Raw genomic sequence first — 144,179 nt, 5'->3', positions numbered from 1 at the left:
TCTTGCAGGCATACTTTCAATCAGGTGCTGGAAGGTTTCTTGGGGAATGGCAGCCCATGCATCATGGGGTGCTGCGCTGAGTAGAGGTATCGATGTCATTGGGTGAGCCCTTGCACGAAGTAGGTTCTCCAAAACGTCCCAAAGGTGTTCAATAGGATTCAGTTCAGGACTCTGTGCAGGCCAGTCTATTACAGGGATGTTATTGTTATGTAGCGACTCCGACACTGGCCGTGCATTATGAACAAGTGCTCGATTGTTTTAAAAGATGCAGTCGTCATCTCCGATTTGCATTTCAATAGTGGGAAGCAAGGAGGTGCTTAAAACATCAGTGTAGGCCTATGTTGTGCCACGCAAAACAACAAGGGTTGCAAGTCCCCTCTATGAGAAACCCGACTACCGCTTCCGAATTTTTCTGTTGCCACTACACACACTGGCAGATGATGTTCACCGGGCATTCGCCATACCCACACCCTGCCACCGGATCGCCACATTGTGTACTGTGATTTGTCACTCCACACAACTTTTCTCAGTGTTCAATCGACCATTGTTTACGCTCATTACACCAAGCTTACTTGGCGTTTCCTTCGAGATGTGTGGCTTATGAGCAGCCGCTCGACCATAAAATCCTAGTTTTCTCACCTCCCGCATAACTGTTATGGTACCTGCAGTGGATTCTGATGCAGTTTGGAATACCTGTGTGGTGGTCTGGAGAGATGTGTGCCTATTACGTATTACAAACCTCTTCGAATGTCGGCGTCTCTGTCAGTCAACAGACGAGTTCTGCCTGCACGCTTCTTGCTGTCCGTATCCCTACAACTCTCTTCTTCACTATCAAATCGGAAACAGTGGACATAGGGATGTTTAGGACTGTGGAAATTTCGCATGTAGACGTGACACCCAATCACCTGACCATGTTCGAAGGCCGTGAGTTCCGCGGAGGGTCCCATTCTGCTCTCTTACGATGTTTGATGACTGAGGTCGCTGATAAGGAGTACATGGCAGTAGGTAGCAGCACAATGCATCTAATACAAAGAACGTATGTTTTTAAGGGTGTCCGGATACGTTTCAACCAATAGTGTATGTAATGTGGAGGAGAACACTAAACTTAATGAGATGTTGACTCGACAATATTAAACGAGCCTTGGAGTGTTGTGTTGTCAACAGAGGAGCAGTAATACCAGGATGTCACGGTCAGAAGAGGTCAGTGATTTCGTAGTGGAAGAGTCATTGGATATAGAGAGCGGCTTGCCAACGAGAATAACTCCGATAGTCTCATAGCATCTGAAGGATTTGTGGGACGTGGAATGGGACATATATGGTCATTATATGACTTTCTTTTTATTGCTAGTTTGAGTCCCTTTCCTTTATTTGGTTACTATAGTTTGGTACTTATTTTCTGACTGCGGCTATAAAAGAAATGTTCAAATGTGTGTGAAATCTTATGGGACTTAACTGCTAAGGTCATCAGTCCATAAGCTTACACACTACTTAATCTAAATTATCCTATGGGCAAACACACACCCATGCCCGAGGGAGGATTCGAACCTCCGCCGGGACCATCCGCACAGTCTATGACTGCCGTGCCTTACACCGCTCGGCTAAGCCCGCTCGGCGACTGCGGCTATAGAGACGAATCCAATGATGTGTAACAGTAAGGTCTCTGACACTCAAAGAAGGTCACAAAGGTAACATGGACGTCAATTTACAGAAAGTGTTCGAAGTGATAATTACTGTTAACTATGCAGTGCTGCAATCTCTTATCATGAATTGAGTTGTATTCCTTATCACTGCAGTACTTATTGAATTACATGGTCTCACAATTGTCTCTCTCATATCTTCAGGTGTAGTTGGAACGTCTTTATAAGCAAGTTCTTTTACCAATCCCACCAGCCGCGGTGTCCGAGCGGATCTAATCGCTTCAGTCCTTAGCCGCGAGACTACTACGGTTCCAGGTTCCAATCCTGCCTCGAGCATGGATGTGTGTAATGTCCTTAGGGTACTTAGGTTTAAGTAGTTTTAAGTTCTAGTGGACTGATGACCTCAGGTGTTAAGTCCCATAGTGCTCAGAGCCATTTGAACCATTTTTTACGAATCTCCACAAGGAAAAATTCAGAGGCGTCAAGTCTAGTGAACGAGCCGGCCACGACACATCTCCGCGTCCAATCCAACGATTTGGGAATTGTCTCAGCAACTCGTTTCTAGCCATCAGTGAAAAATGTGCCGGGCACCCATCGTGTTCATACCACAGTCTCTTCCTTGTTCCAAAAGGTATTTCTTCCAATAACAGGCCTAATGTTTCTTGCAGGAATGTGCTGTACTTTCTACCATTAACATTTCCTTCGATGAAATAGGAGCCTAATATTCTGTCCTCCAGAATCCCACACCATACATTCACCGATCACGGTGTTTGGTATGCAACATGCCGCTACAAACATGGAATTTCATTGCCCAGTAATGCATGTTATGCAAACTAACATTTCCATGGTTCGTGAATGTAGCCTCTTCTGTAAATAAAATCCAATTAATAAATGTATCATCCCTCTGAATCTAAAGGTTGAGGCTATCGGCAGAATTCTATGCGAAACATACAAGCCGTACCAGCTAATTCCTGGTGGAGACTGATATGGTAAGGATGATATTAATGGCGATGCAGAATACGAATAACACTACTCTGGCTCATGCCAGATTTCCTTGCGATTTGAGGCGAACTAACACAAGGATCTCAAAGAACAGTGCCAAGAGTACTAATTTCCGTTTCATCGTTAGTAAATTTCCTTTGTCGGAAGTGTTTCCGATGCGTTAAAGATCGTGCTGTTCTCAATTTATGATACACGTATTTAAATGTACGACGTGTCGGGTTAGAACGTTGAGGATATCTTTCAGCATATAAGTCTCTAGCTCTCACTGAATTTCGTTGACATTCTCCATAAATGAGAGGCATATCGTATAGTTCTACGAAGTAATACATCAATCACATTTGCTTGATTAAACGATACTAGTCTTAAAGTTCCTATTAGTGTTGTATTGCGAAACCGTCGAATGGCTTTTACATGTCAATGACACGTTAGATGGATACGCCGTATTCGGTGAATATTTACTATTTGTACGATATACGACAGAGAATGTCACAGCATGTGCTACCATAAATGCCGAAGTGATAAGGAATACCACTCAATGCATGATCCGAAGATTGCAGCACTGTATTAATACCAATGGTCATCCCTTCGAACACCTCCTGTAAATGGACATTCATTCCACACTTTTGAACCTCTTTGACCTTCAAAGACCTTAGTATTACAAATTATTGGATTCGTCTCGATAGCCACAATCAGAAAGTAAGTACCATACTATAGCATTCAATTTAAAGAAACAAAGTAGACCTTCACATCTCTGGATCAACCCCACCTAGCAACAAAAAACCAACGTCATATTATGAGCCCTGTTGTAGTATTCAACTTTTGTCCCGCAAGCTTTTCAGCTCCTATCATACTTTCGGAGCTATTCTAGGTGGCAATAGTTAGTAACCTAAATCTGTCAGGGACACTTCAACTCTTCTAAAGCTGCCCAACTCGACTGTTGGTGTTGTGTCTCTGAAGTGGAAACACCAAAAGACAACCTCAGCTATACCAATACCAGGCAGATGTCTAGTTCTGAATGGCAGGGAGAGTCTAGCACTGCGCGGAGTGGTTGTAAAAATTATATGAACTCAGCCGGAGAAATCATTCGTGAATTCCAAAGCTATACCAGCAGTCCACCTAGAGCAATGATTATGCGTATGGAGTTAAAAAGAATGGGGGACAGTGGTCGAGCAGTTCCTCTAAGTCACATATTTCTGTAGTCAAAGGTAAGCGTCGCTTGAGGTCACGTAAAGAGCGACGCCACTGGAAATTGGGTGACTCGAAGGGATTGATTTGGAATGATAAATCAAGCTATAACTAATGGCAATCCGATGGAAGTGTTTGGGTGTGGTGAATGACTGGAGAACGTTACCTGCCATTATGTGTAGCCAAAAGTGAAGTGCACAGAAGGTGGTGTTAAGGTATGGAATTGTTTTTCGTGATAAGTGTGTGGTTCCCTTATTAAGCTTAAGAGAATTATAAATGTAAGAGGACTTGAACACATTTTGAAACATTGTGTACTGCATACAGTAGGGGAGAGTTAGAAGACGATAGCTGAATCAGTATGAGAATGCACTCTGCCATGAAGCAGCATTTATGAAGCGATGGTTTGCGGAAAATTACATTTCTGACCTGATACCAAAGGAACACATTTGGGATGAGGTAGAACGTCGATTTCGCCACAGATTCTACGTCCAACATCAAAACCTTCTTTGGTTTCGGCCCTTGAGGAAGAATGGGATGCAACTCCTCCACAGACATAGAGATCCTCATTGAAGGTGTTGTGCGGTAACGGGCGAGTTGTGACGCCCTGAAAATATTCTAAGTTTGGAGTTGGCATGGTCGTACGGGACTCTCGTCTAGCCAGGACCCGGCAGCAAACACGTGGTGCCGAGCATTAGCCGGACAAGAGGGGTAGCCCCAGCGCATGGTCCAGCTGTGTGGCTGGGAATTCCATTCCGACGTTGTGTCGATGAAGGAGACACAATGGGTGTGACAAAGATGGCGGACTTCGTGAAACCTTAATGGAACACATTTCACAGTCCGTGTAGAAAGTAACAGTTTTCAGATGAATAGTTATACCTCAAAAAGAAACATGTACGTTACCATTATTTGCACGAAGATACTTATCGTCTCATCACATTTTCAATATATTTATTAGTTTAAAGTTTAGTATCTGATAATAAATTATACAAGTAACACCGAGCAACGAATTTCCAGAATCTAAACGGTTCATGCGATTTCGTCGATCTACATGTCTTTAGAAAGCTAATAGTGTAAACCTAAATTGGTACGAATTACAGGCCTGTAACTTAAATAGCACATGGGTTATAGGAGGCAAAAGTGGCCAATTACTATAGACTGCGTCAGGCCATAAGTACTCCACAGTTACACGATAAAACGGTAGCACCATGCTTATAAATATATTTATTCATCTATGTCTTAGTTTATATCCGATAAATACTTTTCATGAATAAATTGGTTAAATATTTACTGTGTTTTAGAAAGCACAGACACATTAGCCTACTGGCCTACCTCTTGTTGCTATTCCTTTGATATATGTGTATTTAATTGGTTTATGTATTTAATAATGTGCATTAGAGCGTGTTTATGGTCCAGCCGTAGGAATAATTATTTAATTTCAAGTTATTTAAATGTAAATGCAGTACTTCGTATGCGTTTCATTGTGTTTGTGAGTGCACGTTGGGTTGGAGACATGGAGTGAGCGCTCTAACCAATCACAGCGCTCGTTACTAACAGAGATGTATGAAGGTTGGGGAGGAGCATCGTTTCCGGAGAGGACACGAGGTAGAGCTGAGCAGTGCGGCGCGAGGGACCGTACGGGACAGTGCACGGCACGATGGACTCACAGTCAGCGGAAGACTTGGACAGTGGAGCAGTTTGCGAGTGGTCACATAGGATGGAAATATTTCGGAGTGCCGACCTGTGCTCTTGTGTAATTTCCGTGGTTCCTGCAGTGAAGATGTAGTATGAGTTCTGAAGTGAATATCTTCCGAGCTATGTTATTGTTCATAACTAATTACATGAAGTAGGAATTTATTGTTTCCCTGTCATTCAACTTATATTTTATTTAATTGCTGGACCATCGACACCAATAAGTGTTTTGCAGAAATTTATCGCATTCTCAAACGTACTTCTACAATCGTACTCATCATTTAAAGCGGTTAAGATAGTACCTGCAGATTTTATTTAATTGCAATCTTTCGTTTATAAATTTATATGTTACATTCATAATTCGCAGTTGCCGAGTGCTAGAAACCTTCGACCATTCGATTCATGTGTGTATTCTTATCGCATATTGTAGACTCAGCAGTATTAGGACTGTAATGCGGTAAATACGTATCCCAGCCCCTAGAAAACGAAGTCAACTCTGAGTCAGATGGTGCGTAGTTGAGGGCCACACCACTCACCATCTTTTATTGAATGCCCACAATAGGGGGTTTCTCGTCCGGGATTTGTGCCCTTAAAAGTGGTAATTCCTTTTCTCTCTGTTATTCAGCGTACTACGCGAAGTGTAAAAAACCTTTGCAAAACCAGTAGAGGTTTCTACAGAGTGAACCTCTCACAAAACACTGTGTGAGAATGGTTTTCTCCGAAAGTAGGTGTCTAGATATAGCGAAATTACGCAATAATTTTCACAAATAACACGTGCTATCGATAGAGGTCCTAATCTATCACTTTAAAGGCAATTTGCGTGGTGCTCAGAGTCTAGATAAGTTGAGTGCAGGGAACAATAGCGGTTAGTGCTTTTAAACGACAGCGGTGTCGGAGATGGTTCGAACACGCGGTAATTGGCAGCAGCTAAAACTACATCAGTACTCCAGGGCAGTCTTCAATGTCAACTTCCACTACAACCGACGGCATCTCCATGGATGAAGGAACCATCTCAGATCAGATAAATGCCTGCGCAAATAGTCAAATAATGTGTGACTATGAAGTTCATGCTCCCCTTGTAGATCTCGCAAATGTAAAACAGTCACCTGAAAATGGAAGTGAGCCGGTTAGTCCGAAATCAGAGCGCGAAAGTGTAACTAGTAGGAGTTCAGGCAAAGGGAACGAATGTGGGGGAGATATGATGTCGCAGATAATACAAATGGTCCAGGGAATGGCAAATAATATCAGAAGAGTTCGAACAGATATGGGCACGTTGCAAACAGTTACGAAAACGATTCGAACTGATACGGGTACAATGCGAACTGAAATAGGTTACGCTGTGAAAGAGGAAGTTGAAAAAATTATGGGTAACCTTGGAAAAGCAATTGATGATAAATTAAAATGAGTCTGGGTGAATATCGGAAAAATTACAGACGAAGTTGTAATAGTAAAATCTAAAATCGAATCAATGGGGAAAGTTCTTAGGGAAAAATGGATACGATGCAGACGGAATTTGGGGACAAGGTAAGCGACTGTATAAAAGCGCAAGATGCTAATAAAAGGGATGTAAATTTAGCAATTAGTGACACTGCCAAGCCGAAATACCCTCAGACTTCAAGAAGAACTTAATAATTCCAATCCCAAACCAAGCAGGTGTTGACAGATTTGAAAATTGCCGAACTATCAGTCTAATAAGTCACAACTGCAAAATAGTAACGCGAATTCTTTACAGAGGAATGGAAAAACTGGTAGAAGCGGACCTAGGGGAAGATCAGTTTGGATTCCGTAGAAATGTTGGAGCACGTGAGGCAATACTAACCTTACGACTTATCTTAGAAGAAAGATTAAGAAAAGGCAAACCTACGTTCCTAGCATTTGTAGACTTAGAGAAAGCTTTCGACAATGTAAACTGGAATACTCTCTTTCAAATTCTGAAGGTGGCAGGGGTAAAATACAGGGAGCGAAAGGCTATTTACAATTTGTACAGAAACCAGATGGCAGTTATAAGAGTCGAGGGCATGAAAGGGAAGCAGTGATTGGGAAGGGAGTGAGACAGTGTTGTAGCCTCTCCCCGATGTTATTCAATCTGTATATTGAGCAAGCAGTAAAGGAAACAAAAAAAAATTCGGAGTAGGTATTAAAATTCATGGATAAGAAATAAAAACTTTGAGGTTCGCCGATGACATTGTAATTCTGTCAGAGACAGCAAAGGACTCGGAAGAGCCGTTGTACGGAATGTACAGTGTCTTGAAAGGAGGATATAAAATGAACATCAACAAAAGCAAAACGAGGATAATGGAATGTAGTCGAATTAAGTCGGATGATGCTGAGGGAATTAGATTAGGAAATGAGACACTTAAAGTAGTAAAGGAGTTTTGCTTTTTTGGGGAGTAAAATAACTGATAATGGTCGAAGTAGAGAGGATATAAAATGTAGACTGGCAATGGCAAGGAAAGCGTTTCTCAAGAAGAGAAATTTGTTAACATCGAGTATAGATTTATGTGTCAGGAAGTCGTTTCTGAAAGTATTTGTATGGAGTGTATGGAAGTGAAACATGGACGATAAGTAGTTTCGACAAGAAGAGAATAGAAACTTTCGAAATTTGGTGCTACAGAAGAATGCTTAAGAGTAGATGGGTAGATCACATAACTAATGAGGAGGTATTGAATAGAATTGGGGAGAAGAGGAGTTTGTGGCACAACTTGACAAAAAGAAGGGACCGGTTGGTAGGACAATTTCTGAAGCATCAAGGGATCACAAATTTAGCATTGGAGGGTAGCGTGGAGGCTAAAAATCGTAGAGGGAGACCAAGAGATGAATACACTAGGCAGATTCAGAAAGATGTAGGTTGTAGTAAGTACTGGGAGATGAAGAAGCTTGCACAGGATAGAGTAGCATGGAGAGCTGCTTCAAACCAATCTCAGGACTGGAGACCACAACAACAACCACAACAACAACTACATTGCCAATGTTTTAGGTGAGGGGGAGAAAGAAGTGGGCAAAAGGAGAGACAAAATAGAGTCCAAAATCACTAGGGAAAATGAATTTAAAAAACAAATGCAACAGATAAGGTGTGATTTAAATTCGTTAGCCTCCCAACAGGCCACACCGGTTATAAATATCCGTTGGGCAAATACCGGATATGTGAAATGTTACACAGATGACGGAAGACATAACCCAGGAAATACTTTGGCTGCATGTAGGGACGCTTTTGTTCACAGCATGTCGGACGAGGCGAAAATAAAGTACGACAAATGCCATTTCGAGTGAAACTCACTGCCTTGGGCCAATGTTAGATGTAGTTCTTGCGAACCGTATGAAGAGTTCGAAAAATATTTTTTGAACAAATTTTGGAGCGATGCAAAACAGACTTGGATGCAAAATAAATTCTTATACGGGCCGAGCCACAGGTACTGTAACGGGGCAATGAGAGATTTTTGCCATCGCGAACTTGGCAAGTTTATTTACGTGAAAAATCCATTGGGGTCGATAACGGAAATCGCCACGTTAAAAAGTCGATTACCCGAAGATTTACAGTGGGATGTTGTCCATAGTCCGTGTGAGTTTATGAACGAATTTCAAGAATTTGCAGAAAAATTAGATAGGGCTTTGAAGTTCAAACCTCAGAGCAAAACGGGCGGTAGTTATCAAAAATGGGTATACAGATAATCATCGCCAAAATAATAGCTCTGAGCACTATGGGACTTAACTTCTGAGGTCATCAATCCCCTAGAACTTAAAACTACTGAACGTAACTAACCTAAGTACATCACACACATCCATGCCCGAGGCAGGATTCGAACCTGCGACCGTAGCGGTCGCGCGGTTCCAGACTGAGGCGCCTAGAAGCGCTCGACCACCCCGGCCGGCGCCAAAATAATAACTGTGAGATAATTCAAGGTAATTCTCAGGGAGATAGAAGCTGGAATGAGCAGAATGGTCGGAAAACTAACAGGAGTGTTAACTTCCGTGAACGGGACCCAAGTAAAGAACGCAGATTTGACGGGGGTAATTCGCGCGAAGTCCAATTGCGTAACAACTGGTCGGGAGACTGATGATCGCCACGTCTCAGGTCCGGGGATGGTGATCTGAACAGGCGATGAAAAGGACTGGAGATCATGGTAAAGGTAGAAATGTTGATAGGTTTGGAGAAAGGCAAATAATATGTTATATGGAGTATGTTAAAGAGGTAGGCTATATATGTGGCTCTTTCAATTAAAGCACATGCGAACGGCAGAAGCTTAGATTTGTGGGAGATTTATCCAAAAGTAAAGGGAATAAATTTGCGGAGAATGATGTAAGTTATGAATGTGTCATGAATGAGTGTGTGAATGGAGATGAATGGAAAGACTCAGAGTTTCAGAAAGAAGTTAAAGAGGAGATGAATTTTGTGACAGCAAATTGTGTGGAGAGTTCCGAAGAGATATTAGCAAATAGTAGCAATTGCAGTCAGGAATGAGTAGTAGTAACATGTATTTGTGAGTCGGAGAAAAGAGTGAAGGCGGCGTAGCTTTGGTCTCGCCAGCTGCAAGTGATGGTGACTGTGTTGCGGCGGAAAGTATCAATGTTTCTAGGTAGGCTTAGCATTGGTCTCGCCAGCAGTTGAAGTAAAAAATGTATCGGCCGAAGTAGATGATTTCTGTTTAAAAGACAAGAGTAATGGTAATTTATGTAATAATGTAAAAGCTTGTGGTATTGATCCTTCGGAGAAAGGAATTTACGCGTTTCTAGTCACGAATGAAGGCGAAACGAAACTTATAAATGAATGTGTGGATCTAAAACGTTTGTCAGAGTGTGAATGTGAGAATACATGTAAAGTAGGATCGGGGGTTAATGTGGATGAAAGGTGTCTAAAAGTGGCAGTGTTTGTTGATTTTTGTCCGATCACAGCGATATGTAGCAAGTCTGGAAGCCCCAAAATTGTATATGAGGTAGCAGCAGTTTGTATAACGTAGCGACGAAGGATAAAGTTGTGTACGATTCACATGAAGGTAATTTGTCGACGGAGGAGAGTAAGGTTTCTGATGCGAATTTTTGTAGAGATTTAAATGGTGAATCAGCAGAAAAGGTTGCTGAGATGAATACTTATGGTGATGGTGGCTTAGGCATCGCTGTATTATTTCTGGAAGATAAAGTGTTAAACAGGAATTGACGCGTAATTTTCTTGAAGCTGCAAGTGTCGATGTTTTGGAGGGGAAAAACAGTAAAGCTGTGCATGTTGTGGGAAGTGAATTGTTGAGATGTGGGGAAGAACTAACAGTAATTTAGAGAGGGCTGAAGCAAACAGTGTGGATTAGAATGGTTTGTGTAATGAAGTTCGTACCAATTGGTATATATAGGAGGAGTGTGAATTTAGTGTGACTGATCGGTGTTGGCAAGGTAGAACTTGACGGTTGTTACTGCCGCATATGTGGAAACGAGAGAAGTTTAAAATTGCTAGAGGTTCAGGAAACGGAAGGAATAAATTTGGGGCGGAAGAAATATTTAATGAATTATTTTGGGATGAACCTGAGATGGAGGAATGGATAGAACAGGATGTGTGTACGCTAGAACTAGAAGAGAAGTAACGAGACATAGAAAATGATTTATTAAGGGAGAAATATTTAGAACAAAAGGAAATGGTAAATGTAGACCCAATCACTGATATTAAAGTTGGCAAAGAAATGGTAGATGCACTTCTAGATTCAGGTAGTAATGTATCAGCGGTGTCGGAAAGTTTTTAGAACATGATAAAAAATAGGAAACTATTAATCATCCCAGTCACTGGTGTTCAGGATAAAAGGGCAGTTAGTGGTATGAGTAAGCTAATAAGACCACAAATACTTTTAGAATTTGAATGGGGAGAAAATACATTCGAGACCGAAAGTTTTGTAGGGTACGGAGGGTACGTATTTGACGGCCACCACACTAACATCACATCATTACATTTCATTCATTATTATTTGAAAGCCGGCAGTGTCGTCGGCAGAGTTCAAGCTATAATAAAAGTGAATATTTGGCACAAACCACATTAATTTCTGCGAACAGGTGTCAGAATAGTTCTGATCAGTAATGCTTCTACATTCAAATAAAAGGTTTCGATTTTTGAAGAATTTATCGCCGTCATTACGGGAAACCGTTGAGCATGAATCCTTTCGAGTTTAAACATGTCAGCTTTCCGTTACATGATAATACTCGTATGAGAAATCTAAATCTTAAGATGAACTGCGCTAATACATAAAAATTATTGTAACATCTCTCCCCTGAGTAGCTATTTTATAAAATTTCTCTTTCTTCTGGGCTCAAAAAGCTAAGACCAAAGTATAGTGTTACAATATTTCAGTATAAACGTCTGGAAACATATTACGTCGAATGCTATAGATATAACTGAAGAGTCCATTATGGCCGAAATCGTGATTTTAGCCAATTACAAACAGGAGTTCGTGCAAACGAAGGGGAAAAGAGTGGCAACATTTTGTCCCTAAACAGACATTAAATAAAGTAAAAATATGGGTGTGCACCAGTATCGTTTCCATGATTAATAGTTCCCTCACCGGAAGCTGTGGGTAACACAACGCCTAATAATGTCACTTAAGAAGAGGTGTAGTAGTTTCACTATAACTAAGCACCAAAAAATGCTTCGTAACGCCTCCGATGGTGGAAACATGACATCAATTAGATGTATGAAATATTAAATCGTGAAATCGAGAACTGTTCCATGATAACGGCCCACAGGCTGCGTACTTTAAGTTTCACTTTCATTGCTGGTGTGACGACTGCTCACAAATTGCACATTTTTGTAGTTGTTCAATAACGCAATGGTCCTACATTTCCTAGCATTTTGACGATCATCAACGTGATTGGACGGCTCAGATACGACAATTTCAGATATAGTTGTTTTAGAATATGTGATGAACAATATGAGCACGGCTGTTAAAGTGTGCATGCACCTTTTAATTCTGGTAAAGAAAACTCATCCACGTACTTCCTAGGATGTACACATTCCCCTTCTGTGGTCTGTTTTATACAGCTGAGTAATTGTGGCCGTTCTCATTTAACCCACGCCGTAATAGAATCGTAGTTGGTGTCACCTTGAAACGTCCCCTTAGAAAAATTGTATACTACTCTGCTTAAACTGACACTCAAAATTTTTTGCGCAACGTAACGCAACGCAACAAAATCTGACTTTCTGTAATCGCTACAAAGAATGGCCCTGACTAACATTCACCTATACGTTTCACAAATCACTTACCTTACAAACCTCTTGGTTACTCGAACTACTACAATACAGCGAGCACCACTACTGCCAGCTAAATAAAAGATTCAAACTACGGAAGGCACTAACTACTCATAGGGATAGTTAGCAAATGAAAGATTTTAATAGAGAACAAACAATGTATTTACCTTATATTATCAGAAGTCATAATATATATAGCAGTTCATGAGATCCAGTCTAACAACTTTCAACACTCCGCCATTTCTCTCCCCACATCCACCGCTGCTGGTGGCTCACCTCCAACTGCGCAACGTTACGCGCTGTTAGCATGCAGCTGCCCAACACTACAATGGCAGAGAACAATGCAAACTAGCCACAGACTGCACACAGCGCAGACAGTGATTTCCATACAGAGCGCTACGTGGCGTTACCAATATAAAAACCTCAACAGCCTACTTATATACCCCCCATGCTCCCCACAAAAAATTTTACAAATTGTTTTGGGCAGTGGCCAATACAGATTTGAAATTTTTTTTCAGAATTATAATTACAATAACAAATAAATAAAATGCACACACTTATTGATACAGTGTTGGTCAAAAGCTAAAATTTTATCACAGTCCATAAAGACAGTCCTGTTCGTTCATCATAATAGTAATTACAGTTTTTTTTCACAAAGTCTCATTAGTAAAGGAAACTGCACACAGACGTAGTGATTTCCATGCAGTCTTGAAGAAGTAGTGTTGTCCTTCCAACGGAAAGACAGTTCTGGCTCTTCAGATGCAGACAGGTAATGGTCCACAACAGAGCAAACCCATAGCAGAGTCAGTCGAAGTTTTGAAGAATATTGGTAGGTATGTCATCACAGAGCAGAGCCACTGTAGTACTTGTAGAGAGTATGGTATTGGTGAGTCATCAAAGGTGTAGACCCACTGTAGTCCTTGTAGAGATGGCCAACAGCCATCTGTTTGACTGTGCAGGTGCACAAACACCATTGAAGGGTCTTGCGGATAATATAGCAAGTACATAACCACCACTTGTGCACTCACAAATATTTTTTTGAAATGTCCTTAGAACCAGCAATGCTGTTATCCAGTACCTTGCTGACTTATTAACACACGTCCAAACACTAACAGTCCCTACTTCTCACATATTGTCCATATACTATGACCAACATAACGTGTGCAGTGAAATGTAACTTACAAGTTACTTAATTGTGATGAACTGGTATCAATTACAATTTTATAACATAAGAATACAATAACAAAGGTACAAAATACGTCATTAAAAACATAATAATACAGATAACATTAATAGTAACACAGGCTTTACAAAAGAGTAGAAATAAACATATACACTACTGTTACAGGAATTATGACATAAGTAAATACATAAAAGAGCAGAATAACTTTTGAAACATCACCTTCAAAGATGAGCTCTAAAACCAAACAATAAATAATCTCTGAGCATCTTTACAAGGTAAATAACATAGTGTTAGAAAAATTCCACAACATAACTCGTATCAGCTAAACACACAAAGACAGGAAAAATACAAACACACAAGGGTACACAAATACATAGTGGGATAACACAAAAGGAAAGGACAGGGTTTGTTTTCAGTGTAACAACTGGTACTGCAGTCCAACCCAAAACTTCATTAGATAGATCGTCCCTCTTATTTCAACATTTGCTCCAGCCAAAAAAAAAAAAATCCTATCAAAGCATGCTTTCCTTATTTACATGTTCACATATTTCTTACTTCATTATTTAATTTCCAACATTTTACCTCATCATTTATTTCCAAGAAAATCCTATCTAAACCTGTTGTCCCTAAACCCAAATTTTTGTTCATATCCTCTTACAAAATCCTTTTTTTGGCCAAACCATTTTCTTATAGCTTCTCAATGCATTTCTTTCCGTTCATCACAACTCGTTCTCTTATTTACTCTACGCCATCTTAAGCTAACTTACATCTACTGAGCTCAGATGCTAAGCTAAGGAAGGAGGCAATGCAGCAACTCAAAACAATTAACACAAACAGCAATGACAAAAAAATGGAAATTGGCAAAGCAATTGCAATATTACAACTAATATAAGGCACTGTGCAGCAAACAAGAAAAATAAATCCCTAGTAAAAGTGGCTTAACAGAGTAATACAAAGTCAAATTTAGTAACAGTATGCCTGGCAAACAGCAGCAGCAAATGCAATAACTTATATCTAAATATGAGAAACCTCAAGCAGAAAAAATATTACAGTGAAAATGGCCATGTTTAATACCTATATCACATCTTAACACTAGGGTGATGCATCACGAGAACATACATTAAGATAAGTTACCAAATTGTAAAAAAACTATATATGCAGTTCCTGTGAAGGGAAATGTCTATTTATGAACCCTCGTTTTCTTGGAAGTAGATCATAAAATAACTTTTTTACTGGATCAGTAGGCATAAAATACTATATTAGTACTTCTCTTAAACTTTATTTTAACCATTGCTGCAGTGCAGCTAGAAACTAGATATTAGATAATGAGTTGCGATGAATTGGGAGGAATGCATTGAGAAGCTATAAGATAATGGTTTGGCCAAAAAAGTATTTTGAAAGAGGATAGGAACCAAAAAGTGGGGTTTAGGGACAAAAGGTTTAGGTAGGATTTTCTTGGAAAAAAATGATGAGGTAAGGTAATGGAAAATAAATAATGAGGTAAGAAATATGTGAACATATAAATACAGAAAGCATGCTTGGATAGGAATTTTTTGGGTGGAAGCAAATGTTGAGATAAGACGAAAGATCTGTGGAATGACGTTTTGGGTTGGACTGCAGTACCAAATGTTACACTGAAAACAAACCCTGTCCTTTCCTCCTGTGTTATTCCGCTATGTGTTTGTGTACTCTTGTGTATTTGTTTCCTACCTGTCTCTGTGTACTGTTTCATAGAATTTTTTCTCTTCTAGTACTAAGTTACATTCACTATGATGAGGAATACTGTTATCCTCAAATATAATTTGCATTAATACTGTGTTATTTACCTTGTAAAGATGCTTATACATCATTTATTCTATTTTGTTTTAATGCTCATGTGTGAAGTTGGTGTTTCAAAAGTTATTCTGATCGTTTATGTTTTTACTTATGTCATAATTCCTGTAACACTGATGTATATGTTAATTTCTATTGTTTTGTGAAGCCTGTATTACTACAAATGTTGTCTGTATTGTTATGTTCATAATGTTGTATTTTGTACCTTTGTTATTGTATTCTTATGTGATAAAATTGTAATTGACACCAGTTCATCAAATTAGGTAACTTGTAAGTCACATTTCACTGCACACGTTCAGTTGGTCATAGTATATGGACAATATGTCAGAAGTAGGGACTGACAGTATTTACAAGTGTGTTAATAATTAAGCAAGGGACTGGATAACAGCATTGCCGGTTCTAAGGACATCTCAAAAAAACTTTGTCAGTGCACAAGTGGTGGTTCCAGGACTTGCGATATTGTCTGCAATACTCTTCGATGGTGATTGTTCACCTGCACAGTCGCAACGGATGGCTGCTAGCCATCTCTACGAGAACTACAGTGGGTCTGCATCTTTGATGGGCCACCAATGCCATTATTTCTACAAGGACTGCACTGGGTCTGCACCTCCGTTGGTCCACCAATACCGTAATCTCTACCAGGACTACAGTGGGTCTACTCTGTGATGACCTGCTTACCAATATTCTTCAAAACTTCGACTGACCTGCTGTGGGTTTGCTCTGTTGTGGACCATTACCTGTCTGCATGTCAAGAGTCAACACTGACTTACCGTTGGAAGGACAACAGTACTTCTTCAAGACTGCATGGAAATCCATTACGTCCGTGTCCATTTTCTTTTACCGCTCAGACTTTGAAAAAAACACTGCAATTTTGCCATGTTGTACGATCAGGACTGTCTTTATGGACTGTGAGATAATTTTAGTTTTTGACTAACATTGTATCAATACGTGTGTGCATTTGATTTCTTTGTTATTGTCAATATGAAAAATTTCTACAAATCTGTGTTGGCCACTGCCCAAAACAATTTGTAAAATTTTTTGTGGGGAGCATGGGGGCTATGTAAGTAGGCCGTTTAGCTTTTTATATTGGTAACGCCACATAGCGCATTGTATGAAAAATCACTGGCTGTTCTGTTCGCAGTCTGTGCCTAGTTTGTATTGTTGTCTGCCATTCTAGTGTTGGGCAGCTGGATGTTAACAGCGCATAGCTTCGCGCAGTAGGAGGTGAGCCGCCAGCATTGGTGGATGTGGGGAGAGAGATGGCTGAGTTTTGAGATTTGTAAAACTGGATTTCATGAACTACTATATACATTATGACTTTTGAACACTATTGAGGTAAATACATTGTTTGTCCTCTATTAAAATCCTTCATTTCCTAACTGTGCCTATCAGTAGTTAGTGCCTTTAAGTAGTTTGAGTAGTGGCGCTCGCTGTATTGCAGTAGTTCGATTAACGAAGATTTTTCTGAGGTAAGTGATTTGTGAAAGGTATAGGGCCATTCTTTTGTAGGGATTATTGAAAGTCATATTGCGTTGTGCTAAAAAATATTGTTTGTCAGCTTAAGCACAGTCTTGCACAATTTTTCTAAGGGGACGTTTCATATTGGAATATAAAACGTCCCCTTAAAAAAAATTTACATTACTGTGCTTTAACTGACACACAATATTTTTAGCGCAACGCAATCTGAGTTTCAGTAATAGCTACAAAGAAAGGCCCTGACTAACATTAACCTATACATTTCACAAATTACTTACCTCACAAAAATCATGGTCACTCGAACTACTGCAATACAGCGAGCGCCACTACTGCCAGCTAATAAAAGATTCTAACTACGGACGGCACTAACTACTCATAGGGATAGTTAGCCAATGAAAGAATTTCATAGAGAACAAACAATGTATTAACCTTAATATCATCAAAAGTCATAATATATATAGCAGTTCATGACATCCAGTCTTCCAAATTTCAAAACTCCGCCATTTCTCTCCCCACATCGAGCACTGCTGGCGGCTCACCTTCAACTGCGCAACGCTTCTCGCTGTTAACATCCAGCTGCCCAACACTACAATGGCAGACAACAATCCAAACTAGCCACAGACTGCACACAGCATAGCCAGTGATTTTCATACAGAGCGCTACGTGGCGTTACCAATATAAAAACCTAAACAGCCTACTTACAACCTTCCAATTTAAGTATTTACAGAAACTTCTGTACCAACAGTTCAATTATGGATTATATGGACACCTAGTTAACAATAATTTCCAACAACAGTAATAATCACTACTTCAGTTTTCTCCATGTAGAAGTTGGTGTTTCTTTGCAGCGTTTCTTCGTGTGCCTCGAACATGCTCGAATCTCACACCATCATACCATTAGCCACTCACTACAGGAGGCAGTTGTATTCGCCATTATTGTTTTTGTCTCGGCAACCACTCCCCCCCTTTTTCCTCTACCGTGTAACTCCGTTCTAACCTACGGCCTGGTACTGCTACTAATAGCACATTGATTTGTTAGTTTACATTATTTTCACGCAGCGACACCTTACGTAGCCACACGTTTAAATGGCATTTGGCTAATTATTTGATGCGAAAGTGACCGAGTTCTTTGTAGTAATTCGATACACTACGTGTGCCGACGGAAGCACTAGTGTTACCGACTGGTCCCCTGTAGAGGAGTGAAAACGAAACAGTGAGCAGTCCGCCAGTATATACCGTCTCTCCTGAGATTCTTGAAACTTTTCCGTCGTGAAAAGCATTCCAAGAAGTTTTGAGGTTGCAGCTGGATAAGGTTGACTTCCTGCCGTGATGTTTCGGCTGACAACCGTTCAGTCATCTTCAGGTGAGTGGTTTACACTGGAGATTGCTTCTTCATATTACTACACTTACACCAAAAAATTGGGGCGAAGACGCATGGACAAAGGCGACCGTAACATGAGGAACTTCTATTGAGTTTCGAAACCCTCATCGCATATTGCTCCATCTGTGACGCTCTGGTGGATGCATAATAAGATACTACATACGCGCTCTCTGTTGAATGCGCTCTGGCGAAGTTATAATTCTGACTTCTAATTTAATCAAATTTAATGATATTGTCACTGGTCATAAAATGCTTTTTTTTCCTGAATAAATTGAGGAAATCACCGGGTCCCACGCCTTTTCCAGGTGAAATCCACCACCACGATTAATACGACCTTGTCCTAAAAGCATATCCATCGATTCCTTAATATCTGAATCCTAACGGATTGCGTCGAGGTCAAGATTTCCATAGCAGAATAGTTCATCGAATGTCCTGTGGAGATACGATGTCCGTCTACGGCTGACTTACTGGGCTACGACAGGCGAGTGTGGCGCTCAAGTTCAAAGTATCTTTCAGCCCATTCTTTGCGTCGTACTTCCAATGAAGGTTTGGCCACACTGATACGATATTCTGCAATTCCAGATCGTCATTTACTGAACAGAGAAAAACACATGTCTTTGTTTGTTGGCGGAATTTGTTTGACATGAAGTTTCCTTAAGATTCTGCCTAATGGCGTTGAGCATGATCTGGACAATCGCCTTTCAGAGGCAAGTAAGTCAGCCATAGCCCAGCATTGTATCTCCACCGAACATACAATGGATTATTGTGTAACATCAATCTTCATCACAACGAGATGCTTCGGGGATTCGGTTAATAAGGAATCGGAGAAGATATGTTTATCAAAAGGTCTTATTAACCCTAAAACTGAGATACATATCAGATGTGGGTAAATAGAAATATGTGGTCTCTCAGACCTCGTACTTTTTTTATCGTGTAACTCTACAGTAACTGACAAAAGGAAAGAAAATAGTCACCTATTTGATATTATAAGTAAATTTCATACTGTTTAGTGTGTACAAGGACTTCGTTGCTTACATTATTTAAGAGAGACACGAAATACCCCGCTAATTTGTGTTCATGTTGTATCAGTCCTTAGATGATTGTTAACATTGTTACGCAAGTCGTGATATTTATAATATCAATGAAAGATTTCAGGACATATGAAAAAGGGTATCAATTATATGAACTGAAAATATAAAATACAGCAATTTTGCATAGTCGATGCGCAAATTTTCCGATTCAATTGGATGATGGTGTTTGGTGTACTCGTATGCTGGTTTCCTTTCCTAGGACCCAGACCGCCTCATACACGTCTTTCTCTTTAACGTTTTATCTCTGGGAATGCCTCCAACACGTTGTTATGAAATAAATTATCCTATAATTGACATTTGGTACGCCTTTGATCCAAAATCCAATTTATCGCTGTTGGTCCAGACAATACTACTTTTAACTGAGAACGTTCCCGTTTGAAATAATTTTTCCCACAAAGGGACTCTATTTGCTGTGAAGAATTATCTGAGATACAAATCACAACACGCTCTTCTTTTATCCATTATTATTGCACCCTATTTCATAGTGACCATCAGCTAACGCAAAACATGGGCCAGCTTCAGAATAGCCAAAAATCTTTTAATCGTTCGTGTTTTACTCTTCAACCATAACACGTAACTTCTCTAGCACTCAAGCTTCAAGATTTGGTTCTTCTGCACACATCGTACTCTTCTTAGGAGGTGGCTCCATCCTATAGCTGAAAAGTAACAAATTGACACATATAATAAAACGCTATCAAATAAGAAAACCCGAAAAGCCAATTGAAAGGAAATTGTGATAACTAGAAGAATGTCATCTGTCGGACTTACCTAATTATTACACGTAATGCGAAACATGAGCTATTACTGACTTCCAAGTTGAAGCTCAGCTCTAAATTACATATTTTAATGCTACACTGATAAAACCAAACAGACTGTTGACTGTCGCTTCACACGAGGTAGGCATTAAGATGGAGATAATTGTAAAGAGAGGTAATGATTTAAGACAGTGCTACCAAACTCGATCTTTAAAATGAACGATGGGTGTGAGATTGATGTTTTGGATTAAGGGTTAATCGTGATGGCGGCTTTCTACTAGATAAGATGTGGGACACAGTGATTTCTTTAATTTCTTGAGAAAGAAATCATTTTATGGCCAATGACACGTCTAGCAACATTTAGTTTTATTAATTCAGACGTCTCAATCTTTAACTTCGCGAATGCGCATTCCAACAGAGATCAGGTACGTAGAGTCTCATTAGGCATCCGCATGCGCACATAGATGGAACAATATTCGAAGAGGTCGCGAAACTCTATAGAGGTTACTCATGCAGCGGCTGCCTTCGCGCATGCGCCTTTGCGTGTTTTTTCGTATAAAGTTAGTGATTTGATTTTCCACTTCTTATATTTACACGTCTTATTCCGTAGGACCAAACTGGGCAGTAAATTTCCAACGTCATGAAACGTGTCAGTAGACGAAATCACAACATGAAAGTAGTAACAGATAAAATAAAATGTTTATGAACAAAAACAGTCAAGCCGTTAGTTTAAGTAAACGCAATCAACTATGTGACATTAATTTTTCAAGGACCTCCTTAACAGAACAGATGGAGTGACCCATCAGAAAACTCTTGAGTTTCTATTTGGAAGCGCGTGGACTGCAACTAAGATTTTTTAAATCTTGTCGTAGCTTAGTGAAAATGGATGCAGCCGTATACTGCACACCCTCCTGCAGAAGAGTTAAGGAAGTGCAATCAAAATACAGATTGTATTTCGGCCGAGTATTAACTAAGTAAAAGCTAATTCTTGGGTATCAACTGATATTGCAAACCAGAAATGACATGAAAGAATATATATATATTGAGAGAACAATGTCAAAACAATTAGACTAGTGAACTAGGGTCGACTAGATGTTGGGGAATCTACAGCACTTATTGCCCGAACTGCCGGTTTACGAGTCCAAAATATCCTTTTGGAATGGGAAGATTAACCCCAAAAATATAATACGTACGATATAAGTGAATGAAAATAAGAAAAGTAGACCAATTTTCGTATCGAACGATCACTTACTTCAGATACCGTTCGAATAGCAAAACTGACAGCATTATGTCTTCGAACAAGATTCCTAACCTGGGCTTTCCACAACAGTTAACTGTCTACCTGCACACCTAGAAATTTTAACTGTCCTGTTTCACTAATCATACCCCCATTCTGTAAACTTAAAAAGTCAGGTTTCGTTGAACTGTGTGTTAAAAACTGTATAAACTCAGTCTTATTGTGATTTAGCGTTTGTTTCTTTTCTACAAACCTTGAACTTATGTCATGAACTGCACTGTTCAAGACAGAGCCAATGTTGCACACAACATCCTTTACTATCAACCTAGTGTCATCAGCCAACAGAAATATTTTAGACTTACCTGTAATACTAGAGGGCATATCATTTATATAAATAAGAAACAGGAATGCCCCCAACACTCATCCCTGGGGAACCCTCATTTGACCGTACTCCACTCAGACCCGACAACACAGCCATCCTCAGCGCTATGAATAACGACATTTTGCTGTTTGTTGTTAAAATAAGAGGTGAACCAATTGTGAACCACTCCCCTTATTCTGTTATGGTGCATCTTCTGGAGCAGTATTTTGTGATCAACAGAACGAAACGCCTTAGTGTAATCAAAAAATACTCCAAGCGTTCGGAACTATACTTTTAGCCCCTACAGTACCCCACAGAGAAATGAGAATATAACAGTTTCAGTTGTTAACCGACTTCTAAAGCCGAACTGTACATCTGACAGCAAATTATCTAATATAAAGTCATCAGTTATCCTCACATACACAGCACTTTCAGTAAGCAAACACTGATGGCATTGAAATAGGTTTAAAATTGTCTACTTTACTCCTTTCTCCCTTTTTATAACGCAGCTTTACTACTGAATACTTTAATCGTTCAGGGAACTGACCATTCTTAAAGGAAATATCACAAATATGGCTAAGTACAGGGCTAATATGTGGAGTACAGTACTTTCATATTCTGCTATTCACTCCATCATATCCATGAGAGTACTTAGTCGTCAGTGATTTAATTATTGACTCAATATCCCCCTCGTCATTATCTCACAGAAGTGTTGGAGACATCAATCTCGAAATGGTAATAACCCAAGAGAGTTATATGATTCCCTGTAGGAACAAAGTGTTCATTTGATTCACTAGAAAAGCTCAGAAAGTGATTGTTAAATACTGTACATGTATCTGACTTATCAGTAACAGAAGTATTTTTACTACGAACTTACTTTATAACGTGGACCTTATGCTGCTGACCAGACATTTCCTTCACAACTGACAATATGGTTTTAATTTTATCCTGTGAAGTAGCTGTTCTATGTGCATACCACATACTCTTTGCTTTCCGAATAATATTTTTAAGCACGTTACAACATTGTTTGTAATGGGCTGCTGTAGCTTGACTGTAACTTCATCTAACATTTTGATATAATTACCGTTTCGTTCTACATGATATCCTTATCCCTCTAGTCAGCCACCCAAGCTGCCTTTTACTTTTAGTACCCTGTTTAGCCCCCCCATGAACCATATACCTTGCCGTTGGTGGGGAAGCTTGCGTGCCTCAGCGATACAGATAGCCGTACCGTAGGTGCAACCACAACGGAAGGGTATCTGTTGAGAGGCCAGACAAACGTGTGGTTCCTGAAGAGGGGCAGCAGCCTTTTCAGTAGTTGCAAGGGCAACAGTGTGGATGATTGACTGATCTGGCCTTGTAACACTAACCAAAACGGCCTTGCTGTGCTGGTACTGCGAACGGCTGAAAGCAAGGGGAAACTACGGCCGTAATTTTTTCCCAAGGGCATGCAGCTTTACTGTATGGTTAAATGATGATGGCGTCCTCTTGGGTAAAATATTCCTGAGGTAAAATAGTCCCCCATTCGGATCTCTGGGCGGGGACTACTCAAGTGGATGTCGTTATCAGGAGAAAGAAAACTGGCGTTCTACGGATCGGAGCGTGGAATGTCAGATCCCTTAATCGGGCAGGTAGGTTAGAAAATTTAAAAAGGGATAGGGATAGGTTAAAGTCAGATATAGTGGGAATTAGCGAAGTTCGTTGGAAGGAGGAACAAGACTTCTGGTCAGGTGACTACAGGGTTATAAACACAAAATAAAATAGGGGTAATGCAGGAGTAGGTTTAATAATGAATAAGAAAATAGGAATACGGGTAAGCTAACAGCATAGTGAACGCATTGTTGTGACCAAGATAGATACGAAGCCCACGCCTACTACAGTAGGACAAGTTTATATGCCAACTAGCTTTGCAGATGACGAAGAAATTTAAGAAATATATGATGAAATAAAAGAAATCATACACATTGTGAAGGGAGACGAAAATGTAATAGTCATGGGTGACTGGAATTCGGCAGTAGGAAAAGGGAGACAAAGAACCGTAGTAGGTGAATATTGATTGGGGGTCAGAAATGAAAGAGGAAGCCGCCTGGTAGAATTTTGCACAGAGCACAACTTAATCATAGCTAACCCTTGGTTCAAGAATCATGAAAGAAGGTTGTATACATGGAAGAAGCCTGGAGATACTGACAGGTTTCAGATACATTATATAATGGTAAGACAGAGGTTTAGGAACCAGGTTTTCAATTGTAAGACATTTCCAGGGGCGGATGTGGATTCTGACCACAATCTATTTGTTATGACGTGTAGATGAAAACTGAGGAAACTGCAAAAAGGTGGTAATTTAAGGAGATGAGACCTGGATAAACTGACTAAACCAGAGGTTGTACAGAGTTTAAGGGATAGCATAAGGGAACAATTGACAGGAATGGGGGAACGAAATACAGTAGAAGAAGAATGGGTAGCTTTGAGGGATGAAGTAGTGAAGGCAGCAGAGGATGAAGAAAATCAAAAGATGAGGACTAGTAGAAATCCTTGGGTGACAGAAGAATTACTGAATTTAATTGATGAAAGCAGTAAATATAAGAATGCAGTAAATGAAGCAGGCAAAAATGAATACAAACGTCTCAAAAATGAGATCGACAGGAAGTGCAAAATGGCTAAGCAGGCATGGCTAGAGGACAAATGTAAGGATGTAGAGGCTTATCTCACTAGGGGTAAGATAGATATAGCCTACAGCAAAATTAAAGAGACCTTCAGAGAAAAGAGAACCACTTGTATGAATATCAAAAGCTCAGATGGAAACCCAGTTCTAAACAAAGAAGAGAAAGCAGAAAGGTGGAAGGAGTATATAAGGAGTATATAGAGGGCCTATACAAGGACGATGTACTTGAGGACAATATTATGGAAATAGAAGAGGATGTAGATGAAGACGAAATGGGAGATACGATACTGCGTGAAGAGTTTGACAGAGCACTGAAAGACCTGAGTCGAAACAAGGCCCCCGGAGTAGACAACATTCCATTAGAACTACTGACGGCCTTGGGAGAGCCAGTCATGACAAAACTCTACCAGCTGGTGAGCAAGATGTATGAGACAGGCGAAATACCCTCAGACTTCAAGAAGAATTTAATAATTCTAATCCCAAAGAAAGCAGGTGTTGACAAATGTGAAATTTACCGAACTATCAGTTTAATAAATCACGGCTGCAAAATACTAACCGGATTCTTTACAGACGAAAGGAAAAACTAGTAGAATCCTACCTCGGGGAAGATCAGTTTGGATTCGGTAGAAATATAGGGACACGTGAGGCAATACTGACCTTACGACTTATCTTAGAAGCTACATTAAGGAAAGGCAAACCTAGGTTTCTAGCATTTGTAGACTTAGAGGAAGCTTTTGACAATGTTGACTGGAATACGCTCTTTCAAATTTTGAAGGTGGCAGGGGTAAAATACAGGGAGCGAAAGGCTATTTACAATTTGTGGAGAAACCAGATGGCAGTTATAAGAGTGGAGGGGGCATGAAAGGGTGCGGAAGGCAATGAGACAGGGCTGTAGTCTCTCCCCGATGTTATTCAATCTGTATATTGAGCAAGCAGTGAAGGAAACAAATGAAAAATTCGGAGTAGGTATTAAAGTCCATGGAGCGGAAATAAAAACTTTGAGGTTCGCCGATGACATTGTAATTCTGTCAGAGACAGCAAAGGACTTGGAAGAGCAGTTGAATGGAATGGATATTGTGTTGAAAGGAGGGTATAAGATGAACATCAACGAAAGCAAAACGAGGATAATGGAATGTAGTCGAATTAAATCGGGTGATGCTGAGGGATTTAGATTTGGAAATGAGACACATAAAGTAGTAAAGTAATTTTGCTATTTGGGGAGGAAAATAACTGATTATGGTCGAAGTAGAGAGGATATAAAATGTAGACTGGCAATGGCAAGGAAGCGTTTCTGAAGAAGAGAAATTTGTTAACATAGAGTATTGATTTAAGTGTCAGGAAGTCATTTCTGAAAGTATTTGTATGGAGTGTAGCCATGTATCGAAGTGAAACTAGGACGATAAGTAGTTTGGACAAGAAGAGAATAGAAGCTTTGGAAATGTGGTGCTACATACGAATGCTGAAGATTAGATGGGTAGATCACATAATTAATGAGGAAGTATTGAGGAGGATTGGGGAGAAGGAAGTCTGTGGCACAACCTGACTAGAAGAAGCGATTGGTTGGTAGGACATGTGTTGAGGCATCAAGGGATCACCAATTTTGTATAGTGGAGGGTAAAAATCGTAGAGGGAGACCAAGAGATGAATACACTAGGAAGATTCAGAAGGATGTAGGTAGCAGTAGGTACTGGGAGATGAAGAAGCGTGCACAGGATATAGTAGCATGGAGAGCTGCTTCAAACTAGTCTCAGGACGAAAACCACAACAACAACAACCCTGTTTAGAACGTTATAACGGAAAGTAACTCTCAAAGAGCACCAGAAATGTGTTAAGGAATGCATTGGATTTGTCATCTATGATATCGGGACTATAAACATCCCGCCACTCTTGTTTCTTAACGAGGTTTTATAAACTCTGTATTGCCTTTGGATTAGCTTCCCTTCATAGTTCTTTGGGTACATTTTTGGGTAAAAAAGCCTTTTAGTAGGCAAAATTGTGCATCATGGTCTCAAAGACCTATTACCATTTTACTACCAGAATGCCCATCCAGTAACTAAGATTGAATACAAATATTGTCTATGGCTGTCCTACTGTTCCCCTGTATCCTGGTTGGAAGAAACACAATCTGCATCTGATTTTATGAGTCTAGGAGAACTGTTAACATCCTTTTTCTTGCACAATGTGCAGTGCAAAACACTCAACAGAAATTGGCTGAATGGTTTTCAGTCGAAATATCTTAGCAAGAAGTCACCGTTATCGGAATGTCCGCACCCGGTAGCTGAACGGTAACTCAGCGTGTTCGGTCAGATGGCTAGCTGCCCTCTGTAATAGAAAAACTGAGTTAAGGGGTCAATGACGAACTGAAACGGGTGTCTTGCGACGTCCACCCCGAGCAGATACGACGAACGAAAACGAACAAAACGAGATAAAAAAAAAAGTGGTCAGCGCTATAGGCTGTCAATCCTAAGCTCCCGGTTTCGATTCCCGGCTGCATCAGAGATTTTCCCCGCTCAGGGACTGGGCGTTGTGTTGTCCTAATCATCATCATTTCATCCCCATCGACGCCCAAGTAGCCGAAGTGGTGTCAAATCGAAATACTTGCACCAGGCGAGAGGTGTACCCGACAGGAGGCCCTCGTCACACGACATTCATTCATTCACCGTTATCAGAATGAAGTCCCCAAACTTCATGGAATATCTTCACTGTTGACTGGCAACAGGAAAGACACGAGAGATGCATGACCGATGATTCGAAACATTTGGCAACATTAGCGCAACTAATGCTCTGCATAGCCGTTCACATCACTTCATGGAGTCATAAAAAGGAAGTTCTAAATACGAATTTAGGAGAAGGGGTTAACACTAGACACAGAATGTGCATTTTTGTTGTTGGGCTGGAAGATATTGCACTTCAGTAGTCATAATATGATAGAATAATAAGTCACCATAGTTTTCACACTTGTTGTCCAAACACACAAATAACGACTTCTGGTATCCTACATAATGCAAAGCTACATGACAGAGTATCTAACATATAATCGAAAGATACCAAAAAGGATTTACTGTGGGAAGCTCTAATATCACTAAGGCCTTCAGATGTCTCCGAAACTAAGCTTATCCGGCTTATCCGTGGATATGAAACGCAGAAAGTGTGTCAGCATCCCTAGACCTCGTGTTATTCTTTTTCGGGATGAATCAATGGAGAGATCTGAATGAATTCCAAGAGTGAAGGATTGTAAGAGTCCATGGGGTCACGACGTACAACACCAGCGGAATTCTGTAGGAGCTAATCGATTGGCCGCTATTCGTCCCAGTACGACGTATTCTATGCAAAATTTCTACCTCCATGAACCCTCTAAAACGAAACAAGGTTATTAGGTCTCATTATGAAACAAGGTCCTTGAATCCAGTTGTCCACCTAAAGAGAGCGATGTGCGGAACCGTACGGCGCTCTGCTGTATTCAACGTACTGCTATGAAACATGTCAAAGAACGCCCAAAGGTACATTGTCGTCACACTGCTCCTTTTATGAAAGCTGAACAGATTTCGCGACCACCTGGCGTTATGTCAGTCACTTTCTTTGGGAAGAAAGATATCTCAGTATGTTCTTAATAAGAGGTTTTTTTGTTTTCAGTTTGTGTATTTGTGATAAAAACTGTAGTTATAATATTTTCCGCTTTTTCGATCGTTATCGTAGTTTTCGAGTTTTGTGTGCTATTGAACGTTTTGTGTTTATCGCCAACATACGTTACTATCACCCTTTCGTTAGGAAAATCTTTATTCATTAATTTGTGTAGCACACAATAGTTCTTATTTATGGCGTCCAGTTCTTTGTGAGTATGTTATCACTCTCTAAGATGGAAAAGAGAGAGAGCGAACAAGCCTAATAATTTTGTCCACCCGTAAATATTGTTACCTATTATGGACAGAAGACACACGTGGCCCAGTCGTCTCTTCGATCAACCCACCTTATTCCAAAAAAGGTCACTTCCCTATACTCCGACTGTTTACCAGAAACACAATTTTGCTTCAAGCAACATTCTTGATTTTCCTTTACTGTTAAGACTGACGTTTGTTTTCTAATTACAGACATATATACCGTGCTACTTTGTATTCTGTTTTGCTTATATCTCCTTCCTTGTATGCTTAAGTTCAACAAAGTCCCTCTTATTTAATGACAATAATTCTGAACAAATTTAATAGTATCACCATGGAAACGCGCCCTCTACAGTCGAACAAATCTGTGGTGATGAGAATTTATTTTTCACTGGTTATTCCATGGTCTACAACAATTTTCGAATACTGCTCGTAGCTTCATCAGTTTGAGACTGTGTCGTGAAGGAAGCTGGCAGAAGTATTACTCACAGACAACCGGTTCGGACGCGACGACGGTCTCCATCTCGTTTAGTACTGTCATCGGGGTATTAGCATACTGACCGATAAACTCTGATACTTCATTCTCTTGAAAAAATGTAATGCAGTATATGCATTCTTTGTAACTGTGTTTTGGCGCTTACATATGACGACCCAAATGTAGTACTTTGTTCTAATTCTGTATGGCGTATGTTTCTGTGACTTTCTCTTCTGAATTGGAAATTTAATTCGGTGAAACAAAAGAGATGAACTTGTGGGAGAGCAAGTATCTCTTAATGTTCTACATGGCATCACAGAAACTACTACATGAAAACTGATTTACGTGCGTAATCAATGGAATGCTTCATGTCAGCATTTCTCAGTTATAGTGTAATTATTCGGATCTCTGTAAGTATCACGTATCTCGTCCAACAATTTGTACAGCTTCAACTTACTCAAATTTATTAATAGAAAGTTGATATACTTAACTGTAAAATGATATTGATAGGTTACCTACAATAAGCATAGAAATGTGTGGCAGCTTATGTGTTGCATTGTAAAAGAAGCTCTAGATATTGCCAGTATGTGAATTTGCAACTACAAATTTTGACGAATTTAAAGTACATTATAACTCACATAATAAATTTAACAACATAGACGTTTTTAATTAACAGGCGACGCTCTGAATAGGCAGCCACTGCGTTCAAAGTACAATGTTCGTAGGCCATAAATAAAGAAGTGTTTATGACTGAAGTCTGCATACATTTGTAACACACAGCCTGTAGGCAGCGTTTTGAATCCGTCTGCACTGCTTCTCTATATCATGTGTGTTGCGTCTATTCCAGTTTCCCATATGCGGCACCATGTGACGTCATCTGTCGCCGACCACTACTGGGAATAGGGCAACAGCCGATGGCAGGAGGTAGCGGACACAGCTGTCTCCCGCCTTGCAGAGCTCTTCTTGTTTATGGGTTTCCTCGTTCCGGGACTCCTTGCTGTACACATGTCAGGGTGAAATAACTGTTGTGTGTCTGTACTTATTGCTTCCTCTGTAGTATTTCAATCGGCAGGGAAATTCCTTATAAACTGTGAAACTACTTATCATGATATACTTCTGTTTCACTATTTAATGATTTAAATAAGTATATTCAAGGTTTATATAACAAAACTGGACGATTGATGTCATAATGAAATCATTTTCCTCGTGTTTTCCTTATTAATGTTCAAGTTTCTCCATCCTCTATCAGCCTCTCCTTCCATATCTGAATCACTGAATAGGTTGTGATGTGAAAGAAAAGTCTATGTATAATGTAAGTTACGTAATACTGGGGTACAAGGAATAAGTTTTAAATGCATTTTTGCACTTGTAGTTGCCCCTGTAGCCTGCTTTTTCTCATAAAACTGACTTGAATATTAATGAGAGAGATTGAGGGACGTCAGCAGCGCACATTAATCTTCCTCCCAAATCCTACATGTCTATGTTCACTTGACTCTCATGCCGGCAGCAACAGTTGTGATTGTGGTTGCGACAAGAGTGTCAACCCTCTCCGTGTTAGGCTTCACAGGCGTTTGTTTGGTTGTAAGAACCAATCTGTGCACCCCAGCGACAGACATTTTAGCGTTATCATATTCAAGAATTTCATGTTAAGACTGCATGAGACTTGAACATGCATAACATTCGGATTCTCTCTTCATCGCCTACTAATAAATCAAAAGCAATAATAGAAAGAAACGATGTAGAACTTCTCTTCATTTTCTGTGGGTGACATATCACATGATATTTAGTACTGGAGACATTACGTTGAGGAATCTGTCTTCGTTACTCACACAAACGGTAATACACATTTTGTAGAGGGTAAGGCTTGCATTGCGATGCCGGATGTCAAATTACAACTACAAAATAGCTCTCCTCGAAACGTTAAAAAAAATCTTTTCAGATGAGAAAATTTGCATATATTTGCTCAAGAAGTCATAACACACTGAGCTGCGCTCTGGATGTGGCAGAAACTATTACTGTGACCTATAACTTTATATTAAATTTTACATATGGGGTCGATGTTAAGCGGATGTGTGAGCTTTTGGCAAAGGAGGAGATTCATTGACCATGGGTGAATGATGAACTTCGAACGACATCGGAAAAAATAAAAGTACATAATACTACACTTGTCAGTGTCGTCCACAACAGTGAAAATTATCTTCTACCAATACGAAAGTTCGAGAACGCAAGAGTCGTAACCATGTTTTTGATTGTTTGTGTGACTGCCATTTTTTTGTTTTATTTTAAATCCAAAGATCATTTAGTAGATGAAGGGACGGGTGAATCGGGTAAACATCAAATGTTAAAATTTTATGCTGCCTCACATGCTAGATTGCGTCATTTTGTGGAAACAAGTGTGCCTGAAGCCTGTAGTTAAATAACATTAGTATGAATGTTCTGTTCATACACAAAATTAGTGAACTGATAAAAACAATCCACTCAATCTCCCACGAAGCCTTCTGGTGACGGAAATAAAAGCTGCAGACAGAAAGCAGTAATTTCAAATTCCTCATTTAAAAATGAATTCACGAATGAGGAGACTACCGTACTATGAATTGAGCGCCACAAACACTCACAAATTAGAGATATCGATTATAGAACACCTGGTATTGAAAAACGATAAAAGAGATCAGGGAGTCAGGCCTAGACGGAATACTACCTACATTTTACATTTAATATGCCACTGGATTAGCTCCTTTCGTAGCTCAAAATAACAGATAATCGCTTGGGCAGTGAAAAGTGATCAGTGACAGAAGAGCAAAGGTCACTCCTGTTTAAAAAAAAAAAAAAATGTTACAGATCGGATGCATAGGATCACAGACAGGTATCGCAAAATTCAATCTTTTGCATAATCCAACAACGTATTGTCAAATTCAAAATCTTTACTCTTCTGGAAGGAAGCAAGACCCGTTGAAAGTATCTGCAAGATATCAGAAAACTTGTAAAATCGCGTGAAACAAAGCATCCTATATTCATTCACGACATCTTACGAACAATAGATACAGATGAACACGGATACTGCACCTTTCTAGATTTTCTAAACTGTACCACTTTATCGACTGTTACTGAAGATACATTCCGATGGCGTAATGTGATTGATTGTACAAAATGTAATATAACCCCAAATTTTATCAGTATTGTCAATATGTGGCAAGATTTGTCGGGTAGGATCAGCAGCACTGTAAGATTAGTCGCAGATAATGCTGTTGTGTGGCGTCGTTGGACCATCGCAAGATATTACGGAAAGACTTGGATAACATTTCCTCTTCACCTAACGAACGGCAGCTCTTCTTAAATGACTGTGAATTTGAGGTAAAGATTATAGCAAAGAGAAAAAGCGGTGTAGTATTTCATTAAAAGATCACTGGTTTATGTGTCAACCATTATGGTACCAACAACATGTACATCGCGTGGCGGTCATAAGAAGAGGGTATGACAGATCTGCGCGCAAAGGAATTTAGACAATTTTACCCTCTCTCAATACGCGATTGGAATAGGAAAATATTAATATGGCATACCTTCCGCAATGCACTGTACAGGGGCTACAGGAGTGCTTACGTACATGTAGCACGACAAGCATATTTCTTCTAGCACTTCGTCTCCCAAAAGACGGAACCACAATTTTAGCTTTTTTTTTTATCGTAACGTGAAACATAACAAAGATGTCCTTCTGTAGGAGATAGAGTTTACCTACTTCATTCTTTTATCCTTACACTTTAACACTACGGATTTCCATGTCCCTGTCCTCATACTCCTACATTCACTTAAACAGCTGTGGCACATCTCTTAATATCAAGTTAACCTTTGTTGAACCTTGTTGTTCCCAATCACTGTCTACTTCAGACATCCTTGTAAAGGTATCTGCCACAAAATTAGCCGTTTGGGAACAGTGACGACGACGAAATTAAATACAAGTTTACACGGTGCCAATATTTCTATGCGTTCAGTTTTTATTGATCTGCCCAAGACCCATATGAATGTCTGTTTGTCTGTCTCAACGGAAATGAGTGGACGTTAAGTAATATCAAATTGTTTCTAGTCCTAAGAGGACTGCTAATGCTTCTACTTCCTATACGTAATATTTCTTTTCAAGATCAATAAGGGACCTCGACGCACAAGCTGTAGGTCGACGTTTCTCATTACTAACTTGCAGAAGCACTGCTCCAATACCATCTACTGAGACATACGTTTGCAAAATATTTTTTTTTTTAAATCAGGGAGCATCGTAATTTGTGCCGTACACAGTACTTCTTTGATTCCCCCGAATGCTGCGATTTTCACTTCCCTCCATTCAAATTTATGTCCTTTCTTTCGGAGATCTTTCAATTGAGCAAGTGTATTAGCAAAATTCAAAATAAATTTTGTTAAAAATTCCCCAGTCCCAAACGTCCTACTCTTTTTAAGTCTTAACAGATGGAAAGTGTTATACAGTCTTTATTCCTTCAGGGTCAATTATTACCCCTTCAGGAGTGATTATATGACCCAGCAATTGTACGGTGGAACAGGCTACTGACAGTTTATCCGGATTTACAGTTAGGCCCACTTGTAGTAAATGTGGAAATACTTCTTTCACATCTAACATACGTGTCTCATTATCCGTTCTGTGGATCATCTCAAAGGTTATGTCTAAATTAAATTTCATATCATGGAATATACGATTCATCAACTGATAAAGAACTGCGGCTCCATTCGACAATCCAAACGGCACTCGATTAAATTTATAGATGTTCCACTCCGTAGCGGTTGCAGCAAGAGGTTTGGATTTCTAGTTTAATAAAATTTGATTATTCCTTGATTCATCGTTAATAACACGTATAATGTTCCACTGTAAACGTCTATTCGCATCACTGACAATGATAAAAATCAAAAAATCATCGTCTGTGACATGGATCTGCGTCGGCGGAATGAACAAGAGCACAAATCTCAGCTCAAATGCATCTCAACATTTTGATGACTCTACAACTATAACGACCAATAAAAAACGAGAGCATCACCAGAGGAAAAATTCCATATTTCGTCCCCTCAATAGCAAAACATATCAAACTCCAGACGTATAAAGGATTTCTTAATTGGACACTCCTTCTGCAACATTTGGTATGGGTGTATGTGATAGTCACTGCCGCTTCCACCACGCTCCATATCATATGGTCATCCTTTTCCACGGCGATTGCTAATGTGTTTCAAAGAGTTCTTCTTTATTACATAGCATTCATTGATCATACATTATGGTGCCCTGATTCCAGATCACAGTAGCTTCAAAATTCTTCACTTGATTTGCTGTTTGCACCTAACTTATGTATTCAATAACGCGTTTGATGTGGCAGATATGATGCACACAAAATGAACTTTGAATTTTACGGCTTCCAGTTGACATGCATGAGTATGTGCGGGTCTGTATATACTTAATGAACCATTCTACACTGAAAAGAGCTTGTGGCTGAGTTTCTTGTCTTTGACAGATAGGAACACCAGACCACGACTTCTTTTCTGCGTGGTACTCCGCCACTCGTGCTCTCTAGTCTGCCTTCTTTTTCGTCTACCATCCCACCTCACAGATACTGGCCAGAACGAGTTGCGTAAGTGCGCAGTACTTTATTTGTGGCCGGCCGGAGTGGCCGTGCGCTTCTAGGCGCTGCAGTCTGGCACCGAGCGACCGCTATCGTCGCGGGTTCGAATCCTGCCTCGGGCATGGATGTGTGTGATGTCCTTAGGTTAGTTAGGTTTAATTAGCTAAAATGCCGGCACGGTAGCTCAGCGTGTTCGGTCAGAGGGTTAACAGACCTCTAATAAAAAGCTGAGTTACTCGCTGAACAACGAACAAGAAACGGATGTCTTACGACGTCCGCCTCGAATAGATGCAACGAACAAAGGGAACAAAATGAGATTTTTTTTTAAAAAGATGGTAGAGCACTGGCCCGCTAATGGCAAAGGTTTCGGGTTGGAGTCTTGGTCCAGCACACAGAGTTAATCTGCTAGGAAGTACCATATCAGCGCACACTCCGCTCCAGAGTGAAAACCTACTTCTAGCACTTCCCTTACTCTGTGCTCCATTTTGTTGAAATGGCATAACGTTCCTAATTTTAAGAAACACATACAATGGCCAAAGTGTCCATAGCTGAGATTGGTGCACTACATTATTTTGTTCAATAGCTCTTCTGGTGAGCAATGCCCTCTAGGGAATTTGTTAGACTCCACCTGTGAAACAAGATTCCCTTTAGTACCAGGCAGAACACCCAGAGAGATATTTCTTCCATGTCTCGCTATCTTTCCTTCGGTCGTTGGAGAGAGATGTCTTGTCCTATTCTATAGCTATGTCTCGCAGAGTTACCGTTACGCAGTTTTCAAAGACCGCATTCCTTATATAGTACAGGCTGAAATGGTGAGTTTTGGTTATCTCTAAAACTTTGTGTGTCCTCTGTTCTGGCAAATATGACAGTGCACTAGCAATAATACTCGTTTCTCCTGGCACATACATGATAGAGAAATAAAATTCCTGCAAATAGGCTACCCAATGGGTTAATATATTACACGTGAGTTCGCTGTGAAAGGGAATTCTAATATGTGGTGGTGTGAGGATAGCCCCATCTTTCATCCAAACAGGAAGTACCAAAACCTTTTAAACTGCCAATCACGGCTAAGGCCTCGAGCTTGGTCGTGGGGGAATTTTTCCCACTATTCGTCACTACTCTATCTCATAAACTAAAAATCAGCCTACAGGTCAGGATGTGCGAATACTGGTGCATTTATTAGTGCCCCTGACTGTGCTTGAAAGTCATTCTCAGCTAGTTCGTCCCAAATCCACGGCGTCCGCTCTCCTGTCTGTGCAATAGAGTTTAGTACTTAGTACTTAGGACATGCGCAACATTATATATTAATAGTAGCCGGTAGTGTTATATACTGACAGCAGTACTATCAAACTTTCTCATGAGAATATGTAGAGGTCCTTTGAGTAGAAACATCTTCCGCTAAGATTCTTGTGATTCGACTTTCCGTAGCCACCATTCACTCAACAACTGGCTGACTGTCTAGCCCCCTGGCTCGTTCCTTATTTTCAACCGCTACTTCCACATTGTACGTCCTCACAATGGCTGTTCACGGAGTTAAACATACTGGCAACTGCCACTGAAAGAGTACCATGGTCAGTGTCCTTACTGTGCAAGTCAGATGGATCACATTCTTCGTATAAGCTGCTACTCATGATGTGTCACAGAGAGCAGCTGTGAGCAGGCACTGGACTGCAACACAATGCCTATGCAAACACTGAAACAGTACTTGGGCAAACGTGGCGACCTTCACTACTTCCTATAAATGAAGAGACCTCGCTACGAAACGCCTCTGAAACTGGAATGAAGTCTCTGCGTAAGTTAAATTTTCTGGATCGCCACCGGGCCCTCGTTTCTTTGGTGGTTTATCTGTGCTTTTCATCCTCCCCCACCTCCAAACCCCTACGCGTACCTAGCCCCAAACACATCGCCTACTCACACCGCCAACAGACTGTAGCCTCTGAATTTCTTAAATCCAGCTGCGGGGCTATGGACATTGGTGGGAGAACGTGTTGTTTGTTTAAAGAAGTGTGAGGTAAGTAAACAGTGTTGAAATGAATATTTTCTGGTAGTTGAGGAGAGCTGTATACTTTCATTGGAGACTGGCTAAGACGACCTATTTTTGGCAGGATCTTCTGTTGGAGGGAATCCTCGTTACTGGACTACAGTGGTCTGTTATTTGGCGATACGCCACTGACCCCGTTTTGACAGCAGGGAATACGCAGGTTGTAGCGTCGCATCACAGGCACTGGCTGGTAGGATTTGAAGGTGCCCGCATCGGAGAGTTACTGGCCAGTAGGACATTAAGGTGTCTACATCGGAGAAATGGTGGCTGGTTGGACGCAAAGGTTTCTGGATCGACTTTGCATACCAGCACAATAGAGGGAGCAATTTTTCTGAGTCCTGCTCAGGTGCTGTCGTTTCCATCGTCAGGAAAGGACCTGCACGTCTGCACTACACCGCTCGACACACCCCATACTTACTTATGGTGAGCATAACTGGCACCACCGAGAAAGTAGTCAACTTGGTTTCATGCTTGTGTAATTTGGGACGATCGCCTCTCATCTCCTTTCCACTGGTATTGAATGTGTGGTTTTCTGCATTCTTATTCGTCGACTTCCAGCCACTGTTCCAGTATGAGATTCAATAGTCATCAATTATCACTGAACACCAGGAGAGAATTGATCCTTTGGAGGTGTTGTAGTAATAATTTATAGAGGAATTACACTGCTTTCTATTTAATCTATGCATAATTTCCACCTCAGGTAATTATCACAAGTTTCAACTATCCATTAATATGTTGACCTCAAAAATGTGTTTAGGAATATATGTGAATATTCATTTTAAACATAGTTTCTGTTTCTGTAGGTTACTAATGTGTATCCTGGAAGGTACTCGCAATCAGCTCAGAATCTGTAGCGGCGTGTTACTCCAGTCAGATGGTGTTAGACAGATTGAGATGTTTGTTTTGTAAAATTTTCAAATTAACAGCTAAGCCTAACGTTGTAATTTTCGTACTATCCGTTTAACGTTGTCCACAAGTATTTATAGGTAATTTCTTAAGGAAGTGGTCTGCCCACAGTTAGTTTTGGAGAGTTAAGACAGTTCCTCATAGCAGGGATTTCAATATAATTGGCGTTTCTGGGCCAGGATGGAGTTCAGGGTTCACTGGGAAGCAGTCAGTTACGTTAATTGCGCAGTTCATGCCTCTTGACAAGGCGTAAGACATTTCTTCGACTGTGAGGAAAGTATTCAGCTTCAGAGAACAGAGTGGTATCGTAATTTGTGGGCACTTAGAATTTCAGTTGTATAAATTTTACTTACACGTTGGTAACTAAAGGAAGAGGCAACAAATTTTTGAGTATTTATTGTAGTGGAAGCTGGCACTTTTTACTATTTTGTATTTTTCATTCCTGTAGGTTCTGATGAAGTTCTTGAGGGTTCTGTTCAACATCTGAGGAGTCACCGATTTGCAAGCCAGCATTGAAATTTTAGAGGAGAGTAGGACAGCTGAGAAGAATATGAGAAGACGATTGTTTCTTCTTTTTTCTTTACACAGTAGGAGAGAAGTAGTAATTTATGTATCGGGTTTAGGTTCACAAAACCTTGAATGCTAACAAGGAGCAACGCATGTCGCGAGTTAGAACGGAATTGTTTTAAAATTGACAGTATGGTGGAACTGCATGAAATATGAATTTACTTGAGTCAGGAGAGGAACATACAGTGCATCTCGCAGAGCACTCAGATCCGATTGGTGATGAGCATGATAATAAGATCGCAAATAACTGTCAGGAAACAACGACAGTTTGAAGGACGAGAATATGCAAGAGGTTACGAAAATGGTTGTACTACTATATACCCAGGCAGTGATTATCATACATAATCCGAAGGAGTAACTGGAAATGAACCTAGGTGCAGTTTACATTCACTCTCCACATTCACCAAACAGAAAAAGTAAGGTAGGAGGTATCAATTCGACTTCGTTTCAAAACAAAAGGGAAAACAGTTGAAAGACAAAAGAAAAAAAGAATAATATGGTGGAGAAGAGAAGACAAGAAATTAAAGACATGGTGGAAAAGGTCAGATATACGTGATGACTGGGTGTTGTGTGATGTCCTTAGGTTAGTTAGGTTTAAATAGTTCTAAGTTCTAGGGGACTGATGACCTCGATGTTAAGTCCCAGAGTGCCCAGAGCCATTTTTTGAAAGGTCAGAAATAAAAATAAACATAAGGAAGAGAGTCTAAGCCGCTCGGGATCAGCCGAGCGGTCTTGGGCGCTGCAGTCGTGGACTGTGCGGCTGGTCCCGGAGGAGGGTCGAGTCCTCCTTCGGGCATGGGTGTGTGTGCTTGTCCTTATGATAATTTAGGTTATGTAATGTGTAAGCTTACGGACTGTTGACCTTAGCAGTTAAGTCCCATAAGATTTCACACATATGAACATTTTTGAAGAGAGTCTAAGGAACTGTATTCGAGAGATAGGGATAGAAACCAAAAAACCACAGCAAATTGTAGAGGAAACTCAGGAAAATGTGAATCAGGCCGCAACCAAAGCGGAGGAAGCAAAAAGTATAGTGAATAAAGCGTTTACAACTAGCAACCAATCTGGCAAGAATAGTCATGAAGCAATTTCATAGCTACACCGTGGAGTCAACAACATAGAGCAGAGTAATATTATGTAGTATCGGAATTCAAGAGCCCAGTAAAACTATTAAAATTCACGATCAAGAAATATCAGTTTCTGGACATGCCATGCGAACTAAGGGAGTAATAAAGCATTTCTATACCACAACTTCGCTTCATTACCAACAACTTTTAGCTGGGAGATGCAATGTTGACATTAATGCTTTCTGTAACATGCTACATAACCTGAGTTTGCGTTTAACGCTCAGCTCAGCTGCCAACGGAGGCACGGTTATGAACGACACTTTCGCAATCCATAATGTTAGTGGAGGCAAGGTAATTATAATAACAGGAAAGGATATTGAAGAAATGGAAACCATTAGATGAATGAAGGTTACGGGAACAACCATGAGCCAATTAATGGAGATATGCTTGATGGAAGAAGGAACAATAATGGATTCGACAACAGAAGTTGGAATAAACAGCGAAGCTTGGAGAGCACCGTAAAACTGCAAATGGCGCAGACTGGGGAATAATGAATATGTAGAACATTTTTTAGCTAAAAATGGAAATAGTGTGGCAGACCATAACATAGAAAAGATCGTCTAAATACAAGGACTGAACGCAAAACACCATCAATGTGATTAGAGCCCTCCTAGGATCTGACGTCTGGATATCGTGGTGAAGGCATATTCAACACTCACGTCATTAATCAGACGCTGTGTACTCAAGGAAATTCACTACAATGATATGTCGGAGTCTTACGCAAGGAGAAAGAATTAAATACGAGAAGGGAGGTACATCCTATATTGAAGGTGACAACAGGCAATGTGGAACTATACAGAATCTAGGATATGGGCAATTGGAGAAATGACATGTAACAGATGTAAAACCAATTGAGTGCTTACCAAATATCTTACATGCATGCATAACAATCATATTTGACCTGTAGTAAAGTAAGTTACAACAATATCACTAACAATGAAGAAAAATTCCAGCTAATAATTACAGACATATCTGTAAACTCCAGCTTTAACTAAATCTTTGTATCTAATGACTACTCTGCGGAACACGCTTAAGTGCTTAGCAAATGGTTCATCTAAGCATATGCAGACTATTTCTCTATCGTTCCACTCCCTCACAGCAAGCAGAAACACCGAGCATTCGAATTATTCCGTGCGAGCTCTGATTTCCATTAGTCTATTACAATGATCATTTCTCTCTCCGTAGGTTGACACCTACAAAATAATTTTGCTTTCGGAGGGCAAAGCTTGTGATTCAAAGTCCATGAACAGATCTCGCAGCACTGAAAAACCCCTTCGTGTTAAAGTTTGCCATCGTAGCTCTTGTATCATATTCGTGACAATTTCTCCCTTATTACACAACAGTAAGAAGTGAGTTTCCTCCTTTAAATACTTTTTTGGCCTCTGTAAGTTCTGCTGGGTAAGTATCCCATACTGCACAGGAATACTCTATCAGAAGACAGACAATGGAAGTGTTGTCAGTCTCTTCATTCATTCTGTTGCATTTTTAAGTATTCTGCCTTTAAGTATTCTGCCTTCCCCACAACTTTATCTATATGATCATTCAAATTTATGTTGTTCGCAATTGTACACTGAAGAGCCAAAGTAACTGGTCTACCTGCCTAATATCGTGTAGAGCACCCGTAGCCCGCAGAAGTGGCGTAACACGACGTGGCATGTTCTCGACTAATGTCTGAATTATCGCTGGAGGCAAATGACACCACTAATTCTGCAGGGCTGTCCATAAAGCCTTGAGTGTACGAGGAGGTGGAGATCACTTCTGAACAGTACACGGCGGGACTTTCCAGATGTGCTCAATGGAGCATTTGGTGGCCGTAAGAACGTGGTCGGCACATTCCTGCCATGTGCTCCTCGGTGAGACTCTAGTCCCACGGGTTGGTTGCGCTGACGAGGGTAGGCTACTAGCAAGGCGCGTTGGCGGAATAAACCCCCCTCCAATCAAAGACTAGCCGTGTGAACAGGTGGGGGCGCGGCCGGGAGTGGCGAGGGCGGCTTGGAAACAGCTCCGCTCTCTCTTAGCTTCAGGCCTCGGCCCCGAGTAGTCGCTCCTCTACCCTTTGCCTCTCTCCTCAAACCTCCTGATGAACAGACGGCAACCCCTCTTGGGGCTCCTCAGGCCCACGTAGGTACCCATGTACCATCGCTACATGAACAAACAGGGTTTATTCCAACTTCATTACTTTTCATTTTCACAACGCCCACCGCTCCTGACCTCTATCCTGACCGACAAGTGGCGTCAGAAGTGGGATGCGACCCATCTTACGGTTGTAAAATCTCATCAGTTCAGTAAGAGTACGACAAAGGCGCCGAGGCTGAGCAAGTAACGGAAGCTAGACCGAACGTGTCGAGGCTGCAGCGCGCCATGCGCGTGCCAGCCCGTCGCCTGCGTTGCCGAATGTGCGTGTCCGTTCACTAGCGCGCCACAAACGTGACGCAGTTCGCCGCCGGACGCGAGCTGAGGAGGGTCCGCGAGGCAGTCACGCTCGCCGACGCCGCCGCCGCCGCTGTCCGTGGCTGCCGTGGGTGACCGCCTGCGCCAGGGTCCGGGCTGCGGCCCTCGCGCCGCCCCGCCGTCGCACCTGTCCGTGCCGTCGCCCGCCGCCCGCTGCCACCGCTCGTCGACACCACCGCCGTCCGTCGTCTGCACGCCACCAAATAACGTAAGTCGCTAGCGACGCTACGGTGGTGTAGATGAGATGCCCACATTATTGTAACATGTCGTCCACCAGGTAGCAACTGGAGGCAGGAGCAGCCGGAGAGTATAAAGATCCCCTCTCGGTGCTGCAGACCAAGATGAATCAATTAATTTTAACTAACGCGGAGCTTAAGCAACAGATAGATGACCTTCAAATGGCTTCTGCGCAATCTAGTGTTGCTAAGCAAGTGCTAGTGGAGGAACAGCCGAAGCAGGTGACTCCACCACTCACTAGTGCAGAATCACCTGTGGTAGTAGACACCTTTGCTTTGGTGCAGAGATTTCCAGCAGTAGCGTTTATTCCGGCGTTCGCTGCAAAGCCACACGAGAATATTCAAACGCTTGTCCATTATATCCAGGACATCGGAAAGCTTTTCGGCTGGACGGATGAATTTCTCTTAAACGTGATGATAATGAAAATCACCGGCGAAGCGCGGATCTACGCGCAGTGGGTCGAGAACTTCCAGTCCCTTGCAACAGGGTTGATTGAAAAGTATACGGACAAACGTGGTACTAGTTACTATCGTGACTTGCTTTCCACCCTTAAGCAAAATTACGGGTGAGGATTTAGAAGCATTCGCGGACAGGATTAGAAGCGTCGCATGCCACACATACGCACTAAGTGCCAATTCTGCTCGTAACGAGGTTGTGTTGGAAGAATCAGAATGTCGTACGATTGACGTGTTTATTCGTGGCATAAACCCTCAAACAGGGGGCGAATCGAGGTAGCTTCCCCACGCACCCTACACGAAGCGGTGCGATTAGCACTCTTGAGAGAGGAGGCGAGCCAGTTTGCGGCAGTCTCCGGGCGGCGAAGCGAGCCCCGACGTGTCTTTTCGAACGACACTAAGTGTGGCCGCTGTAATAGAGAAGTACATGTGGCAGAGCAATGACGAGTGCCATATTGTCATCGGTGCAGGAACATGGGTCACCAAAGCGTGCATTGTCCAAATAGTAGGTCTCAACGGCCTGCAAATTCCAGGCGAAATGCAAACCAACCACAGAATTCGGGAAACGGCCGCTGGGCAGGAAGTGCCACCCCTCCCGGTCCCCGTTAAAAATAGTGACCCCACTGTCTTATAGGGGAATCACGCAGGTGGCATGCGTGGTTGTCGATGGTGTTAGAGGCCGCTTGCTAATTGACACAGGTGCACAGATCAGCTTGGCATTTTTACCGAAGAGAGATAAAAGAACATTGCAGCCGCCGCGGTACTGGTCACGGCATAGTCAAACCTGATGGCAGCTGTTGCGTTGAGTTCATGTTGGACTCCACAGACTATCCTTTTACGATGGAGGTTGTACGGAACAGGTGCACGGATTATGACATCATCCTGGGAAGTTACTTTCTGTGTCATATCCAGGGGTTTATTGACTATAGGTTAAATACCGTCCAATTCGGCGACAACGTGCACCGTTTGGGACGTGACTACACGTTCCGGGCTAGCGAAGCTGGGAGAAAAGGATCCGTTTCCAATGTTTCGCTGTCTCCCGTAACGATGCTAAAAGCCGATAATCCCGTGGAGATACCAGAAGGCACACGAAAGATCCTTTAGGTGCCTGTCGGGATACGTGAATCTGAAGGGGTTCATTTCTTGGTAGATCCACTCTGCCAGAATGAAACTCTTGACCAGATGGAGGTCCACGTAAAACTTATCCTGTGCAAAGCGCAGCAAGAACAGAAAGAAAACTGCGTACCCGTGTGTTTAGACAATTTTAGTCACAAGCAAGCTTTAACACCGCGTAGTACACTATTATCCAGCATACAAGTTATCGCAGAAGATGAGATGCCAATGAAAACCCCTTCTCTGAAAAATAAAAAGAAAAACACTGCTGCCGCTTCTCAACACCTTCTGACAACACGTCACATCTGACAGATAAGTTTAAAGCTAAGCTTAGTCACCTACCATGGCATGAACAAAAGCTAATAACTGAAGTATTGAATGAGTATTCATGGTTGTTTGAAGACAGAAAATATTTACCAGCAACAGATCTAATCCACCATGAGATTCCAGCCGGATATGCTAGGGCAATAGCTCAAAAAGGGTACCGAATTCCCTACCATCTTCAGTCAGTGCTAGAGGAAACTATACAACAGCAACTAGAAGCAGCAATAATACAACACTCTTATAGTGCGTGGTCTAGCCCAGTTGTAGTCGTTCCAAAGAAATCTAGAGACGGAGAAAGATCCTATCGCCTCTGTGTAGACATGCGAGCGGTAAACAAGGTTACTGCCCCAGATCATTATCCATTACCACGGATCCAAAACACACTCGATTGTCTGGACAATTGCCGGTACTTTACAACATTAGACATGCGCAGTGGGTATCACCAATTTCCAATTGTTCCTCAAGATCAAGCTAAGACAGCTTCTGTAGTACCTAGAGGCTTATATGAATTCTTAACAATGTCTTTCGGGCTTTGGAACGCGCCAGCAACCTTTGAGCGATTTGCAGATCTGCTATTACGTGGGTTGAAACCTACCATGTGCCTTGCTTATCTTGATGATATTCTTGTAATTTCAAAATCCATTGCTGAACATGCTGAACATCTACGCAGTGTACTGTTGCGACTTCAAAATGCTAATTTAAGTTTAAAATTAGAAAAATGTTATTTGCTCAATCACAAGTACAGTATTTATGTCATGTCATCAGTTCATCGGAGTCAAGCCAGATCCACGATTAACTTTTCCTATTCCAACAAATTTAAAGTAATTACAATCCTTCCTTGGTCTTACAAATGATTACCGCCGTTTTGATAAAGATTATGCTACTATTACCAAACCTGTTACTAAATTTTTGAAAAAGGATACTCCTTTCGTGTGGACGGATGAATGATCAACCGCCTATCAAACAAAAATGGTTCAAATGGCTCTGAGCTCTATGGGACTTAACTTCTGAGGTCATCAGTCCCCTAGAACGTATAACTACTTAAACCTAACTAACCTAACGCCATCACACACATCCATTCCCGAGGCAGGATTCGAACCTGCGACCGTAGCGGTAGCGCAGTTCCAGACTGTAGCGCCTAGAACCGCTCGGCCATTTCGGCCGGCGCCTATCAAAAACTGAAAACTATATTAACTAGTTCACCTCTACTGGTTTACCCAGACTTCGCTGAACCTTTCATTTTATCTTGTGATGCATCTGATTTTGCTGTAGGATGTGTCCTAAGCCAAGTGCAAGATGGTGAGGCAAAACCCATAGGGAAGGCCGGCCGGAGTGGCCGTGCGGTTCTAGCCGCTTCAGTGTGCAGCCGAGCGACCGCTACTGTCGAAGGTTCGAATCCTGCCTCGAGCATGGATGTGTGTGATGTCCTTAGGTTCGTTAGGTTTAAGTAGTTCTAAGTTCTAGGCGACAGATGACCTCAGATGCTAAGCCCCATAGTGCTCAGAGCCATTTGAACCAACCCGCTGGGCATGCCTCTCGTCAACTGAATAAAGCAGAAACTAATTACAATACTACACAAAAGGAATGGCTGGCCCTTCTTTTTGGAACTATTTATTTTAGATGTTACCTTTATGGTCGCAAGTTTGCAGTTCTTACCGATCACTCTGCTCTGCAGTGGTTACTGAATCTTCAGGACCCTATCAGCAAACGTATGCGCTGCCCACGAAATTGTCAGAATATGATATTGAAGTTTGGCACAAGCCTTGTCCGTTGCATCAAAATTCTGGTGCCTTAAGTAGAAAAGTGCGTATCATTCAATCAGATGAGGTATCAAGTTAAAAGAAGCCCAGCAGGTGAACATTCAGTGTCAAAGATACGCCACCTTGCCAGAATTAAGTAATAGACGACCTTTTGTATCGAAAAGTTCCCAATGGAAATCGTTTGATAATACCGGAATGCTTGCAGCAGCTATAATACGGCAATGCCATGATACAGTCCAAGCCAATCCAAGCATGTCACAGCGGAAGACGCGCTACGAACGCTCGAATTGCCACACGTTATTGGTGGCAATACCGACAACTGACGTGGATCTTGCCTACCACGTGCACAACGAGCACAAAATAGGCATCCGCGAGTGACGCTGCAAACATTTCTTCAGGCATGTTCACCCTTCGAAATTCTTTCTTTAGATATCCTAGGTCCTTGTCCACAGTCGCAACAAGGTAAAAAATACATTTTCTCTGTTATTGATCACTTTTCACTTTATCTAATTTTGGTTCTCCTCGCCGACATGACAGCTGAAAGTGCAGCGAGAGAGTTTGTAAATCGTGTGATACTACCTTTTGGAAGTCCTGATGCCATTTTAACGGTTCAAGGAACCAATTTCATGTCTGCTCTATTTGTACAAGTTTGTAAATGGCTAGGAATCAAAAAATGGTGTACAACTCCCTTTCATCGTAGAGCCAACGGTCGCGTTGAACACATACACCGTACAATTTTTAAATTGTTATCCTATTATGTTGCAAAAAGCACGCTGATTGGGACAGATATGTACCGTATATTTCTTGTGCATACAACACCCGAATACATGAATCCACGGGATATAGCCCTTACGAAGCTGTGTTTGGACGGCCGATGCATTCGCCGTTCGAAATAGGCAAACTAACTCAGGGTGTAGAAATAAAGGAAGTAAAGGGTTTAGCCCGCCGGCTAAAAGCGATCTGGTGTGAGGTAAAGAGTAATAATATCAAAGCTACTAATAAACAGTTGCACAGGCGGAACAAAAATGCTGTTTACCGACTTATCAAACACGTGATTTAGTGTTACTACGAAACCCGGCAATCAAAAAGGGACCAACTAAGAAGTTCTCTCCCCGCTTTGAAGGCCCGTATCGGATTGTACGGTTGACCTCGCCAGTCAATGAAGAACTGCAATTAACCGAGTGTACAGTGATAGTGCACTTTGACCGCCTGAAACCTTACCACGGTAGGGCTGTGTTACCACAACAGGTCGCAGCCGCCGATCCTCCTGTGTCACCTCCACCTCAAGTGGAATAAAGACGAAAGAAGAAACGGAAGAGATTACCTCCACAGCGTAGTCCCAGATACCCCTTGCGGAATTGATACCCTTATGCTTTGAGGTAGCGTGATTAATCACGTCTAATTAGTGTTTTATGTTATGTTTTATTGCAGCTTAGTTTAAGTCATTTTCTGCAGGGACTTGGAAGCAAGACGTGCCTGGCCACTACGGAGTTCCCAGCCATTCTCAATTGTCAATTCCCAGTCTTGTCGTGTATTTTTGCTCATTTTTATATGTAGGAGGACTATCTTTTATGTTTTGCAAGCAATGCCACGCATTAGACGTCACGCAACTGACTGGCTTCAAATGCAACCATTGCACTTGGTGTTGGCAGTACCGCGGCTGCTAACTCCGAATAATATTATTCAATGTCATCTATTGCCATCTATTTGGAAAACCAGTACATGTGGAGTGTTATTACTCCGAGCTTTTCTTAATACTTGTTACGTTGCCGTCTAGTGTATTGTACAATATATATCGTAGTTATGTACACTCCTGGAAATGGAAAAAAGAACACATTGACACCGGTGTGTCAGACCCACCATACTTGCTCCGGACACTGCGAGAGGGCTGTACAAGCAATGATCACACGCACGGCACAGCGGACACACCAGGAACCACGGTGTTGGCCGTCGAATGGCGCTAGCTGCGCAGCATTTGTGCCCCGCCGCCGTCACTGTGAGCCAGTTTGCCGTGGCATACGGAGCTCCATCGCAGTCTTTAACTCTGGTAGCACGCCGCGACAGCGTGGACGTGAACCGTATGTGCAGTTGACGGACTTTGAGCGAGGGCTTATAGTGGGCATGCGGGAGGCCGGGTGGACGTAAAGCCGAATTGCTCAACACGTGGGGCGTGAGGTCTCCACAGTACATCGATGTTGTCGCCAGTGGTCGGCGGAAGGTGCACGTGCCCGTCGACCTGGGACCGGACCGCAGCGACGCACGGATGCACGCCAAGACCGTAGGATCCTACGCAGTGCCGTAGGGGACCGCACCGCCACTTCCCAGCAAATTAGGGACACTGTTGCTCCTGGGGTATCGGCGAGGACCATTCGCAACCGTCTCCATGAAGCTGGGCTACGGTCCCGCACACCGTTAGGCCGTCTTCCGCTCACGCCCCCACATCGTGCAGCCCGCCTCCAGTGGTGTCGCGACAGGCGTGAATGGAGGGACGAATGGAGACGTGTCGTCTTCAGCGATGAGAGTCGCTTCTGCCTTGGTGCCAATGATGGTCGTATGCGTGTTTGGCGCCGTGCAGGTGAGTGCCACAATCAGGACTGCATACGACCGAGGAACATAGGGCCAACACCCGGCATCATGGTGTGGGGAGCGATCTCCTACACTGGCCGTACACCTCTGGTGATCGTCGAGGGGACACTGAATAGTGCACGGTACATCCAAACCGTCATCGAACCCATCGTTCTACCATTCCTAGACCGGCAAGGGAACTTGCTGTTCCAACAGGACAATGCAAGTCCGCATGTATCCCGTGCCACCCAACGTGCTCTAGAAGGTGTAAGTCAACTACCCTGGCCAGCAAGGTCTCCGGATCTGTCCCCCATTGAGCATGTTTGGGACTGGATGAAGCGTCGTCTCACGCGGTCTGCACGTCAAGCACGTACGCTGGTCCAACTAAGGCGCCAGGTGGAAATGGCATGGCTAGCCATTCCACAGGACTACATCCAGCATCTCTACGATCGTCTCCATGGGAGAATAGCAGCCTGCATTGCTGCAAAAGGTGGATATACACTGTACTAGTGCCGACATTGTGCATGCTCTGTTGCCTTTGTCTATGTGCCTGTGGTTCTGTCAGTGTGATCATGTGATGTATCTGACCCCAGGAATGTGTCAATAAAGTTTCCCCTTCCTGGGACAATGAATTCACGGTGTTCTTATTTCAATTTCCAGGAGTGTATTTGCTGCAGCTAAGTAAGTAATCGGAACAGAAAAGCCAGGACTTGAAATGCATACGCCTCGTACGCTTTGTCTATGGGACTTCATGTTGGCGGGGCAACACATCAGCTCTCGCCTCCTTTCCTCTCTTCAATGCTGTCTCCTCCTTGCGCCGCCTTTCCCCTCTCCTCGCCAAAGAGCTGGCCAGCGGCCATCATTGTTTCTCAGCCAGTAACAGCGCTCCGCGCGATGACGTATCTTATCACCACGTGCGCTGCCGCCTCCAGCGTCTCGACACGCGGCGCGTCCGAGTAGTTACAAAAACAAACCGCAAATTACTGACCTATCCTCCACGTATGACAGACTACAATGCACTTAACATCATTTTATATAACTAACAGCTTTTTTAAAACTCTGTCGCTACAGTAGCGGCCGGTCTCTCGCCGCTGACGTGCTTCTCCACACCTACGCCTGCGCTGTGCGCTCGCTAAAAGCTCCAAGCTGTTTTGTTTTTTTTTTTTTTCATGCCGACGGAAGACACGGCAAACAAAATTCATTCAAACATCCCAATAAATCTTTACATAAATATTAAGTAGATGTGATTCATTGTTTAATTTCTTTTCCTTGTTTTGTTTTACATTAGCTAGAGAAATTACACGAAGTTCTTAACGATTTACATTATTCTGTATACCTCAGTCTGCCAATCTTATAAGTGAAGTTTCAGTATTTGCCTTGATTCATTGCATAAGCTACAATCTATAGCCCTAACCATCTTACACATCGAACTATGAGAACATTTAACGTTATCTTCCTTAGACAAGGCCAGATATGGGCAAACAAATGCAATGCCACGGGTTTTTCACGCTACTGACGAGGCACAAACGACCAGTTGTCCGGGCTGCCGTATATATGTGGGCGATTGTTCCTTGCTTGCTACGCAGTTATTTTTTGCCCTCCCCTTTTATTTTACTCTACCGCCGTGGCCATTGTTCTATCCCGTTTTCCTTCTTCTGTCGACGAGGAGCCCCTACAACATGGTAGGTACCCTCTCCCGACAGTACCGGTCTTTTAATCTTACCACCCACTTACACCGAGATGTTGTTGTAGTCTTGCCCCCAAAATGTCGGCCGATGATCTATTGTGAGATACGTACTTTGGTTCTAATTAGCCGGTGATGTAAGCGCTACAGGAACTGTGACTAGTGGTCCTTTCAGTTCAATTAATTAACGCCGGTTTTAAAACAAACATACACGCAGCCTAGCAGCCAGCCCCAGATGGCTAAGACAACACGGGTGCGCATCTGTTGCCGTCAAGGTTGCAGTAGTGTTGCGACACTTCTTTCTACCGCATAGCAGGGCACGTGCACCACGCCCTGTCGTCTCAACAGTCTACATCACGCGTTAACGTCGACGCGAAACTCTTGTATTACCATTCATAACATCGCTCCGACTACTTACAGCGTTATTATTATACATCACTGTGTTTTTATTTTCCTGTCAATATATGTCATTGTGTTTAATTATGTCATTATGCCAGCGCTAGTGATTTATAGTTCATGATTTTCATTTTATGTATTGTTATGTACTGCGCGCACACAAAGTGACGCTATTTATGCATGCATGCTATTCTAGCTTCAGAGCTATTTTTATTGCTTGAACAGTCGACATTTTCCTAGTAGCCTACAGCAGGTCGCTAATAACGCCGCTGATACTTTTATTCCATGTATCGCAGGAGACCCATGTGCCAGCACTAAATCTTATTAAGTCAGACGGACGCCCTTAGGCCCCCTGAACCACGGTATCGCAGATAGCTCCACTTCACTGCCTACCAATCAATTATTACACAGGTAGCCTTAGCACTGCCCGCAGGTTGCTCCACTACCCTGCAAATTATGTAATCATCAATTCAAGCTGCCCTGCAAATTATGTAATCATCAATTCAAGTCTGCAGATTGCACTAATGCACTGTTGAACTTACTAGACGAGTCACTCGCAGGTAGCTCATTTGCACCGCGAACTTGTACTTACACGTCACCGAATCCTAGGCTCCTCGGTTGACCACAGAACAATTCATACATCAATTACCGTGGGACAATTTTCGCTCACACTACGCCTTTGGCACTCAACTATAAATGAACTGAGCCCCATACTGGAGGCTACAGTGAATTCATTTCAACATAACTCCATTAACTTCATCATAGGTTAAACATTCATCATCAGCATAATCATCCATAAAACTGCCTCTGCCCACTCTAGGTGTCCTATGCTCCTGAAGGTACACCTGTCTGAAACTGCCTCTTTTAAGCCCAATGCCACTCTTTCTTCTACATGGAAATTCCATTGCAAAATCATCGGATTCTGCCAAAGATTCAAATACCGTTCCCCAAATTGCAGCCTTTTCCGTTGCTGGACGGATTCGTTGCTTTCCACTATCTGACAGTGCAAATTGCACTTTTAAGAACAATATTGTTATATACACACACTCTGTCGTATTCTGATGACGTAGTCCCTTATGCACTTCGTCAACCGATTAAAAAACGACACGCCCTGACGGATTTCGTATCCGATTCGGCAGTTTAGGTTCGGAAATATTCCCTTGATTTTATTTCTTGTCAATTATTGTTAGTTCAATGTCATGTTTTGTTATTATCAATTTAAAGTTATGATTCATGTTTAGTAGTCTTTATGGTTATGGGTTATTTTTGTGTCATATTCGGTATTCCCTTTTAATATTCATTATTTTCTCGACTGGAAGTATCTCTGATAGCTCCTATTGGCCTTCAATTCGTATCCGCCATCAGCTACCATTAGTCACACATTTACACAACTCTTCGTACGCACAATAACACACTTACAACACACTCACACTGTTCATATTCACACTACCGTGGTTTAACTTATTGATGTTACCAGACCTCTATTGTCATATACTAAGTACATGAACAAGGCTTTTATCGTTTATGCCCTCCGCTCTTCGGAATATGAAATGGAAGTACGTTCGTATGTACGTTATGTTCAGTAGCATTTTCATTTAAACAACTTTAATCTCAACCCCTATGCGAGGGTTAACTCCTATGATGAAGACATCAAACGACGGTACTCCGCTTCCTCTAAGATCACTTGATTCCGCTTAGTACCCGTGCCAAGGTTATACGTCTTGCACGATATTTTGCGAGAGAGGTAAACTGCATTCAGTAGCAGTTTCTTTTAATCAACAATGGTGAATATCCAATTTCAATTAACCTGTTGAACACTTAAGTTGTTCTGTTAACATGGAATCAAACGTCTTTGTGACATCAGCTATTCGTTTATTATTGCTTCGCAATAAACTGTTACTTTTAAGTAGGAACTACAATGTCTTAGTCTCCGACGGAGAGCCTCTAGCGTTCTCCTACGCTGTTATCTGAGCTCAGGACTCTGCCGGCTCAGCGCTGATGAAGCTGCGCTGCGCCTCCTCCACGGCTCACACCGCAGCCTCTGTATTCACGAGCAACAGACTCGTTCTCGCTGACATTCATTTCCGACTTCAGTACAGTTAATCTCTCTATTGACCACTTCTGTAAGTAAAGATCCTATGATTATTGAGGTAACTTGAGATGTCCTATCCTCATTCGGGTTTTCTACAACTGAAAAACAACTCAATGTTATTTCTGAAATTTATGAATTACTTCATCTGTCTTGCCGTGTCGCACCGTAGCGGGGTGGGTGTCCTTGCGTAGTGGCCAATGCGTGGGAGGTGCCTAGCCCGTGCAGGTTTACACCGCAATCACAGGATTCCTTCTCATTTTCATTCATTAAAAAAAAAGAAAAAACCTTTCTTCGTACGAAATATCAAATTAACTAACGACACTTGGCCTTCGTGCCATAGCAGGTTGAAAAATTTTCCCATCGAGTTATGCGTTGTCTGCGCTGCGTAGTACTGCCTCCGCGCTCAGCGTCTTTTTTTCTGACGCGTGATTGATGAGCGGATACTCAGTGTTGAATTACACCTTTATCTTGCCACCTTGCTGCCCCACGGCTGCCAAACTGTTGGTTCCCTGCAGGGATTTTACTTCGCGGCCTTCTTCATCAGTAAGCGTGACTGAACTGGTCCATCGTCGCTACTTGCCAGGTAACTATTGCTAAAAAGTTGTACCCCTCTGTCTTCTCTGAATTACTCATTAAGTAAGGCAAGAAATTTCTACTTGTAGGATCATTACTACTTTCTCTCGCAGTCGACCGTTATCAACATTGGAAGCTGAAAGGAACCTCCATTCAAACAGCTGTCAATTTATCATCAGCAACGGGAAGCACGTTAATCTCAATGGTTTTTGCCGCTGCCGTTAAGGCGCCTCCATTTCACGTCTACCCCTCCACATCTGACGTGCTTTTTGGACGTCATCATAATCTGGTGTATACCCCACATTATGCTATCGTGTTAGCTGATGTTAACTTAACATTATTATAAGAGTAAGACCGTACTTTATATGATACAGCTCAACAATTGCCAAAATATGAAACCTTTTTGACGCAGACGAGGGGACATGAGTGTCTCCGACCTTTGTGGGAAGTGAGTAGAATTATTTCAACCTTTCGAAGTCAATTGAACAGTATTAGGGATGCGGTACCACGGCCTCGTTCCAAACGAGCCTGATTGCCCGTTGGAGGTACATTACTAAAAACTGTCTTTGGGACTCCTGACGAAACAGACGCAAAACGCTGGGATTTGGACACACAGCAAGTGCTTTTGGAAACACAAGTTAATCACTAAGTTTGGTACATCAACAGGTGCGCCTGACACATCTTGAGAATAACTTGTTAGCTACAACTAGACAAATGCTAGTTTTAGCCGACAGATTAACACGGCACTATGGTGCACTTGAACAATCCTTTAACCAAGAGTGGACTCATCTTCGCTCGGGATTACGTAATCTATCATTTTGGACATTGTGAATACCACGCAGATTCTTTTATTTAATATACACCCAGCACAGTTACACGTAAACATGTTACACTCGGCCATTGAACTCGGACTGCAAGGAAAACTCAGTCCACACCTGTTCAACTCTGACCCCTTCTTGCACATCCTACATACTGTGCCGGCCGCGGTGGTCTCGTGGTTCTAGGCGCACAGTCCGGAAACGTGCGACTGCTACGGTCGCAGGTTCGAATCCTGCCTCGGGCATGGATGTGTGTGCTGTCCTTAGGTTAGTTAGGTTTAAGTTGTTCTAAGTTCTAGGGGACTGATGACCACAGTAGTTGAGTCCCATAGTGCTCAGAGCCATTTTTGAACATAATGTGTAATCGCAAATTTTGACCCCTAAGCATATGCTTTATGCCGTGCGGGAAAGCAACCTCCCCTTTTACTATGCTGCGTTGGAGATCCGACTTAACCGTAATTCTGATGGTATTCGGATGTGAATTAGTTTGCCAATCACGTGGGCAAATTGCGAGTCATATAAAATATACACTTTTAAGTCTCTTGGGCCACCCTTCACCACCATGTTGTTTGGCAGACTCAAGATTTTTTAAAAGTTAGTCGGGATCGACAAACCCACGCCACTCTCTCTCGCGCTGAACTATACAGTTGCACCCATATGACACATTACTTATGCTCCACGATAACTTTACACACTGACACTACTGAGTACGAGATGTCACTGCTTTGATCTGAAACTACTACACCTCTACGTCCTCGTGTTCTAGTGTCACTTCGTAAACCAATAATTCAACCTGTTGGAAACAGTTTTCTATTCGCTGTTCCACAGACTGTCACCGCCACACTGGTGTGCCACCGTTCAGTGTCAGAAACTGAATCGTACCGGGTACCACTGAATAATAGTGGCCTAGTGTATAATAGTTCAAGATGTGACGTATACGCTGCTTCTATGAGAATATCAGCTCAATTACACTCCACCTTTCATGTCACCATTCCCACGTTCACTGATCTCTCTTTTAAACACCATCACCATGAGAAGCTAAAGAATTTACCGAATACCAATGATTCAGATCTACTCCAATCGGTCAATCATCTCCTTACCCAGTAACATAACCAAATTGCTCTTGACCGAGTGGCCTCACATATTGCTGATTGGCACCAAACCAAGCGATTAACCATCATTGTATTACCCAGCGCTGGTTCGGTAATCATCACTGTAATGATTCTGATTATAGTATCCTGGATACTCTGTAAAAGAGGGTTTTGCAAATGTTTCACTTCCTTCCTAGAAGTAGTACTACCTCCACAACCTGAAAGTGAATATCACACCTGAACCTACCTGCCAACCTTGGTGCATGTGATCAGGCATGATCCCCCCCACACCCTTAGAATTTAGTTGTAGTGTAGGTGTCTGGTCAATGAACTAATTTTGTAATGGATTTGTATTTTTATGTAAAGTCTATGGAATCCCAATTTAATTGTCGAGTCTTAACACTCATGTAGGTAATTTTTTTCTCTTTAAATTATTGTCATTTTGTAATGTTCCCATTCAAACACTTGGGTAATTACCATTGTAATCCTAGATTTAAGAACCGAAAGTAACATTACTTGCCAAAAGCCCTCTTGTGAATGTCAGGCCTCGGAGCATTCTCTCACCCCCACGAGTGTGGAGTGTTTCAGTGTGCTGTGCTCCGGTGTCCATCATCTTCGCTTGGATACCCACCACCACCGATACCGCCGACACACACACTCAGACCATGGCGCCGCCCCTACTGCCGTCGCACCAACTTCACAAGTTTGTTATTCAAGAGCGTTTCTTCAAGCTCTTCAGGCCACTTTGGATCCTTTGCACATTTTAATATCACTATTTTATTGATGTTAATTTCTGTGACCCATCATAATTATCATATATTTTTTAATGTTATAATCAATTAGAATAAGCTCATTCATTTTCATCCAGAGAGGATGGGGAAAGGATGTGCAGGAAGGAAACCCCCAACGGGGATCATTGCCGATAAAATTTTATTATATAATTTTTCCATTCATAATGTACGGTCGTAGTCGGCTTGGACATACTGTGGTGGAAGGTGCTGGCTGGAAGACCGTGGTCGGCACATTCCTGTCACGTGCTCCTCGGTGAGAATCTAGTCCCACGGGTTGGTTGCGCTGACTAGGCTACGCTACTAGCAAGGCGCGTTGGCGGAATCAACCCCCCCTCCAGTCGTGTGATCACGTTTGAAACAAAGCATCCTTTATTCATACACGACATCTTACGTACAATAGATACATATGAACAGGGAGACTGCACCTTCCTAGATTTTCTAAACTGTACCACTTTATCGACTACCATTGAAGATACATCCCGGTGGAGTAGTGTGATTGGTTGTAGGAAATGTAATAAGACTCTTAATTTTATCAGTATTGCCAATAAGTGCCAAGATTTATCGGGTAGGGTCAGGTATCGCAGTAGGTAAGATTAGTCACAGATAATGCTGTTGTGTACCGTCGTTGGACCATCGCAAGAAATTCCGGAAAGACTTGGGTAACATTTCCTATTGGTGTAACTAACGTCATCTCTTCTTTTATGACTGTAAATTTAAGGTAAAGATTGTAACAAAGAGAAAGAGCCTTGAAGTATTTCCTTACAAGATCATTGGTTTACATGTCAAGCATGCTACATCGTGTACGTGTTTTGAGGTACTACTCAGAAGCAATAACGAATGCGAAAGTCATGTAAAATCAATATTGAAGAACGCAAATAAAAGACTCAGTATTAGACAGAAAGGTTGTGGGGAAGGTAATTGTGGATGAGATACTAGTTCGATCAAATGTGGAATATGTTTTCAGTGTTAAGAGACCCTGTCAAGTATGCTTGGCAACAGACATCACGGAATTCAGAGATGCGCTGCTAGTACCGGTGTAGCCTGTACCAAAGCGTAAGAAGTGCTCAGAGAACTAACAATGGAAACAAAGAAAGACGACACAGTTCTCGACATAACCTGTTGGGACAATTTAACGAACCTGTATTCAATTAGTCTGCGACCATTATGGTATCAACAACATGTACGTCACGTGGTGGTCATAAGAAGAGGGTAAGACAGATTTGGAGGCGGGCAGAGGAATGTAGACAATTTTTCCCTCTCTCAATGCGCGATTGAAATACGAAAATATTAATATGGCATACCTACCACAATGCACAGCACAGGAGCTACAGGAGTGTTTATGTACATGTAGCATAACAAGCATACATCTTGTAGTACTTCGTTTCCCAAAATGGGGAACCACAATCTTCGCTTCTTTTTATCGTAACGTGAAACATAACAAAGATGTTCTTCTGTAGGAAATATGGTTTACCCACTACATCCCTTTATCCTATACCTTAATACTACGGATTTCCATGTCCCTGGCCTTATACTCCTACATTCCCTTAAACAGCTGTGGAACATCAGTTAATATCAAGTTAACCTTTGTTCACTTTTGTTGTTCCCAGTCACTGTCTACTTCAGACATCCTTCTAAGGGTGTCTGCCACTAAATTAGCAGTTTCGGGAACACTGACGACGTCGAAATTAAATGCAAGTTCACGCGCTGCCAATCTTGCTATGCGTTCTGCTTTTCGTGATCTGCCCTAGACCCTGATGAGAATGTCTGACTGTCTGTCTAAACGGAAATGAGTGTGTGTTAAGTAATATCGAGATTTTTCTAGTCCTAAGAGGACTGCCAATGCTTCTACTTCCTATGCGGAATATTTCTTTTAAAGATCAATAAGGGCCTTCAACGCAGGAGCTGTAGGTCGACATTTCTCACCACTTACTTCTAGAAGCACTGCTCCAATAAAACCCACTGTGACCGACGTTGGCAAAATAACTTTTTTTTAATCAGGGAGCATGATAATTTGTGCCGTCCTCAGTGCTTCTTTGATGTCCTCGTATGCTGCACTTTGCCCTTCCCTCCATTCAAATTTATGTCCTTTCTTTCGGAGATCTTCCAGTGGTGCAACTGTATTTGCAAAATCGAATATAAATTTTGTTAAAAATGTCCCAGTCCCAGACTTGCTACTCCTTTGCAGTCTTAAGAGATGGAAAGGGTTATACAGTCTTTATTCTTTCTGGGTCTATGATTACCCATTCGGAAGTGATTATATGACCCTGCAATTGTACGGTGGAACAGGCTACTTGCAATTTATCCGGATTTAGAGGTAGGCCCACTTGTAGTAAAGGCTAAAATACTTCTTTCACATCTAACATACGTGTCTCAGTATCCGTTCTGTAGATCACCAAATCATCTAAAAGGTTATGTACAAAATTGAATTTAATATTATCTTCCATCAACTAAGGTTATGGTTTCCCAAAGTGTCCTTCATAATCGTGTCTCCATGTGTAGTTGTGCTGAGCGTTAAAAGCGAACTCAGGCTCACGTAGCATGTTACAGAAAGCATTTATGTCAACACTGCATCTCCCAGTTAAATTTGTTGGCAATAAAGCGGAAGTGTGGCATAGAAGTGCTTGATTACTCCCCTAGTAAGTATGGCATTTCCACAAACTGACATTTCTAGATCTTGAATTATAAGAATTTTACTGGGCTCTTGAATCCTGATACTACATAATCTTGCACCGCTCTGTGGTGTTGACTCCACGAGTAGATTTGAAATTGCTTCATGACTATTCTTGTCAGTTTGTTTACTAGTTGTAAACGTTTCATTCACTACACTTTTTGCTTCGTCTGCTTTGTTTGTACCTCATTCACGTTTTCCTGAGATTCCTTTGCAATTTGCTGAATGTTTTTGGTTTCTATCCTTATCTCTCGAATACAGTTCCTTAGACTGTCTTCCTTCTGTTTATTTTTATTTCTTACCTTTTCCCCAGAGTATTTAATTTCTTGTCTACTCTTCTCCACCACATTCTTATTATTTTTCCCTGGACTTTCAACTGTTCTCCCTTTTCTTTTAAAAAGTCTCCTAAGTGGAACTGATAAGGTCCTTCCTTAGTACTTCTACCTGGTGAATGTGCCGAGTGAATGTGAATTTCCTGTTACTCCGGATTACCTATGATTATCACTGCCTGGACATATAGTAGTACAACCATTTTCGTAACCTCTTGCATATTCTCATCCTTCAAACTGTCGTTGTCTCCTAATTGTAGGTTATTTGTAATGTTATAGTCATACTCATCGCCAATCGGATCTGACTGCTATGCGGGGTGAATTGTATGTTACTCTCCTGACTCAAGTAAATTCATATTTCATGCAGTTCCACCATACTGTCAATTATAATACAATTCCGTTCTATCTCGCGACGTGCCTTGCCCCCTGTTAACATTCAATATTTCAGAAACCTAGCCTCGATACATAAATCACTAAATCTCTCCTACCATGTAAGGAAAAAGAAGAAACAATCGGCTTCTCGTGTTTTACTCAGCTGTCCTACATATAACAATTTTCCTCTAAAATTTCACTGCTGGATTGCTAATCGGTGAATCCTCAGCTGTGGGACAGAACCCACAAGAGCTTTCTGAGAACCTACAGGAAAGAAAAATACAAATTGGTAAAAGGCTCCAGCTTGGACTACGATAAATGCAAAAAAAAAAAAGGTTCAAATGGCACTGAGCAGTATGGGACTTAACTTCTTAGGTAATCAGTCCAATAGACCTTAGAACTACTTAAACCTAACTAACCTAAAGACATCTCACACATCCATGCCCGAGGCAGGATTCGAACCAGCGACCGTAGCGGTCGCGCGGTTCCAGACTAAAGCGCCTAGAACCGCTCGGCCACCCTGACCGGCATAAGAAATGCACAAAAATTTGTTGCCTCTTCGTTTAGTCACCAACGTGCGTGTAAAATTTATAGAACTGAAATAGTAAGTGCCCACAAATTACCATACCACTCTGATCTCTGAAGCTGAATACTTCCTCCACAGCCGAATATCGGACTTAGGCCTTGTCAAACAGCATGAACTGCGCAATTAACGTAACTGTCTGCTTCCCAGAGAACACTATACTCAGTCCTGGCACACAAACGCCAATATTGTGCAAAACCCTGCTATGAGGAACTTCCTTAACCCTCAAAAACTTACTGCGGGCAGACCACTTCCTTAAGAAATTACCTGTAAATTCTTGTGCACAAAGAAAACAGATATCACGAAAATTACGGCACTAGGCTTGGCTCTTAACGTGGATAATTTACGAAACAAACATCTCACTGTGACTAACACCATCTGACTGGAGTAACACGTTGGTAAAGATTCTGAGCTGAATGCGAATACCTTCCAGGGCACACATTAGTAACCTACTGAAACAGAAAATCAATATTTACATTTATTCCTAGACTCATTTATGAGGTCAACATAATAATCGATTATCAAAATCTGTGATAATTAACTAAAATGAAATTTATGTAGAGGTTAAATGGAAGGCAGTGTCACTTCCCTATCAATTATTACTACAACACCTCCAAAGAATTTATTCTCTTCTGGCGTTCAGTGATAACTGACGACTATTGAATCACATACTGGTTGACTGGAACAGTGACTGGAAGTGGACCATTCAAAATCCAGAGCAGGCCTCAGAGGTACGGCACCCTCTACTGTGCTGATATGCCAAGTCCATGAAGAAACCTATGCGTCCTTCCAGTCAGCACTACTCCGACGTAGACACCTTAATGTCTTACTGGCCATTAATTCTCCCATGCGGGCACCTTAAAGTCCTACCACATAGTGCCTCTCATTCGACGCTACATGCTGCCTATTCCTTACGGTCAAAACGGTGCCAGTCGCCTATCGCTAAGTAACAGACCACTACAGTCCTAAAACGAGGATTCACTCCAACAGGAAATCCTGCCCAAAATATATCTTCTTAGCCAGCCTTTCATGAAAACATAAAGCTCTCCTCAACTACCAGAAAATATTCATTTCAACACCGTGATCTTACGTCACACTTATTTAAACAAACAACACATTCTCTCAATAATGTCAATAGCACTGCAGCTGGATTTAAAAAATTCAGAGGGTAGAGTTTGTTTGCGGTATGAGTGGGCACTGTGTTTGGGGCTAGGTATGTATAAGCAGTTCAGGGTGCAGGAGGATGAAAAGCTAAGTTAAACTACCAAAGAAACGAGAGCTTGGTGATGATCAAGAAAATTTAACTTACGCAAAGAATTCATTCCAGTTTCAGGCAGCGTTTCGTAGCGAGCCCTTCTTCTTTTATAGGGAGTAGTGCAGGTCGCAACGTTTGTTCAAGCTCTGTTTCAGTGTTAGCATGGGTACTGTGTTGCCATCCACCGCCTAATAATCACTTCACAGAGGCGCTCTGTGAGACATCATGAGTAGCAGCTTATACTATGAATGTGATCCACCCGTCTTGCATCTGATCATGGTACTGTTACAGCTGCAGTTGCCAGTATGCTTTATTCGGTGCACAGCCATTATGATGATGCACTTGATGTGAAAGTAGTAGTAACAATAGGGAACGAGCCAGGGGCGTAGACAATCGGTCCGTTGTTGAGAGAATGGTGGCTACGGAAAGTAGAATCACAAGAATCTTAGCGGAAGATGTTTCCACCCAAAAGACTTCTACACAATCTGATGAGAAAATTTGACAGTGCTGCTGTCAATATATAACACTTAGCTGCTATTAGAATACTAATATGCCGTTAATGTTACCGCTGTAAAAGGATTTTTATTTTGTGACCGTGACGGTGTGTAATGGTAGGCTTCCCCTATGGATTTCTGCTGAAAGGAAGCAGCAGCAAGATAAACCGGAACTGAACCAAGGTTCTATTAGTGATCAAGTAAACTGTAATTACGTAAAGGAAACGCCAGCCTAGTTGCTCAAAGTTGTACCCATTACTATTACGGTTCAGAAAGAAAGTTAACTATTCGGCCTGACTTTACTTGACACTGAACTCTCGTTTTGCTGGTAAGATACAAGACAGTAGCACAATTTAGAAAATAATGTACCAGTGATTTGACATGAACTACAAATGACTACTAATAGGTTTAGGCAACAACTGACTCTCTAAACACTTTCTACCTGTACATAACAGTACAAAGATAATGTCAATTATAGGAAAATGGTTCCTAATTTTGGCGCACTACTGACTTGAACAAGAGGTTCTTTTGCCAGTTTAATTATAAGAAATTACCGCTCTTGAAATAGTTACGAAGTAATGGTATCTGCTGATTATTGTTTGCATACTGAAGGAACTTCACATCCTTATATTATTTAGCTCAAGTGGAAGATGTAACACATGGATCTAGTATAGTTTGAATATTTCAAACAAGTTGCCTATTCTTGATTGCTGTTGTTGTAATATCACATTTAAATCTGGCTCAGCTATTATTATGAGGACACAGAAAATAAACTGTCGGTGGACTCAGATAGGTGCTGAACACCTTAGTCACAAAACAAAAGGGGAAACAGTGTTAACCACATAACTCGTGAAATTGTAGACACTATTATTCCGAAAGAAGTCCTTCAACTCAATAAATTAAATCTTGCCTTAGTAACTGCACTTTGATGAATCTTTCACTGTTCATTTATGCAAACTAAGTGGACTATTTCAACACGTTTGCTCACTAATAATTATGCACTATGCAAATTCAAACGATCTCTAACTTCTGTTAAACAAAATAACTGCTTTTTAGTTCAGTAAAATAATATACTCTAATTTATCGTAGCACTTGGGATAGAATCCAGTCTAGGTAAAAAACTAACCATAAACGCCAGTGGCTCAACAGAGAGTTTATAAAACACAAAATTATTATTGAAAACGAAACCACAAAACTAGTCCACGCCCTTACACAGTACTCAACAGATAAATTGAAATGAGGACTGTAGCGGCGTCGATCTGCTGTCCTATCAAAAAGGACGAGACTGTATCTATGGCTCTTCCTGTGCAACAGTCTCTGATAATTCTCTCCTTAGAGTCGGATTATCATTGTACAGAGCTAACCAGAGTATGCTATGAATAATAAGCCGCATTACTTCCGTATACAAGCGTATGTCACATCATCATGCATTCCTTCTCACCTCTTTCAGTCCACAAGATGACTGCTTACTAGCCACCGACCTACCCATATCACTCACGGATCCTGCAGTTCGAACACCAGAATCAGCTTTTCTATTCCCATTTCTGTTGCGGAGGGACTTCCGTCCAAGATTTACGTGATTACAAACCTATTTTCCCCACATATGAACCGGTATTACAAGAGCAGTATTAACTTTTACATTATTTTACAGCACACTACTTTGAATTTACATCAATAAATCAATTACAATAACATAAATTATCAGAAACAATAAATAAAATATTTAGACGGTTGTTACATCAAAGAGCATTGTTATACAGAAGTCGCATTAAGTAAAGACAGACATAGAAGTTAGATAGCTCCATTATACGTAATATCGATAATTGTGTTTCAAGCACATCTGCTAATGAAAAGGATGCTGTAGATGTTGAAAACACGATAAACTAAATTACTGTGGCCCTTATTATGTTTAGGATGGGGAAATAAAAGCGACCCATACAAGTGGATACGATTCGAAATGAATGTATGCAAATAACCACACCTCGTGACGAGCACGCCACATGTACGTCCGCCACGCTATCCATACCGGTTCAGACCGTAGTGCGGGCTGAGTCAGTGTGAATGGAGCAGTGCGAAGTGGGCAATGGTGCTTGCAGTGGAGCAGCGGGAAGCCGTTGTGGAAAGTTACGTGACAACAAGTTGTGGAAACCGTTTGGCTAGTTGTTTGCTGAAAAGTTTAATGGTGTCAAAGTGCCAGTAAAGAATGCCATGCAATGCTTCGTCCCAAAATGGGATCAGACAGTGTCTGTTTTGAACAAGTCAGAAAACATTCACAAACATGCACGCACACCAGAAATTGAGGCTGTCTTCACCAGAAAATGCTTCAGAGTCCTACCATATAAAGTATTTTCCCTTCCTCTGTTTTATTCCATGGTACCCCCGAACTTTGTTTTCCAGCCACTTTTATTTGTCCCGCCATGCAAGTACTGTAAGAGAAACAGTGTTAGTAAGATTATATCCAATGCCAGTTGTGAAATTAGTATACTTGTCTCATACTGAAACTAAAGGCGATATTATTAACTTTCGTAAAATCTTAGGACTGCATTAGTGTATAAAATAGGACACTTTGTACTTAATTTAATATGTAAGATAACATTGGAGATCTAATAATTATAATTAATTAATAAAAGACCTGAAACTTGTCTTCCTTTGAATAAAATCTGAAGTAATAACATTTACGACGATTCAGTAGCAATGGGCATTTTTCCTCACTTTACGGTTCTAAGGTAAATATTAGTTCTGCCAGTAACATCAGGATCGAAGTGGAAGGAAGGAAAACATTTGATATAATCAGATTTACTCGGAAACAAAAATTTACTCCAATTCGCATCTACCTACGTGGGATGTCAGCAGAGTGTTACTAGAGGAGTAATGCTGTAATTTGACGAACAGGATCTACTTTCTGAAATCGAATCATCTATTAAAGTATTTGGAGAGAAAATATTCTCCGAGAACGTAATTAGTGAAGAGGATTCAGCTACTGCTGGAAATCAAACACATGGTCCGACTTTTAATTCACAGATTCCTCCCAAATATGTTTATCTCCCAGAGACTAGGTGTGAATTACATCCATATCATACGCCTTCCCGCTAATTTTTCAAATGCCTCAGGTTCGGGCGTATCAGGAGGCAAGGTCGTACTCTTGACAGATGTAGTAAATGTGGCAGAGTACACCGGTCAACTGACTGTACAGCTACTAGTTTTAAGTGCTTGCATTGTTTTGGAGGCCACCTGGCTACAGCTAAGAACTGTCCTGTTTTACACAGGTAGCACAAGTAAAGCGAGTTTGTTACACTCAGTAACATTTCGTTCAAAGAAGCTACAATCGGATTCTGTGAAGAATCTATGCTGCTGTCACAGGAGACTCTCTGATTGACAGTAACTATTGGCATATGTTCAATTCTGAAGTGTGAGTTGACAGTTTTAGTATACAGGATTATAGCTCATTCCATCCAATTCATTGGCCTGTTCTTGAGCAAGCTGGTTTCTCTTCTACCACACATCCCTCAACACCTTCCTCTGATATACATGTAAACAAAGTGTTTACCAGTAAATCGACAGTTTAGTAGACGTGGTGGATTCCAGAGTATTCGAAACTCTGGAAACTTGAATGCTGTCTTTCTACTACAGAGGATATGTAGCATGTCCTATGATGTTTAGCCCCTTTGTCATCCCTTAGACAATGGAGCAATTAAAGGTAGTAATCAACCCTCAGACTGCACTTGGAGACTGATATTTAATATTATGTGACACTCTCTACCAGGGTAGAGTTAGACATCAAAGATTTCCTTATAGGATTTATAAGCATTATTTCGAATCGTGGTTTTCACGATCGCTCAGTGGAATGTTCTGTCAGCCAGTCAGCCATAGCAAATACACAGAGCTTGCTAAGAGAACCTCAAACAAAGCTTGCATTTCCGAAACGTGGGTCAAACTGAACGGACATATCAACTTAGAAGATTCTCTGTTATTAGGTAATGTAGACCACACGGGAAAGGAAGAGTTGCTATCCTGCTACGGAAAGAAGTTACGTTTACTGAAATATGTATCAATTCCCTTATTACAGTACTGACTACAGTAGTACGAATTAAATGAAGTTCTGTATCGTTCACTGTGTTATCTAGGTATTGATCCCCGAGTAGGTAGATAAGCGATGCAGTCCCAGTTCTCTGTGGGGATTTCAACACCCAAAGCACGAGTTGCAGGAATTCGTACACAAAAACTTTGCATAACTAATATAAGATAATCAGCTTCTAATCCTCAATTATGGTTCACCTACTGTAGTGTCTCTTCCCCGCAAAAGTGGCTCTGTTGTATACATCAAATAACGCTCGCAAGTAATCGTCATTGTTTCCACTTGGTCGATACGGAATAACACATTAGAATCAATTATATCCATGTTATTCTGACGACATAAGTTTCAGTAAGAGACGTGGCATTCTTTCCTAACACCCACTGAAAATTTAAGAAAACTATCTGGCGGTTATAAACAAAATCAATAGAGAATATGACTGCCAAAGTACCAGATACGGGCACAGGGCACGTAACCTACTACACATTCTTCACAGTACAAAATTGCGTGTCAGATCTCTCTATCCCCATACGACATCCTAATTCGTTACACTTTAGAAACTTGGTGATATGATGAAATACGAGGATTATTCGGAAAGTAAGGAACGATCGGTCGTGAAATGGAAATCAAGGTGAAAATCTTACGAAGTTTTGCACAGGTGTGTTGGCAGTGTCTCTAGTATGCCCGTCGATCGCGTTACATTGTTATTTTGAGTTTTGAGCACATAGGGAACACATAAGGATACATAGAACAGTAATGTCTCCCGCCAAGTACGAGATCCTGGTGAGAAATTTCGCGTAAACCTATGCAGCCAATATTACAGAACTGTCATGCGTTGTCTTCTTCAAGACAATTCTCAGCCGCATTCTGCAGGGCCAATGAAGATGCTCCTGCATCGTTTATCATTGGAAATGTTTGATTACCCACTATACAACCCGTTGTTGTCTCCCTTTGAGTTTCATCTGCGCTCACATGAACCGCTGGCTGTGAAGACATCATTTTGGCATAGACAACGAGCTGCAGGCCAGCGTAAGGAATTGGTGGAAACCTGGTACAACGCTTCAACATACGTTTAAGTCTGATCGCTGACTATGGTGGTAAGTAGCTAACTGCTTCAAATAAAATAGTCTTAATTTTCACCGTGGCTTACATTTTGCGACCTTTCGTTCGTTACTTTCCGAATAGCCTTCGTACGACAATTTCTCGAGTGATTGCCCAACATCGATTAGTAATAAAGTAGTAAAATATTTCATCACCTTGGAAAGAGTATCTGCAATACCTGGAGATAGACGCTAAATCTTAGAGCCATTTTAAAAAGTAAAAATATATAGCTGAATAAGTTATTGTGAAAAGGTGAATAGAGACACCAAGATGTCAGATACATGGATCACAATAAGAAAGCTCAGAAACTGTAACTGGAAACTCGACCAAAGTGAAATGAAAGGTAAGTGGTTGGAAGATGTGCCTAACGTCTTGGCTATTCCTTATGTCCTCTGTCCTGCTATTTCCTCAGCAGCCATAGTATACGACCATTTCCTGTACTGGTGGTTTCCGTTGAGAGAATTGAAGAAAGTACGGAAGTTATCAACGAATTCTGCCCGTAGAATCGATTATGTTCACTATGCTACGCTCTCCGAAGTTCCAGAATGTGCACTGCTTACGCGTCTATGAATGTTCAACAACTTATAGGTGAAAAGTCTCTCCAGGAAACATATAAATCAATCCAAAGCTGTCTGCAGCATCCGTTCTGCCCCTCTCTGAGTCCTGCATCAGAGTCCGACGCAAACCAAAGGGAAGTGGAACGATTCTTCTGTTGAACTGCCCTTCCTTATCTGCGATGTCACAGAACGCAGAAATCGCCTTAGCCCGTAGCCGATATATCCTGTGAAATTGCTTTTCACATGGGCTGATCACTTATCTCATGTAATCAAGAAAATAGAAAAAAAACATTGACGCTATGAGATCAGTAGTTGTAACTTGGTGGGGCACAGCCGCTTATACTCTCTTCATTACGTCCAGGGTCTTTGTCCGCTTAATGAACGATTTTGGATGTTCCTCACATCAAACGCTGCTAAACGAGCAGTTCATAAATTGCACCTCGTACAGTTCCGATGCCTGCAGACATGCCTTGGAAGAATGAGATCGACTTCGACTAATACCTCACTAGTAGCAGCCACTGAACCTCCTCTATACCTTTGACGTCAGTACCTGTCTGGTTATTTATTGGCCAAAGGAATGAGTAGCGCAGTAGTAAATTAATCAGACTCCCTTCATAAATAAAAGACGATCTTCCACTCGTAGGGTCTGAACCGAAATTCGGAAATTTTGGTCCTTTACTGTGGACAGCAGGAGACTCAGCCTGTGCCATCGAGCGTCGGACTGAAAAAGAGAGTGAAATAGACCCATCTGGAATTCCTTTCAGATAATAGTTGGAAAACTTGATATTTACTTTTAAAATTTTATGAAAAATTGGTTTGACACAGTCATTTCAAGTTTCTATGCTTAAATTAATCTTTATTGGACCTACTTTTTTCGTGTGTATACTCATAGCTCAAGATATCAAGAGACTTCCGCAGTAATTTGACCACTTTTTTCTCCTAACTGAAATACTCCAAGCAGTATCGTCTCCCCTAATATGGTTCAATTTTTACGGCAACAACGAGAGCTTCTCAAACCTGGTTGTCAAGCAGGGTTCCAGAATTTACGGATTTGCTTCAGACTCAAAGAGCGTAATGCCACTCATTAAAACCCTTCTTGGAACAGTAAAATTAATATTGAGTAATAACTGTATTTCCAGAATCATTGCTAAATAAACGAAGGGGTATGAGAATTCACTTTGTATGGTTCCCAGCTGGGGTGGCATTGGTTTATAATGATGAGGGTGTCTAGGTGGAGGAGGGGAGGAACCAAGCGGGAAGACAATCGGTCCCATCGGATAAGGGAAGGATGGGTAACGAGTTCGGCCATATCCTTTAAAATGAAGCATCCCGGCATTTGCCTGAAGCGATTTAGGGAAAGGGCGGAAAACATAATTCAGGATGGCCTGACTCGGGATTGGACAGTCGTCCTCTTGATGGCGACTCTAGTGTGCCAACCACTGCGCCAACTCACTCTTTTGTACTTAGCGTAATAAACCATAGTTAATACTGTGATATTACCTGTTATCCCACACCAATTAGTATTGTTTGCAGATTCTATGTTACAACTATAACACTGTTATGTGCCAGGATTTGATGATGATTGTAAATCATATACGATTTGGTCTAAATTAAGTGTTCTACATTTAATGATGCGCCTTTCTCTCTCCGGGAGCAGATCGTGAACAGTTACAGTCCTTTTTGTTTCATTCCCAAAACAAAAATATCAGTTAATATTACACTGAGAACTGCTTCAGTGTTCATATTTAAATCTCCATTAGACGAGATATTGTGTCCAATGACGAACCTGTGCATCATAAATGTAAAAAAATAGTGTATCTATAATAAATAAGCAGTTTATACGTTGTACATTAACCACGTGCATCATAGCGATGGTACTGAGACTAATGTTTAAAAGTCCTTTACGCATAATGAGGTTGTATATGTACTTACTTCAGTCTTCTGTATCAGATGGATGGGACTTGGTTTCATAGCTGTATCTGCGGTTATATATGATAATATATCACAGGAAAGTACGTTGTATTAACAAACTTATGTTATCATATAATTTTACTGTCTCTTGAAATCATATTTTATTATAACTTGTACTGAATTTCTCACAATATTGCCTGGTTTTAAATTCGGTATTTTGAACAATTCAAAGGTTTTACCTGGGAAATGTCTAATGCCATGGAACATTTATGTCAGACGTTTCCTCTTAGTATGATACTCGTCTTGTGCTGGTGATTGACTGTACATTCATTGAAGATGAACTTACATCCTGTGTTCCTCATGTGCGTCGACAGTAGTCACGAAAATCATCCAGTATCGTTAGGCTCCACTTACTCAGTATGAATCTACGTTTGTGTAAATCTTTTACCATATTTGTGGCATATAATTTTCTGATGCAGTTCCATATAATATACTTAGTTGCCACATCGTGATGCATAAGAAACTGAATAACAACATCATAAAAAATGCTGTGATGGTCGGTCACTTAATATCAAATATAAAAAATTACAAAAAATGGCATGTTGAACTCAAAACAAAATTACACACACAAAAACGCCACACTTCTTGATTTTATTTAAAATTTATTCGAGTAAATGTGTTTTAGATTTATCACTTTCGCAGATCAGGTCCCACAGTGTGAAAGCAACTTTCATGAAATATTTGCAACATTGTTATCGAGTCTCGAATACTATTTATACAATTCCATAAAAACTACAGGTTAGTTCAATATGAAAATTTAACTGCAGATGTTGTTGACCAGTGACAAAGTGCTGCCATGGCAACTTCTTTTTAAACCAATTTATTCAGTAAATGAGTTCGCTGGATGTCCTGTAATTATCATTTCCATCGGAATTCATTATGGAATAGAATATTTCACTGGGCAAGTAAGTAACAATCTCTTTAGTCCCTGTGTCATAATACGTTGCTTAATAACACAAGTGTCTCCAGTTGGTACCGTACCGCTTCAGTCAGAAAAAAAGCGCTCTAGCGACTATATATTTGGGGTTGTTGTCCTTCCTATTTATCATTATTTGGGTTCCTTGCACTCCCTTGCCAGGTGCCAAGATTAGAAGCTTGTAACTTCCTCATATAATTCAGCACAGTAGGCAAGTTCATTCCCACAATGATTCTTCGAGGCCTAATGCTGAATTAGCGACCGGGGGCACACGGCAACACCTAAGCGCAGGAGGTGGCGTACCGACCGCCGGCGCTCTTCACGGTTTGGCTCATCTGGCAGCAATGGGACAACCCGCCGTCACATCGACCTCGTTTCCTTGCTTTATGTGTCTGACTTAATAGTAATTAATTTAAAAATGCATGCACAAAACATCTTTATACGAAAACATTTCATGTAACTGCTATGAACGGAGTTTTTCAAGTAATCCAGTAGTCCACTTACAAACAGCACATAAATAACTACACCTGAGGTACAATAGTACAACGAATAAGCGAAAAAAGAAACGATAGCTGCAAGCGGAATAAATCACTGTAAACAAATTTATATTTTTATCTGTCATCAGCACTAAGGCATTCAATGAGGCTACAGGATTCAGCATCACTGAAGAAAGAGCCATTAATGTGCACTTTCCTCCTGATAAAGTTGTGTTTTAGTAACAGTTTCAAACAGAAGCAATGTCAAACTATAGATCTCTTTAAAACGATGCATTCAGATGAACTGTAACTGTCTATAGTTCATCTGCGATGTCCTTGAACTATGAGAATGCCAAAGAACATCTGCTGTATCGCGACCAGCTTTCAACGTTACTAGTCTAGTTATTTAAAGCTCTTCTGCCTCCCTTAGTTTATCTACACGATATAAGATGAGGTAGAACCGCTGTGTTAATATGAGCGTGCGTCTGCTCATTAAGTTCTCCCTAATAACATTGTTTATGTGTCTTCACAGGTCATTTTCCTTTTTTGGGTCTTCACCATTAATTTCATTTACCTTAACGTAATTACTTCCTGTAAGTACAAAGCATTCACAACTTGGAAAGACAAGGCGGAAAAAGGTCTGTTAAAATATTTGTGTTTTCAAAAAACTACGATTGGTTCAAAAACGGTTCAAATAGCTCTGAGCACTATTGGACTTAACATCTGAGGTCATCAGTCTCCTAGACTAAGAACTACCTCAACCCAACTAACCTAAGGACGGCACACACATCCATCCCCGAGGCAAGATTCAAACCCTTGACCGTAGCAGCACCGCGGTTCCGGACTGAAGTGCCTAGAACCGCTCGGCCACACGGCAGGCCTTCATTTCTTTCAATTTAGTGTTTGCACGTTTTATAATTTATACCAGATGTCTCCCCTAAAAGGCGTCAGCAGGTGTTTCGGTAGGTAATTACAATTTCGTATCTGCAAAGTGTAGCTGGTGTCAGAACAAACAAACAGTGATCATCACATGTTTCTTGTGACGCCCATCATCGACAGAATGTGTTTATTTGTTTCCCCTTTTACTGTCCTTGTTATCAAAAATGGTTCAAATGGCTCTGAGCACTATGCGACTTAACTTCTGAGGTCATCAATCGCCTAGAACTTGGAACCAATTAAACCTAACTAACCTAAGGACATTACACACATCCATGCCCGAGGCTGGATTTGAACCTGCGAACGAAGCGGTCGCTCGGTTCCTGACTGTAGCGCCTAGAACCGCACCGCCACTCCGACCGGCCCTTGTTATCACACATTGGTGAAATGAACATTGCACTAGACCAAATTCGGAACGCTCTGTCCAACGGCAACTTCAAATTCCACTTCAGAAATGAATTTGTTTCTAGCGAGAAACAAAATAACGCGCCGCATAAAATAGGTGATTAGCAGCATTTGTTTTGGCTGACTTTTGTCACGCATTGTTAATACGAAACTGCAAATATCTGCTGAAATGCCTAAAAATGCCCTTGTCATTTCCTAATAGAGACACTCTTTATATCCGAAAAATGCTTAACAGTAGTAACTATATACGAATATCCTCACGATTATTCTACAATTCAGAATTAAATGTCTTGTACAGAGTTCAAAAAACCACTTTCAGACTATTTCTCTACAGATCCATATTCATATACTACATGCGAAAAATTACTATATATATCTTACGGTGCGAGCTCCGATTTCTCTTATTTTATAACGAGTCTTATTAGTACCCCTTCAAATGAGTCAAAATATTTCTGAATCCGGAGGAGAAAGTTGGTGACTGAAATTTCGTGGAAAGCTTTTGGCTGCAATGAAAATCGCCTTGTTTTAATGCATGTCACCTCAACTAGGTAACTAGCTGATCATATTCGTGACCCTCTCACCCCTGCCCCCGCTATTTCGAGACATTACAACACGATCTACTCTTCTTCGAATTGTTGCGATGTTCTTCGTCAGTCCTATGTGGTAAGGATCCGCTACCGCACAGCAGTGCTCCAGAGGTGGAGAGACAAGCGTGGTGGAAGCACTCTCTTTAAGAATACTTCATAGACTAAGTAATCTGTCAGTAAATAGCATCTTCGGTTTGCCTTCCCCACAATGTTTTCTACGTGATCTTCCAATTTAAGTTGTTTAGAACTGTAATACCTAAGTATTTAGTTGCATTTACAACATTTAAACATATGTTATTTATCGCGTAACCGCCGTTTAGGAGACTTCTCTTACTACTCACGTGAAATAGATAACTTTTCTATTGTTTAGAGTCAATTTAGAGTTTTCACGCCATGCATATATCTTGTCTGAATCATTTTACAATTAGTTACGATCTTCTGATGACTTTACTAGACGGCTCTTGACGACAATAACTGCAAAGGTCTGCAGTTGTGTAAGAGGTCTGCTCAGATTATCTGTTAAATCCCTACATAATTTTTGAAGAGCAGAGAGCCTAAATCCAAAATATAGATTTCACAAGATGACTTCCTATCAGTTATTACTAAGTGTGACGGAATTTGGTATTCATTTGCTCTGGCCCGATAGTCGACGCACGATGTTTTTTTTAAATTTATAGTAACTGTAGTAATGGTTTTAATAACGTCTTGCATTTGCCAACAAACACATATAACCTCAACTCCATTTAGCGCTTAGTGCGGTAGCGTTCTCGCTTCCCACGCCCGAGTTCCCGGGTTAGATTCCCGGCGGGGTCAGGGATTTTGTCTGCCTCGTGATGACTGGGTGTTGTGTGATGTCCTTAGGTTACTTAGGTGTAAGTAGTTCTAAGTTCTAGGGGACTGATGACCATAGATGTTAAGTCCAATAGTGCTCAGAGCCATTTTAACCATTTTCTTGAGCGCTTAGTGTACTTCCCTAAATGACGCAGCGCATTCTTCACACTCAGGCAGTGCAGGCTATGAGGCTGCTAGAATCTCTTAGTAGCAGGTTTCTCTGTTGTTCACCTCTTTCTTGATCCAGCTTTCGACACTATGTTATCCGTAAATACTCATCGCTCATTGTACTGCTGACATCAAAAATTGGACTAACGTAAAGTTAATGAAACAGGCTTTGCTGAAGTTCACAATAAAACTGCCTATACTCTACCCGCCGGTTAAACCACATTAGGCCCTCCAGATCTCTCTTACCTTTGGTCAGCAACTTAATGTGTCCAAGGTGTTCCACAATCCTGAAGTCTTGCCGTTAATCCTATGTATTTTCTGCCTCAGATCTGAATGCTTGATATTGGTTGCTAAGTTGTTTCCCGTCGCATTTACTACGCAGAAATATTTTCGTTTGTTTCTTAACATCCCTTTCCACACCGTTGGCCATTCACGTTACAACAGCAGTGCCAGTACCGTGGCCTCGTTGAATCTGTCATACCACCTTTCTGAAGGCCTCCCAGTCTATAAATCATTTATTAAAATTTTCCACTACTAGCATCGCGTGATTGGGGTAGCCTCCTCCACTTTTTTTTCTTGAAGCATTCTGCCGTCATGGCGCAGAAGAGGTAGATGAAATGCAAAGTTTACCCCCAAGATTTTGAAGTTTACCTCACACCCTTAATTGTGGATTGGGAATTTCTGTTCTTTTTTTTTTGCTTTTTTATTTTTTCGGGAGCAAATATGCTGATATTACTGGGATTGAGCCTGTACATGTGATGAGTAATAACATTCCACATGGTACCTTAGGTTTTCTGTTGCTCACTTCTTTCATGAGCCTGCTTTCGTCACTCTGTTATCTAACACAGTACTGACATTTTCTCTCCCTTACTTATAAAGACGTTCGTACACCTCTGTAAATACTCTTCTCTCACAGTACTGCACTAAATTCTCACTTAAGAGCCCAGAGAGGTTTTACCACTTTGGACTACAACCCTGCAAGTAATGTGATATCTGAGTAACCGCTTCCTGTATGTATATTTATATGTTCAGTGCAACCTTTTTTTTTAATGATTCAGATGGTTCTGAGCACTATGGGACTTAACATCTGAGGTCATCAGTCCCCAGTGTGACGTTCGTTAGTGTGTAAGATTCATAATATCCAGAGGTAGACCTGTAGTCAGCGTCGTCATTTGCGTCTCTGATGTCCTCAAGGGTGAAGACTACGTCTCAATCAGCTCTGGTGGTACCAGGGCAATAGCGACGCGCAGGACATAGCGTCACCGCGGACTGCTGCCTACTGTTGCTATAAAGCGGACCTCCCCAGTCGTTCTGCATTCCTGGTGTTATTTATCACCATCTTTCTCTATTCATAATTAATTTATTAAATAACTTGACTTATTAATTATTCGTAAAAGACGTATTGTTTCGTCCTCAGGCAGCAAAAAATCAATAGCCTGCTCAAGAAAAAAGGAAGAAGGACAATGTATTTTAAGTGTACTCGAGGTTCAGTATTCTATCAGTCTGTGTACGACTTATTCCATAAGTATTTCTTGGTGGGAGAAAAAAATAATATACACTATCAACGATCATAAGTGATCCTATCTCCTCAAATAAATAACTTGCTATTCCATCATAGCTACCCTGTACTGTGTTGCTCTCGTCGACAACCTCACAAGCTCTTCGCTGGTAGTGCATCGTACAGCACCGTCGCGTTTTCACTCGAAGGGCGGAAAATCGGTTTCATTGCCAGATTTCCTGCAATTTTCACAGAGTGTGAATCCACATCTCACGAAAAGAAAACTCCAGCAAAATTCTGCTTCTTAAAATTTCATTTCGCTCCTAAGCTCCGTCAGCAATCAGACCTCGGATCGCATGAGAGCCGCCCTTGATCTCTTCTCTCATTCCCTCCCGAAAATTCCAGGCCAAGCCCTTGTAGAACTTTATGTTTTTTTGAGATGTGTCAGTTTCATGGCGCGTTATCTTGCAGCTTGCGCAAGAGCGTACGTTTCAGCGAGATGCAAATGGACCTGAAGGGAATGATATCGTTTGGTTTCGGGTGGTTCGTGTGTTCTTGTTTCTCTCTCTTTCCTTCTCTTTCTTCGATCCTTACCTAGTCAGTGAAGCGTTAGCGGCCCGTAATACACTCCTGGAAATTGAGATAAGAACACCGTGAATTTATTGTCCCAGGAAGAGGAAACTTTATTGACACATTCCTGGGGTCAGATACATCACATGATCACACTGACAGAACCACAGGCACATAGACACACGCAACAGAGCATGCACAATGTCGGCACTAGTACAGTGTATATCAACCTTTCGCCGCAATGCAGGCTGCTACTCTCCCATGGAGACGATCGTAAAGTTGTTGGATGTAGTCCTTTGGAACGGTTTGCCATGCCATTTCCAACTGGCGCCTCAGTTGGACCAGCGTTCGTGCTGGACGTGCAGACCGCGTGAGACGACGCTTCATCCAGTCCCAAACTTGCTCAATGAAGGACAGATCCGGAGATCTTGCTCGCCAGGGTAGTTGACTTACACCTTCTAGAGCACGTTGGGTGCCACGGGATACATGCGGACGTGCATTGTCCTGTTGGAACAGCAAGTTCCCTTGCCGGTCTAGGAATGGTAGAACGATCGGTTCGATGACGGTTTGGATGTACCGTGCACTATTCAGTGTCCCCTCGACGATCACCAGAGGTGTACAGCCCGTGTAGGAGATCGCTCCCCACACCATGATGCCGGGTGTTGCCCCTGTGTGCCTCGGTCGTATGCAGTCCTGATTGTGGCGCTCACCTGCACGGCGCCAATCACGCATACGACAATCATTGCCACCAAGGTAGAAGTGAGTCTCATCGCTGAAGACGACACGTATCCATTCGTCCCTCCATTCACGACTGTCGCGACACCACTGGAGGCGGGCTGCACGATGTTGGGGCGTGAGCGGAAGACGGCCTAACGGTGTGCGGGACCGTAGCCCAGCTTCATGGAGACGGTTGCGAATGGTCCTCGCCGATACCCCAGGAGCAACAGTGTCCCTAATTTGCTGGGAAGTGGCGGTGCGGTCCCCTACGGCACTGCGTAGGATCCTACGGTCTTGGCGTGCATCTGTGCGTCGCTGCGGTCCGGTCCCAGGTCGACGGGCACGTGCACCTTCCGCCGACCACTGGCGACAACATCGATGTACTGTGGAGACCTCACGCCCCACGTGTTGAGCAATTCGGCGGTACGTCCACCCGGCCTCCCGCATGCCCATTATACGCCGTCGCTCAAAGTCCGTCAACTGCACATACGGTTCACGTCCACGCTGTCGCGGCATGCTACCAGTGTTAAAGACTGCGATGGAACTCCGTATGCCACGGCAAACTGGCTAACACTGACGGCGGCGATGCACAAATGCTGCGCAGCTAGTGCCATTCGACGGCCAACACCGCGGTTCGTGGTGTGTCCGCTGTGCCGTGCGTGTGATCATTGCTTGTACAGCCCTCTCGCAGTGTCTGCAGCAAGTATGGTGGGTCTGACACACCGGTGTCAATGTGTTTTTTTTCCATTTCCAGTAGTGTAATAGCAGATATGAGGACCCCTGTCCTAGATGAATAAGACAGGCTAACGAAATATTTTTTAAGAAACTTTTTTTACTATGATAGCTGATCTCTATAGGTTTCTATGAGCTGAACCCAAATCTAGCCTCTGTGTTTTTGTATCACCCATAGTTTTCGAGCAATATGCTTTTTATTATAGTATAAAAATCCTATGCTATGTGGTAAACGGAGAAGTTAATGAAGAGCTTTCTTACAACATAAGCGTGGTTTGTATTTACAGTAAGCTACATAAAACAATGGTATATGTTAATGGAGGTTTCACTTGTCAACTGGAATCCTTTTTTGTATTTCCTTTCTTTTTTTTCTTTGAAGTCTCTTTTGTAGTTTTTCTACTGAGTCGCTTACTGAACTTCTCGCTTAAGTGACCAACAGTAGCCCCCATCATGTTGGTGTTCCAGCGGCCTTGGTAGCGTTTTTCCATCACTTTAATGTCCTGGTCAAAACGCTCTCCTTGCTCCTCACTAACATCTCCCATATTGTCCGAGAAGTAATCAAGGTGACTGTTAAAAGTGAACTACTTTGAGGCTCATTAAACATCCCAGTATAGTACTTTTTATTATGGTCTTGCAGATATGAAGATGGCCATTATAGACTGAAACCGGCAATCTCTAAAGAAAAAGTTTGTGACCATAGACGTTAATTAAAGGAAATTTATGCGCTTTATTGATTCATCCAAAACTACTTTACAAGCTGTTTTATTACACAATGGTAACTTGTGTGCATCTATACCTCTGTGTGCTTTAAGGATTAAAAGGCATACCTGTGCTTTATAAAAACAGTGTCCAAATGTACTGTAGCCATAGTGGGATCGTCAGATGTAAAATTCAAATATATTGATATATATTTGACGATGCTGGTGCTGATTTTGCATGTAATATTGGACGATGCCACTATGGCTGCAGTACATTAGGACACCGTTTCTGTAAAACACAGGTATGCCCCTTCAGACTTAAGGCGCACAAATGCATATATATGTCAGCAGTACTATTTATTAAGGTCTATTTATTGTTTTTAAGCTGTAGAAAATCTGCGAGTGTATTTATGTTTTTCCCATATATTTTGCTACAGATCTGAAGATGGTCATTATAGACCGAACTCGGTAATCTGGGAACAAAATGTTTGTGACCATAGACGTAAATTAAAGGAAAGTTATTCTATAAAATAGTCTCTATTTTATTCCCGACAATGTCGCGGCTTGTCAATAAGCACCGTCCACTCTTTCGACCTACCAAGATAATTAGTGAAAGTTTAAGATCGGTGAAAGACGCACGACACCCCTTAGCCACCCCAGGTGTGTATAAAATACCATGTAGCTGTGGCATGGTTTATACCCGTGTTAATACCCGCCTAACGGAACACAAAAGGAACTGTAGATTGGGACAGAGTAAAAAATTAGCTGTAGCGGAACACGTTTTCAAAGACGGTGACCACGAAATAAAATTTAAATTCAACAATAAGTGTATGTCACTTAAAATAGTTCCAAAAATGTCAAAGTAAAAATTAACTGCAAAACGAAAGGTGCCAGATTTGTTAAGCGAAAATGTGAAAATATATGGCTAAAAACAGAGATTAAAATGCAATACAAGAAAAAAGAACACTTAAACAATGTCATATACAGCTTGCATCTGCAGCTAGGACACAACCTCTCACCTTCACAATTCTCACACATCCTACAGCACATAGACGATAAAGTAGATAAAGAACAAAAGATTATCCTATCCAAACACAAAAAGAAAATTGAACCCTTAAAATCTATGAACAAATCAGGGTTTGATAAAAACAAACAGCTAAGCCAACACAAATTTTTTGATAGCGTCATTAATACAACTGACATCCAATTTAGCAGCAGTGAACTCACTTTATTAAATAAAGGGCTGAAACATAATATTGGAACAAATCTCAATAATCACAGTGTTAAAAACCTCATATCCTGCACTAAACTTCCTTGTGACACAGCAAAAATAGACACATGTGGGAAAAATGCAGTTGCATATAAGACAAATAAACTGATAATGAAACAACTACAAACAAATAATACCCGCAAAAACACTGAACTTAAACATTTGAAAAATATTAACAGCAAACTGTGTGAAAGTAAAGAACTCGTAGTAAAAGCTGACAAAGGAGATTCTTTAATCATAATGGATGAATGAGAATATATAGAGAAAACCTTGCAATTTTTCCATAGCAACAATATTACTGAAATAAAGGCAGATCCTACAGTAAAATTCCAAACTAAACTCCGAAAGCTACTAAAAAACTGTAACATTTTACTGAACAAATATGAAATATGTAACTGCATAACAATGAGACCTTCGGCACCAAAACTGCGTGCACAGCCAGAGGTTCATAAAGAAAATTGTCCTATTCGCCAGATTGTTAACTCAAGAAACAGCCCTGCATACTTCATAAGCTGTAAATTAAAGGACCTCATTACCAAATACGATACATTTGAAAATAACTACACCATAAATAACACACATGAACTCATAAGCTTAATTAAAGACATCCACATCCCACCAACAGCTAAATTAGCATCACTAGACATAGTCAACCTGTACACCAACATCCCTGTCAAAGAGACTATTAACATTATAATAAACAATCTGCTTCAATATAAGAATATTAGTGTTGCAGAGATCTGTGAACTCATAGAAATACTTTCACTTATTCTACAGCATAATTACTTTAGATTCAACAACAAACTGTACCAACAGCATGATAGCTTCGCAATGGGAAGTAGCTTATCTGGGATATTGGCTGACATTTACATCAACCATTAGAACAAAAATTCTTCTTGGCCAACCAGCACATCTCAAACAAAATAATATACTACAGAAGATATGTTGATGATACAATCCTGATTTTTGATGGTACAAGCAATGAAATAGATACATTAGCAGTAGAGCTTAGCAAAATGCACATAAACTTTAAAATCACAGTTGAACATGAAACTATTAGAAGCATTAACTTTCTTGACCTGAAAATTGGCAATAGTAACAATAATCATCAATTCAGTATTTACAGAAAACCGACCACCACAGATGTCAGTATAAGCAACTCATCTTGCCACCCCCACCAACAAAAAATTGTATATTTCAGAACGATGCTACACTGAATTAAAAAAGTACCAGTGAGTCACACAGACCAACCAAGTGAAATCAATATAATTAAAACAGTTGCTCATAATAATGGATATAAACCCACAATAATAGAAAAACTCCACAACAAAATGCAGACAAAAACCAGAGATCCACTTCACAGCAGTCACTTCAAGCCAGATCAGTGTGCCACTGAAGCCCAACCTAAATATGCTACTCTCCCATACATAGGCTCACTTTCATACCAAATAGCAAACTTATTTAAAAAGAAGAAAAAATTAGAAAGAGTTTTCCATAAATAATAAATTACAACAAAAATTAATCCATGATGTAAATACCTCCAAGAGTCCCTACCGTAAATGAGGAATATACAAACTCAAATGTGATACATGCGCCAAATTCAACATTGGAAAGACAGGCAGAAGTTTTGAAATTAGATACAAAGAGCATATTGATGCTCTAAGACTTGGTAACTAGAACAAATCAGCATTTGCAGCCCATATTGCTGAAGAAAACCATTCAGTGGAAAACATTGAGGACAACTAAAAATTTTTGCATCTAACAGAAAAAGGAGCCACTATGAATATATTAGAAGAATTAGACATACACACACACAAAAACAGCACCCCAGACTATATCCTTAACGAACAAACAGAGTTAGCTAACACCCCTTTCCTGAAAAATTACATATAATTACTTTCCAGCCTCCAAAGCAAATAACATTAATACACCTATCTGCAGATCAGGTACCTAATTCATATGTTACTATAATTCTCATGATGCCAAATGTAATACAATAATATACTATTTTACCCATTTAGTTCAATATATATATATATATATATATATATATATATATAAAACTTTATAATTAATTTACCAATATCAGCTCAAAAATTCAATGTCTCTGTACCAATGTAAAAGGCATTACAGTTTTGTAAATGAATATATGATCATTTCCAAACATAGAACATCATAGTCAAATGTTACGATATATCATAGCATCTGCGATACTCATATGTTTGTAAGCTCTTTGTATGTATAAAAACATGTGGTGCGTCGTTGAAATGATCTCAGCGACAAATGTAAGGTGTACAGTGAGAACTATTTACGTGTGCAACAATGAGGATGCAGTGGGAATGCATTTACATCGGTTGGACAAATGTTATGAAAACAAACACTCGAAACCGACGTTTCACGTAAGTCACATGCAACGAAAATCTGTAACGCAACCATCTATGTGCGGCGTGTTTATAATTATGTTTCATTTATATTTTAGGATAATTAATCTATAAAAACACATCAAATGTCACAAAGAAAGCGTGTAAACCGTCTGACGATGAACACAATGATTCGAAACCGGTAACGGTTTCCTTTGAATAAAGGAACTCAATGTACATTTGTGGCTGGTTGCTGTCCTTACACCATCAACATTTGTCTTCAAACTACAGCCACGATCTCCAGAACGTCATCATATGACAAAACTGCAGTAATATCAACACTGCAAAAGTAGCTATCACCAGAATGATTTCTTGGCTCCCTCGACATCATAGGAACAGCAAATGTAATGGATTTTTTCGCCTTTTTGGACCAATTTCTCAGATCTTCAACACACACTAAACATACCTTATGCAGCCGCAATGATTTATCTTGATCACCAAGTTTAGATGCAAAGTACGATAGATAAACCTTTTTCACAGATTCGGTAATATTTATTTGGTGTTTTTTAATCACAACTTACCTAAAATATAACAAAAACTGTCAGCAGAATTTATTCAACAACGATGAGACATTGTACTGAGCAAATGTACAGGAAACGGGAAAGTGAGGTTAGGTTGACACTGAATAAAAGACCGTCTGTTAACCCAAAAATAGAATCGACAATTTTTTTGCCAGCAAATGTTTTTCAGCAGTGATGCCAACGTAATTTGATTTGATTAAACCTCTTTTATAAATTATTTTAACTATATAAAAACTGTTAAATTCTTTAAAAAATTGCTTAATTTCATAAATTTAACTGTAAAATGAGAGGTGGTGATTATACAGCTTTTCAAGTATCATATTGGGATTTCGCACCATAAAAAACACAACAATAAGGTATTTTATGAGGGTGTCTTTCTTAACGTTGAGGTCCAGTTCTATTCTACAAGTGAAGTATTCGTAGACGTATTCTCCATGGAATTCTAGAAAATACTCACTGTTATCCCATTTACATCTATCTATATCTGCACATACATACATACATATTCCAAAGACTGCATCCGATGTGTGGCGGAGTGTATCTTGTACCGCTGCCAGTCAGTTCTTCTTCTGCTACACCCGCGAATAGAGCGAGAGAAAAACGATTGTCTAAAAGCTTCCGTACGAAGCCTACTTTATGTTATACATCGCAACATTAGTGATGGTAAAAGTCCATCGGCGCTATATATGGTCAGAACGAGTGTGAAAAACTCGTACCGGTGCTGCAGGGTAGGTTGCGCTGAGAAAAAAATAGCCAAGAAAAAAATTCTGATGTTAGCCTGTCAGGCCGTTGCCTTTACTGTAAAACGGTCTAAAACGGTTTGAAATGTTGTGTGATTTGGTTGGTGTCTGTAAGGGTACTTGTTTTGGTATAGCCTCTAGAAAATTTCGATCTGCTTGGCATCCTGTTATTCATGTCGGGAACAAGCCAAGATCGTGTTTATGTTGTTGCTCGCTTGTCAAAGCCGAAACAGTAACGTCGGTCACTCATATTTCATTAACATATCTGTTTGCGGAAAAAAAGAAACTACAGTAATAACTTTCGTAGATATTCAAAATCAAAAATAATACCTGGCCTATTTTTGCATGGAGACACCTGACTGCTTCTTAAAGGTAAAACAAGTCCTGTCGCACAAGTGCGTCTAGAGATAGTACGCAAAACTGTAATTACAGTGAATACACTTTAAATAAACTAAATATTTTATTTTGAATAACTAGTGACATGTCACTAATAAGACAGATATTTTAATGAATTATAGTTTTATGCTTTATTTAAGCATGTACTCAAATTGTTTAGCATCGACTACAAGGGAAATCTGCAATTATCGTCCAAGAGATAGACGAACAGATGAAATTTCACTGGATGATATGCCGTTGCATGCTATGGCGGTTGGACTGCGAATATAGTTCGGCGTAGTTGAAGCTTTAAAAAATTGTTCAAATGGCTCGGAACACTATGGGACTTAACTGCTGAGGTCATCAGTCCCCTAAAACTTACAACTACTCTAACCTATCTAACCTAAGGACATCACACACATCCATGCCCGAGGCAGGATACGAACCTGCGACCGTAGCGGTCCCGCGGTCCCAGACTGTAGCGCCTAGAACTTCTCGGCCACTCCGGGCAACAGTTGAAGCTTCGTGATAGACTTCATCTTTCAGTTTTCCCCATACAAATAAATCAAGAAGTCAAATGAGGGAACCTTGCCGACCATTGTTGAGCAGTATTCCCCCCTCTCCAACGGTTAGGAAACTTTTAGTTTAGTACTTGAGTTGCAACACGCGAAGAGCAATCTGGGCAGCCGTCGTGTTAGAACCACATGCACTCTCACTTATCTAGTGGTACTACTTCTAGAAGAGCGGGTAGAAAGATCGTAAGAAAGTGTACACACACATTTTCATTTAGCACCACTCGGATGAAGTAAGGTCACACAGTGCAATTTCCTATGATGGCACAACACACATATGCGCTGCACGGTCATTGGTGTCGCATCGCATGAAGCCAGCTGCTGCCTATCCGGCATTTTAACGAAATTCACATTATCAATGTTTGTAAACGTTGCTTCGTATATATGGAGCACCATGTAGGAAAAAAACGTAGAGTCGTGTCCCAGGCGCTGCATAGTAAACCAATAAAATTCTGTATCAGGTTGGAAGTCACGTCTTCGGAGTTACTGACATAGTGACAGATCATGAAGGACAATTTGGCTGACTATGCAAGATACGAATGACCCTCGTCTGGCTAATCCCACATTACTTGCAGTACGTCTCGTGCTACGATGAGGAAGTATAAGCCAAAAAGCTAGAACAACTTCTTCATGTGCTCTGTCAATTGCACTCATTGTTCACTATTTGATGTTGAAGCTACCTGTTCGCGCTAGTGAACCAATAGTTAACGCACATGTATGGCACGACGGACAGCGACTATCAGGATAGAATCCCCTATACCGTCGGATCGTTCCGACAGCATTTCTTTGACATTCGCTGTTTAAAGGTAGCATGTCTAACTTCTTTTCATTACTTTACATCTCCGTATACAAGGAATGTTGAAGCAGAATATACCTGCCGATAGAAGGAATAGTTCCTGCTAGTTCTACAATGCAAACAAGTAAACGGTCGAAAGGCTTGAAACAACGATGTTCCCTGGCATGAGAGTGTTTAGAACGCAGCACCAATTCCGGCAGACGTGCCTTTATATTTTAGAGTTTTTCTCATATTTTCTTGCGTTTCAGTCTGAAAATTAACAAGCATTTTGGCTAGCCAAAGTAGCCCGGGTTCAATTCGCGGCAAGGGGACTGGGTCTTTTGTTATCCTTACGTTCATATTGTCGTAACTTACAAATTCGTCTCCAATATGCTATCGTATTGCTTTCCATTACTGACATGGCTGATTGGGCACGACCTGAAAGCCAGTGAATTGAAATAAATAAAGAAATACATTATAGTTCTGTACTCGTCTTTTCAAGCGCTACCGACTGCCGTTAACAAAAGTATATGACTCTTATTTAATTAACTGTGATTCGTTAAGTATCTGGATCGCTAAAAGGGCTAAGTCTGTTTATCACACACCAAAGTTCGTGCCCCTTTGAGTACTATCTTTTGGAAACCTCTTTTCTATATCAGGAACCGTTAACGAAACAAATGCAGCGTTACGTCTTACGTGACTCACAATATACACAGGGTGTCCCACCTTACTTCGTCACATCATATCTTTCCTAAACGAAATGAAACGTGCTAAATGCAACAGGGTACGGATGCACCTTTGTCTTGTGCTCTCACTGTAGGCACAACCGGTAAATGTATATAAATACTACTTTCTTCACAATGTTTAATTTTTTATTTTTTTAAATCGGGCATTACTACCGAAATGAAACGCAGAGGTACAATTGGTGATGGCAGACTTGGTTTCACTGCTCTAAATCTTATTTGTATCTTCTGGAATACTTAATTTAAATAACGGAAACGTTGCCACAGTTTCTGCCGTAATGCGGGTTGCGTACAATCGTCTGAAACCTGCTGTGAGCAACCCTTGTTCTGCGCATTGCGGAAGGAACTGTGGGTCCGTCGCCATCCTTTAAGTCTATGAATTTCAGGAAGTATGACGTTTAGAACAGTGAAAACTAGTCACTAACTGTACCTCAGTTTTCACTTCCGTAGACAAAACATACATGTGCCATTAAAAAAAGTTACTTTTTTTAAAATGTGAAGCTTGTTTACATTTAGAGATTATGCATTCTTATCCTTTGTGTGAGCCCCTGACATAGATGCAATCCTGGCAAACTGTATTTTTCACATTTGGTTTTCGTTTCGGAAATATATCGGTTGTCAGACACACTGTAGTATATGAACATACACTGTCCTGTTTTTCGACCATGGGATTGTAGATATTAGAACACACGAGATCTCAAGTCTTCAGAATGTTTATCAACACTCCATAATTCAGTTCTTGTTCCTTGTAGAGCAGTCTGCTTTCCTCGTAATTTTGTCTGGCTGTACATCTCTTCTTAAACAACTTGAGAAATTCAACAACACTATGTTTTTTTTTATAGAGTTCGCTTGGTTTTTCTCCACTGAATTCAGTTACGATGGTGGAGAAATGGCTCTGAGCACTATAGGACTTAACATCTGAGGTCATCAGTCGTCTACAACATAGAACTACTTAAACATAACTAACCTAAGGACATCACACACATCCATGCGCGAGGCAGGATTCGAACATGCGACCGTAGCGCCTAGAACCGTTCGGCCACACCGGTCGGCGGTGGAGAAATATCGAAAGTTTAAAGAACTGCCAAGTCGAAGCTACAGTTCCTTCTCAATGTGCATAATAGCTCGTATTACTTACTACATTACAAACACAAATGTTTACAAGACCTAACTTAATAATAAAACAAGTCGGCGGCGATACAGTGGCTGCTTATGTGCTGAAACGTTTCTGCAGAAACGTTGACGGGTGGTAGCCAAGACGCGTCACTTGCAGATTTTTTCCTACTTCTACAGGAAACCAGAGTACTGAGGAAAAAGGGAGAGTTCTTGTTTGTACAACTCTGAATTGTGAAAGAAACGTTTCATGCTTAAATCCAGAGACAGTAAGCATTGTTTAAGGCGTCAGATATTGACGATCGCTTCGACAATCTTCAGTTCCTCCACTTGGCTGTTCCGTTAGCACTTTGCTATACACTTTAAGCTGCTTTGTGGCTAACTGTTGCTTACAACTTTGTGTCGAAATTTTGTTCTGCGTAAAAACTGTACGTATTTTTCATTTAATTCAGAAGTAACTATGGCTTAAGGTTTCAACATTCCCGTCTGATTTCAACGTATGCGTAATGGTTTCATATCAGATAAATGAGCAGATTCGTCAAGAAACTACACTCCTGGAAATCGAAATAAGAGCACCGTGAATTCATTGTCCCAGGAGGGGGAAACTTTATTGACACATTCCTGGGGTCAGATACATCACATGATCACACTGACAGAATCACAGGCACATAGACACAGGCCACAGAGCATGCACAATGTGGGCACTAGTACAGTGTATATCCACCTTTCGCAGCAATGCAGGCTGCTATTCTCCCATGGAGACGATCGTAGAGATGCTGGATGTAGTTCTGTGGAACGGCTTGCCATGCCATTTCCACCTGGCGCCTCAGTTGGACCAGCGTTCGTGCTGGACGTGCACACCGCGTGAGACGACGCTTCATGCAGTCCCAAACATGCTCAATGGGGGACAGATCCGGAGACCTTGCTGGCCAGGGTAGTTGACTTACACCTTCTAGAGCACGTTGGGTGGCACGGGATACATGCGGACTTGCATTGTCCTGTTGGAACAGCAAGTTCCCTTGCCGGTCTAGGAATGGTAGAACGATGGGTTCGATGACGGTTTGGATGTACCGTGCACTATTCAGTGTCCCCTCGACGATCACCAGAGGTGTACGGCCAGTGTAGGAGATCGCTCCCCACATCATGATGCCGGGTGTTGGCCCTGTGTGCCTCGGTCGTATGCAGTCCTGATTGTGGCGCTCATCTGCACGGCGCCAAACACGCATACGACCATCATTGGCACCAAGGCACAAGCGACTCTCATCGCTGAAGACGACACGTCTCCATTCGTCCCTCCATTCACGCCAGTCGCGACACCACTGGAGGCGGGCTGCACGATGTTGGGGCGTGAGCGGAAGACGGCCTAACGGTGTGTGGGAACGTAGCCCAGCTTCATGGAGACGGTTGCGAATGGTCCTCGCCGATACCCCGGGAGCAACTGTGTCCCTATATTGCTGGGAAGTGGCGGTGCGGTCCCATACGACACTGCGTAGGATCCTACTGTCTTGGCGTGTATCCGTGCGTCGCTGCGGTCCGGTCCCAGGTCGACGGGCACGTGCTCCTTCCGCCGACCACTGGCGACAACATCGATGTACTGTGGAGACCTCACGCCCCACGTGTTGAGCAATTCGGCGGTACGTCCACACGGCCTTCCGCATGCCCACTATACGCCCTCGCTCAATGTCTGTCAACTGCACATACGGTTCACGTCCACGCTGTCGCGGCAAGCTACCAGTGTTAAAGACTGCGATGGAGCTCCGTATGCCACGGCAAACTATCTGACACTGACGGCGGCGGTGCACAAATGCTGCGCAGCTAGCGCCATTCGACGGCCAACACCGCGGTTCGTGGAGTGTCCGCTGTGCCGTGCGTGTGATCAATGCTTGTACAGCCCTCTCGCAGTGTCCGGAGCAAATATGGTGGGTCTGACACACCGGTGTCAATGTGTTCTTTTTTCCATTTCCAGGAGTGTATGTGTATCCAACAGTAGTAGATGTCAAGACCTGACCTCCAACGTGAAGCCAGGATCTCGAAAATCGCCCTCAAACTCAGGAAAACAGCGAGCTGCATGGGGTGGTATACGGGCCACCTCTGCTGGGTCGATAGGGCAGGTTAGTAGCAGACGGTAAAAACAGATAGCGCGCAGAGAGTAGTGGCTGGCGTGTCACCTGTTGCTTCCCGCTGCTGGCCTGAGTACAAACGCGACTCTCTGACTTCGTCTCCAGGGTTTGAGGGAAGCTGTAACTTTGCCCCACTCGGCCCCTAGCAACCAGTCACATTGATGCTACTGACATTTAGCGCTTCCACGTCACGAACATAGAAACCAGAATAATAAAAGCAACTTTTCTCTTGCCGTCGGCAGTAAAGCAGCTTTCATACCTCGCGCCGAGCCAGCAGGGCGAAAAAGGGAAGAATCCACTTCCCTATTTTCAAGGTGTAAAAAGCTCTTGGCGTTGCACAACACTACGCCACATTGTTTTATGAATGGTATTTTGCTTCAAGGATTTTCTTTTGTCGTAAAAAGAGAAAAGGCTCCCACTTTTGGTCTTGCGTGTTTTTTTGGTTCGTAGCATTTCTGTCAATTAAAAAAAATGCAACTTAAAACATCTCATTTTTCTGCACGTTGTAGTGTGGCATAGTACTTTCGCCTCAGCGGCTGACTTAGTTGTATGTTTTATTCGTGAAGGGGGCTTTTACCACTCTCTTTCTGCGATGGTCACTTCTTATCGACCCACTGAGGGGTTGGAAGAACACTCTGTTGCCTTCTGTGCCCAGACCGGGCGGCGGCTGTCAGGGCTTGGTGGTCCAGCCCAGTCCTCATCCAACCTGCTCGTTTACTCTTCTTCCCCCCTCTCACGTGGTCTTTTACACTAGTTCATACGTGGTCTCTCTGTGCGTGTCTTGCTCTGTCGGTGTTGCTAATCCTTCCTGTGTAATTTCAGAGCGGGGTGCCTTTGCTAAGTGGCGGGCTCTGTGGGATGTACACTATTGTACACTATGTGATCAGAAGTATCCGGACACCTGGCTGAAAATGACTTACAAGTTCTTGGGGCCTTCCATCGGTAGTACTGGAATTCAGTAAGGTGTGGGCCCACCCTTTGTCTTGATCACAGCTTCCACTGTAGCAGACATACGTTCAATCAGGTGCTGGAAGGTCTCGTCGAGAATGTCAGTCCATTCTTCACTCTGTGCTGCACTGAGCAGAGGTATCGGTGTCAGTCGGTGAGGACTGGCACGAAGTCGGCGATCCAAAACATCCCAAAGGTGTTCTATCGAATTCAGGTCAGGCCTCCGTGAGGCCATTCAATTACAGGGATGTTATTATCATGTAACCACTCCGCCACAGGCCGTGCATTATTTCAGTACAATTTTCATTCAGTGTTTTAACTTCGTTGAGTGTTCCAGTGGCCGCTTGAATTTTTTGTGTCAGCTAATAATTTTTTGAAGGTTATTTCTATATTGGTATTAGGTGTACTTTAGTAGTATTAATACAAGTAGTTGCTTTCTTAGTAGAGAGAGAATTTAGAGAGCACAATTGTCGGTTCTATAAATGGTGTAACTGAACTTAGGTAATGTAGACGTATAGTTTTTTCAGTAACTGTAAAACTTTACCATGAGGGTGAAGTGCGGAGTCTGTCCTAGGTTTGTGAGTAGTGGGTGATGGTGTGAGATTTGTTCAAAGTATTTTCATTGGGGGAATTCAGTGGGCATTCAAGCGAGATCCTCTTCTGGGAGTGCAGATTCTGTAGTAGAAATAAGTTGATCGATGTGCAGGAGCGTAAGATTTGTGCCCTTCAGGAGCAGTTACAACACGCAAAGGAGGAACTAGACAGGTTGGGGAGGGTGAATGGTGCTGGTGAATGATAAATGGCAGTTGGCAAGAAGGCAGCTATGAGGAGGGGGTATTCCGATATTTATAATTTGCGTATGTGCAATAAATTTGACCAACTATCAGAGCTGAGTGGAGAGGAGACTTTTGTAACTGTAGGTGTAGGGAATATGCAGCAGTCCTCAGCAGATAGGAGGCCTAGGTCGGCTGCAAAGTCTAACAGAAAGAAGGAACGTCTGCTGATAGGTTGTTTGTACGGTACAGGTGTGGGCAGGCAGTTGCAGGAATTGTTGGGGAGTGGGTACCGGGTCACCAGCACTATGAAACCTATGGCAATGTTGGCTCAAGTGACTGACAGCGTAGGATAGTTATGTAGGAAATTTACAAAGGAGGATCAAGTACTGATAGTGGGTGGAGCTGGGAACAGTCTTGATTGGGACGGGGAATATGATGTAGGTGGTGACCTGGTTAAGTTAGCTACTCAGACTGTTGGCACTAATGTGCATTTCGTGCAGTTGTTTCAGCGTCATGATCGCCATCTTCTCAATGCGGCTGTTAGGCAAGTTAACATGGGTCTGGAGAAGGCACTGATGGCTGAGGGCGTAGGTCACGTTTCAGTGGTGCCAATTGAGTCAGCAGATCGGGTTTCACTAGGCAGGGCCTTCACATCAATAGGAATGGGAAGGGGAGGCTGGCAAAGTTTATAGGTGACATTGTAGCGGGTGGTGGTGGGATTAGTCATGGAAAAATTCCTGTAGTAGCTGGTGTAAGAGGTGCACCTTTTTTAGACCGAAGTCAGCTGATAGGTATAACTGTTTAAACGAAGTCCCACTAACTGAAGGACCGCCCTCAGACGACGTCATGTTTCTAAGCATAGAAGGAATTAGCATATTTCATCTAGATATAAGAGGTACTCTTATCAGAGATAAAGTTATTGAACAACTTATAGAGGTTGACTCTGAAATTATTGGTATTTCGGAACACGACTTAATTATTTTGACACCATGGAGGCTTCCTTTACCAGGATACAGATAAGCTGGCTGTGTTTCAAGGAGTTCCTTGCCGGGTGGGGAAGTAGCTATGTACGTAAAAAAACAGTATTCCATTTGATTCCATAGACGTATCACGGCAGTGCACTGAACAGTGCAGGGGCACTTGAATTTAGTGAAACTAAACTTGTAATTGTTGTTGTATACAGGTCCCCTAACTCTGACTTCAGAGTATTTCTGCTCAATCTAGAGAGGTTCCTTGATTCACTTTATAGGCAGTACAAATGGCTCTGAGCACTATGGGACTCAACTGCTGTGGTCATCAGTCCCCTAGAACTTAGAACTACTTAAACCTAACTAACCTAAGGACATCACACACATCCATGCCCGAGGCAGGATTCGAACCTGCGACCGTAGCAGTCGCACGGTTCCGGGCTGCGTGCATAGAACCGCGAGACCACCGCGGCCGGCGGGAGGAAGTACAAGACATTAGTTACATGTGGTGAGTTCAATTTAAATTTTGTATATGATGGTACCAGAAAAAGGATGATCTGATGCAGACTGCGTTTCTTCCAACAAGGGAACAGGGGAACAGTAGCACCGCCGCAGACTATATTTTTATTCATTCTGCATTACTAGATGGGTGTTCTGTTAGTAAAAGGGTGAATGGCTTTCAGACAATGAGGCACCAATTTTAACACTAGAAGGCTTTTGTACGCAAACAAATGTGGCATATAATTACAAACTATGTAGGAAAATTAATCCCACAGCAATAGAGAGTTTTTTAAACCTCATCAAGGAACCGGAGTGCAGGCATGTTTATAGTCCTGATAACATAGATGACCAATATAACACTTTCATTAACACATTTATCATGCTCATTGAAAGTCTCTTTCCATTAGAACGTTATAAACGGGGTACTAGCAGTAAAACGCAGCCTCGGTGGCTGACTAGAAAAAATATTTATGTTACTCATGAATCAGATATATTTACAGTATTTAACAATCATCTTCTCGGATATGCTGGTGAATTAAATAAAAAAATAGTTTTTACGAGGAATTGTATAACTCTCTTGGAAAATGCCTTTCCGAGATTGATGTCTCAAATGCTCCTCTGTGATATAGAGAAGTGGGAGATAGAGTCACTAATTAAATTACCGAAGACTAAGATCTCTCATGGATATGATGGAGTGCCTAGCAGACTATTAACGTACTTTGCTGCAAATGTTAGCCCTATATTCAGCCATGTTTGTAATTTTTCCTTTAGGAATGGTCAGTTTCCTGAACGATTAAAGTACTCAGTAGTAAAGCCATTTTATAAAAAGGGTGGAAGGGATAATGTAGACAATTTTTGACATATTTCTATGCCATCAGTTTTGCTACAGTTATGGGAAAGGCTGTGTATGTAAGGACAATTTGTCATTTTACATCACCGAATTTTGTATCAAACCTACAGTTCGGCTTTGAAAGTCGTTTAACAACTGAAAATTCCATAGTCTCTTTTCTCTGTGAGGTACTGGATGGCTTAAACAAAGGGTTTCGAACGCTATGCATATTATCTGATTTTACTAAGGCGTTTGATTGTTTGGCTCATAAAATATTGCTCCAGAAGTTGGGAATTACAGAGTACTGGGAGTAGTTCACAATTGGTTCATCTTTTACTTTAAAATCAGGGAGAAAAAGGTCATTGTTCACGATGTTGAAGATGACTGTGATGTGGGGTCTTAGTGCGGTACAGTCAAGTGCGGAGTGCCCCAGGGGTCACTGTTGGGGCCATTTACATAATTGATATGCCCTCTAGTATTATGGTAACTGTAAAATATTTCTGTTTGCCGATGACACTAGCATCTTAGTAACGGATGTTGTGTGCAACATTGGCTCGGTTTCAAATAGTGCACTTCATGACATAAGTTCTTGGCTTGTAGAAAATAAAGTAACGCTAACTCATAGTAAGTCTCAGTTTTCACACACAAGTGAAAAAAAACCTGACGTTTCAATTTCAGAGAATGGACATATGATTAGTGAAACTGAACCATTCAAATTTCTAGGTGTTCAGATAGATAGTAAACTGTAGTGCAAAGCCCATGTTGAGGATGTTGTTCAAAGATTTAATGCTGCCATTTTTACTATTCCAACGGAGTGAGTGATCGGTGGACACGAAAATCAGTGTACTTAGCTTATTTTCATTCTCTTATGTCGTATGATGTTATATTCAGGGATAACTCTTCCCATTCTAAAGTGATATTTTTGGCTCAGAAGTGGGTGGTTCAGGCAATATGTAGTTTAAGTTCACGAATCTCTTGTCGACTCCTGTTGACAAGTCTGGGTATTTTGATATTGGTCTCTCAATACATATATTCCTTAGTGTCATTTCTTATTAACAATATTTGCTTATTCCCAAGAATAAGCAGGTTTGACTCAGTTAATACTCGCTAGAAATCAAACCTGCAATTGGATCAGACTTCCTTAACTCTTGTGCCATATACTGGTGCATCCATTTTCAATAAGCTACAACTAGAATTAAAAAATCGTTGCACTAATTCACGTACTTTGAAATCGAAACTGAAAAGTTTCGCCATGTGTCACTCCTTCTATTCTGTCAAGGTGTTCCTTGATAAATTAAGCTGATTCTTGTTGTATTCTTAATTTCGTTTATTGAAATTTATGGCTTGAATTTTTTCGGGTTCATAAACTTTTTATTTCATCTGTTATTACTTTCATGTTGTAATTTCGTGTACTGAAACGTTCCATTAACTTTGAGATTAGCTCCTCAATTTGGTCCTACGGAATTTGACGTGTAAATCAAGTAAGGTGGAAGGTGTAGCTAACTGTGGCACATAAAACATTTTTTATATTCACAGTGATTTCCATTTTCAAGTTACTGGACCTTACTCTCCGAATAGTCCTCATAGAAACACTCAGGCTGCGGAGACCTCATCTATTCCAGTTCCAATGAGTTACCTTGTAGCCCTGTGGTGTTCTCACTGCCATTTGGCAGACGGCTGCTACCTTCGAGACTGCAGGCAGCATTATCTGCATGACTTAAACATTGTGAGCAATGCCTGGCACCAGCTGGGCTGGTCGCCCTACATTGAGCCGCTTTTGCTGCTTAGCTCCCATGACCTCGCTGACGGCATCAAGAGACTGCTGAACTGGACACGCCAGAACAGTCTATTCCTGTGTGCTGCATCTGTTGCCGGTTTCACTGCTGCCTCCGAGAAGATGATTTAACTTAAAATCAGCTCTATTAAATTTTTAGTTGCCTAATGTAGCCTCATTGCTTCCACGGCTCCTGACAGGCCGTCACCTCCATGCTGCATGCTTCATCATTTTGCATCTGGAAGGTCACTCTCACATATTTGTGTAAAAAGTTGGTGTCACCTCAGAACTTCAGTGACAGTGGATCCGCGTCTAGAGATGGTTCATGCCCCCATCATCGTCATCTGCAACACTTCCAACCCAACAAAACGTAGTGTGGTGGGTGAGGCCCTATCATTTTGTTTTTGTTTGACTGCAAGGTTCATCAAGGATCAACGTTTTTGCAAAGTGTCTAGTTGTATTGAAGATGAAGGCAATGGCTTCAGATCAAAAGACTGTGTGTGTCAATATGTGCAGTTTTCAAGGGTCACTGTATTTTGTTGTCCATAAGGCACATTGTCGTTATATATGAGGTTGTGATATTCGTGAGCAGCCATTTCAAATGAACGTTTGGCTTTAGTATGTGTACGATAGTTGTTTATGCAAATGTGTGAAACGTCTACATCTACATGACTACTCTGTAATTCATAATTAAGTGCTTCATACATTGAATCATCTTTAAGCTACATCTCTACTGTTCCACATCGAACAGCGTGCGGAAAAACGAACAGTTAAATCTTTCGGAGCAACCTGTGATTTTTCTTATTCTGTCATGATGAGCATTCTCCCTACGCAGATGGGCGCCAACCAAATAATTTCACATTCAGAGGAGGAATACGGTGATCGAAGTGTCATGAGAACGTCCTGAAGCAGCGAAAAACCACTTCGATTTAATGTTTTCCACCATGATTTGTGTACAGTATCCGTGGCACTCTCTCCACTATTTTGCAATTAATGAAAACGAGCAACTCTTCTTTGATCTTTTCCGATGTAGACTGTCAATTTTATCCAATGTTGATCCGACACCACACAGTACTACGCCATAAGACGGCTGCCAAGCGTACTGTAAGCACTCTCTTTCAAAGACTTGTTACATATTCTAAGTGTTCTGTCAATAAATCGCAGTCTTTGATTTGCTTTCCCCATACCATTACTTGTGTAGTCGAGCGAGTTTAAGCATTTAATTGAGTTTACAGCGTTTACATTTGTGCGATTGATCATGTAACTATAATTTAGCAGACCCGTTTTAAGTGCTCATGTTGATGATTTTTACACTTTTCATGATTTAGAGTTAACTGTCTATTTTTGCACAATACAGTTGTATTATCTAAATCATTTTGTAATTCAGTTTGATCATCAAATGGCTTTACAAGACGGTAAATACCAGCATCATCTGTAAACAATCTAAGTAAACTGCTCAGATTGTCTTCTAAATCGTTTATGAAGATCAGGAACAACAGAGGGCCTATAACACTCCTTTGGTGAACGACAGATATTACATCTGATTTACTTTATATCTTGCCGTAAGTTATTATTAATTTTGGGTTTTGCTCTTTTTGTTTTTTGTGGGATTTTTAGAGTGTCAACCATTCCGTTGTCAATCACACAGGGGGTTACGCATGAGGAAAAGTTGAGATTTTTGGCAACTGCAGAATTTCATTTACACGACAGAAGCGCAAAGCAACTCACGAGCAGTAAAGATATCTTTAACTAAGTACAGGCTAAAGCAGCAGATCAAACAGCATTAGAAGAGAAAGGAAAGAATCAGAGTAAACGACATAGCTTATCGCAAGACTCCAGAGTATGCAGAGCAGGTGCAGAGAAATAATGACTTGTGTAGATTGCGAACAGGTCGCAGGACATAAGGAGTAGGATTATTGTAGAGAGGACGGAAAGAGAGGAAGCAGTGAGGAGAAATCAAGAGGAACTTTATTTGTAAAGTGCTTTTGCGGGAGTAAACTGTGGTAGCGATCTATTTTGTGAACATAATACATAGTAAAGAAGCAACATGTATAAACGTCATATATGATACTGAAGTCTTGCTGCATGAACAGCGAAATTACAGTATACGATAAACGTTTTTGCTTTCGTCGTTTTGTGGGGGCGTCAGAGAGAAAAACTACCTTAGAGGACGAAAATCATGTGTAAATTTTCTTCGAACTCACTAAGGGCTTCCATTGTGAAATAGTGGATGAATGAAACCTGAGTATTTACGGGCCGTCCTTTACGCTGCCTCAAGACAAACATGCAGCTTCCAAGAGTAACACTAGACTTATTATGTTATATTTATAACATAATAAAATATTTCTTGTTGGCTAGCTCTTGACAATAATTTTAAATTTTTTAATTCTGTTAATAAGTATGCAAAATAGCGAAAATGAAAATTTTGTTACCTCTGGAAAGTTGTAGATAGGCAATTTTTTACGGATACTGGTTTCGAAAATAGTAATTCCCCCCCCTCCTCCCCTCCCCACCAGGAACATGCTACCAGAGTCTGTCTAAACTATGCCTTGTTGACAAACAATTCAATACCTGCTGTAGTTATCGTCATACACCTACCTCAGCATCGGTGACTCCACCGTGTACCACCACTTATCTTCCTTTGAGTGGCATTATCCTGCGAGTGCATCTGAGCCTGTTTTAATCCCTACGTCCTGTGAAGTACCGTAAGGAGAGCTTCGCTTGGCTTAAGTGGAGTTTGAATAAATTAATGATGGGGTTGTTCTGGATGGCAGTCTGCTTTGTGCCTGTTGTTCGTCAGCTGAAACTGAGGCGTGACTTTCTGCTTTATGGTCTGTCTGTCCACTACAAGAAGCAGTAATAGTCGACAGCAACCATGTTATGAACATGTTGCATTCAATTCTGCCAACGACGGTTTTCCCCGAATAGATGGACTGGCATTTCACCTTTAATACAATGAATATGAAAACCTTAGCGCCTACAACATGACAGACATGAGTCCCATGCGCAAGGTCCAGGATCAGGCCACGATAGAAAGCAACTACATCGCGCTCGACTCCGACACCTACTGTCAGTACAAGCCTAGCCACATTCTGATCACACGACAACCCAACCGTTCGGTTTTTCTCACCAATTCCCCCTCCCTCCCCCCTTCCCCACCACCCCACCACTGCACCGCAACACCACCCCACTCCAAACCGTACCTCCAACAGAGCAGAAATGTCGGATCTAATCTCCCATCTCTTGACATCGAACTGTAGAAACGCTATGAAATCCCGAACTGTGCTTGCAGTTTAAATACAATGAGTAATAAAATCAATCTATTGTAATTTAGGACGTGACCTTCCAGCTCTGTCAGTTACATGAACAATGAGAAACAAATGAAACAACTTCACATCACAATGCAATGTGAGCGTTACTATAACGTATGTTTCCGATAAAAATCAGAGCTAATGCTTTCAATTTCGCTCTCTGCATTTTGTAAACATATAGAGTCGTCTTTTGCATACATTGCCATATGTGGTTTCACGTGTGATGCTAGCCTCACTAAGAAAAACTGACTATTTTTCTTAATCTTACATATTAAACTTTCCTTGTGAATGTACTGCTCGTCAGAAAACCATTGAATTATAAATAAATAGTAATTAATTAATAATTAATTAGAGATATTTGTTTTATGCGCCATTGGATGCAATTATCACTGATCCAGTCTGATAAAACTTGTTTAAAGTCAGTTCTTGACATACTGCATATCTTTAAGACGGACTGAAGAAACATAGCCTACTTAGAAATAACGATCTCAGTGGCTGCAAAACACCAAATACACTCCTGGAAATTGAAATAAGAACACCGTGAATTCATTATCCCAGGAAGGGGAAACTTTATTGACACATTCCTGGGGTCAGATACATTACATGATCACACTGACAGAACCACAGGCACATAGACACAGGCAACAGAGCATGCACAAAGTCGGCACTAGTACAGTGTATATCCACCTTTCGCACCAATGCAGGCTGCTATTCTCCCATGGAGACGATCGTAGAGATGCTGGATGTAGTCCTGTGGAACGGCTTGCCATGCCATTTCCACCTGGCGCCTCAGTTGGACCAGCGTTCTTGGTGGTCGTGCAGACCGCGTGAGACGACGCTTCATCCAGTCCCAAACTTGCTCAATGGGGGACAGATCCGGAGATCTTGCTGGCCATGGTAGTGGACTTACACCTTCTAGAGCACGTTGGGTGGCACGGGATACATGCGGACGTGCATTGTCCTGTTGGAACAGCAAGTTCCCTTGCCGGTCTAGGAATGGTAGAATGATAGGTTCGATGACGGTTTGGATGTACCGTGCACTATTCAGTGTCCCCTTGACGATCAGAAGAGGTGTACGTCCAGTGTAGGAGACCGCTCCCCACACCATGATGCCGGGTGTTGGCCCTGTGTGCCTCGGTCGTATGCAGTCCTGATTGTGGCGCTCACCTGCACGGCGTCAAACACGCATACGACCATCATTGCACCAAGGCACAAGCGACTCTCATCGTTGAAGACGACACGTCTCTATTCGTCCCTCCATTCACTCCTGTCGCGAAACCACTGGAGGTGGGCTGCACGATGTTGGGGCGTGAGCGCAAGACGGCCTAACGGTGTGCGGGAACGTAGCCCAGATTCATGGAGACGGTTGCGAATGGTCGTCGCCGATACCCCAGGAGTAACAGTGTCCCTAAATTGCTGGGAAGTGGCGGTGCGGTCCCCTACAGCACTGCGTAGGTTACTAGGGTCTTGGCGTGCACCCGTGCGTCGCTGCAGTCCGGTCCAAGGTCGACGGGCACATCCACCTTCCGCCGACCACTGGCGACAACATCGATGTACTGTGGAGACCTCACGCCCCACGTGTTGAGCAATTCGGCGGTACGTCCTCCCGGCCTCCCGCATGCCCACTATACGCCCTCGCTCAAAGTCCGTCAACTGCACATCCGGTTCACGTCCACGCTGTCGCAGCAAGCTACCAGTGTTAAAGACTGCGATGGAGCTCCGTATGCCACGGCAAACTGGCTGACACTGACGGCGGCGGTGCCCAAATGCTGCGCAGCTAGCGCCATTCGACGGCCAACACCGAGGTTCCTGGTGTGTCCGCTGTGCCGTGCGTGTGATCATTGCTTGTACAGCACTCTTGCAGTGTCCGGAGCAAGTATGGTGGGTCTGACACACCGGTGTCAATGTGTTCTTTTTTGCATTTCCAGGAGTGTAGTATTGAAGGCAAAGTAACAGAGCGTCGATCAGGCAGCCGCGGGAATTACCTGCCTCCTATAGCCCTCAGCTTCTCTCGCACTGACCAAGGAAACGGACGGAGGCGTGTGTCTCGACCAATGATATGTTCTTATTTGCCGCCCTATATTGTTGGCGGGACAGGGCGTCGTCTGGGTGGAGATTACAGTCGTAGACCTTCTCTATTATTATGTTCTCCTAACAGAGGGCCGCGCTCGTGAACTGCCAGCGAGGCTGCTAGGGAAAGGCCGAAACCATCCGAAAACACACGATCGCCAGCTGACTCCCGCGTTTGAGACAAGTTAGTATTGGTAGCGTTGTCGTATTCTTCAAATACAATGCAGTGTATACTTACAACTCAATACAACTCGTGCACAGTTTTTTCGAAAGTGTAGCCTCCAAAAAAGTGCCATCGAATGAATAATTAATGACGGCTAGGTCATAAAAATTCTGCAGCGAAGAGAAGCACACGAATCTACACTAGTGTGTGTGATTATATGTGCCATCTCGTCATATAAGTGTTTGCAAGTAAAACAGCCATGTTTTTTTTCCTATCAGTGTAAGTAGTTAACCCGACAGCCACGAAAAAGTAGGTCCATTCAATAAGACACTTTGTGCAGTTCCATTTGTTCCAAGTTTATTCTCCAGGCTTATTATATGTTTGTAGACTGGATGTGATGGCGAAGTTGACGATACAAACGTCGACCTGGCATAGTGCTTCAATGCTGTTGCAGATATAGCTCACAGCGGAATGATTCCGCTGGTCTGCGTTGGCTGCTTTTATACTGAGCGCCTGACCTTCATTACATAAGAGCGTTGCGCGAAGGCCGGCGCGAGAGCATTATCCCGTACACGTGCTGTAGAAGTACAACGCGGAGATAAAGAAAGAAAACAAGCAGTAATGTTTTTCAATTCATACTGGTGTAATGAGTACTGTACCACCAAAAATTAATTAACTGCAAAGGCTGACAGCAATTAGAAGCAGTAAGAATCGTTCGTAATTCTGTTGTTCAGTTCAGAATAAAATATGTGAAAGATGGAGGGGAGGGTGGCAGTGCAGTAATCAAGAATAAGTTAATAAAATGTCACTCTCGACGGCGTAATTTCACACTTACAGGTATAGCACAGACATTTTGTAATAAAGAAAAAACACAATTCTTACTAAATATCTGTTAACAAAAAACAGGTAGGCTTAGTGAGGAGTGTTAACTTCTGAACTGGTCTGCTACTTATGGAAAGGAAGTAGATTAAGACATTTTGGATTTAGACACCTGTAATAGTTAAATGGTAAAAATTGACACATAGCCCAGCCATATAAATTATCTATGTCTAAATAAGCACTGTAACTTGTTGTTTTATTGTGGCTCAAAATATTTCATATATTTATTATTTCATTTAACATACCATTTAATACTTTTAGAAAGTGCATGTCGAATTTATTTCAGAAGAAATATTATCAAATTGTTACTTTTAAGAAATAATTCCAAGACCAAACTGATGCAGTAAAATACCAAAATAGATTAAGATTACATTTTAGTACAGATTTCTCTAACATTTTAAAAAATCTGAAAAAATTAAAATATCATATTTATTATATAATCTTACTTATTCAAATAAATATTTAACACAACATTTTAGACTGTTTTTGCACAGGTATAATCTTCATCAGAAATATATTCTTAATTCTGTCTCGAATAAAAACATTCGTTTTTAAGTAATTTTGTCTCCTATAATTTTTCTTTAGAAACATAATATTTTGAAGGTTAACTCCTTTTTAAATTATGAGATCTAATATTTCACTTCTAAAATATTTTGCTGTCTCTCTAAATTCTTCTTTTGCAAGATTAGAAGATGATTCATTGGTACTTGAAACAACAAATTTAAATGTATCAAAAATATTAATGTTATTCCAGATTAAACATGAAAAGTAAAAGAAATATATTATTGTTCCTGAATCTGATAATTATAATTGAAATATTTATGAGAATTTCCTTGACATATTCCTGTTAAATGACAATGATCTGATACATTTTTCACCAAGAGTAACTTCTGTTTCAGAAAAAAGAGAAATTATTTTTTTAAAATGTATTTTATTTTTATTCATCACTAGCACTGGAACATTTCTATCATATATTTTATCAATTTCTCTAGATTCTTTCTTTAAGATTTCAAAGAATTTTCGTGCTGCAACTTGACCAGTATGACTTACAGAAATTTCATAATCATTGTTAGAATATTTCACACAACAACTAAATAGATATCTTTTAGAAGACATTCACAATCTGCATAAATTACAAGAAGTACTCGTGATGTATTATTGTAAATTCATATTTGGGTTTTTCACCACCTACAGGCATAACCATTTTTACTTATTTATCTTCTTTACAAATAGTTTCGATACTGTCTAATTCTGCTTGAGGGTAAAAATGTCTTAAGAAGGGTAGGACGTCAAATGGAGTGACTTGAAGCAGGAGAGGCACCACTGAACATTTTAATTTCCACTGTCTATACTTTTACATATAAGTTCATAAAACTTTGTCAGAATGTCCAGGAAGGATTCAGAACTCACAGTATTAGTAATGGAAGTTCGAAAACATACGAAATAATTTTTTTTACATGTGAAATTTCTTCTGCTTTTTCACTTACTAATGACAGCATTGGTTGCTGTAGGTACACATTTCTTCATAAGTAAGGGAGATTCTTCGATGAATTTTGCACAGTGTACAAACCATACTTAAAGGTTTATGATACTCTATAAACTTTGAAATCTATTAAAACTGTGGAAAAAATTGAGATAATTAAATATAAAATTTGTGTTTTTTCTAAACATGAAGTTTAAAATAGAACAGTTCTTTCTTTTTTCATAAATTAAATAAATTCTATTCATACAACTGTGAGTATGGTATGTATGCTGTGCAAAATTCATCGAAGAATCTGTATAGCTTATGATAAAAAAGGGTACCTATAGCAAAAAAGGCAGCCATTAGTAAGTGTAAAAATGATGAAATTTCGCACATAAAAATTTATTTTGTTATGTTTTCGAACTTCCACTGCAAATGGTGTGAATCCTGAATCATTCCTGCTGACAAAGTTTGATGAATTTATTTGTAAGATTATAGACACTGGAAATTAAAATGTCCTTGGATGCCTCTCCTGCTCCAACTCGGTTCGTTTGATGTCCTACCTCCCTTAAACATCTATTGCAAGAATAAATTTGAGACTCAGTTTGATTGTTTGTGAATTAATTAAGCATTATACATTTTGTATCCATCAAGAATGATATTTATTTTCTTCTCAAATAAAAAGAAGATTAACATGTCTTCCTTGTTTATGATTTGTTTGGTACAGAGGTTAGACAATAAATTTTCCGTTAAGAGTGTAAACATTAGTTGAAATATTGTACTTCTTTTCTAATTTTGAACTATCTGTTAACTGAAGGAAAATTATTTTCTCTTTTTCAAAAATTCCAGCTAATTGTAGACGAATATCAGTATAATTACTAACTATTTCTACATGATTATTTGTAGGATATAAATTTGACTTTCTTGAATGATGAAAAAATTTTTGGACTATATGTTTTACATTAATTAGAGACTTTTCGTCTTTAATATCTTTTTGTAAATCGATATAAGAAGAACCAAATATTGGTTTGTCTCTATTAACACATAATTCTAAAGCATTTATATAAAGTAAAGATAAACCATATTTTTATATTTTGCATTTCTTCTGTTTTAGTTGATACTTTATTCTTTGTTTTTTATAATAATCTTCTAAATTGGTTCATCTTAATAAATTAATTCTTGTATCCCATCTTGTCTATTAAAATTATCAAACAAATTAATATTAGCTTCAATTGCTTTTTTATTAAAATAACCTTAAATTTAATTATTAATTTCTTTAATGCAATTAAAAATTTCTTGTGCTTCCACAGTTGTCAACATTATTAATTCAGGAAGATATTTTTCTCGATTTAAAAACAGAAGGTTTTCTAGCAATTCGGTTAGGTTTTTTAAAAAAATTGTCTTCAGCTATGAGATTATAGCCAGAAATTTTTTAGACTGTTTTTTGTTTAATTTCTTGATATTTATCTACTAGATGCTTTTGAAAATAGTTCAGAATGTCGATATTAATAACGTTATCATCAGATATATTAATAAGAGAGATTGAGTGGTGTTTATTTTGTTTAGAATAATGGTTTAATCTTTTTATACAGATGTTAAGAACATTATTTGAAGTTTTTTTCTTAAATTTGTTGACATTTCTATTAATATTTTCGATAAGATCACTTGATTGCTGTTTGTTAAGTTTGGAATAATTCTTAAAGATATTTTTTTACACATCTCATTATGCTCTTTTAAAGAAATTTTATTAAACTCTCTATTGTTGTTTTTAATGCCGTCAAAATGATGTAGAATAAGTTCAATTAATTTTCCCTTGTTGGGTTTAGATATTTTTTAATTTCCTCGTTTTACAATTTATTCAAAGTTCTTTCTTTATATCTTAGATCTCTGTTGTTCTTTCCTTTTGTATTAAAATAATCAACAAATTCTCCTAATTACAGCTGAATAACGTTTTTCTTTACAATAATTTTCTATGTTTAGAAATAGCTCTGCATGGAGTACATGTTGATGTGCTTTTTTTATTTAGAACAAAATGAAACTCTTTAAAAATGAAAATATCGTTTATGGATATATTTTTAAATGGGGGAAATGACTAAATTAAATTTTTTTTTCTAATCTCTGAATTCTAATAAATACTCTCTTTGTTTTGGAATCGGCACATGGGGACCCTGGAAATTTGCGTGGGACTGGGACTGGAATCTTAATCTTATTACTGCTTATCGCAGGCGATAACCTTAACATTTGTCTATCTGAGCATGACTCGTAGTCACCCTAAACATGTATGCCCGACTAAAGGAACATTGGGTTTGGCTGTGAGTCGTACTCGGATGGTGAAATGGTATGGTGACCTCTTGCGATAGGCGGGAAATTCGGGTACGAGTCCTAGTTTGGCGCAAATTTTTATAAGAAAAGTTCTGGCTCTGTACATAAAACTGTTATTTTAATTTCATCTCCTGATCAGTGGCTACGTTACCTACTCTTTCTATTAGCTGCTAAAGAATTATTTTTGGATTGCATTGTTCTGACTGTATTGAACCAACTTTGTTAATCTTTTTATAGCATCAGAAATGCCCTGGTAGGCACTCTTTAATTCTGGATATTGGTATCTTTGCGCATCCGTGTGGTATGAAAAGCGTCCTGGTAGGGATCCAGGGCATCCTGTTTGGGTTGACTGTCTTCTTGGTTGTCCTTCAAGGGATTCTGAGTGGACTGAAATGTATCCTATTTTATTAACATGCAATCAAAATTTGTCCCCATCATGCTTCTATTCTCTCATACAACTCCACAGACATGTCAACATTAGCTCCTCACCTTAGGTTTAAGGTTTCATTTTGTCAGCTGACTGCTCTGCTTTATCAACTACCAGGTCATCAAATTCGCTACCATCGTGCATGTGAGTCATGATTATTGTTTTCTATCAGTAATATATTTATAATTATACTTATATTTACAATTTCATTGACGACTGAAATTAATTCTAAAACTCTTTTACAAAGGTTAAGTCACCTAAAACTGTCAATCCAAATACTGCAGAAATGGAAAGTGCTAGCGATATGTGATTTTCACTAAATAGACTGGTAGTCATAGGCTCCTATTATTATCCAATAAACAGATTATAATAATGCTTAGAAAATGTAATTTGTGTAATCATACAGTACTTTAAATGGAACAACGCCTATTGAAATTAACAGTCTGACAGTACTGTAAATTAAAACGGCAGTAGTATTTGTTAAAGGATTCAAATGCGAGACGTTTTTTCGTTTATGAGATATCGTATTTAGAAATATTCCCACACCGACATTTCTAAAATACCTATGGTAGCAACATTAAAGAACAACAAAAGTTCATACACTAGTTATGGAGATTCTGACCAGCAATGGGGTAAATGACAATTACATGTTGTATTTAACATTACCTCTGTCAGCAGCAATGCGCATTTCCAGTCTGCTTCGGAACGACTGCAGCACACCTGTTAACATTTCAGTGAAGATGTCTGAGAAGGCTGAATTAATATGTCGTCGTTACATACCATCGTCTGTGGTGGGTATGTCCTTCTAGACAGTGTCATTCAGTTTTCCCCAAAGAAAAAGCCTACAGGCGTGGAATCCAGCGAACAAGCCTTCAGAGGTACAGGTCTTCAGCGTCCAGTCGAACGATTGGGAAACAGTTCGTGAAGACATGCTGTAGTACCCTGTCTACTATGGCCTGGACAGCCGTCGTGTTGGTACTACAGGTCCCTCCTAGTCACAAGAGAAACTTCTTCTAGCATTTGTGTCTGATGGTCTGTTAGGAGGCTGTGGGCGTCGAGAGTTCCGACTATGAAACAGAAGCCTGTGAGCTGATGGTTCTCTATCCCACACCACATGTTTACATTACGCGGACGCTGACGTTCCACCTGACGAAGCCAGCGGCGATTGTCAACTGCCCAATAGAGCATTTTTCAGCGGTTTACCTGACCATGATTGGTAAATGTGGCCTGAATAGTAAACAAGATACATTATACATACGGAGTAGCTTTCTTAATGTCCATGTGCAGAAGTTAACACGAGCCTCCAATCGTTTCCATGCAGCTCTTGATGGAGAGACCCGTTATAGGGATGGGACCTATGTCGATGGAGAAGCCGAAATACATTTGTATGAATAATGCCACTCCCTCGTCCGGTTGTGCGGGAGCTAGTATACGGATCAGCTGTAACTGCAGCAAAAACATTGATTTCACCTCTTCTGTTGTCATTTGTTTCCGTCTATTACGTTGTCTAGGTGTTACATTATCACTTTCACGTAACTGGTTGAAGAGGTACTAAATAACTGCTCCATGCTTCCTACACTCTTCACACATCATAATCATGTCGGCTTTTACTGCAGTGGTGAATCCCATCGGCCACTCATAACCTATTGCTTGAACTGTCACACACTAACTGACTAGATAGTCGGAGTGTGGCCAAGAAACACACAAGTTTAATGTAAGCAAACATAACAATATCGAGCTGAGCAATTACGCATGTTGAATAGCACAAACAAGTGTCGGTGTGGAAACTTCTCATAATACGACATAACGTAAACGACTCGCTCTAGAATCCTGCAGTAAACAGCACTCACATTCTGATTTAGCCTACTTTCACCCTCTTAATATCAATAACCATTGTTTCATTGAAAAATACACTTTATTATTATTATTACAGTTTTTTTAGTGGCTAACAGTACAAGCGCCTGACTACCATTCCGTTCTGTGAAAACAGCACATCACTAACACTTCCCCTCTCCGCAATATTTGTGGTGCTAGCTTTAGGTGATTAACCTTGCATATCTTGTAAACAGCAATATATGAGCAATTTGGCTGAAAATGTGAATTTTCTTCAACAAATTATCCATCTGTGGGAACAAGGTAGTAGCATAAATCCATATTGTTCACGCAACACACAAAGACAGGTATCTTGTTGACGCTAAGTTAATGAATAACGCTGTTTATTAGTGAACTTGACCACTAGGTATGTGACAGAGTATGAGCTGTAGGTTATCTTTCCAACTGACAAAATTGTACCATATGTGTGTGAGACGGATTTTGTGCAATCGGAAAAAAACATATCCGTATTGGAAAATTTTATTATGACATTGGTACGAATTTTTAATTCATTTCTTAACTTTTCTGTCAATATTTAAAGCCCGTTTTTCAGATGGTGACATCATATACATAAGAGAACCTGAAACTCAAGAGAAAAATTTGTATTTACAAGAAACAAAATTTAGGAACACGGGAAACTCAACGGAATTACATTCACGTCCTGATGAATGGTTGTCGCTTGAAGAGTTTCCTTTGGTATAAGCTATTAAAGTCTCCTGTTAATGTGTAGATTGTCTTGAGTAGAAGGATCCACTGCAAAGGCGGTATAAAAGGGAAATTTAGTGTTATTCTCATTTTAAATTTAAATGCTAGTAAATACTGAATATTTTTAATTTGAATAATTTCAAGTTAATTAGCTTGAATAGTCTGAATGAAAATTAATTTCATGTAAAAATGGCCATTGTTAGTTAATAGTGCTTGGTAAGAAATAACCATGTACATAGTTAATGTCCATACAAAAGATATCAGTTTGTAAAAAGTTTATCGGACTTAGAATGAAAATGAAGTTTAGAATTTAAAAACATAAAGCAACCAACGACACAGCGCTTGTGGCTCTCGATCGTTGCATCACCAAGAAAGTCGCTTCCAACCTAATTTAAATGGCAAGAAATTGATTGCATTCTGTGATTAAAACTAAAAGACTGTGGCGTAGGTCACTTTCAAAAATAAGACAGGATTTAAATTGTAATGGTCTAATGATTATAAGCAAACGTTTACAGAGAATACACATATCAGTACATCCGCATCGTGCCGCTGCCACTAAGCAAAGTAGGAAACAATATAAAGTCACATTATTAATAGTTAAAGTATTTATAACTTTTTAGAACAAAGATTAGTTTCATATAGAGGGTTTACAAATGATAGTTTTCGTAAAAGCTTTGCTTGTCTATCATACAGTTAAAAGAAATAGTTCTTTGCTGTTCCCTCAATGCAGTTACCATAATTTCAAGTATTGTAACTAACTGAAGTAATGTTGGGGATTGTTAGATGCGAGTCTACCAACATGAATTTTAGTTTACTCTTTAATCGAAGATATGTTATAGGGGCTGCAATCCACATGAAATAGTTAACTGGCAACTCAGTGCATTAGACATAATGAGATATGCAGCTGGTAATCCTTATGGCTGTATCCAGTTAACAAAACTGTTGTTTCTTTATGAAATACGAGGCGCATGAATCGATGGTTGTGAGGTTTGTAGGTATCCACTCAAAAATGCACACGTACTGTATAGAGACAGATGCGACTCAGGTACAGGCTAATGGTGGGCTTCATGAGAACACAGTGGCTCTCATCTACTTGCAGGTCTTTTGTGAGGTGGTGATGGCGATGCTCAACCTCCACCTTCTCATGTAGTGTGTCACATCATCATGCAATCATGAAGATATATGTGGCATACAGCATCACAATTGGTCCATCATTTCATGATGATAAGCAAGTCATTTGTGCTGATGGTATCAGAACAATACTGTATGCATGCTATGCACTTGAGTGATGTAGTAAATGTACATGGTTTACACATAGAAAAAAGTGTTGGAATGTGGAGCAATATAAGATGCCCATCAGAGTGCCCATACAGGTGTATATACATGTATATAAGAATATGTGTCGTCCTAACCGCCGTCTGCTTCACGTCTGCTATGCAGCGAGCTACCTTAATTTAATTATTAACTGTATTTTTCTTACTTGTCACTTCTTCTTCCTTGTGTTTTTGCTTTTACGAAGCTTAAATTGTAGAGTGCTACTAATAGTGTTCCATAGATTTCGTGTTTGTTTTGAATACAGTCAGAGTCAGTCCCTTTAGTCAACCATAGTGCCAGTAGTGCTAGTGTTTGTTTTCAATACAGTCCAGAGACAGGTAGTGCTATTTTCATTGTTTTCTACAAGAAGTGCCTAGCAATCACAGTTTAGTCAATAATCAGCCGCCTTTAGTGAATTAGCAGTCTAGTTAAAAATTGATTAAGTCTCTTCAGTAAATTGATTCCTTAGGATGGATAGGATGTGTGACTGCTGTGTACGGACGCAGGAGGAGCTGGCCACTCTTCGCGAACAGCTGAGCATGTTGTTGGCCGCGGTCAGCCGTCTTCAGGTTGCTGCCTCGGAGTGTAGCGGCAGTGAGGAGTCTGTGCGTCGCAAGGTACACCCCAGGTGTTACATGCTTCACCCACTGCCCCTGCTGTCGAGACATCTTCGCGGGTACCGGGCGCGGTTGGGCCACACTCTCCCCAAGGGGAGTGGCGGGTTCAGCGGCGTTCACGGCGCACGAGGCGGAGGGTAAATGTAGAGGCTGGCCGTGTGGCATCGCCCCCTCTGCCTGTGAGTGGACATGTGGCTGCTCCTTCAGCAAGGTCCGAGCAGGAACACGGGGGGAGCGGTTTATTAGTAATTGAGAGCTCCAACGTTAGGCAGGTGGTGGAGCCCCTTAGGGAAATAGCGGAAAGGTTGGGGAAGAAGGCCTGTGTTCACTGTCTGCTTGCCGGTGGTCTCATCCGAGATGTGGAGGAGGCCCTACCGGCGGCGACAGATAGCACTGGGTGCCCCCGACTGCAAATTGTTGGACATGTCGGCACCAGTGACTCCTGCCGTCTGGGTTCAGAGGTCATCCTCAGTTCGTACAGGCGGTTGGCGGAATTGGTGAACGCGGAAAGCCTCGCTAGCGGGGTGGAATCAGAGCTAACTATTTGTAGTATCGTTCCCAGAACCGATCACGGTCCTCTGGTTTGGAGCCGAGTGGAAGGCTTAAACCAGAGCCTCAGACGATTCTGCGGAGAGCTGGGGTCCAAATTTCTCGACCTCCGCTATCGGATGGAGAAATGTAGGGTCCCCCTGAATAGGTCAGGCGTGCACTACACGCCGGAAGCGGCTACAAGGGTAGCGGAGTACGTGTGGAGTGCACAATGGGGTTTTTTAGGTTAGAGAATTCCCTCCCTGGGCCCGACAAGACGCCTCCTGAGACGCGGCAAAGTAGGAGTAGACAAAATGATACAGGAAATAACAATATTAATGTGCTAATAGTAAACTGCAGGATCGTCTATAGAAAGGATCCAGAACTGCTCTCATTAATAAACGGTCACAACGCCCATATATTACTAGTGACAGAATGTTGGCTGAAACCAGACATAAACAGTAATGAAATCCTAAACTCAGATTGGAATGTACACCGCAGAGACAGGCTGGACAGTGAAGGGGGAGGCGTGTTTATAGTGATAAGAAGTGCAATAGTATCGAAGGAAATTCATGGAGATCTGAAATTCATGATTAAGTTTCGGTTAAATATGTAGCTGATACTTATTTCTATACATGAGATGTATTCACAGTTGCAAATAATGACAATCATCATCTGTGTAATGAAATGAGGACAAAGGGTGTTTGTGCCGCATCCGGAGTCGATACCGGAATTCCCAGTCATCGGAAGATGTCGCCTTACCATTTTTTCTATTATTAAATTGAGCTGGTACTCCCAAGAGCATTCAGACGACAATCATCATGATGTAATATGAGGTACAAGCTGTGAAAACATATAATTAGTAAGTAAACAAGAGAAAAAGGTTATGAGTAATCAAGAAACGAACTAATAAACTAATTTTTATTTTTTAAATTTTGTTCATTTTGTTTGTAGCTTTATATTTTACTTTTTATTTCATTTTATTTGAGTATAAGGAATAAAATTGGACAAAATAATCATCACATATCTGGATACCACGAAGACGAAAGAATCAAAAACCACAAGGAAACTTTAGCAACACCCTGTCGAGTAAAGACAAGAGAAAGTGTACTTGTGAGTACTGTTCAACAATGCGGGAGTCGCAGCCAATTTCAATTCACAGTCACCAGATACTGGTGAACGAAACGGGTTTCTGGGTCGTTCCCTCATTCAACAAAATAGTGTCCGTAGTGACGCAGGAACCAGATAATTGTATTCGTTTACATATGAGCAAAAAGTGGAGTAAGGTATCAATCTGATGACATACGTCACCTTGATCAGTCCGGCGCAGATCTATACGAATAAGACCGACGACAGTTGGTATGAAACGATGAATGTCCCTGTACCACGATGAAGTGATCTCCATCAGTAACACAGGAAGACTAAGATGACATCAGGCAGTTTTCCATGTTGTTTAACGGAGAAGCTACTTCAACAGGGGAGAGGCTAGATGGTACACCCCAACGTAATAATAAGACTCCGGTAGTGAGGTGCGCCTTTCGAGGAATATCAGCCCATGATAAACTAGTAGTTATGAAATTTTCGTTGATATGTCGCAATTTGGAGTTAATCCATCCAACATCAACAGAAGGAGTCAGACTGAGGGCTAGAGAAAGGAAACTAAACGAAATGCAATGCAATACGGTGCCAGTGTACATCTTAAGACATTGCGACGTATAAAAAGTCAGACGCCTTCAGATTAATATGGGAAAAACCTAATCTTCCGTGTTTGTGGGGCCTGGCCACCACTTCATGCTGAACTCGAAATGTGTGTCGTCGTCACAACAATCGAGTCTATTGTTGTTTGAGTCTGCTGGGCGTCATCGTGGGATGGGGGATATCTGTGCAACGTAATACATTTTACTGAAAATATAAGTGTCTTACACTCGCACTTGGTGAAGGAGTCTAAGACAATGGCCTTAGTGTTCAAGAAACATTGGCTGAACACGAATGCCGGCCGTTGTGGCCGAGCAGTTCTAGGCGCTTCAGGCTGGAACCGCGTGACCACTATGGTCGCAGGTTCGAGTCCCACCGCTGGCATGGATGTGTGTGATGTCCTTAGGCTAGCTAGGTTTAAGTAGTTCTAAGTTCTAGGGGATTGATGACCTCAGTTGTTAAGTCCCATAGTGCTCAGCGCCATTTTTTTAACACGAATGGTAACCTCTAGCCACTTAAGGGACGCCAATTTTGTCGTGTTGCGATCTACTAAGGTCTCTAAAGACTTGTGGCTATTGACTACCATCGCTCAAGCAATTACTACTTGGTTAAGGCCCCGCAACGTCAGGAAAGTATATTTGTTATTATTAATATAGACACCAGTAAGGAATCAATGTGGGCACCTTGAGCCCTGAAAAGCAAAACCTTGACGTCAACGGCGTAAGCCGTAGAATCGTTCTCCCAATACAGTTTATTGAGCATACAGGGAAAACGATACAATTTTACCAATTGCTGCACATAATTAAATGTGAGGACTACAGCACAATGATAAGTAAAACAGGTAGGTGTCACTTCAGCGTCCAAACGATACTCACACAAACAACCCGAATGGTAAAAGCGATCAAGTCGACTGCTAGAGGTGGCAGTAAAATAAGTGTATTGGACAAGTGTAGGATACTGGAAAACCCACGTGTCACGTAGATGCAAGGAGGGCATCATTCCATGGAGATCTTTACTAAAACTAACATTAGGCGACTGATCCGCCGGCTAGAGAACACAGTTAAAATCACCAACCAATTGAAACTCTGCAGGGGATTTACGAAGTAGCTAAATGAATTCCTCTTTGTAGTAAGGTAAACGTACCATACAACGACCAGAACCATAGGGGCATAGAGAAGAAGTATGATCACAAAATAAGCGAGATCATAAAAAAGTGCATCTATACCCTACCGTCAGACAGAACTTGGAAATAGTGAAGTTCCTATCCCATAAAACGAGGCATTGCCAGTATAAAACTTCAGAAATCACATTAAAACACGTCGAGAACCAAGAACTGAAAAGTGCTCAAATAACAATTCCTGCAACAACAACAAGAAAATCTGCACCAGAGGCATATATAAACTGTCGCAAGACTCCGAGCTGTAGTTTAGAATCCATTCTGATAATGTCCAAAGTGAGATAAGTATATGCTTGGTTAGACAACTGAACTGGAACAAGAACTACAAAATTACTAAACCATCTTTTAACGGAACTATTTACCAGTATCCATGGCCAACTCAAATGACAAAATGGAAGAAGAAGAAATGTGAACATCTCCACAATCTTCCCACTGTTATTTCTTCTTCCGTGATGTGATTCTTTCAGGCTGGATAGAGTGCAGCTCGGAATTGCCGCTGTCTCATGCAGTTGTGTACGTGGGTCACGCAGAAAAATCATTTCAGAGTGAGAGGGAGAGATTTTCGCACCTCACATCTCGAATGACAGAGGCTGATGTATGGAAATTAGTTTAGTAATGACGGGTTCCTCCTGCTCTTTAGAATCAGTCAAGCTGTGTTCATCAAGAGGTTATAACATGGATGCTGCCACAGAAGAAACAGTTGGTGGCGTCTCTCTTCTCTTCGCCTTCGACGCAGCCAACCCGCAGCACATCTTTGCTTAGCGGATTATCACCTACTCGGCCCCTGCGTTCAGACTGGTTTCCGCGGTAACCGGCCACCTTCCATAGGGCCTACCGTTAACCACTCAGAGAAAGCAGAAGCTACCAACAGGGGTAGCTCAAGGTCCGTTCCTCTTGCTGCATCCATAGCGACTTCGATAGACAATAGGAAAATTGCAACCTTTTGCCCCACGGGTATTTCTGCCCGTGCGAACTATGCTAGAACCAGTTCCGTCTTCAGCAGCAAGCGACAGATGTATCATGACCGTTGGGATACTGCTTCGTATCGGACGTCATCTTAACCACTCAGATGGCTACCCACCACTGATCTGTGCTCTAAGACTTGGTGCAGTGGACAAGTCATTCCCCGCGTAAGATAGAACTTTGAATATAAACTTTGTTTTGAAGACAGACTTTTCATTGGTCAAGAGATCGTAATCAACGCTCTCAAGAACCTATTTTCGTTTTCTTGAAGAATAATTATTTATGACGAGCTTTTCCTTCACAATGATAAGAAAAATTTCTGGAGAGCGTTTCTTATATTTTGTTGTACAACATCAGACACAGTAGAATCTTGGTGTTCGAAGTGTACTTGTTCAAATAAACGAAGTTTAATTACATCTACTTGTGATCTTGTGGAAGCATTCCGAATGACGATTCAGTTTGCGAAGTTGAAACAACGGGAGAGGGAGACAAGTTGGTTACTGAAACAATTTTCTTAACAGGTGTTGTCGACGAAGTGGCCTGGATGACAGGAGAAACTCCACATTACCTATCACCAATCACCTGACCTGGTGCAGAAGCACCAGTGGCGCCCTCATCCGCAAACACTGGACGGAAAAGAAAGTGAGTCAAAGGAGAGCTATCCGAACAGTGAATCCAAGGGAAAGACTCCTCAAATGCATCATCGTCCTACGTTCCACGATGATTGTTTTGAATACCCCGGCCGGCACAGCGAGAGTGATGGCCGCTAAAGCCAATTTTTTTACATTGTTCGCAAGCAGGTTTTATAACACCGTATGATGCGGACAACTGGTATGGAGGTGGCTGCTCTGATTTTAAGTAAAGCAGAACCCTTCCTGGCCGGTAAACTGATATGAACCCGATAACCATATACCAAGGTAAGAGGGAGTTTTATTTTAATCACCACCTTAAGCGGTGCTAAGCAGATCAGTGTTCCAAACGAGTGTGTTGTATATCCCCATAAGGGAAGAGGTCGGACCTCAGAAAATTTCGTCTACCTCGGGTGCAAGATCAAAAGCCGGACATTTGTATAGACAGATTATGCATAAATAACCATGCTAGTGGAACCATCATCATGAGTAAAGAGGACCCGGGTACTGTGGTGAAATAAGATCAAGCCAAAGTGACGAGGGGCAATAAATTTAACAAAAAACACATATAATTACGAGCCAACGTACTCAGTACGAACTTGATCTGTAGTAACATTGATCTTGTCCAGCAACTAGTCATGTACCTCTAAAGAGCTGGGCTGCATATACGGCGTCGATTTATCAAACTGGAGCTGATAATACCTGTACGTGGAATAGACGTGGGAAAGCATGTTGGATATCACGAAAGGAGACAACACCTAGCCAGGAAGGGCTCCAGAAACCCCAGACACTAGACGACAAACAACATTGCGACAGGTACAAGGCCTCACCACACACTGAACTGAAACAAAAAAGACACGCGAAGCTATGATAATAGGATGAACTAGAACAACCTGCCATCTCGACCTGCGAAGCGGGAGTGACATTAGGCTGCCCGGGCACGACTCATGGCCAGACCCAAACTTCCATATGTCTGACACCTGTACTTGCTCATCTATTATGTATTTTATCTTACAGGGGAGGGATTTTAATTGCAAGTCACCTGTACGATGTTGGCGGATAAATATGATGTAGAAGTGCCTGCGCTATTCCGAATTAGGATGCGAAGTACCTTCCGTCATGCCCGCTTGTCCGAAGAAATTCTGCATCGTACTTCTTAACGAAACATGCAGTGCAATGTTGTACTAACTTGTATGCCTGCTAGCCATGCAGATAATGAAGAAACTGAAAGAATGTAGAATGAAACAAAAGACATTATTTTACTCGTTAATGGAGAGGAAAATTTTAATGTGATGTGGGCCTGCAATTCGTTATTTTCTGATAAATATAAGACTACATGAGGCCATACTGACCCTATGACTTATCCTAGGACAAGATTTAGAGAGAATATTTTAACACTGTTAAATGGAGAACATTCTTTCAAATCTGAAGGTATTAAGGATAAAATAAACGAAGCGAAAAGTTATTAAGAATTTGAACATGAAAAAGAGTGCAGTTATGAGATGAAGGACATGAAAGAGGAGCTATAGTTGGGAAGAGAGTTACAGAATGTTGTATTCTGTTCTCATTATTATTCAATTTATACCTTGAGCATGTAGTAATGGAAACATACGAGAATCTTAGAATGCAATTAAATATCAGGGATAAGAAAGGAAAACTTACAATAGCTTCTAATGGCTGGCGTTCACAGTGTTTTAGAGCTTCCAAAAACTTCAAGATTTGCCAATGATATTATCATTCTGTCAACGACGGTAAGGGACTTGGAAAATCAACTGAATAGAAAGGTCTGTGTATTAAAATGAGATTATAAGACACATATCAACAAAAATAAAATAAAGGTTAATGAACTTACTCGAATCAAAACAAATATACTGAGAAAATTATATACGGAATTGGAAAATAAATTTCTGTATGTGGTTTTATAGAAGAACATTTAAATTTAGATGGATAGAACAGCAAATAACTAAAGAAGGGATTCTGAATCAAATTGGGGCAAGCTAAATATGGCACAAATGACTTAAAGAAGGTTTCGGTTTTTAGGACACATACAATGGCGCTAAAGGATCATCAGATTCGAAATAGAGGAAAGTGTTAGGTTAATGCAATAGAGGTAGACAGAGGCTTTTCTACAGCAAACAGTTACCAATGTATATCTAAGTAATCGACAAGTGTTAGGTTAATACAATACAGGTAGACCGAGGCTTTTCTACATCAAACAGTTTCCAATGTATATCGAAATAAACAACAACCAGATGCATAAACGAAATTTAATTTCTTTATACCATTTTTGTACAGGCACTGTTAACCACATGACCACAGCAATAAGCTGCATGCATCTTATTGCTGACACTGGCATATAATGCGACAGTTATAACTTTATTTGAGAAAGACATTAAGTAGCGGCAACCGGTTAAGAAAGTAAAATTATCTTTTATACTGCTTGTTGGTGATTATTTAGATAATCAAATCTACAGTTGCTGTAGATGGATAAAGTACTAAAAAGTTTCCAGTGGTAATAAGTGGCTGTAGCTGTGCATAAATCAAATTGTTTGTGCAGCACAGACTACAGTAGAGAGCAGCATCAAAACTGTCTTTGGGCTGAAGACCACAACACGAGGGTATGTTGCACAATGTTGTACTCAAGAAATACCAAATTCCTAGACAAGAGGTTACCGAATTCCAAAAAATGCTTGTTTAGAGATTATGAATTAAATCAGTAGGTGAAATATTCTAAACTGGTTTCCCAGACGAATAAGGCTCTATAAATGATTTTTAGAAGTTTTTGTAAAGCAATGGTTGTTTCATTTGGAGGGATATGGAAAAAGGTCATTGATCAGTTATTTCTATACCTCCTTCCTCACGTAAGTAATCCCGCTACTTCTGGGGAAAATACGTACAAATCCATAAGATTACAGAAGATGGGAAAGGTCACATCATTGACGTTGACAAAGGACAAACCTGTTATACAGTAAAATAAATCATTGCCTTGCAAATATTTTGTTAGAGGAGTTTACATAAAGTATTCTTTTTGCATTGCCAAGTTCAGGCATTCCAACGGTCTATCACTGTTAACAAAATTACTTAGCTGCAAGATTTGGTCCTCAACTATTACAAGTCATAACATTTCTCGTGAATGTGATCTGCGGAACAAATAATTAACAAATAAACAGACTAAGAGATTGTCTATCGCCTCTATTTTGTCAATTTTCTTAATTATGAACCGTGTTTTGTGTCCTTCACACCTTTGTGCTTCCGAACAATTTATCCACTGAAACATATAAGAAGTCCCCAGATTCCCTACATTCCCAAGTTCTCTTCTTTTAGAATTTAAGACTCTCCAGATATCATGAACTGATAAATCAAGCTATGACATTCTTCTTATCTTACTCTATTAAATTTCATTGCCATGCGTAAGAAGAAAAGAAAGATTGCGTCACCAAAAGTACCAGCAATTTCGTTTGTGACAGAATGCACCAGCTGAGTACCAATTGTGTGGATTTATTCCAATCTTTTATTAGAATGAAAGAGAAATTTAATATCTCCGCTACACCCTGGCACTGCATTAAATGCTACAGCAACATAAGAAAATTTGTGTCGGACTAGGACTCGAATCTGTGACTTGAATGAAGTAATTAAATCTTCCCTTGTTGAAATAAATACGTCCTTTTAGAGAACGAAAATGAAACATAAAGCATACTACATGAGAAAAATGTTGCAGATAAAATGATAATACAATGAAAATTTCTACTGTTTGAAAATAAAACACCATTTTACTATAAAATTAAGTTTTCTTAATAATGTAAGTAACTAAACTTTTTTAATCACTTTCTTTACCACACAAGAGGTGTAACAAATAACAGACACAAACTGCCTCTTTCAGTACAAAACAATAACAGACTACTAACAGACACAAACTGCCTCTTTCAGTACAAAACAATAACAGACTACGTCACTCTTCGTGGGTACGTTCCTGGTTGATACCATTGTACCTCGTGTTGGAACCATGCACGTCTTCGCGTGTGACGGTGGATCTTCTCCACTGTTCTGGTCCTTTCTTGTTCAGAATCATCGTATGTAGCAATTACATTCTTCTTCCCGGGAGCACCATTCTGGGTGGTAGATCAAGGAAGGTACTGACTAAAAAATTTGCATAATATATTCGATATATCTGATTTTCCAAAATCAACGACTGACGTCCTTGTATTAATACCCCAACGTAAGCACGTTCTTACCGCCCTCTCTTTAAAGGTAAAGTGCAGTCAGACTCTGAATCGAAGCCGTGTTCACGATTTTCTTTCGGGGGAAGTATGTCATATCTTGGAGTGGCAGTATCCTTGATTCAATTGCTTGCGGCACCACGCGAAGTAAATCGACAATCATATGTACCAAACACCACTATACCACCAAAGGCCTACTCTGTCAGTTGATGCTCATCTTTATCTACAACACTGGACTGTGGACACAGTGGCGTATTGTCATGTGAATTGCATGTAAACTGGATCATGTCGCATATTTCCCATTTACACCCTGATACTACAGGGCGGACGTCTCCATATCAAGGGCTACATGGTGCACTGTACGCCACACCACTTATCATTTAATTGGTGGTTGTCGATACTCTATGGCATTACGTGGCCGTCTTCGAATCAATATACGATGTATATCACGTGCCGTTGCCGTCCTGGTAGTCGGTAATTCCGTATGTACATAATCGTGTTCCACAGAGGAGACTCGAACGTGAGCAAGTGACGGTGAGATCTGAGCTACCGCTACCGGCGCCAGGAGAGAGGATAGTGCCAACTCCTCCATCATAGTGCCAGCCGGACTTGTCTGGTGTCATGTCTCCATCACGGAGATCACTATTACTCGTTCGCGAACGAAGACTAGCCCAATACGTCCGTGCCAGACAGTAAGGGTGAGGGTTTATATCCGACTTTAAAGAGCGGCCCTGTCCTCGGAAGGTAACTTATTGTCACCAACATTCGGGGCGTCAACACCATCAGCATTGGAAGGAGTTGGGCCAGGTGGGGGATGCAAGATGATAGATAAGCGTTGTCAAAGGTGCTACACTTCGCGTCCAGAGTCCTCTCTGTGTGTTCATCGCTCCCGACTTTGCCATGTTCAAGCAACTATCCGTAGCCATACCATACAAATTAATCAAATGCAAAGGCGCTCTGCCTCGTCGCTCGATTGTGCCAGATACACTAGGTGATCCAGGTATGTTCTGCAAATAAACTTGTGGTGACATATCATCATTCGGAATCAGCAGGGTTGCGGCTCGAGAACTATAGCATGGACTATCGTCGACAGCCGGCAATCTTGTCGAACCGATCGTTAGATGGTGATGGTGATGGGCACCCATGCATCCACTGACGAGAACTTTGGAGGAGGCCTCGTGGAGTAGTCGCATTACGATGGTGACAAAACTCTATGGAAACTTCATGTTATCATCACTTTAACAATGTAGGCATGGCTCACCCTTTAAAGGTACGATGAAGCTCTGTAGACACCATTACGCATCGGAGCCGACATTTTGTTGCAAATGCCATTACATCTGAGTAGTCGATGAGTGCAGTTTATATATTTCTATGCACTCTTTCCTGCCTTTGGTCGACTGATGTCATTTGGAGCAGTACGCATTGGAAACGTGCTGAAAGTATCTTGGTGAAGATACTATAGTCGCAGTTAGGAAGCGTCGATGACCGGTAGGCCTCTCTGTGCCACCGTGTGGTTTGTGGATATGGTTGACCATTCCTTCCCCAAAGGCGGGTGGAAGTCGCACATTGGTGGACATAAATTCATGATACATAGCAGTCCATCGTGGAGTCACGAGATCTTTAAGTGTCCAATAAAATTTTAAAGGAACCCCGGCGAGTCCCAGGGACTTGTTCGATGCTCCCTTATATAGTACTTCTTCCTCTGTGTCTTTCTCCGTTAACACTCTCTCGGAGGTAGCGCAGAGGCAAGCGGGTAGCATTGCTAGGTATCATGCAAGGCTGCCAAGTCGTGTTCCACTACGTCGTACAGGTGACCGTATGGATCGGTGAAGACAATGGCAAGGTCTTTCAGCGATGTCACATGGCAGCCATCCGGCATTACGACCACCTGTGAGGCTTGTGCTTTGGTATTCGGGGCAAATGTGGCTATAACGAGCGTGGCCCGTGGTACATCGGTCGGGCGAAATGTAAATTTCAGGGCCTTGAACAGCGATAGGTCGATTAGGTAAAATCTAAGTTTCATCGACCTGGCCCATGATACGTCGATCGGGTAAAGTTTTAACAAAAATTTAAAAAATATAGATAACGTAGTGAAAAAACGTGCGACTGCAAGAGATGGAAAGTTCCATCACATGTACCCGTATTTTTGGAACGACGTCACACTCTAGATGATTATTGACTTGTGTTGTTGCTTTCTCTAGGAGTGCTAATTAAGTGAAATGTTTTCTAGGAATGTGAGATAAATTGCACTGATATAAACACTCACGTTCAGAAAAAAACAGAACACCCTGAACGACTCGAGATAGGACATTAACATTCACAGAACATGTACATCAGTATGCTCTGCAGAAACCATGTCGGACGACTACTTCGCGAAGGAACTCCACGTACCATGTTATGCATCCCTCCTGAAAACTGCTGCTGGTGTGGGACGAAGTGTGTCAGTAGTGCAACGTGCGTGTGCAGAATGGTTCACGTAAGGCCGTAGAACACGACGAGATGGGTCAGGTTGCACCACCCATACCGGCCCCCGAGAAGATCGTCACCTCATCCGAATGGCACTGGAGGACAAATCTGCGTCTTCCTCTGGGCTGCTGCAAGAGTGGAACAGCGTAACACGTCGGACAGTATGAGTGGTGACTGCCTACCACCGTTTACTAATTCCTAGGTCACGCGTGCTTCGTCCATCTCCTCCAACCTCTGACGAATGTACAGAAACGTGATAGACAGCAATGGTGTATGAAATGTCCTCATTGGTAGCAGGAATGGCATAAGATAGCGTTTTCCGACAAATCCAGGTTCTGTTTGTTTGATAATGACGGCAAAATTTTATTTTGCTGCAGACAGGGCTAGTAGCATCACAGTGACTGTATTTACACAAGGCTATCTGCAGGCCTCTTGGTGTGGGGTACTATTGGGTACAACCACAAATCGCAGTTGGTGCGTGTCCAGGGCACTGTGACCAGTGTGACCCACGTGAATAACATCCTGTGACCCATATCCATACACTTTCAGCACAAAAATTCAAATAGCTCTGGGCACTATGGGACATAACACCTGAGGTCATCAGTCCCCTAGAACTAAGAACTACACTATAAGACATTGAAATTGCTACACCAAGAAGAAATACGGATGATAAACTGGTATTCATTGGACCAATATATTATACTGGAACTGACATGGGATTATATTCTCTTGCAATTTCCGATCCTGAGAAATCAGTACACCCAGAACAACCATCTCTGGCCGTAATAACGGCCTTGATACGGCTGGGGATTGAGTCAAACAGAGCTTGGATGGCATGTACAAGTACAGCTGTCCTTGCAGCTTCAACACTATACCACAGTTCATAAAGAGTAGTGACAGGCGCATTGTGACGAGCCAGTTGCTCACCCACCAGTGACCTCACGTTTTCAATTGGTGAGAGATCTGGAGAATGTGCTGGACAGGGCAGCAGTCGAACATTTTCTGTATCCAGAAATGCTCGTACAGGACGTGCAACATGCGGTCGTGCATTATCCTGCTGAAATGTAGGGTTTCGCAGGGATCAAATGAAGGGTACAGCCACGGGTCGTAACACATCTGAAATGTAACGTCCACTGTTCAAAGTGCCGTCAATGCGAAAAAGAGGTGACCGAGACGTGTAACCAATGGCACCTCACACTATCACACCGGGTGATACGCCAGTATGGCGATGACGAAAACACGCTTCCAATGTGCGTTCACCGCGATGTCGCCAAACACGGGTGCGACCATCATGATGCTGTAAACAGAACCTGGATTCATCCGAGAAAATGACGGTTTGCCATTCGGGCACCCAGGTTCGTCGTTGAGTACACCATCGCAGGTGCTCCTGTCTGTGATGCAGCATCAAGGGTAACCGCAGCCATGGTCTCCGAGCTGATAGTCCATGCTGCCGCAAACGTCGTCGAACAGTTCGTGCAGATGGTTGTTGTCTCGCAAACGTCCCTCTCTGTTAACTCAGGGATCGAGACGTCGCTGCACAATCCGTTACAGCCATGCGGATAAGATGCCTGTTATCTCGACTGCTAGTGATACGAGCCCGTTGGGATCCAGCACAGTGTTCCGTATTACTCTCCTGAAACCACAGATTCCTTATTTTGCTAACAGTCATTGGATCTCGACCAACGCGATCAGAAATGTCGCGATACGATAAACCGCAATCGCGATAGGCTACAATCCGACCTTTATCAAAGTGGGATACGTGATGGTACGCATTTCTCCTCCTTACACGAGGCATCACAACAACGTTTCACCAGGCAACGCCGGTCAACTGCTGTTTGTGTATGAGAAATCGGTTGGAAACTTTCCTCATGTCAGCACGTTGTAGGTGCCGCTACCGGCGCCAACCTTGTGTGAATGCTCTGAAAGCTAATCATTTTCATATCACAGCATCTTCTTCCTGTCGGTTAAATTTCGCGTCTGTAGCGCGTCATCTTCGTGGTGTTGCAATTTTAATGGTCAGTAGTGTACTTAAACCTAACTAAACTAAGGACATCCCACACATCTATGCCCGAGGCAGGATTCGAACCTGCGACCGTAGCAGTCTCCCGGTTCCGGACTCAAGCGCCTAGAACCATTCGGCCACTGCGGACGGCTCTGTACAAAACCCCAGATGCTATTTTTTAGGAAGACAATCCACGACCACATGCACAGCACTGTGACCCAATGGTAGCCACCGCAGATGAACTTTGGAACGAGGTGAATGTAGCGTGGATGACCATACCAAGGGATTCCATTTGCGCCTTGTGCGCGCCGATATCAGTATGCATGGAACAAATTATCAGGGCCCACGGTGGCTCCTGTGCCTACTAGATAACAGGACACATGCTGAAGCGAGGTTTCTTAAACTCTAATCATTTCTGTAGAATATACTAATGAACATGTTCAGTGAATATGAACGTCCTATCTCTAGTCTTTCAAAGTATTTTGTTTTTTTTTCTGAACATGCGTGTATTATGTTGTAGTGATTGATAACAAATCTTTTGTGTTATTTGTAATACAGTTATAACATGAGCTTGTGATTACGAGTCAAATATCTCTCAAAATTAAACCAGCTGGATCTTGCACATGTTCTTACATTCTGTATGTCGTGTGCGAATGGTACAACGTCGGATCGATTTGCCGAACCGTGGGATGGCTCGAATGCATGGCGACCGTGTTTACATTTTCTGCCAAGATAGTTGGAACTTAAATAGCAGGTTAAGATGTTAAGACTCAGCGGCTACGTCGTTTTCCTCGATGACGTGCAACGTCGACGACGATTCTGCACGGACTCATTGGAAGTCTGTTGTACGGACTTCCTCTAGATGGCATTGCGTTTTTGAAATTATTTGGGCCAGTGCTCGTTTTATGGGAGAATCCCGATCTTGTGAAGGCGCTTGTACAGAAAGTTCGCGGATCATCCTGAGATAAAATATATCGTTCCGCGCTTCTATAACTTGTGGTGCCTTCCGTTTACAATCAAGGCTCGGTACAATGCATGCTTACCGTATTCCAACCACCATCGTAACGTCGACGGATGTGTCGGGAGGCATCGTTCACATATGTCGCAAGCGTCTTCGCTTAAGCGTTTGCATTCAGGTTCCCTGAGGTGCGCTGAATTCACTCTCCGAGCATCGCGTCTCCTCCACACCCGTTGGCTACATCGGGAGGCCGCGCATTTGTATACTCTGTCATCTGAAAAGCCGACGAGCCATAATTCCGCATCGAGGGTGGCAGATTCGAGACAACGCGTGACGTAAATTGTATCGAGGGGACTTGCAGAATGACTTGTAACATATGTACAATCGCGTCGCTCGCCATGTATCGTCTATGTATCGATTAGATTTATGTCCTGTAGCAGTTGCCGCAGCACCTGGGTTAATTTATAACATGGCTACTAATCCTTTTTCGCGAGCAAGTAGCTGAAGTCTTCTTGGAATAAAACGTGTTCGTAGTGGTCTAAGAACAGTAGCGCTGTTTCGTCTGAATTAAATACGGAACGATCGTGCCTTCTGCCGGGCTCCGACGGGGCGTAGATATTAATGATGCGTACCCTTAGCACCATTAGTGCCAGTTATATCACTCAATCAGGTACACCTCATCCTCGGCCTCTACGCCTTCACGTAGAAGTATCGCTGTTCCGCTGCCGCCATCTATAGTGGGAGTAATTTACGCATCGTACCCATATAGATCTTGAAATCTCTAGACATATACCTCCTGCAGAAGGGCGATGCCGGCATCTGACGTAGTAACTGTAAATTGGCCGGCGTTCCGAAAGTTTCACCATTAACTAAGGCTGTTCGTTATGCCTACCGCTGCTTCTCAGAGCGTAAAGCACACATGAACTTTCATGTTAACTTGTGTCTGTTTCTTGGTGACCTCGTGTCTGTGCGACAGACTGTGTCTTCTGCGTGCAAAACATCTGGTGGACGCCACACCCACCGTTGTGTTTGTATCGTCGATCTGTGCATCAGTATCAAATACACTCCTGGAAATTGAAATAAGAACACCGTGAATTCATTGTCCCCGGAAGGGGAAACTTTATTGACACATTCCTCGGGTCAGATACATCACATGATCACACTGACAGAACCACAGGCACATAGACACAGGCAACAGAGCATGCAGAATGTCGGCACTAGTACAGTGTATATCCACGTTTCGCAGCAATGCAGGCTGCTATTCTCCCATGGAGACGATCGTAGAGTTGCTGGATGTAGTCCTGTAGAACGGCTTGCCATGCCATTTCCACCTGGCGCCTCAGTTGGACCAGCGTTCGTGCTGGACGTGCAGACCGCGTGAGACGACGCTTCATCCAGTCCCAAACATGCTCAATGGGGGACAGATCCGGAGATCTTGCTGGCCAGGGTAGTTGACTTACACCTTCTAGAGCACGTTAGGTGGCACGGGATACATGCGGACGTGCATTGTCCTGTTGGAACAGCAAGTTCCCTTGCCGGTCTAGGAATGGTAGAACGATGGGTTTGATGACGGTTTGGATGTACCATGCACTATTCAGTGTCTCCTCGACGATCACCAGAAGTGTACGGCCAGTGTAGGAGATCGCTCCCCACACCATGATACCGGGTGTTGGCCCTGTGTGCCTCGGTTGTATGCAGTCCTGATTGTGGCGCTCACCTGCACGGCGCCAAACTCGCATACGACCATCATTGGCACCAAGGCAGAAGCGACTCTCATCGCTGAAGACGACACGTCTTCATTCGTCCCTCCATTCACGCCTGTCGCGACACCACTGGAGGCGGGCTGCACGATATTGGGGCGTGAGCGGAAGACGGCCAAACGGTGTGCGGGACCGTAGCCCAGATTCATGGAGACGGTTGCGAATGGTCCTCGCCGATACCCCAGGAGCAACAGTGTCCCTAATTTGCTGGGAAGTGGCGGTGCGGTCCCCTACGGCACTGCGTAGAATCCTACGGTCTTGGCGTGCATCCGTGCGTCGCTGCGGTCCGGTCCCAGGTCGACGGGCTCGTGCACCTTCCGCCGACCAATGGCGACAACATCGATGTACTGTGGAGACCTCACGCCCCACGTGTTGAGCAATTCGGCGGTACGTCCACCCGGCCTCCCTCATGCCCACTATACGCCCTCGCTCAAAGTCCGTCAACTGCACATACGGTTCACGTCCACGCTGTCGCGGCATGCTACCAGTGTTAAAGACTGCGATGGAGCTCCGTATGCCACGGCAAACTGGCTGACACTGACGGCGGTGGTGCACAAATGCTGCGCAGCTAGCGCCATTCGACGGCCAACACCGAGGTTCCTGGTGTGTCCGCTGTGCCGTGCGTGTGATCATTGCTTGTACAGCCCTCTCGCAGTGTCCGGAGCAAGTATGGTGGGTCTGACACACCGGTGTCAATGTGTTGTTTTTTCCACTTCCAGGAGTGTACATCGGCACTGTTTCTCTGCTGAAGGTCCAACTCTCGGCATGTTTCTCCTCCGGCAATTTCGCAGGCAAACGGATTGCTTCGGTCTAAGGAGGGAATCTTGCCGACAGAGCTCCGTCTGGTGGTGTTGCAATAAGTCCTTGCATTTTGTGATTGGCATCAGCTTCATACTGATGTGAGGGATTCACCGTGTCGTTGTTGTATGCAACTGCGTCTCGCATGGAGTTCACTAATTATGTATCCGACGGCACTAACTGTCCTTTCTTGTGAGGCTTTGGCGATCGTTGTTTGCATGTGCGCCTCGGTGTCCGAGTTCGGTTTTGAAGGGACTCCCGGCGTTCAGGTACGAAGGCTGCTGTCGGCACTAAACCCCCCCCCCCCCCTCCCATTCTCGTCGATCAACGGCTTCGCGGTGGCGTTTGTTTGGAGTGCTTAAATATTCGTTAGTATCAGCGCCATTGGTGTGGAAGTAGATACATGTTCGCAAGTTGGAACTTGCATAATTCTCCGTGGCATGCATTCTGAACAAACGTGTAGTTCCTTCTTGAATCGCGAGCATGTTTTGGTTGCCCATCGTAGATAACTATTGCTCTGCATCCGCTGATGAGCAAGTAGGATGGTAAATATTGTGTCAATTCTATTCTGAACTATCTCATGACCCTGATAACGTGGTAGATCGTGAAGCTCGACCACTTCTCTTCCACGTGGCTAAGCACTCTTCCATACATGCGTAGTGCATCAATCATGAAGTCAGACGGAACCGCGAATAGAAGTTCGAAGGTGTGTATGCTTTGTAATCCCAGTCTTACTTGATCAATAGTTACCTGCCTGACATGTGCGTCGGAGGGACGAAATTTAAGACAATGTTCAGTATCTCCAATGATTTTGTCACACATCATCACACTAATGTCTTATGTAGACGAGACTGCTCACTACGAAAAGATGTATTCCAGTAAGTTCGTTGTAACGTAGTTTAATTTCGACTCGTAGGAACCGTTCAATTGCAAAGTCCCTAGGTCGCTCATATTTATTCGAAAATCTGATTTAGAGAGTCGGCTTTCTGTGTGCATGTGCCATTCTATATCGGTTGCTTCAAAACTTGAGAGTACGCAGGATAGATAAACTACCGGACGTGCTTGAATTTCCGTGGCAGGGGCGTAAACAGACGTCCCTGCCGCAGCACAGTCGAAGGAACACTGGCTCAGCCATCCCAGTACGCCTCCTGCGAAACTCAATTTCCCACATGCTACGCATTACAGATTTACTGTCCTCCCTCCACTACCCCGTGATTGCTCGCAGGTATTCAGTTGAGTTCCTGAAGTGATCGGACGAATGAGCTCGTCCCCATAGAATCTATCATTTCGCCGTCGATGAGCATGTATTTACATATCTAAATGTGTGGTGCCTGTTCTTTTGTACATGTTCGAAATGTTTACAAGAAGAAGTTAAGATAGGAACTGAAGATATTATCGGGACCAATCTTTTGATTGTCAGTAATGCTCTCTTCATCAAACTGGTTAGTTCGTAATTACGAGAGAAAATAGTTGAATCCTGTGGTGTAATGACGAAGTTTTAACTTTGTGATAGGAATATCGGAGAGGTTTCAGTTCCTCATGCAGGTCTTGGCATCAATATTATTCGAATATTTGAACTTCCATTCTAAGTGACTTGTAACAAGACTAATACTGTTATATCCCCACATGCTGAAGTATTCAGTAATATTGCCGAACGATGGTATAACGCGTCTAAGTTTCCTGTACTGAACTGAAATTTGAATTACCGACGCGTATTCCGTCATATATTACCGTTAGCGTATATCCTGCTACAGAAATGTATGGCGACCAGCTTAGAGCGTGTTCCACTTGCAACTCAACTGACACGTCCGTGTCGAAAGCATGTACAGGAGAGTGGCGCAGCTGCCCACCGGCGAGACCGCCGAATTCCTTCCGACACCCCCCCCCCCCCCCCATTTCCCCACCAATATGTCAATATTTCCAGTGATTTATTTCACCGTGGGGCACGGGCTTTGAGTTGCAACTACAGCCTTCGGAGTCTGTGCAAATGATGACGTGCATTAGCAAGACTCAACCACGGAAACCGTCGAAACTTCAGAATAGCACCTACGAAAGTCATAGAATACAACGATCACCTATCGTAGACATTAAGGAACAGGTTTACAAAACGCAGCCAGCAGACTCACCATCAGTCGATGCCTGAAGCACCGCTCCAGATCCAGAAGTTTCTTTAGACAACGACCAAAGCCCACCATGAGGAAGCTCTACGAAGACAAATAAAAACCGAGGCTTGCGCACCAAGGTGCACAGCAGACTGCACGAGTCCTCCACGATAACGTGAAGGTGACAGGAGGCACGTTCATCCAAAAAGCGTCTGAGAACGCATCCCGCTACCTGCCGACATTCAGTGACAGATTAGTTATAAATAAAAAATTATGTTTATGCAAGTCTGAATTCTGATGAAACTCCAAAACCCCTAAAAGAAACTGACAACCAAAAAGGTCTAATTTCATTCTCTTGAAGAGTCAGCAATCCCATCGACAAAGCCCCTCCCAGCTACCTGGGCAGACAATGTGTAATCCAATACTGATGATAAAACAATGAACACGTCAAAAATGGAGACAGTTACAGCTGGGATCTCAAAAGATGGTTTTATTCAGGAAGATGCCACTTTGGTAGACACTATCACAACAAAAGAACACACGACTAATCCACTGCCGGACGACGAATGTTTTTAGCTCAGCCTTCAAGTGACTTCTATAAGTGCTCTTTCAAAAATGTTTTCACAGTGTTTCTCGAAGTGATTTTTTGTTTGTATTAGAGATAAGTTTTATGATCGATATCAAAATGTTGTGGAAGCATAGCTCTCGTGTAGTGAACATAATTTCACTCCAGGTCAATAAGCTCGCCACATCGAATATTAATAAATTAGATAGCATTATTAAGTTACTAATTTTAAAAGTCTTTCTGTATCCAGTCGATGTAAATGTTATATTTTTACAAGAAGTAGCGGACATCTGGCTGGATAGCATAGAAGGTTATAATGTGATTACTAATAGGGGAACGGGTTGCAAAATGGATACGGCTTGTCCTGCGATGGAAGGCATCAACCCGAAAGATGTTGAAAAACTACCGAACATCAGGGGAACTGCAGGCATCTTTCATAAAACCAGGCTAATTAATGTCCGTACCACATCAGGCTGAAACAAAAGGTGCCAAAGAATGGAGTTTTTTTTTTTTTTTAAGAAGGAGTGTCCCTCTGTTTGGTGAACGTCACGAACATGTCATTATTGGAGGCGACTTTAACTATATCATCAGTGCTACTGATAGTACTCCCATCTGCAGCATATAACTTGAACTGAAACATACAGTACGAGACCTACGCTAAACTGACTCACGGGTGCACAAGCACTTAGCAGCCTCTGGTTTTACCTACATCACCAGCCGTTTGGTAAGCCGTGTGGACAGAACCTATGTCTCATTTAACTTGAGGAAACACATTCTGCATACTGAATTCAGGCCACGGTTTTCAAATCGCGCTGCAAGAAACGACAAGGGGCGTGTCGATTCAGAAGCTCAGGAAAGTAAATGTTTTTCTACTTAAGAGTTCCAGCGTGTCAAGAGGCCTTTCGCACTATCTGGACGGAGCGGGAGCAAAGATTCATCTCATATCACTCGGCCATTGATTGATGCCTCAAACGTGCAAAACCAAAGTCAGAATGTGTAATCGACTACTCCCAGGACGAAATATTTTAGCTAAAAGGAACAATCGAAGTCTCCTTTCTTTGGTTGAGAGATCCATAGTTCCAAGGTGCATGAGCTATTTGGAACTACGGAAACATCCAAAAAATTCATGCAAATATCCTAACCTAGTAACGTAAACAATTTGATATACCAAGTAAGGTCACATGTTCAGACACTAGCCTTCCAAGAATTAACTTCAATGCGTAATATCAACTGTGGAAATAACAGACCGTCCCGCAATATAGTAACTGGGATAACAGCTGACGATGGCACGACACTGACCACGCATGGTGAGATCAAAGAGGAAGTCCTCTACTTTGGTGTCAAATAAAAAAAGTTGAGTAACAACAACAACAAGCTACATTTAATACCTTACAAGGGAGAATAATCGGTGCGTAAGTGAAAACTCGCGTTGCAGAGGCCAAAGAAGAAGACGTGGAAGCAACTGAAATGGAAAAAAATTAATCGCCAGAAGCAGTCTCAGTATTTTATAAAGTGAAACACTTTAATGTCAAGATCAACTGCCTCTGAACCTAATAACCTAATAACGCGGTTCCGAAATACTCTAGCGAAGCGCTCATAGTGCTCATTCAGTAACACTTCAGAGGTAAGAAAACAGGAGATCTGAGACACATCACACAGCTAAAGAGTGATTTCGGCTCTTGTGCAAATGGCTTAAAACTACAATCAGCGCTACAGAGTCGTACCAGTTGAGTGTTGGCAAAGGCATAAAATTAACCAGCTCTTGTGTGACTGCCGAGACCTAATTTCGTCAGAAAATGTGTGTAAATTAAAATGTGACATCGTGTAGGTGGATTTGGACAAAGCTTTTGACAGGGTCAACCAACAATTTCTAATCAGCACCGTGCATGCACTGGGCTTCCCGCGAAGTTTTGATACCATCATCCTACACGTACTAACGAATAAATTCGTTAAAAGTAATCATTAACGGACACACTAACCGAACAACAGAGATATCTAGGTCCGTCAGACAGCGTTGTCCGATGTGTGTGACCCTTCTTGCCGTCACTATCGAACCTCTGCTTCCCAGCCTGTCGCTACGTTTAGAGGGTCTGCAGATACATGAAGAGAGAGTAGTGTGCAAAGCAGACTAGGATGATCTCGGTTTCCTTGTAATGAATAGGATTGAAATAGAGAACGCATTACAGATAGTAAGAAACTATGAAGAAACATATTTCGCGAAAATTAGCTGGACGAAATCTCGATTTTTCCAAATCGGCTGTGGCATAGACCAGAATACTCACGGACAGCTATATGACATCTCTATTATGAAATGTCTTGGAATTAACTTCCAAAGCAATATAACACACGCTGTTGCGGCAAAGTAAAGAAAATTCCTAATTAACATAGTCGCTATGTGCAGACACACTGTGGGTCGGCGGATAAGAATAATTGTTAAATGTTCCTATTATTTATTTAATGCTGTGGTTTGCCGTTCTCAACACTGGCTCTCTAACTACAATATTGGCAACCAGAAAGTAATTAGCAAAAAGTGAAGCCTGTAATTAGAATTCCTATTGCTCACTTCATCTGAGAAATACATTTATAGCTACAGTTTATAGCTCTGAAGAATTAGGAGATCATCTGGGATTCATAATCAAAAATTATTCTCTCTAGAATGTTCGCTATATTCAGAAAGTCACAGACCAAAAAGAATCCACACAATCCAACTACCAGAGCAGTTCAGAGTCCAATGCGCTGATGCAACTATAACTGTTCAAATTAGATGTTTAAGTGAATGCTCGCCATAATTTGATGATAATGTTCATCAAACGACACGTAAATAATGGTGGAATGTCTGTCATGCAGCGGCAAGCGAAAATGCGACATACACAAACTGAAGATAGATCATTAAAGTCATCCCAGAATTAACACTTCACTCGAAAACGATTTCATGGTTACGCGTATCCCGAGTAACTTATTACGGCATCCGAGGCTGTTTGTAGCAATGATACCGACGCTATGCGACCCGACTCCTGGCACAGGTGGTGCGCTAATCAGCATCTGGATATAAATGGGGCCTTCTTTTTCTCCCGCAGCGTTCTTACATATAAAGCCGCGGTGCGGATAGCTAAGGGTACGCCTAATCAAATCTGCTCTCCCGACTAGACGCTGGGCTGGTAATGCACCACTTTATGTTATCGAATAAATCATTGCTTCCTTTGCTGATGGCTGACGAAGCTTTCAATTTAATTGTGCAATCAGCACACAAGTCAGTGATCATAATAAAAGTCTGATGTGGCTAAGTCAAATATTTTGGGCGAGAGAATTAATTTAATTATATTACACGCAGTAGACGAGTTCTGAACTTGCTCTTTGGAGATACGCTACAGCTATAGTTTTATAGTTATTCAGTTGAAACTCCTCACATTTTTATGATTATAGCGGATCTCCCTTCTACTTAAATTTAAACATCCTAACTTTATTTATTTGCCTACTTAATCCATCTTGCTTCTTTTATTTTTAAGACGAAAACCATAAAATCATGAATTTCAATAGAAATTTTAATTTGTGAGATCCAGAATACTGTTTCTATTAAATTATTATGCAAAAGGAATCTAAATATAAATGTTTAAGTTTCTAGCTCTTTTCTGTTGTGCCAATGATTTTTACAGAAAAAAATCCAAATTTCCAAAATGGTTCAAGTTATTGAACTGATACTCAACACATATTGATTTAGTATTACTCCTGACATGTTACAACCGTTTCAGGCTATTTACTTGATTTTTAAAGTATTGCGCAACATTTATGCTGTCAGAGGTAGTTAGAGCGGAGTGGCTGGCACACAATGGAGAGACTGATGTGAATTTTATAAGACGTGAGTATGTTGCTTCCCTACAACACAGTATGAGAAAAGAAAGTGAAATGCAAAACTAACTATAGTAAACGTCCGCCTTTCTTCGTAAATTAATTAACTGATGTCGAAACTAATTATGTCAGCGCTTGGTCTTCTTGTAGGGTATGGTCACACATTTAAAGTTCAGTTCCACTCTCTGACGCTTCCTAACCTCACATAAGCTGGTTAAGAATCACAAGAGGTTTACGTCTGCAGAGCATTATAATAATGCAAGCAATCTAATAATAGCGTTACCGCACAAATGCCTAATGAAAAAGCACCGGCCGATATCAGTTACCTACTAATGTGCAGCATATCCCGAATTGTTCTTACTAGAATATTGTCATCTAGATACGAAGAAGACATGACAAAAGTAAAGGATCTATACAATTAGTAGACAAAAATAAGAAGGGAAATAACTTAGACATATCATAATTGAAAATCGTATCGTTAACAACGAAAGCAACACGATGCTTCCCGTTAACAGGAAAATTGCTACTAACTCCATACTCTACAACATTCATCCAGCTGATTCAACGTTGTACACAACATGCAATGTAGTAGATACCGAAGAACACAGGTTTGCCTGCGACAGTCAGTGACATGGGAATGCATGTCATGAAAAGGTTAGCATTCAGCAGCAGAACCTCGCCCAACTATATTTCACTCGCAGACTTCCTAATCCGTCATGAGATCTTATTCTCTAAGGCAGAAAAAAACGCTGTTAACTGGTTACATAGACTAACTGCACACTACCTCTTCACTACAGAGGAGAAGAGCAACTGAGCGCTATACCCTGATGCTAACCAGAAAGTGCAAAGAAAAGTACGACAGCCTCTTAGGAAAAATCTGTTATGCAGCTTGGTGGTGAGTTGAAACTGATTCTCGGTTTGAACAAAACGTGTGTCTAAGTTTTGTGGAGATCCACAGCAGCCGCAAGAAGTCTCACTCTCCCTATTCTCCCCAGTTATATATGAGAGCAGAAGAGTCTGTTTGAAACTTTTTTTTAATGACAATCCGTAGGTTGACCTCTTTACATACTTTAAATTATATTGAATACTTATCGCACTAAAATGCATTACATTCTAATGAGGTCTATAACTACTGAAATGAGAGCGCTAATTAGATTTATTAATTTAAAGAACAAATAAATCCAATCTTCACATATTATGACAGCACGAGGCTATTAAAGTATATTACAAGTACAACATACTTCTATGAATAATTAAGTGACAAAGTTGAAGTGGGTACCTATCAAATGATTGTAGTATCTTTTCCTGTATAGTGAGTGGACTCATGATCCTAACAGATTGCAAATTCGCTAACTTGGGGAACACCGATCGAGTAACAGGACTTATGTATAGAATCACACATGTAAATTAGATCCGCTGTGGATACAGTGCGGGGACGCGTGGTGCAGGCGGCGTAGAAAATAATTAATTGAGTCCCAATTTTTTCTGACCTCCCACATATCTTACCAAACGACGTGCTCCTTTCGTGTGGAGTCCGCTGTCAGCGATGGGCTGCACTGCACGCTGCAATAGCAACTGCTGACCCCCTCAACGGCTGAGGCCGTATACGATGTTCCGTTGTCACGACATCAAAAACGAGCTACGAGCGACCAGTGATCCAGGCAGCACTTATAAAACTCTTTCCGGACTACCTATAAAGTGAAAAATCTTAACTCGGCCTGATTTCCTGTCTCTATCCCAAGTCTCCTGTCTCCGAAATAGAGTCCACGAGAAAATGCTGTTCCCTACACTAAGTCTGAGAATTAACACGGCCCACCAAGCCACATGGCTGCCAACAGCGGCCGGTCGACGATCTTAGCGCCTATCACCCGTACGACAACTGGCTCGCAAACATTCATGCAGAAAAATACTACTCCAATGGAGAGGCTTGCCATCCAAAGACTGGCGGCGCCTTCTTGCGTCAGCGATCATCGGCGACAGTCTGCCAATCAGCTTTCGGTTTTAAAGCGCGTGCAAGAAGACCGCAACATGGAAAGAGTAGGTACCGGCTTGGCGGACACCCAACTGTTCCAGAGTCGCGATTCTAAGAACGCATCGATACAATGCCCAACCGCTCTAACACAAGCCCTACGGCGTCACGCTGTTCGCTCGGGGCGCCAGCCTCCGCTTATAAATCTACTACTGAGGCACGTTGTTGGCGTGGTTAGTCGTCTACGCAAGCCTGGTTGCCTTTCATCCTACAGAGGAAAATTCAGTGGAGCCCGGTTGCCGAGAACGCCTTTGAAAGAAATCGCACCCGACCACCGCCGTATTCACCTGGGAACGACCTTTCTGGTACTCGGCAGAGGAGCCGCATACTACTCCCTTGTGCCGCGCGCCTCTCCCACACAGATTGTCTATCTGCAGATCTTGAAAAATATAGCAAATGAAGTAAGAGTCACTTCGATTCAAGCTAAGAGTAATTAAACCCCTTGATACAAGATCAGCTCCCTATCGACATCCCCCTGAGAGGGCAATTAAAGTAAATAAATGAGGGACGACCACCCAAAAGTGTTTGGCATCTCTCAAATTTTCAGTAAAATTAGAAGAAAGTAAATTTCTTCTGGTGACAGAAATGATCGTTTCTGTTGGAAGAAGCGATTTCTTCATAGGGCAAATTTAGTTTCAGTTGAGTGATTTTTAGACTGGCACAGGGGAAAATTTTCGAAATGGAATTTTAAGTGTTCTGTTTTTGGTTATGAAATACCTTATTTTACCAATTAGAAAACATTTTGTTCACGTTTTTCACTAATTTAAAATCTCTATAGTGTTTTATATCCTTCACAATTGCGCAGAAGGAATTTAAAGTTTCATGTGGAAGAAGGTTTCATTTATTACTTCTTAACCTATGCACAACAAGATTATAGGTTCTCCACGACGCCTTGAAGCTTATAAGACTCACCTACCGACAATAGATCAGAGACTTGTTCAGCTACTACAAAGCAGAGGAGCCACATCAAAGGTTTTTACTAATTTTCGACAATCCTGGAGATACGTTTCTTCTTCAAGTCAGCAGTACATTTCAATCTATTTATGATGAAGGGGAATCGTTGGAGAGTGGAAGGAGGCCAGATATTATTTAAAAAAGCGGTAAATAGCACATAGTCCCAATACAAATTCTCGTGTTCGAAGCCGCTTGACCCCTAACTATTTATAGCGTCTTTGGTCAAAATGGAGAACTCTTCAATGTTCAATGTAATGGTAGCACAGCTTCAGTGTATTCCACTTTCTGACACACGGGTAATAACAATTACATTCAATAGCACATCTGCGAAACATTTCTTAGCGAACTGTTTGCCTTTCAACGCTGTGTGAGCCAGTGATCTCAGAGACCCATCTCCTGTCTCCCGGATGCGGTTGCTGCGGCTGCGCTTCACTTTCTCGCACTTTGTTGAAAGCGTCATTTACCGCTCATCGCTTTTTGGAGAGTATAAAATGCTTTACTTTTGCTCAGTTTGTACTACAAAAAATGTCTACGATCTGCATTTCACGCTTGATAGGAACAGGGGAACATGAAGCGTGTTTGTATGGTGAGTACTGTATTACACTAATATGCAAGACATGAATATAGCTAAAAATTAATTTTGTAGTTTGAAATCCAATATGACTACCTTAACAGATTGTTTGACGTTATTCTTATTGCTTTATACTTCTTTTTTTATTTCATTTAGAAGTGATTCTTCATGCAGCTTTTCGCCAGAAGTTCATATCGTTATGTGAAGCCATAGCCAATAACTGTTGTACAATGAGTTTTGATGTCGTGGTTTACTTTCTTACTGTAAATCTATGCTGTAAACTAACCCCTTGCAGTTCATTCTGTAGTGCAAGGCAGGCGCACACGTTGATAGAAAGTGATATTTAAGGTATTCAGTTAGAGTTAAACCAAAAACGAAGCCCATTTTTGAAACTACTCAGAGTGGAAGAATGTTGGTAACGTCGGTGTCAAAAAACTGGGATGTCTAATTGCTGTTTCACAGATTTAGTGTAGAGATATTATACTCATTCCATAAGTAATCTCCTGACAGGTGGGTATTATGTAACAAATAAAACTCAAATTCGAATGTTTGACGGTCGAGTCGAATTTCTTCAGAGAGATTTATATAGTGAAGAAGCTTGGTGTTAAAATCCCGGCCATTTATAACGATTAACACTGTGTTAAGCTTGTGAGAAGACTTAATGCTCCAGAGCTTGGAAAGTGGGAGATTGATGCTCGGCGCTGTGCTGGTCTTGTGAGCATTCACTTCGCAAAGGGTCCTTAGTAACTAGATTAGTTTCCAAGTAATGAGATCGGTGATATTATTAACCTATTCATGTTGAATTTATTTCGTTGAGTTACTTTAATTAAATTTCAGATGGATTCATGCACTAGTCTGTCTGTTGAGCCATGTGGCTTCCGTTCTTACTTTCTAGCTAATTCATAATGTTATATTTATTAAGTTTCTACTCCAATTAATACGTCAGCAAAGCGTGTGTTGCTTTATAAGGTGTTTTCGTAAAGATAATCTGTGGTGGAACTCGTAAGATCGGTGGTTTACTACCATCACGTCTGTAGCCTGTAAGAAGTGGATATCTCTGTGTTTGGTGGTTTGTGATTTAATCAATATTGAGATGCACTTGCCATGTTTGGTATTACGGAACATTCCTTTGGGATCAGTATTCATTATCAGTATTATCACTTGGATCGTCCGCCATGTGTAGATGATAAGAACGAGTCTCTTTACCACACAATGATGGCGAGTAAAATATCTAATGAGGAAGTATACGCAATGGGGAGATTACTATAAGATGTGTAGATAACATGAAACTGCTGTCTAGAACAAGATCTGGTATTCTGGGTGACCTCTCGCCACTGCGAGTGTAGTTTTAAGTATGGCACATCTCACAGGCGGTAATTCAACTAACATGCGCACAACAAAGTGAGATGTGTCCCCATTTTGGGGGTTTAGTCTTCGTTATGCAGGGGAATACCTGGACGGGAACCGACATCATGATTCCCCTTGAGCAAGCTGTAACTACTACCACGTGGTGTTGAATAAGACGGGTCTTTGTTAACCTGTTGGAACCCGAAAGTAGTCTCCTAATCACATAATAATTTTCGCAATGTTTCTCCTTTCCTGCAGTGCAGTGTCTCTCGTCTTCACCTTCGACGCCGACAACCCGCAACGCATCTATACTGAGGGGATTACTGTCAGCACAACTCGTACCGTCAGGATGGTTTCCGCCTTGTCCGGCCTAGCACCCAGAGGGCCTCCCGGTAACCAGCTAGAAGGTGCAGAAGAGAACAACGGGGGTCGCTCCAGGCATGCATCTCTTCCTGCAGCCGTCGCAACTTCGCCAGCCAATAGGAAAATTGTAACCTTCTTCCACGCAGGTATTTCACCTCGCGTGGAGCCAGCTAGAACCAGATCTATCTTCACTAGCCAGTGAGAGATGTACCATGATCTTTTTTACGCCACTTCTTATCTGACGCCACCTTCCCCACCCAGGCGGTTGCGCTCCCGCGACTTATTCTCCTAGGCTTCGCCATGAACAAGTCGTCCTGCTCGTGATACAGAACTCGGAATACGTATATTGTTTTGGAGATAGGCTTTTCATTGGCAAAGAGAACGTAATCTACGCTCTCAAGAATGTATTTTTGTTCCATTGAAAAACAGTTACTTGCGACGAACGTTTTCTTAAAATTACTAAGAAGGACTGCTGGAGAATATTTATTTTCTTTTGGGTACTGCATCAGAAGCAGCAGACAGTTTGTGTTCGAAGTTTACTTATTCAAATAAACAATGTTTAATTACACCTATTTGTGATCTTGTGGAAGTATTCCGAGGCCGGAATACTTCATGCAATCTATCTATTCTCGTGGTACCAGTTGCTTAATCGTGTGTTGTGATTCCTCTTCCAGTGTTTACTACATTTCCTTCCATAATGTCATTGAAAGCATGATTTCGTGTGACGAAGTGCATAAATATCAACATGTAATTGTGAAATTAGATAATCATATAATCCCTAGAATTCCGTATATCGGACAGCATCTTAAGATTCGATGCCCATGAAACCATGCACACATTTGTTGAATTAAAATTAGTAGCACCGTAGGGCCAATTGAATTTTACTCTGTATCATTCAGTGTCGAACATGTAGATCAGAAATCCTAATAAATTCTAGGAAACCAGTGTTGAGGCGTAGCGCCTTACATCCTGCCTGTTGAGATCGTAACAGCAGTATTAGAAGTGGAGAATGAGTCAGGCGCAGGGCATGTGGTGTAAGGTGCCTGAGTGTTTGTAACTTCTATGCGATCTTGTACAGATCACTACCTGACAGACACTGAGCTGCAGTCAGAACACTGTCATTCTATTTGCAGTTCTGCTTTTTTTTTTTAATTTTCAAGAACGTTTATTAATTATTAATTCCTATCATAACTGTGCTTAGTTAAGAAAGTGAAAGAAGGTTTAAACGTGAAACAATGTTTTATGCAGAGTTTACCTATATAATGTTCGAGAATGACGTGTTTGTTGGTCATTCGCGTCAGGAAATTTGTTATTAATTATTTCCGCAGTTTATGGTACTGGGAAAGTGAGATTATGATTTTGGTAATGTAGATTTGTTAAGAGGGAGTTAATTTTATGTGTGTTGGGTTTCAAAATTACATATGTTAATTCACTGTTCTGATTCAGTGACAAATCTTGGTTGGTTCTGTATATTTGGGCGGGACTGGGCGGGTCTGATTCTGCTCTCCGGTTGTTTGTGATGTTTCTCTGCCAATCAGAAATTAGTACATTCCCGCGTATTTTGGGAAGTAAGAACTTCTTTTGTGGAGAGAGAAGAGTGGATTTGGGGCTTGGATATCATAGTGATCAAACATATTGATAGGTGCTCCCATGAAAATTATTAATACAGAGATATTTCGGTACCAAAACGTTCAATAAGTGCTGTTAAGTGTGGAAGAGAGTTCGATTTTACGGCCAGTGTGGGATTCTAAACTTTTTGTGACATTTCGAATAACTTAATTCCGCGTGTCGTGTTGCTTACTCGCAAACGTGAACATTTTGTTACTTGAGACTGATTAGAGTAACATTTCAGCGAGCTGTTCTAAAAGAAACAATCCATTTGCAACCTTTCGCTGAATGGTAATTAATAATTACCGTCAACTAGCTACGGTTGCAAGCTTACTACTTTCTTTTGCAATCTGGACTTTAATAGAAATGGCAAGGCACTGTTATTAAGACCACAGGGATAAGTTAAGATCTAAATGACAATTGATCTATTCATTCTTAACATCACAAGACAAAAAAGTGACTAAAGAACCATCACACAAAGATTTTCATTTGAAAAACTTTCACTAACATCGGGTCTATGGTGGACAAAGTGATTAGCTGGCGATAGACACAAGACACTAACCAGAACACTAATCGCACTATTTGACTTCATACACGTGAATCCGGGTTATGACACAAAAACTACAGCACCATGAAGCATCTATACTCTACCATTCGAAAAAAAGAAAAATATGGTTGGAAAACACAGGGTGCTGAGAAACATACATTGGAGCCCTAGGCCCTGGCAGTGAATACTTTACCCTCGTGCTGGTCAGGGCGGCACACCACGATGCGTTCGGCGACTGAGGTCATGGGTGGCTGCAATCGGTTATTAATGGTGCGTGCCCAAAAGATGCAAGTATGTGGTCTCGTGTTAGGTTAATTTGGAACGCAGTTACTTTCCTATGAGCCTCTGAAACCCTGGTGGATCCCAGTGTGCATGTGGACCAGTTTGCTCGTCTTCCAAACCAATCTGAGTCTGTGGCACGACTATGCGTGACGGAATGTGCCAAACGTTTGGACGGCTCAGCCAAGACAAATAAGTATACCCATGCGTCACTCGTTGTGAGCATGATGCTAGAAACAGTACCTCTGATGGTTCAGAATGTGAGTGGCACAGGCTCTTACTGGCACACTAGCAAAGGACACGAGTATCATCGTTTAGGTAGAGACCTGCAGTTTTTACTACTGAAGTGCTGGTACCATAGTGATCTTCTCTTTCTGTCCGCATTCCTCCTCAGCTCGATAGCAAAAGTCCATTTACATCTTAGACTACCCCACTTTATCACAAGCCAATCACGAGATGAGGTGTGGCATTCGAAGTTCGGAGAGCGCCCGTTGCTCTACATACAAGGATTTGACCCATCAGAGACCTTAAAGTTGAATGAGGAAATAGGAAAAGTGATTCAGCTTCGCGGGCTCTTTCCCACGCGTTTACGACAGTATTATGCTAACAACATGGCAAGGATGTAACCACAGCCATCCATAAAAAGCATGTTATCTCCTCTGGTGCGTCAATTTCGAAGTTTCCAAAGAACGGCCATAAACTCTATAAAAGCCTCATGCTTTCAAAATTATGTTTTCTAACAGAGTCTGGACGTCTCGGCGCCAGTGACCTGTCCCACGGAAATTCGCAGAGTGCTCACTGTTGTCTTGTCAGCTTCCTGTCCCACAAGGGACGATCCTCTGCTTTATTGCCAGACTACAATACGCTGCCCATTGTAGCGGCGAATTCTCGGAGCTACTCTGTCTACCTGAAAGAGAATGCTTCCCGACCGGTGCCAACCAACGTGCCTGCACAATGAGATTACTGCAGTCGTTTAAATCGACACCCTATTCCTATGAATGCAGGTAAAGCTTACCGTTATTTCTTCCCGAAAGCACGCAAGCAATAGTATTAACTACTGCCCACCTTTTGATCATGATGTATGAAGTCAAATCGTAATGAATATCATCTTCCCTAAGAACAAGAAACAGCAAAACTGCGAATTAAAAGTAAGAGTGCCCAGCAATCTCTCACAGTTGTGAATTATGTGTGCATGTGGACTTTCCGTAATTTGTACAGCTTAGAGTAAGGCTTGGTAGCAACTGGTGTATGCAAAGGTTTCCATAATAAAGTGAAATTTTACTTACTTAAATACTTTCATTAAATTATTAATTATCTTCCACCAAAAAAACAACCTTTTGTGTGACTTGTGGTTATGATGTGTACGGCTGTTTTTCTATAGGTTTTTCCAGGTGAGAACTGCATTTCAGTAACATCAAGGAGGCGTGGTTGTGAGGAGAGACTCACCACAAGGTACGCAGCAGTAATTCACCACACTGCTGCATTTCGACTCGTCCACAGTATCCTATGTAAAGCCGTTATACGTCAGCAGCTAAATATTCCTAGCTAGATTCACACACACATTAGAAGAAGAGGTGGAAACTTTCGATACATAGTAATGAAGGGCTTCCTGTTTAAAGTATATTAACTATTTAGTGCATAGAACTGCTCTTTAGAGCCTCGCGGAGTGTCCGCGCGGCTTCAGACGCTCGGGCATGGGTGGTGTGTTGGTCTTAGCACAAGTTAGTTTAAGTAGTGTGTAAGTGTAGGGACCGATGACTTCAGTACTTTGGTTCCTTAGGAATTTACACGCGTTTTTTTGCTCTTTGCATCACACCTGGCCTTGTTCCATGTTTGAAGAGACTCCTGAAGTAGTTCAATCCCTGAGTTGAGTGATAGCTTTCGTAACAGCTGCAGCTCATCATAGGACTGTGAGATAGTTTCTCAAAAGAAGCGACTTGTTTTAAATATCGTCAGCGCTCTTTAGCTTGAACTGTCGACTACCGCCGCCGTCCTGTGTATTGGCCCGCATTGTGGCTGACTCCCTCACCAGTAGTGTGAGGTCGTTCCACGGTGTAGCTGGCACCGAAAGACTTTCCGGCGGGCGAGTAGGTGGGCCTACCTGCTTCGTCTGACGAACAGGTTTTTGGCTTTATCTATTGCTGACATAGTCTCTCTAGTTACATGTACCTAGATGAAGCTAAAAACTATCAGTCCTGATTGCGAGATGAAGGCAGTGCTCACAGTCTGTAGGATCGTCGACAGAACCGAATGTGATACTTTGGTAGAGAGCTCTATGCCGAGTCTGAATCAGAGGCTCAGATGGTCTGCGGCCATGTAGACTGTAGAGTACAAAATTTACACCACAGCATGGTGGATTCCCGGGTTCCACAAAATAGGTCAGTGATCCACTACATATTGGAAGTGGCTACACAGGTAGCGGGGGTCAATATGCAGGGGACTAGGTGGTGTGTATGTTAGCGGGTCTAGAGAAAATGCAGGAATCAGGACTGCAGTTGAGAGATATATACCAAATAAATTGGTAAGAGATGGTATCATCCCACATGTACATAGAACAGGACTGAACAGAGTTGCAGAAGCAACGAAAAGTATCAAACGTAAAACAACGCAAAATCCCCAACAATGTCAAAGTTTTACAGAAGCTCGAGTCTTGAACGAATTTCAATGCTAGATGCTTTTAGTAGTTTCCACAGGGAAACTCGGTCTCCAAATCTGCCAGAAAACCCAGAGAAATTCTGATTTTTTCTAAATCACCCCAGTGGCAAGACGCAATCAATAGCTCCACTACGCGACAACAACAATGATGTTATTAACGACAGTGTCACTAAAGCAGAGTAGTTAAACTAGGTTTTCCAAAAGTCCTTCACGAAAGAAGAAGTAAATATTTCAGATTTCGACCAAGAAGAACTGAAAACGCCAATAACGTAGAAGTAGATACCCTCAGTGTATTAAAACAGCTTAAAACACTCAATGAAAGGATGAAGTTCGGTCCACATTGTATACCAGTCATGTTCCTTTCATGGTATGCTGGTACAGTAGCTCCATACTCAACAATTACGCACAGCCACTCGCTCGGAGATAGACCCGTACCCAAAGACAGAAAAATTGCACAAGTCACACAGAGTACCTAAGAAGAAGAAGAAGAAGAAGAAGAAGAAAAAGAGTTATCCGCTGAATTACAGACCCACGTAAGTAATGTTGATTTGCAGTAGAATTTTTTAACATTTAATTAGTTCGAATATTATAAATTACCTCAAAGAAAACGATTTATTAGCAAACAAATAGCGATTCATAAATTATCGTTCTTGTGAAAAAATTACGTCTGTATTCTCCCGAGGTGCTGTCAATAGCGGATCTCTAAGTAACTCCATATTTTCCAATTTACAGAAGTTTTCGACATGTTTCCTCACATGAGCCTTCCAATAAAATGGCGTGCCTATGGAGTACTATTTCAGTTCTGTAACGGGATTCGTGATTTCCCTTCATAAAGGTCACAGTTCCTATGTGTGTTCGTAGATTTTCTATTAACTGGTTGGAAGACATCGAGTAAAACGAAAGTTATATCTGGTGTTCCACAAGTAAGTGTTATAGGCTCTC

At 41.5% G+C, this 144,179-nt stretch overlaps 1 protein-coding gene across 1 annotated transcript; it reads left to right on the top strand.

Moving 5' to 3' along the window:
* Positions 1 to 34,437: 34,437 nt before the first annotated feature.
* On the top strand, positions 34,438 to 141,865 carry LOC126298143 (uncharacterized). Its single transcript, XM_049989459.1, has 3 exons — positions 34,438 to 34,477; positions 41,742 to 41,964; positions 138,044 to 141,865. The coding sequence occupies exons 1-3, from the start codon at positions 34,438 to 34,440 to the stop codon at positions 138,348 to 138,350; spliced, it is 570 nt and encodes a 189-aa protein (XP_049845416.1). The 3' UTR covers positions 138,351 to 141,865.
* The last annotated feature ends 2,314 nt before the right edge of the window (positions 141,866 to 144,179 follow it).

This window comes from Schistocerca gregaria, chromosome X (assembly GCF_023897955.1).
Source record: "Schistocerca gregaria isolate iqSchGreg1 chromosome X, iqSchGreg1.2, whole genome shotgun sequence".
In the NCBI taxonomy this organism is placed as follows: Eukaryota; Metazoa; Arthropoda; class Insecta; order Orthoptera; family Acrididae; genus Schistocerca; species Schistocerca gregaria.
Note: the sequence above shows the minus strand (reverse complement) of the source record. Positions and strands in the feature narration are given on the sequence as shown.

What these genes read in the sequence shown, in the direction of transcription:
- LOC126298143 (XM_049989459.1), top strand. Translation starts at nt 34,438, where the DNA reads ATGAACTTTGAATTTTACGGCTTCCAGTTGACATGCATGA. An exon ending in CTTCCAGTTGACATGCATGA is followed by an intron (nt 34,478 to 41,741) that starts GTATGTGCGGGT and finishes AACGTGACGCAG; the next exon opens with TTCGCCGCCGGACGCGAGCT. An exon ending in TCTGCACGCCACCAAATAAC is followed by an intron (nt 41,965 to 138,043) that starts GTAAGTCGCTAG and finishes CCTTTCCTGCAG; the next exon opens with TGCAGTGTCTCTCGTCTTCA.